We start from the raw sequence: 110,976 nt of genomic DNA on the forward strand, positions 1-110,976 counted from the left end.
AACTCTACCTCTACACTAAACTCTACCTCATTAATGCTATATGTTAATTAATTGAATTTAAATAAAATTTTAAAAAAGAAACAATGTGAGGGGGGCACCTGGCTGGCTTAGTTGGTAGAATACAATGTGACTCTTGATCTCAGGGTTGTAAGTTCAAGCCCCATGTTGGGCATAGAGCCTACCTAAAAATAATAATAATAATAAATAAATAATAATAATAAAACAAGGATAGACAACTCTCTCAAGAAGTTTTGGGCAAAAGAGAGCAGAGAAATGGGACCTTAGCAAGAAGTGGGTAAATGTATTTTGTTTTTAAGATTGGGAGAAATAATCACATATCTTGTATGTTAATGAGAATTATTAGAAGGGGGGGAAATATGAAGATTTAGGAAAAAGTAGAGAGAAAACAGGAGCACTGTTAGATTCTGTGCACTCTTGGTGTCTTTGAATTCTTTACCTCCCAAGACGCATATCCTTATCTTATAAATTGGAAAAGGCTAGTTCCTCTTGAAAGGAAAATAATAGCAATTTTTTTTCTTACACAAAGCCTTTAAGTACTACATCTTGTTTGCTATTGCTGCTGACTTGGTGTTAGCAATTTTCTAGATGTTTCACTTTCTTCTTGCATAAAATGCTGCAGCATGCCTGCCCAGGGCTGCCTCCTGTTTACGAGGCCTTGTTGGTAGCTCTGTGTCTTTTCTGGCTGTAATCACAGGTAGTACCTGTGACTGAGTTAACACCTCTAAACATTAACTATTTTAAATCTGTCTATTCTGACTCTCACTTGGGTTTAGGATTCAGAATTCCTCTTGCCTGGCGCAGGATTTGATCTCCATGGGATTACACGACCATGCCTAATGTCTGGGGTTGTTTGATACACTCAGCAGATGTGGTTGCCAAAGCCGGGGGAGGTGGGGAATGCCGCTGACTCAGTCTCTCATCTATTCTCCTGTCCAGTAACCACTAACTGGGCAAAGCATTGGGCAAGACACAAAGATGAACTGGAGAATCAGGACACCCCAGGTCTTACCTGGCGCATAAGATACTTAGGGAGAGAAAGAAAATACCTACAGAACTATAACACACGGTAGAACGTAGTAAGTGCCATAAAAGAAATTCAAGGAAAGCACTAAAAGAGTCCAAAAGAAAAAGAGATTATTCCTTCCCGTTTGGGGGATGGAGCTCCGACTCACTGAAGCAGGCAGGGATTCTGAAGGAAATCTACCCATCAGCCTTCCTTACAATGATCTCAACTTGTATTAGTATGTCCCCACATTTTAAAACATAATGGTTCATTTTTTATAATCTCCTGAGAAGCAGGAACATTTTGACCCCACTTTCTTTCTTTCTTTTTTTTTTTTTTTAAGATTTTATTTATTTATTTGAGAGCATGAGCAAGAGAGAGAGAGAGCATGAGTGGAGGACGAGCAAGGGAGAGGAAAAAGCAGACTCCCCGCTGAGCAGAGAGCCCACATGGGGCTCCATCCCAGGACCCTGAGATCATGACCTGAGCTGAAGGCACTTAACTGACTGAGCCGCCCAGGTGCCCCAACCCCACTTTCATTTTACAGCCAAATGGACTGATTCCACCTCTTTTTGATAACATTTTCCCCATTAATATTATGTTTAAAATTTAATATTAGAAGAGTTTTGTTGAATTTTTAAAACCTAATGAGTAGTTGCATTTTAATAAAAATGTTTGAATGTTTTTTTAATCAGGTGAACCCATTCACCAACTCGATATCTTTATTTCCTTATTAAGTAAAAAGAAAAATGTTATCTGAAGGAAACTCTACCTCTTGCTATATTTTCATAAGTCACCTACCTTCCTCTCTCTTTTCGCTTAAAAAAGATTGATAAATGTGTCAGCTAGCGTAAGAAAGGGACAAGGTGTAAGGTCACCACCTCACGTGGGAGTAAATTAATCGCATCAGATTTGAGGGGTTTGGGGAGATAAGAGAGGTACCTATTATCACAAACAAACAAACAAAAATACTAATTGTGCCTCTCTCCCCTCCTTCTCTCTAAATATTTCCAGTATCTTCAAATGTGACTTAGCTGACATCTCAGCAGATCCAAAAGAGGCAGGAAGAAGTTGTACACTGAATTTAGAAAACCACCCAAAAAATACAATTTGTTTTGTTTTAGAAGGTTGTAAGTTGGATGTGAGCAAAAGGACAAAGAGCATATTCCCGCCGTCCCCAGCTTCCAGCGTAGTGTGTGTGTGTATAAGAATATGAGGTGATAGAACTGTTTAGAAGACAGTAAGTCAACCCTGTAAACTGTGAAACATAAGGCACATTTCTATTTTTATGCAACCACATAAAAATCACAAGTTTTGAAGTACCTGGGTGGCTCAGTCGGTTGAGCATCCAATTCTTTTTTTATTTTTTTAAGATTTTATTTATTACTTGATATATAGAGAGAGAGACAGGAGAGAGGGAACACAAGCAGGAGGAGTGGGAGAGGACGAAGCAGGCTCCTACTGAGCAAGGAGCCCGACGTGGGACTCAATCCCAGGACCCTGGGATCATGACCTGAGCTGAAGGCAGATGCTTAACAACTGAGCCACCCAGGTGCCCTGAGCATCCAATTCTTGATTTGGGCTCTGGTTATGATCTCAGGGTTGTGAGATTGAGCCCTGTGTCAGGCTCCACACTGGGTGTAAAGGCTGCTTAAGAGTCTCTCTCTCCTGGGGCGCCTGGGTGGCTCAGTCAGTTAAGCATCCAACTCTTGGTTTCGGCTCAGGTCCTGATCTCAGGGCTGTGAGATTGAGCACAGGTTCCATGCTCAGCACAGAGTCTGCTTGAGATTCTCTCCCTCGCCTTTTGCCCCTTCCTCCACTAAAAAAAATCCCAAGTTTTTATAAGTTTTATGTATGTATAAAGAGCTATAAAAAACTTAAAAATGAACCTATGTTATTTGAACATTGCTATCCATTGGTATATTTAGTACCTGTTTTCTTATATCTCTAGCTGACATATATTTTTTCCTTTTTTTTTTTTTTTTTTAGTATAGCTGACATTGACAACATATTTAAAATGAGGTTCCAGAATGCAGTTCTAGTTTGCACTATTCTGAGAAACAGGTTTCCAAATGATATTCTGGTATGTTTCCGTTCAACTGGACTTCATCACAGAGATTGTGTCTTTGTTTCTGAAAAATTGTACCAACAGTAAAATAGCAAATAATCACAGGAAGATTTTTTTTCAAGATTTTATTTATTTAAGAGAGAGACAGACAGAGATAGCGAGAGGGAGCACAGGTGGGGAGGAGAGGGATCATGCCCTGAGCCAAAGGCAGACACTTAACCGACTGAACCACCCAGGCGCCCCTCACAGGAAGATTTTTTTTTTTCCTTAAGATTTTATTTATTTATTTGACAGAGAGAGACACAGTGAGAAAGGGAACACGAGGGAGAGGGAGAAGCAGGCTCCCCGCCGAGCAGGGAGCCTGACGTGGGGCTTGATCCCAGGACCCCGGGATCATGACCTGAGCTGAAGGCAGACACTTAACGACTGAGTCACCCAGGCGCCCCCACAGGAAGATTTTTAATTCTCACCTGTTTCTCTAAGGATATCCTTTCCTTTGGGGGAAAAAAAAAAACCCTTTCATCGTGAAATATAACACATACAGAAGTGTGCACAAAAGTTATCATAGAGTAAAACGTGTATATTCACCACCTTTGTCAAAGAAATAGTGTTGCCAGACCATAGTCACCCACTTACCTTCACAACCCCGTCCCTTGTGTCTAGAGGGTCACCATCCTAACTCCCATAGTGATTATTTCCTTGCTTTTCTTCATAATTTTACCATTGATGTGTGCATCCCCAAACAATATACTATATGTTTTGCCCATTTTTGAAGTGTTCATAAATGAAATTATACTATAGTCTTTTTCTATAACCTCTTTGTTGTTCAATATTATAAGATTCATCCATGTTATTTTATTTGGCTTGCATAGTCCATGTGTGTTTATTGCTGTAAAATATTCCATTGCACGAATTGTATGCCACAACTTATTCATCCATTTTACTCTTTTTACATTTTTTCAGCTTGTTAATCTGCTCCGTGAAACACGGTGCAATGGTTGCAGAATTGTTCCTGCTTGTTGCAAGCGCCAACATTGGCCTTTGCTATGCCCCTGACTTTCCTCCTTCTGTTTTAGTGTAAAAGTTCACCATTTCCTTGAGATTTTTTCTTCTCATACAGCCCATGTCTTGCAAATCAGGGTTGGGTTCATTTTATTGTTTTCTCTAATCCAAGAAATTGTAAATTATGCTGAGGCCAGCTGTCCTGCAACACATCAAAATGGGTGCTGAATCCAAATACAAAGATGACGTCTGGTGTGGTCTTGTACGTTTTGGCTAGCTTCCCCCGAATTTCTTTTAGGTACCTCACTTTTGCAGGATGAAGGATTGTTTCTGCTGAGGTAGTGGTTGGTCATGAACTTCCATCCAGACACTGCCTGCATCATTCATGATGGCAGGCTATCCTTAGGCAGCTGGGGTGGGAAAGAGCCCATCTTACTCTTTCCAGACTTTGGCAGTTATAAACGATGTTGTCGTGACTATTTTTGGTTTTGTATCCTGGTACACCTAAGCATATGCATCCCTTTTTTCTTGACTTGAAAACAACAGTGTCTTCATTATAATGGAATTATTTTTTTTTCCTGGCAATTTCTCATATTTTTCTTAGTTTATTTATATTCATGTGCTTGAATAGAAAGTTTCTTAGTTTATTTATATTCATGTGCTTGCACCCCAAGTTATATATTTAATATTGGGAATATATATATCTTGTTTGTTCAATCTGGTGATGCTATCCAGCATCATTCAACGTGCAGAAAACAGGAGTACTTACACAGGTCGGGAGAACTACTAAAGCACAATGGTAAATTATGTGGGCCCTAGAATCATGTTGACTTTAAGCAAATTTTAGGCAAATTAAGCTTCTCCAATCTTCAATTTTTTAATCTGTGAAATTTGGATAATAATACTTACAATGTTACTGTAAGGCATGTCCACAAGGACTCCTTACGAAGCAAGTAGCAAGTCCAACTCAAACCGCGTTAGATACTAAAGGACTTTATTGACCCACCTGACTTGAAGAGAAAGTGGGAAGCAGGAAATGGGGAATAGAGGGAGAATGAAATTTCTTCCTGCCAACAATAAATAAAAATCCTTCACTCTGAATGGGTCAACTATGCTCCCGTTACCCAACCCTGAACCAACCACTAGAGATGTGGGAAATGCCAACCACGATCAAACCAATCACAGCCCTCTCTCAGACCTGGGTGGCCAATCCCATTCTAAGCCTGTGGCTGGGACAAAATGGGAAAAGGACAAAATGGATGTTAGGGAGGCAACCACAATGTCCACCAGATTCAGGAATAACAAGATACAGGGCTCAGTCTAAGGCTTGGGGCTCAACGCCCTCTGTCAGCACTCATTGTTCTAGGGGCTGCCAACACCAGAATCTGCCCTGCCAGTCCCAATATTAAGATAAGCACTTTTCAAAGTGGTGAGATAAATCTACATGTCTTCACGAAAAAAAAAGGTTATCCTGTAATTTCATGACTGGTGATTCTTACATTTGCAGAAAACATTTTCATAGCATGAATGGGACTGGGAATGTACCTGTTCTTTTCACACACAACCAAAAGCTGGTTTGTTGTTATTGATTAGAAGACTATTTTGCAAAGGGCCCAAAGTGTTGCACCCCAAAGATATAATTAAATGCTAATGAGCACACCGAGTAAATATTAAAAGTAAACCTGTCATCTGTGGAGAATTAAAAACCTTTCAAATGAAGAGAGGGTAAGAAAATTAGGGGAAATAGTATCCTACAAAAGATCTCAGGGGAAATAAAGTAGGGATTCTTGCCCTGGGCAGAAACAAAGTGAATATAAAAAGCATCCATTATAAGTATATTCACTGAGTTCACTGTCTGAGACTCCAAACAAAAAGGTTATAAAATAACAATAGTCGGCAAACAAGCTGGAAGGAACTTTCTGGAGTGATGGATGTTCTCTGGAATGTCGGGGTATGTGGGAATGCTTGCACAACTGTATAAATTTATTAAAAATTATCAGACTGTACACTTATAATGGGTGGATTTTATGGTGTGTAAATTATAACTCAATAAAGCCATTAAAATGTTCGAAAACACAAGTCACATTCCAAGAAATTACATTTTTGTTACCAGTAAAATTGAAATGCTGTTTTTCCTCCTTCTCCCATCTTCTCTTCCTTTGTTTTTTTGTTTGTTTGTTTCTTTTTTGTTTTTCTTTTAAGTGCATTCAGAAGGGATAGATAATGGAGGTGCCTGCTAGGAGACATTCCTTTGCTAAAGATGGGCCTGTCCAGCTAGTTGTCTGAAGGGGCCAACATCTGGTAATGATTTCGTAGAAAGATCTTTGATCAGTGCTTCTCGGAGCCAAAACACGAGAGACCTAGACAGAGTCAAAGTCTGTGAAGCTTCTTTATGAACAGCAGAAGCACTGAGCTCATACATTTCTGAACCAGGACTACTTTGGGGGACAGGCTTTTTTTTTTTTTTTTAACTTCAGCCTTATTGAGGTATAATGGACATCTATAATAGTGACCTTAACCATGTTATTGATTTGACCTACATGGTTGGCAGATCAAAAACAGAATCTAGGGGCGCCTGGGTGGTTCAGTCAATTAAGAGGCCCACTCTTGGTTTCGGCTCAGGTCATGATCTCAGCATCGTGAGATCAAGCCCCACGTCAGGCTCCAGGCTCAGCGGGGAGTATGCTTGTGGATTCTCTTTCTCCCTATGCTCCTCCCCCCACTCGTGCTCTCTCTTTCTCTCTCTCTCTCTCTCTCTCAGATAAATAAATCTTAAAACAAACAAACAAACCAGATTCTGGCACATTTTTACCTGGAGGTCATGCCCTAGTCTGGGAGATGATGGGGTGAAGCTGCCATGTGAAGCCTTGAGAAAGAACATGTAACTCACAGTATCCAAAGATGGGGGAGTTGTGTTTTCAGCTTCCTTGTTGTCAAGTTCTTTCCTCACCTTGCTTCTGCAGTCAGAACCCACACCTCTGAATTTGGGAGCAGTGACCTGGAATAAGGGGATGAGACTGCTGTATGTAGGGAGCTTTGGAATCTGCAAAGCAGAACGCGCTAGAAACGTTAAGTGTCCCTGTGCTCCAAACAACCAGCACGCATGAGCACGTAGTAGACACGGTATATTGAAGGAATGAAGACATGAATAATGGAAAAGTTTTCTCAGGGCACCCAGCGGGCTCAGTCGGTAGAGCATGCAACTCTTGATCTCAGGGTCGTGAGTTCAAGCCCCATGTTGGGCGTGGAACCTACTTAAAAAAAAAGAAAAGAAAGAAAGAAAAGTTTTCTCTATAGAAATAATTACCTGGTGTTCTGATGGCCCAAACAGCAGAAGTAAGAGGAGAAACATATGTGAGGAACAAAGGTGCAACATTTATGAAGCACCAGGGTTTATCCAAGATAAAATGATTCATGACATGGGACATATTATGTATGTTCAGCATGGGACTACAAATACATACTCTGGAACCAGATTACCTGATCTCAAACTGACTTCCCCATTTTACTGTGACCTTGAGCAAGTTTCTTAACGTAAGACAATTCGTGTTTTTTTGGGGGGGGGTCCCGGACCCAATTCTGATGTGGGAGGAGGTGTTCCCACACACACAACCCAAGCAATTCTCAGACATCAGTAGGGCGTCTGACAATTCAAATCCATTCTGACACCATTTGCCAGAGATAGCATCAGATTCCACAGGTTAAGGGCTCAGTCCTTCAAGACTGCCCCCCCAGCCCCACACCCTTGCCCCAACACTTCAGATGCCAGTTGCAAGCCCCAGGCTGTTGCCTGCGCCTCTGACTCAACCAGCTGCAGATGGGACATTCCAACAATCACCTCCTCAGGTTCCTCTAATTTACCAGAGAAACTCACAGAGCTCAGGGAAACATGTTTAGCAGTTTATTAAAGGATATCATGAAGGATACAAATCAACAGCCAGATGAAGAGATGCACAGGGCGAGGTCTTTGGAAAGGGCACACAGCTTCCATGCCCCACCCCGGCCCCCGGAGCACCATTCTTCCTACTCTCCATGTGTTCACCAACCCAAGAGCTCTCCAAACCCCGTCCTTTTGTGTTTTTATGGAGGCTTCATTGCATAGTCAGGATTGACTTGTTGACTGATTCAACCTCCAGTCTCTCTCCCCTCCCTGGAGGTCGGGGGCTGGGACTGAAATTTCCAGCCCTCCTATCACATGGTTGGCCACCCTGGGAACCAGCCTTCCACTTTGGGTGAGATCCAAACGTCACCTTCATTAATGCAACAAAAGACACATTTATCACACTCAACACTTAGGTTTGGGGAACTGTGAGCCAGAACTGTGAATGAAGACCGAATATATATAAGAAATCTATTTTGGTCATCTGAATGACCAGATATATATTTCTTACAAATCGCAATACCCAGGGTCTAAATTGCCCATCTATAGGGCGCCTGGGTGGCTCAGTTGGTTGAGCGACTGCCTTCAGCTCAGGTCATGATCCTGGAGTCCCGGGATCGAGTTCCGCATTGGGCTCCCTGCTCAGCAGGGAGTCTGCTTCTCCCTCTCATCCTCTTCCCTCTCGTGCTCTCTCTCTCTCATTCTCTCTCTCTCAAATAAATAAATAAAATCTTTAAAAATAAATAAATAAATAAATTGCCCATCTATAAAATGGGAGTAAGAACAGTAGCTATTTCATATATTGTGAAAATTAAAAGAGTTGATCTCTGTAAAGTACTTGGAAAATTGCTTGACCCATAGTAAGCATTTTAGAAGTGTTTTATTATTATTGCCTAGTTTTTCAACTTTCCTTTTAGTGAATAGCACTTTTCAGCCTTTCTTCGTACACCATACCCTTCCCCACTTAGACCCATCCTTCACTACCAAAGATATGTGTACTTAGCTGAGATGCTCACTTCTGAATGTGAGTCTTGCCTGACTCTTATCCAATCTTGTGGGTTCCTAGTGTCTACAGTGGAAAGATCTGATCATCTACATCAAAGGACATTAATACCAACCGCCATTACGAGAACATTAAACCAATCCAGAAGATGTTTCGTATAGAGGTTAAAGCCTATGGTTCTACTCTCAGCTCTGTCACTAACCCACTTCGTGACCCTCCTAGGAAATCACTTACCCTTTCTGTAACTCAGTGTCCCTCATCTGTAAAACAGGGATAACACTTACCATGAATACTTCACGGGGTTTTGAGTCTCTTCCCATTGGCAGAGCATGATTGTTTAAACCCAAAGTGTTTTTTACTTACTTAAGAAATATTTTAGATAAACAAAAAGGTGCAAAGAATAATGTAACAACACCCAAGTACCTACCGGTCTAACAAACAAGGCATGACACGCAGAGTGGAAACCGTGGCTTGAAGGATTTTATTTGGTCATATTTGCATTCCTCACCACATGTTCCTGTATTGAGAACATATCTGTATTTTTATCATGATCATTACCCTTATCAATATTTGGGTCATACAAACTAAGGCAAAGAGACTAGGAAACATGAGAATCAGTTCCTGCCTATTTTTCACAGTTTATATTCAATAATGCTTAGGATTTCCCAGGTGCTTCTCTGTAACTACTCTGTGTTTCATTTTTAGGACACCTTCTGTGCAAGTAAAAGAAAAGCACACCTATGGGGCGCCTGGGTGGCTCAGTTGGTTGAACATGTGACTCTTGCTTTTGGCTCGGGTCATGATCTCAGGGTCGTGAAATCTAGCCTCCTGTCGGGCTCCACACTCAGCATGGAGTCGGCTTGAGATTTTCTTGCTCCCTCTCCCTCCTGTTCTACCCCTCCCCCTGCTCCCGTGCACACACTTTCTCTCTCTCTCTAATATAAATAAATAAAATCTTAAAAGAAAAGCACACCTCAAACTGGCTTGTCAACAATGAGTGGGTCTTACTTACTGATTTACAGAACTAGAGTCCAAAAGTAGACTTTCAGGTCACGTTTGTTCTGAGGCTGAACAGTGGACCCAAGTTTCTTCTTGGTTCTCTCTCTCTGCTTTCTGCCATATCCGTTGCTTTTCCTGGCTGGCTTCCTTCAGGGTGTTCAAATGGCCCCTGGGCCACAGCATATTTCCTCATTCAAGCCCTGCAAAGAAGAGCGATCATCTTTTCCCATAATTCCCAGCTAGAATCCTAAAATCCACTCAGATTAGATCACCTTGGACCACATGCGAAAACAGGAAGCGTCACAGGACTTAGTTTTGGTCACATGTCATGGATTTCACATCTAGAGCTTGGGTAGAGTTAACTTCAGCAGAACCAAATAGATACCTTCCTACCAAAAGTCCCATCATCCACCTCAGTAGGTTTTGGACAGCTTTTTCTGAGAAATAAGTGGCTAAATAAATAGTATTAGTGAGATGCTATTTTAGATAGTACCAGTACAGGGATGGACCCAGGTTTTGTAGCACCTGAGGGATGAACTGGGAGGAGGGGGTCTCCTTTAAGAAAATGAATACAAAATTAGTTTCAAGTATGAATATTTAGAATGAAAAAAGAAACTTAAAAATTCAGAAAAACAATTTTATTAACTGCCTCTATACTAATTCTTTCTGCAGCTTTGCCTCTCCATATGACAATTCCATAAGATAATTTTTCGGTTCAAAAATTAATCTTTCTGCTAGTATGGTTGAACAAAACTTACTTGTTATTATTGGTAGTTTCCGGAAAGTGTCTTTTTGCTTCAAAACTCATTATTGGTGGGGCACCTGGCTGGCTCAATCGGTAGGGTGTGTGTCTCTTGATCCCAGGGTTGTAAATTCAATCCCCACACTGGGTGTAGAGATTATTTAAAAATAAAAATAATGGGGCGCCTGGGTGGCTCAGTCAGTTAAGCATCTGCCTTGGGCTCAGGTCATGATCCCAAGGTCCTGGGATCAAGCCCCACATTGGGCTCCCTGTTCAGTGGGGTGTCTGCTTCTCCCTCTCCCTCTACCCCTCCCCCTGTTCATGCTCTGTCTCTTTCTCAAAAATAAATAAGACCTTTAAAAAATAAATAAATAGGGGCGCCTGGGTGGCTCAGTCATTAAGCGTCTGCCTTCGGCTCAGGTCATGATCCCAGGGTCCTGGGATTGAGCCCTGCATTGGGCTCCCTGCTCAGCAGGAAGCCAGCTTCTCCCTCTCCCACTCCCCCTGCTTGTATTCCCTCTCTTGCTGTCAAATAAATAAATAAAAGATCTTTAATAAATAAATAAATAAATAAAAATAAAATAACCCCTCATTATTGGTAAGGACATGTATTTTTAGGACTGTTTTTAAATTTGTGGCTATTTCCATGAAGCTTCAGAGATGAACTGCAAGATTTCAGGGCATTTCAATTTTTTTTTACCCTGTGCTTAGTGGTAATGCTCTGAATTGATGACATGCATCAACCAGTTTGGTTTTGCTGTCGTCGTGATGTGTTATGTTTCATATCAACTCATTGGCATATTTTATGCAAATTAACAAAAATTTAAATCTTTTCATTCACCCTTTGCCATTCATTGGATTATCAAACAATGCCAGAACTTATTCATCACACTTATTCAACATGAATTGTCATAATGAATTACTGCTTTTGGTATGACTTAAAATTCTTTTTTTTTTTTTGTTATAATTCACTTCTTAATGGCAGAATAATTTCTATTGAATTTGTCATTCATTTTTCATGGCTTTTGTTTCATATTCTCTAAACCTACTGAGTCTCTTTGAATGTCTGCTGAATTGAATTCAGTCTAAGCAATTGTGACAAAATGCTTCCAATAGTTAACTATAATAAAACACCATGAAGGTAGTCTCTTGCATTTTTTTTTAAGATTTTATTTATTTACTTGCGAGAGTGAGCAAGTGAGAGAGCACGAGCATGGGAAGGAGCAGAGGGAGAGGGAGAAGCAGACTCCCCACTGAGCAGGGAGCCTGACGTGGGGCTTGATCCCAGGACCCTGGGACCGTGACCGGAGCCGAAGGTAGATGCCTAACCGACTGAGCCACCCAGGTGCCCCAGCCTCTTGCATTTTAAGATGACAAAGAGATCCTTCACTTGTTTTCTGGATGGTTCTGATGCAGTCTGGCTGGGTCTGAGGACCCAGAGGGAGGTCTGGCAGGACCAGCCAAGAGGGTCACTGGCTTCACACAGGATAGAAATCAGACAAGAGGAAGTGAGAGCAGAGTTTATTAAAGATATATAGAGAGTGTAGATATGGATAGGGCATCTGGGAGACCAGAAAGAAAAAGAAAAGAGTCTTGTCTTTACTTGGGATCCAGGGTTTTCATTGAGGATTGTGATCTGGTGACATGTCTTCTCAGGCATCCAGGAAAAAAGACAAGTTTTAGGCATTCTCCATAAGTTACTTAAGCCCTGGAGACAGGGCTCTTGGTGAGTCAGTGGTCTGGAAAACGTTCATGATGATGCTGTCTGGTCACTCCTTGGATGTTATCTATTGTGATGGAAGAAATTGTTAAATCCTAGTCCTTTACAAGGAGGACATACATTATCTGTGCTATAAGGCATGCGTAAGGCGGGGGTGTAAGTCCTAGCAAGAATAGAAGCAGGAAAAGGAGTGAAAAAAAAATGTTTTTCATGGGGTCCCTATAGTTTTCCTGTCTCAGTTCCAAAACGCCTTTCCAAACTGAGGTTAAAGCAGTGTGATATAAAAATATATATTTGGTCTCTGCCCCTGGTTCCTGGCACAACGTTCCTAAAACCCTTGGAATTTCCTGAATGATAGGAGTGTCTATCATCATTCCTAAGGGGCCAATTTTGAGCACATCTAAGTTTATGCTAAAGAAGTGACTTGCAGGGGCACCTGGGTGGCTCAGTCAGTTAAGCGGCTGCCTTCAGCTCAGGTCATGGTCCCAGGGTCCTGGGATCGAGCCCTGCATCAGGCTCCCTGCTCGGCAGGAACCCTGCTTCTCCCTCTCCCACTCCCCCTGCTTGTGTTCCCTCTCTTGCTGTGTCTCTCTCTGTCAGATAAATAAATAAAATATTAAAAAAAAAAAAAGAAGTGACTTGCAGTGGGTCCCAGAGATAGCCTCAGGATGGGGGCAGCTCCCTGAAGACTAAACACTTTACTAGAGGCTGGGAACCCTCTGTTCCACCCACCGATCTCCAGGAGAAGATGGGGGACTGGAGTTGGAGCTCTGTAAAAACTCTTGAACAATGAGGTTCTGGAGAGCTTCCAGACTGGTGAGCGCATGAAAGTGTTGGGAGGGGGCGCCTGGGTGGTTCAGTCATTAAGCGTCTGGCTTCGGCTCAGGTCATGATCCCAGGGTCCTGGGATCAAGCCCCACATCGGGCTCCCTGCTCAGCGGGAAGCCTGCTTCTCCCTCTCCCACTCCCCCTGCTTGTGTTCCCTCTCTTGCTGTCTCTCTGTCAAATAAATAAATAAAATCTTAAAAAAAAAATCATTATAAAAAAAAGTGTTGGGAGGGTAATATACCAGGCATGCCAGCCTGCCATTCCCAGTACCCAGCCCTAAGCATCTCTTCCATTCGGCCGTCCTTGAGTTGTATCATTTCTAACAAACCAGTAATAGTAAGTAGAGTGCTTTCCTGCGCTCTGTGAGTCATTCTAGGCAGCTGTCATGGGAACCTCCAAATTTGTAGTCAGTTGGGCAAAGTGTAGGCAGCCTGGGCACCCCATTTGCAGTTGGCATGGGAAGTGGAGGCAGTCTGGTAGGACTGAGCCCTTTAACCTGTAGAGTCTGACGCTCACTCCACGTAGATAATATCAGAATTGAGTTGAACTGTTGTACACCTAGTGAGTGTCAGAGAATCCGAGAATTGGTTGTTAGTATGGGAAAACACTCCATATATTTTGTGTCACAAAGAACCTCAGAAGCAATGAAAAGTGAAAAGCCTGCTGTCTATAAGCCAGGAAGCAGGCTGTCACCAGGCACCCAATCTGCCACCTTGATCTTGGACTTCCCAGCCTCCCAAACTATGAGAAATAAATGTCTGTGGTTTCAATCCTCCCAGTCTATGGTATTTGGTTATAGCAGTCCAAGCTGATTAAGAGAGAACTGGTCCTGGGGTGCCTGGGTGGCTCAGTCAGTTGGGCGTCTGCCTTCGGCTCCGGTCATGATCTCAGGGTCCTGGGATCGAGTCCCGTGTTGGGCTCCCTGCTCAGCGGGGAAGCCTGCTTCTCCCTCTCCCTGCCCCCTGTTCGTACTCTCTCTCATTTGCTCTCTCTCTCTCAATAAATAAATAAATCTGATGGGTGGGGTACTGTTGCAACAAATACCTACAAAAGCAGAAATGGCTTTGAAGCTGTAACGGGAAGATGCTGGAGGAGATTAGAGGTGCACACTAGAAGTCCAGACTGCCATAAAGGGACGGCTCACGGCGATTCTGGTGAGAGCGTAGGAAGGAGAGAGCCAAGCTGGAGAGAAAGCCTCCACCTTCTCATGGGCAAAATGTTGGTAGAAACATGAGTGGCCAAGATCATTCTGATGAGGTCTCAGACAGAAATGAGGAGCACATTTTTGGACAATGGGGAAAAGGCAATCCTTGTTATAAAGTGGCAAGAACTTGGCTGAATTGTGCGTTGGTTCTAGTGTTTTGTCGAAGAGTGATGGAATTGTTGGATATCTAGCTATGGAGATTGCTAGGTGAAGTGTTGAAGGGGCAGCTTGGTTCCTCCTGACTGCTTAGAGTAAAACATGAGAAGAAAGAGAGGAATTGAAGAAGGATTGCTAGGTAAGAAGGAATGAGAACTTGAAGATTTGGAAAAGTCTCAGCTTGTCCATACTACAACAAACAAGAAAGTGTGTATTAAAAAGAAAACATCAAGGATGTGGCTCACTGGCCATTTGACAAGATTGGTGTGGGTGTGAACCATGGACCTAATCAACCATCTCAACAGAAGTCAGGAATAGAGAGGATATTAAAGGGAACAGAAGTAGCAGGACCACACGAAGGAAGGCTGTTGGATTCTGAGATCCTACAGGACCAGGTCATACTGCTATGCAGCTATGAGCAAGAATGGGGTGCCTGGCTGACTCAGTCCATAGAGCATGCACCCCAGTGGGTCCTGGGAGTGGGACTGCGGCCCTTGTTGGTCTAGAGGTCAGAGTATCTAACCGAAGAGGATTATTCTTGAGCCTTAATATCTCTTGGAATTTGTCTTGCTAAGTTTTGGACTTGCTTGGGGCTCGTCGCCCCTTTCTCCTTTCTGACTTCTCCCTTTGGGAATAGAAATGTCTATCCTGGGGCGCCCAGGTGGCTCAGTCGTTAAGCGTCTGCCTTCAGCTCAGGTCATGATCCCAGGGTCCTGGGATCGAGCCCCGCATCGGGCTCCACATCGGGCTCCCTGCTCAGCGGGAAGCCTGCTTCTCCCTCTCCCACTCCCCCTGCTTGTGTTCCCTTTCTCGCTGTGTCTCTCTCTGTTAAATAAATAAAATCTTAAAAAAAAAAAGAAAAGAGAAATGTCTATCCTATGCCTGTCTACCACTCTGGGTTTTGGAAACCCGTAACTTTTCTGATTTTACAGGTTCATAGCTGGAGAGGAATTTTGCCTCAGGATGAATCATACCACAAATCTCACCTGTATATGATTAAGACGATGGTCTCATGTGAAACTCTGGACTTCACACTTCGCAGTTGATGCTGGAATGAGTTAAGAATTTGGGGGCTTTTGATACCGAATGAATGTATTTTGCATGTGATAAGAACATGGATTGGGGGCACCTGGTGGCTCAGTCGTTAAGCGTCTGCCTTTCGGCTCAGGTCATGATCTCTGGGTCCTGGGATCGAGCCCGCATCGGGCTCCTGCTCAGTGGGAAGCCAGCTTCTCCCTTTCCCACTCCCCCTGCTTGTGTTCCCCCTCTTGCTGTCTCTCTCTCTGTCAAATAAATAAATAAAATCTTAAAAAAAAATAAGAAGAAGAACATGGATTGGGGGAGGGGCCAGGAGTAGAATGCTATGAGTGGAACATTGTTTTGTTGTTGGTCTGCTGTTCAAGCCCCCCAGTCTATGGTGTTTTGTCATAGCAGTCTGAGCTACTAAGACATTCAAACAGTGGAATATTAGCTGTATAAAGGAGTGAAGTACTGATACACTACAAATGGATAAGCCTTGAAAACATAGGGTCAAATTAAAGATACCTAACACAAGGGGCACCTGGGTGGCTCAGTTGGTCAAGCCTCTGCCTTCCACTCAGGTCGTTCTGGGATCGAGTCCCACACCGGGCTTCCTGCTCAGCAGGGAGTCTGCTTCTCCCTCTCCCTCTGCCACTCTCTCTCTCTCTGTCAAATAAATAAAATCTTAAAAAAAAAAAAAAAGATACCACATAAAAGGCCACGATTTTCATATTGTATGATTCCATTTATACGAAACATCCAGAATAGGCCATTCCATAGAAACAGAAAGTAGATTATTGCTTGCCAGGACTGTGGGAAGGGTTGACTGCTAATGGGTAAGGGGTTTCCATTTGAGGTAATGAAAAAGTTCTAGAACTGGACAGTGGTAGTTGTACAACACTGCGACTGTACTTACTGCCACTGAATCATACACTTTAAAAGAGTTAGAATGGTACATTTTATATTATGTGTATTTTATCACAATTTTTAAAAATGCATTTGGATAATGCATGGCTATTATCCAAAAACGGAAAGCAAATGTTGGGGAGGTTGTGGAGAAACGGGAACCCTTGTGCTCTGTGGGCAAGAATGTGAAATGGGGGGTGCCTGGGTGGCTCAGTTGGTTGAGCAACTGCCTTCGGCTCAGGTCATGATCCTGGACTCCCGGGATCGAGTCCCACATCAGGCTCCCTGCTCGGCGGGGAGTCTGCTTCTCCCTCTGACCCTCCCGTCCTCATGTGCTCTCTCTCTCATTCTCTCTCTCTCTCTCAAATAAATAAATAAAATCTTTAAAAAAAAAAAAGAATGTGAAATGGGGCAGCTGCTGTGGAACAGTGTGGCAGGTCCTCAAAAAGTTAAACATAGAATCACCATATGACCTAGGAATTCCACTTCGGAGTTGATACCCAAAAGAATTGAAAGCTGGGATTCCAATGGACATGTGTACACCCACATTCCCAACGGCATTATCCACAATCACCAAAAGGTGGAAACAACCCCAGCATCCACAGAGGGATGACTGGTTCCTCCAACTGTGTTCTATGCCAACAATACAATGAAATATTATTCAGCCTTTAAAAGGAAGGTAGGGGCGCCTGGGTGGCTCAGTCGTTGAGCATCTGCCTTTGGCTCAGGTCATGATCCCAGGGTCCTGGGATCGAGCCCCGCGGGAAGCCTGCTTCTGCCTCTCCCACTCCCACTGCTCCCTCTCTCGCTGTGTCTCTATCTGTCAAATAAATAAATCTTTAAAAAATAAAAAATAAATAAATAAAAGGAAGGTAATTCTGACACATGTTACGGCATGGATGAGCCCTGATGTGAGCTATATAAAGCCAGCCGGCCACAAAGGACGAATATATGAGGAGTCAGAGCGAGCGGTAGAGACAGAAAGCAGAATGGTGGTTGCCAGGAGCTGGGGAAGGAGAGCATGGGAAGTTGTGTTTAATGGGGACAGAGTTTCAGTTTGGAAGATGGAAAAGTTCCGCAGACGGTTGGTGGGGATGGCTGCACAGCAACGTGAGTGTATTTAATGCAAATGCACTGTACTCTTAAAAACTGTTAAAATGATAAAATTTTGTTATGTAAACAAAACACCCTAAATCTAAAAACTAAAAAACTAAAAAATAAAAAGAGCGAGGGCCCCCTCCCTCCCTCCGCAGTGGACCGGCGGAGGAGGTGCGGCTGGGCCAGGAGGGGGCGCTCTCGGCGAGGCCCCGCAGCCTCCGAGCGGCCTAAGAGCGGCGGGGAGGAGCCCGCATTGCAACCTGCAGCGCGTCTCCCCCAGGCGGCGCCCAGGGTGCCCGGCAGCGGCGCCGGGGACAGACAGCATGGGGGCCGCCGCCCCCCAACCAGCAGGCCCCCCACAGGGCCTGAGCCGCTGGGCCAGCAGCGCAGCCCTGCCGGGGAGGGGGGTAGAGGGGGCGGGGCGTCTGGGGCTAGGGCTGGGGAGTGGGAGGGGGCGCCCCGGCCAGGGGGAGAGGGGCCAGGGGCAGGGGGCGTCAGGGCAGGGGGTGACTGGGCGTCCCCTGGGGGCAGCCCGGCTGGAGCGGGAAGCTCCCACGCGGTGCCGCTTCCCCAGCCCTCGGTATTTGGGGCCAAAATAAGGCCACAGGAAGGTGGGTGCCCGTCCTTTCCTTGGAGAGCGAGGAGAGTGAGAGCCTCAGGAAGTTGCATTTTCCCGTTTGATTTCTGACACTTAAAACTTTCCTTAAAAAGATCCCTGAAGGGGCACCTGGGTGGCTCAGTCATTAAGCGTCTGCCTTCCGCTCAGGTCATGATCTCTGGGTCCTGGAACCGAGTCCCACATCGGGCTCCGAGCTCGGCGGGAAGCCTGCTTCTCCCTCTCCCACTCCCCCTGCTTGTGTTCCCTCTCTCACTGTCTCGCGCTGTCAAATAAATAAAATCTTAAAAAAAAAAAAAAAAAAGATGCCTGAAGAAGCAGATCTCAGCAGTCCTAAAAGATGAAGGTTGAAGGAAAACAACCATGCACTTTGATTTTGTGTGCTGCTTAAGTCAGGAACTGTTTTTAAAAGAAACATTTTCTTGGGGCGCCTGGCTGGCTCAGTCCCTGGAGCATGGAACTCTAGATCTCAGGGTGGTGAGTTCAAGCCCTACCTTGGGCATAGAGATTCCATACGTACAAACGTAAATATTTACAAAAAAATAAGGGGCACCTGAGGGGCTCAGTGGTTAAGCATGGGGTGCTTGATTTCTGCTCAGGTCATGATCTCAGGGTTGTGAGGTAGCGCCCCTTCAGCCTCCTCCCTGGCACTGGGCGTGGAGCCTGCTTAAGATTCTCTCTCTCTCTTTGCCCACCCCTCCCCCAATAAATAAAATAAAGTCTTGAAATAAAATTTCTGGACCTGAGGAGGAAGAGAGGAAGGAGATGAGGGAAAGGGAACAGGGAAGGAGGGAGAGGCAGAGGAAGCATTTCAGGGAGAGACAGTGAGAAAGCTCTCTGGAGTCTTTTCCAGAACACTGATTCTGTAGGGTCAGGTTAAGTGATCTCACTTAACCTTAACCGCCTCATTAAAGTTCCATCTCCAAATACAGTCACTTGGTAGTTAGGGCTTCATCATGAGTTTTGGGGGACACAATTCTGTCCACAGCACTCACATACACCAGCTCCAATAAATTATAAAAAACTTTGCAACCCTTGTTTCATCGATACACCTCATGTTTTGCGTTTTTTAAAATTTTTTTGTTAGAATATTTCAAAGAAAATTTCAGACGTATAATTTTACATGTAAATATGTCAGCATGTCTTGAAAGGTAAGTTTAAAAAACACACACCCCATTAACACACAGAAATCAACAGTTTTTTATCATCTAATATCCACTCAAATTTCCCTAATTAAGTAATTTCCCTTTTTAAGTAATCTCTACACCCAATGTTGGGCTCGAACCCATGACCCCGAGATCAAGCGTCTCATGCTATTCCAACTGAGCCAGCCAGGTGCCCCTAAGATAGGTCTTTTCTGTTTGCTTTATTTTAAGCAGGACATACACAAGCTCCACCTATTGCATTTGATTGGTAAGGCTTCTACTTCTTTACTTCTTTTAATTTAGAACACTTCTCCTTATCTCTCTTTTTATCATGCTATGTTATTGGGTGACATAATCGCTTATTTGTCTTCTAGAATTGAATTCCTCACATTCTGGACTTGACGGATGGTGTAACATGCCCTGCTTTCTCCCCACATTCCCTATGAACCAGTGGTTAGATTTACAAGCTGATTTCGATTCAATTTCTTTTCTTTTTTTTTTTAAGATTTTATTTATTTATTTATTTATTTATTTATTTATTTATTTGAGAGAGAGAGTGCGTGTGCGTGCAGGTGCCCGAGTCAGAGCAGTGAGGAGGGGAGGGAGAGAGAGAATCCCAAGCAGACTCCTCGCTGAGCTGGGAGCCTGACTCGGGACTTGATCTCACGATGGTGAGATCATGACCTGAGCCGAAGCCAAGAGTCAGCCACCTAACCAACTGGGCCACCCAGGCACCCCTCTGTTCTTTTTGGAAGAGGATTCACAGGTACTCCCATAGCACCTCTCACCGCATCATACCACACACACACACACAGTACCTGGCCCTACCTTGAGTGATAACATTGATCACTGGGGGGTGGGTGGGGGCGGGGGGCACCTGGGTGGCTCAGTTGGTTAAGCGTCTGCCTTTGGCTCAGGTCATGATCCTGGAGTCCCAGGATCGAGTCCCACATCGGGCTCCCTGCTCAGCCGGGAGTCTGTCTCTCCCTCTGACCCTCCCCCCCTCATTCTCTCTCTCAAATAAATAAATAAAATACTTAAAAAGAAAAAAAAAGATTGATCACTGGGCTCATTTGGGGGCGTCAGCCTAACCCATCCGTTTTAAAGACCCTCTTAACTCTTCATAGAACTCGGTTAGCAACCAATGATGATTATGGCTCAGGGCCACGCTTTCATCGAGGGTTGAAAAATCGTGATCTTCTCAATCTGTTATTCTTTTCCCATCTATTAGTTGGCATCCTATACCCAAGAACTTCCCTTCCTTGACTATTTGCTTAATCTGAACTAACTGCTGGTCACTTGCAGCTGTTTGGGTCATGTCCCCTGAGAGAAGGATGGATGGGGGCCAGCCAGAGTGGAGCAGGTCAGCCTGCAAGCAGAGGTGGAGGGGAACACAGCTTTGCTAAAAGAAGTGCAAAGTCAACTGCTTCTATGCCCTAAACTGAAGTTGGCTCTTCCGGGGGCAGCAAAGCAGCAGTCTTAGAAGATAAGGTTGCTGAAAGTTCTCGGCTCTGCCAGAGGCAACCTCGTCTCCTCATACTCCTGGCCTTGCTCCCTCAGCCTCCTAGCTACACCTCTAGCACATCACACATCCTCTCACCCCAGGGCCTTTGCACTGATTCTCTGCCCCAGCCATCCACCCAGCTTATTCCTCAGCTTAAGACTCTGCCTAGGGGCGCCTGGGTGGTTCAGTAGGTTAAGCGTCTGCCTTCGGCTCAGGTCATGATCTCAGGGTCCTGGGATCGAGCCCCGCATCGGCTCCCTGCTCCGCGGGAAGCCTGCTTCTCCCTCTCCCACTCCCCCTGCTTGTTTTCCCTCTCTCACTGTGTCTCTCTCTGTCAAATAAATAAATAAAATCTTTAAAAAAAAAAAAAAGACTCTGCCTAAATGTCACACTTTCTGAGTCCTTAACATCTTACCTGAAGAGCACCACCAACATCCCAAGTTCCCTGTTACTATTATTCTGTAGCTCTTACCACTATCTGATGCATTATATATCTTTTAAAGATTTGTTTATTTGAGAGAGGGAGAGAGCAGGGGGAGGGGCAGAGGGAGAGGGAGAGAGAGTCTTAAGTAGACTTCAAGCTGAGCGTGGAATCCGATGTGGGGCTCAATCCCACGACCCCAAGATCACGACCTGAGCTGAAACCAAGAGTCAGTCACTTAACCAAATGCACCACCCAGGCGCCCCTGATTTGCTATATTTTTACCTTATGTTTATTATCTGTCTCCTCCCATGGGAATGGAAGTTCCATGAGGGGAGAAATTTTTCCTTTTGTTCACTGCTAAATTCCGGGAATTCACACATTTACCCATATTTGGATAAATTAAAAAATGCTGATAAAATTTTGCCTCCCACAAGAGCCTATTGTTTCAAATTGCCTCAAAGCAATGACCTTAGGTTAGGGAGGAGATTTCCAAAAAGGGGAGCCCGCACCACCCACAGCCCCGGATTCAGATTACTCACCACAGGGAGCAGCTCTTTCAGCCCACGGGTTCTGTCCCCATACTTTAATAAACCACCATTTTGCACCAAGGACGTCTCAAGAATTCCTTCTTGGTCGTCGGCTCCGGACCTCACCCCACCAAACCTCAACTGTATTCCAAAACCCCATCATATGGTGCCCAAACGTGGGGCTTTGAGTCTTTACATCTGAACTCTGAGCTTCAGTGCAAAGTTGGTGAGTACTTTCTCTCCTCTTCCTTTACTCTCCTGTCAGGGGCCCTTCAAGGAGTACGGTCTTACTGGAACACTTTCACGCCGATTGCTCAGGCTGCAGCCCTCTAGCCTGTGGCTACTCCATGGGGAGGGAGAAGGCCTGCCTTTTAGCTGGAAGTGAGTGCCCTTGCCAGATGGTAGTAAGACCCAGAAACTTGATGCCCTCTTTTTACTGCTGTCCTTATACAAAGTCGTCTATCTTGGGCATGGGACAGCCACCTAAGTCACCAGGACAGCTGCCAATCTTAAGACTCCCATGTGAGAATTCTTCCTGATTGATCTAATGTGATCCCCTTCACATCCCTGATCTAGCTGCTTCTGGCCACGGGACCTCCACTGGGAGCCGGCCGAAAGCAGCACCCGATTGAATTAAAACCCAACTGGGGACTGTTTCTAGGGAAGTCGGCTGTAAGGACTACATGTGTTGGAATGTCGCTTAGAATCATGGTGGATTTCTATCTTTACGATTTTCCGTCCGTGTCCTCTACTCATTACTTAAATTACAAAATTCGGTAATTTTCCCGTTGTAAAACTTTTCTAGTGTTCTCCATGGGTTAAAAGCGGCAGGTTCTTAAAGGCAAGATCAAGGTAAAATACCTTCAAAGCAGGTAAAGGCGTGACCTTCATCCATGACCTTCAAGGCATGATATTTCAGTCCTAGGATGCAATGGGAAAGCGGGGGCAGGGCGGGCCTCCCTCTTACAGGGGCCTTTAACTGCGGCAGTGATCATAGCGATTTTGTTCAGGGACGCCTCGGGTCGCTGTGACACCAGGAGCCTCTGACATCCTGCACATGGGACACCACCCGGGAGTCGGGGGGATTTTCTAGGTAATGGACCTTCTCTTTTCTTCGGTTCCCAAGGACTCCCCCTTGGGGTGCCTTTTAACCCACTGGAAACAATTTGGATTGCAAAACTTAGGAAAGGACTGAGCTCCTGTAACACAGCATGGCCTCAGTGGGGTCTATCGGTTAGATCTCCTCTGCAGGAAACAGGGCACATGGACCTAGGATACATTCATTGCTCATACCTAGGCCTTCCTTGCTCTACACCAGGACCCCGACCTAACAGCCTCTGGAAGAATGTGTTTGCCCGAATGTGTCAGCTTGTAACCCCCACCCCCGCCAACATATTAGATGACAATTATCTAAATAGGCCTCCCCTAGGGGCGCCCGGGTGGCTCAGTCGTTAAGCGTCTGCCTTCGGCTCAGGTCATGATCCCAGAGTCCTGGGATCGAGCCCCACATCGGGCTCCCTGCTCGGCGGGAAGCCTGCTTCTCCCTCTCCCACTCCCCCTGCTTGTGTTCCCTCTCTCGCTGTGTCTCTCTCTGTCAAATAAATAAAATATTAAAAAAATAAATAAATAAATAAATAAATAAATAGGCCTCCTCTGAGGAAACCCAGGTTGCTGGAGGAAACACGGGCCATTCCAGATGAAGGGGACGCTTGACTCTCTCTCTCTCACTGTTCTTCCTAATAGACGTGGGGGCTTGTCCCTCATTCATTGCTTGGGTTAATGGCTATAACTGGAGCAGACTGTGGTTAGTCTCCCTCAGGACGGGGACTTTAAGGAATATTCCCAAGCAGCTGCTGAAACTCCCTTTGTTTCGGGGAAGTTCCCTGTCTTCTCTGGCCTGACTTGGACGGCCTATCTCCACTTGTTGGCGGGAAAACATGGCGTCTGCGCCTCTGTTGGAGCTGATGAGCTCTAGAACCAGGAACGCTTTCTCTGCCTTCTGGCAACACTTTGCCTCTTCTGTCTCCCCCTCCCCCTTCTTCTTTCTGCACCACCTTGGGTTGCAGCCTGCATAGCTGGCTCCCAGACCATCCTCGGTGCCTCAGGCACCATGGCTCCTTCCCTCGCTATCAAGGAGCAAGAAGAGCACTCCCTGGACTTAACACCGCTCACTCCAGATTTCCCCACCAGTGTTTCAGGTAAAAACTGAAAATGGAGTGGGCCCAGGTGGAATATAATTCAATATTTAAGTTTGTTGGTTTAAGATAGACCTTTAAAGTTATCAGCACTAAATGTAAAACTTTTATCCTACCAAGAATAAACCACAACCACTAAAGTCCTAGAAGCTAAGGCATTACCAGCTGGATGGTCAGCTCAACGGGCTGAATTATATGCCTTAGTGCGAGCCCTCACCCTTGGTGAAGGCAAATGAGTCGACATCTACACTGACTCTCGGCACGCCTTCGCTACTGTACACATACACGGAGCCACCTACAAGGAAAGGGGCCTCCTAACCGCCACAGGAAAAACTATCAAGAACAAGGAGGGGATACTGAGACTCCTTGAAGCCGTCTGGCTTCCAAAGGAAGCAGCAATCCTGCACTGTGAGGGACACCAGAAAGGAGATGACCCCATAGCGCGGGGAAATCATCTGGCAGATGAGGCAGCCAAGACCTCAGCCAGTGAGGACATAGACAGAGCCCCTTCCCTCACCATGGCCCTGACACCCCCGGAAGAAGTCCCCCCGCCCAGTTACACTGAAAAGGAAAAAGAACAGGCCATGGCTGAGGGAGCCACCCTGACTGAAAAGGGATGGTGGATAATGCCAGATGGACGAATCTTTGTTCCAACAGCAACTGGAGGGCATCTAGTCAAGGAACACCACCAACTCACTCATCTGGGGAAAACTGCATTAGAGGCCCTTCTCAAGAAGCACCACTACATCAGTCAGCTGCGGCCCTATGCCGAGCAACGAGTGAATGATGCATAACATGTGCTAAAAATAATGCTCAGTCTGCACCACGGCCCCCGCCAGGTGTCCAGAGGATGGGAGCAGCCCCCTTCGAAGATCTAGAGGTGGACTCCACAGATGTGCAGCCGAGCAGGGGGTTCAGATCTCTCCTAGTAATAGTGTGCACAGACTCTGGGTGGGTCAAAGCCTTCCCGACCAGGACGGAGCAAAGCCAGGAAGTAGCTAAAGTCCTCTTGTGGGAGATCGTGCCCCGGTTCAGCCTGCCGTTGACAATCCATAGTGACAGCGGACCCACATTTGTGGCAGCCAGTGTACAGGTGTTGACCAGATCTCTCAACATCACCTAGAGACTCGACACCGCTTACCGGCCCCAAAGTTCAGGGAAAGTAGAGCAAATGAATCGCACCCTCAAGGGAACCTTAGCAAAGTTTTGTCAGGAGACTAACCTCCCATGGCCGGATCTGCTACCCCTAGCTCTCCTGCGTGCTCGCTGCATGCCCGGGACGTCAGGTTTCTCCCCATTTGAATTAATATATGGACGGCCTCCCCCATGCTTGCTTGGGAAGCCTTCCAGGAAACTTGCATCAGGTTGGAGATAAAGGGATAAAGGAGCAGCTTCAGGCCCTGGGGGCCACCCTAAATAAATTACAAAAGTATACCATTGAGAGGGCCCCAATCTCCTTTGGGTCTCAGGTGCACTCCTTCCAGACAGGGGACTCAGTTAGGGTCAAAGATTGGAAGAAAGACCCCCTCAAACCGCAGTGGACAGGGCGCCACACCGTTGTTCTAACCGCCCCTACTGCCCTCAAGGTCTCAGGTGTCACCCGTGCGTCCACCACTCCAGAGTGAAGAAAGCTCACCATTTGGACGAGAAGCCGTGCCAGTGGAGAGTCCAGCCAGACTTCACGAACCCACTCCGGCTTCACCTTCGACGAGACCCCACTGACTGATGGACACCTGCTCACCGTGGTCCCTGGCTCTCATTGGCGTGATTGCCCTCATCTTGGGAGTCAGACTCTACACTGTTGCCCCTCCTGACTGGACTTTCCCCCAGAAGCTTACTATTGTCATTGCTTATTGGGTGTCTCTAGGCTGTATTACTGCACTTACTTGTCCACGGGTTTCATCTGCTGATGGGTTAGCCACGATGGCTCCCTCTACCTAAGGTCAAAGATCCCACTTTTACTGGCCTCGGTCCTCCAAAACAGGCATGGGCTCGACTTGCTCACGGCTGCGCGAGCGGGGCTCTGCCTCTTCTTACAGGAGGACTGTTGTTTCTATGCTAATGAGCTGGGGGTGGTCCAAGAAACTGACCCGGTTACAGGAACGAGTACATCACCGGTGGGAAAACTCCAGCGGACAACTTGGTGGGCTACCCTCTCACAACGGTTCCCTTGGTTCACCCCCCTCGTCGGCCCCCTCCTATTGCTTCTCCTCATAGTAGCATTTGGTCTTTGTATTCTTAATGCCCTTACTAGGTTTATCACTACTCAAATTGCTAAAATCAGACTCCAGTTACTCCTTACTCACTATCGCCCCTTAGAAGATGAAGATGGTGACCTCTAAACTAGCTGTTTAAAGGGGCATCAAAGGGGGGAATAAGGAAAATCTGTGTCCCAAGATGGCCGACCCAGCCAGCGGGGAGAGTCCCAGTCCTTGCCCCGGGGCTCTTCCAGGTTCTTCTCCCTGCTCAGCTTCCTGCTCGCACCAATCCGGGTTCTTCACCAATCTGGGTTCTTCTCCCTGCCCCGCTTTGCGCATGCGCCAAAAGTGCCAAGTATGCGGAAGTAGAAGTGTATAAATTGCCCCCTTTGTGCTCGGGGCTCAGACCTTTGGAGACCACTCTCTTCTGAGCCCGCGGGCGTTAAATAAACCTCCTAACCTCCAAGATCTCCGAGTGCCGCTTGGTTCTTCCGTCGGGCGATCCAGTCCAGGTTCCGGAACACTAGGAACACTAATCTTAATGCATTGTCTTTTTCAGTATCTCTCTGCTTGGTGTCAAGATTCCATCCCTACAATGCCCTCTCGTAACTCCCCTATGTGTTCCCCAGCTGACCAATATTGACCCATAGGTAGGGACATCTCTACGCCCCTATTCAGCAGGAAGACGTTACAGAACATGTGACCTTCCACCCTCACCACCTTCCACCTAACCACCTTAAAGATTTAAGGGTCAAAATTGTTCAGGGCGGGGAATGATGGAGCAGAAGGCTAGCTGAAGACAAAGCACAAGCTGACACCCTGCAACCTGCCCCCACCCCCCAGGGTGGGAAATGTGTGGCATTCTTCCAGGGATGTCCCAACTATCTTAATGTTAATACCTTGCTAGAGGGGAAAACGACCTTACCTTGACAATGTCAAGGCCTCTGGTATCTTGTAGGTCGGTCCTCTTTAGCATATGAAAGTTCTTTTGAAACCTCCCTTTTCCTTACTTCCTCCAAGTCCTGAGTATGTAATCACCACTCCTCGAGACCCCAGTGCTGCAGCTCTTTCTGCCCACAGGTCCTGTCCCTGGGCTTTAGTAAACCACCATTTTGCACCAAAAAGAAAAGAAAGATTACTCACCACATAATTCTCAAATCTGGTGTCCATCTGCCAGCTCAGCTAATCCACTTACTACCTGATTCGACCCTGAAACAATTTCATAGTCTTTCTGTTTGGGGTCACCATATCTAATTGGACCCACAATTGCCCTCTGACTTTCTCTGGCTCTAAAGTCACTGCTTCTAAGGTCAAACTAACAAGTCGGTTTCTGTTAGTTGAAGCAAGAGTTAGATCTGATGCTCAGACTTTAATTTCCTCTTGAATTCTGTCACTTTCTAGAGTCTATAAGCTCCTTTCAGGCATAGACCTTTCCTCAGCTGTTGTCCAGAGAGCCCCTAAAGCCCAGCTTAGAGCCTAGCTCACCGTGGGCACTCCTGACCTCCCTTACCCCATGCTGACTCTGTGATCCAGCAGTCCCACCCGTCCGAACTGGTCACTCCCTCGCAGGCCTCCCTGAAACTATCCCCGCGTTCCTTCTGCTTCTCAGCCGAACGCTCCCTGTCTGTACTTGCTCACCTCCCCTACTTCCACTCCCTCCAGCGTGCTGGCTCAGCACCAGCCCTGCCCCTGAACCAACATCACCGAGGCAGAATCATCCAGCTTGACTTATTGCTGCCTCGGGCATCTCAGCAAGTGCCCACCACTCCCTGGACCCTGAAACGTTTCTTGCCTTTGCTTCCTGGATGCCCTCCTGTTTCTCCAGCCCCTCTGGCCACCCCTGCTAGTGTACCCCTTTGGGCCTCAGGTTTCTCTCTCCTCACTTGGAGCACAATGTCCCTAGGGCGCCTGGATGGCTCCATTGGTAGAGCATGCCACTCTTGATTCTGGGGCTGTAAGTTTGAGCCCACCCTGAGTGTAGAGATTACTTATAAATAAACACAATGTCCCATACAGTCTCATCCATATGCAGAGTTTATGTGCTTCACATCATCTCATCCTCTCCTGATGGCCTGGCTTAAACTGGGCACAGGCCCCTCAATATCCAGAGCTCATTCTTCTGTGTTGCCTTCTGATTGGCTCCTACCTTTCTTCCTACAGCCGCCTGAACCCCAAACAGGGCATCTCCCTTGACCCCTCCCCTTCCATCATCCCTACAGCTCATGGCTCATCGACCACCTTGGACTATGAGTCTGGGTCCTACATGATTAGCTTTTTCTCTCCAGCCCCGAGTCCATTCACTGTATTTGAGACTTGGGCTCCAGGTACTCCTGACCGTCACCACCTCACGCTGGGATTTCTAGCAGTGCTTTCTAAACTGGCTCCCGAATTGCATCCCCCACCTAGAGCCCTTTCTCCCCTGTGCAGTTGGGGTTCCTTTCTGTGAGCCAACCTAGCTGTGCAGATCTGCTTAGAGCCAGGCACCATCTTCCTATGACTTTGGGGACAAATCAGCTCTGTCACCCAGCCTTCCAGATTCTTCATGAAAGAGCCCCTGCCTGCCTTCCAGCCTCCTCTGATATCTCTTACCATTCCATCCACATACGCCCCTGCTCCAGCAAACACATTCTTTCAGTTCCTCAAACATCCCTCCAACTTACCCCCAGCCTTTTACCTGGAATGCTTCCCGATGCTTCCTGCCCACCTGTGCTTCAGTTCTGAGCCTGGAGACCACCTCCGCTACCCCTGACCCCTGCTGCCACTTGCTCATCCCCAAAAGTCAGGTTTCCCCTCCTGAGTTCTCATAGCTGCCTGTACTTATCACTGCGGTTCCGATGCTTGTTTTGTCCATTTCCTCACTAGACCTTGAAGACGGAATTACATCCTGTTCATTGGTGTGTCCATGGTGCACCTAGAAGGCTTTCAAAATACTTCTTCAAATAATGGGATACACTAAATTTAGAAGGAAGAAAAGTCAGGGTTGTTGGACAGGTTTATTGAAACGGAGCCGTTTTGCCCCAGTTAGAGTAAATGACTTCTGGTACAGGCTGGGGGACATCTCTCCGACCACAAGTTCCCATCGCCAAACCAGGACAGACGAACATCTGTTCATTTGGGGATAGATTTCAACGTTAAGCTGCAGTCACACATGGGCTCTGTGGCTGGATACAGCTCAGGCTCTCTGGAACGTCTGTTTGCACACTTGGCCTTCACAGAACATTTCCTAGGGACAAGGAGGAATAGGAGGAGAAAGAAGATGAGTGGGCATGCAGGCTATTATTATTATTTATTACTCACAACACTTCTGGCTCCAAATACGTGGTGTCTTTTCCAACTGGGTGTCCAACAATTCAATTCGATTCTGACACTAACGACCCAGAGCTAGCACAGACCCCACAGGTTAAGTAAGGCTCAGTCTCAAAAACTGCTCCCACTTCAGACATCAGTTCCAAGTCCCAGGCCACCCGAACTTCTGACGGACCAGCTATGAACGGGATTCCCATGACCCCCTCCTCAGGTTCAGTAATTTGCAAGAACGGTTCACTCTTTACATTACAGGTTTATTATAAAGGATACAAGTCAAGAACAGCCGAATAGATGCATAGGACACAGTATGGGGGTGCGTGTGCGGACCTTTCATGCCCCTTCCAGGAATGACGCTGTCCCAGCACATCAATGTTTTCACCAACTAGGAAGCTCTCCAGACCCTCTCGTTTAGGGGTGTTTGTGGAGGTTTCATTACATAGGCATGATTGATTAAATCTTTGGCCATCTGGGAGACCCCAACCACCAATCATCTCATTAGCCTACAGGAGACACTCATTAATTACTCTGGAGATTCCGAGGGTTTTAGGAACCATGTACCAAGACCAAATACTTATTTTGTATTATATCACAGCATGGAGAGATTGCCCTGTGAGTATCCTCAGAGGAAGGCTCCTTCTATTCTCTGCTTGGGCAGAGTTCGTGTATATGCCAAGAAGGATGCATGCGATTTGAACATTACTTCTTACAGCCAACTCACCTGTATGTCCTCAAACGTATTTGTGTTTTCCTTGAAGTTCCATATTACATTTTTGTGATGGCAAGTTTCTTAATTTTGTTTCTATTGTCAGAAGAGTGTAAGATTTATCAATCTAGAATCAAAATATCTTTTTTTTTTTTTAAAGAATACTCCACACCCAACCTGGGGTGTGAACTCATAACCCCAAGATCAAGAGTCACATGCTCCATGTCTGAGCCAGCAAGGCGCCCCCAAAATCAAAATATATTCAATGCCTTTGTAATCAAAGACTACCCAGACCCTCAAAGACCACCCACATCCAATTTTAAGATAAATGCTCTAATTTTGTTTTCATGGGTCTGGCTTAGATTTCCATACATTACGGTAAAAAGGCATAGAGTTGAAAGCACACATTTTTATCAGATCTGGATTTGAATCTCTACTTGGCAGCCTTGGGGAATTTCTAAATCTCAGTCTCTTCATTTGTAAATGGAAAAAATAGTGTCCCTTTCACAGGATTGTCTTGAAAACCAACTTAGATAATGCATACAAAGATTTAGCACAGTAATTGAGTGAAAAATCATCACTCGAGAAACATAAGCCATTATAATACATATGGCAGGAAGCAATTTTCATTTAAAAAGCCATAATTAGGGGCACCTGGGTGGCTCAGTCGTTAAGCGTCTGCCTTCAGCTCGGATCATGATCCCAGGGTCCTGGGATCGAGCCTCGCATCGGGCTCCCTGCTCAACGGGAAGCCTGCTTCTCCCTCTCCCAATCCCCCTGCTTGTGTTCCTGCTCTCTCTCTCTCTCTTTCTGTCAAATAAATAAAATCTTTTTTTAAAAAAAAGCCATAATTAAGCCTTGATGTACAATTTTATACCTTCTCTCTCTCTCTCTTTTTTTAAGTAGGCTCCACGGCCAGTGTGGAGCCCAATGTGGGGCTTAAAATCACAACCCTGAGATCAAGACCTGAGCTGAGATCATGAGCCGGACGCTTAACCGACTGAGCCACCCAAGCGCCCCTATACCTTCTGAATTATATTTCAAAATTATTGATTAGCTTGAGCTATAACTAGTATGTTCATGAAGTGCTGGTGGCATCAGCAAGGAGACGATCTTTTGGAAGTAAGGCCACTAAGTAGAGAGCGGCCGTGACGTGCTCTGACAATGCTCCTCTCTGTGAAGTCTTCCTCAGGAAGTAAATCCACGGATGCAAAAGGCTCTACTTACATGAAGTTAAGTAGTAGCAGAAAACACCCTAAAAACAATACTCCTGGACACTGAGATTATGGAAATGTTTTCTAAAAATGAATAGTTCACCAACCTGATAGAATATTATGAAGCCAGTTTGCTACCTTATTTTATATATATAAAATACATATATTAAGGTAAATGTAATATATGTATATATTATCTATAAGAACTATATTTTTTTCTTTTTCTTTTTAAAGGTTTTATTTATTAATTTATTTGAGAGAGAGACTGAGAGAGAGCACAAGCAGGAGGCGCGGAGAGGGAGAAGCAGGCCCCTTACGGAGAAGGGAGACTGACCCGGGGCTCGATCCCAGGACCCTGGGATCATGACCTGAGCCAAAGGCAGACACTTAACCGACTGAGCTACCAAGGTGCCCCTTTATATTTTTTTCCGTTAATACATGACGAACTCAACAGGAAAATTATTTTGAAACCTGGAATATGGTCTGTCGTAAATGAAAAAGACTACTTTACCAGACACTGGAAGGTAACATGCCAAGTTGAAAACAGCGGGTTGGAATGGTGGGAACACTGTCATGGTTTAATACTGTATCATCTCATGGGACGTAAGAACAAAATGTGGCAAGTACCAGGTGAAGTTTGTCCCCTTCGATCCAATGGGTCCAGCCTCTGTTCTTCTTCGCCCCCTTCTGGACACAGGTGAGTCTGTCATTGTCCCAGGTGACCAGGCTCTGCATGAGAGAGGGGAGAAGAGGCTGGTTTGCCCTGGGAGGCTCCTCAACGGGTACTAAGAAGGCCCAGTTAATCTTGCAAAATCAAGAGCCTATGTTATCATTTGAATTTTTTTTTTTTTACCTTGCATTTCCTGTTATCCAGGCCTTTATTATCCTCATCAAATTCTTCTCCAACTTTAAATGTAACAAGGTAGTTCCTCAGGCTGCTGTATGTGTGGATGGTAAAAGAATCCCCATCTTGCTCAATCACTTTCTGTGGCTTCAGCAGCTTGGCTATCTTACGAGTAGCAAAGTCAATACCTTAAAAAACAATTTTTAAAAAAGAAATCTCAACATTCACTCGAGATGCGAAAGCTAAGAATTTGGCAGCTGTCCTCAGACCATTGTATTTCTTTTTTTTTTTTTAAGATTTTATTTATTTATTTGACAGAGAGAGACACAGCGAGAGAGGGAACACAAGCAGGGGGAGTGGGAGAGGGAGAAGCAGGCTTCCCGCCGAGCAGGAGCCCGATGCGGGGGCTCGATCCCAGGACCCTGGGATCATGACCTGAGCTGAAGGCAGATGCTTAACGACTGAGTCACCCAGGCGCCCCAGAACCATTGTATTTCATCACTAGTGTTTCTTTAGTAATTTCAATGCCGCTTGCTGCCGAAATTGGATCTGTAGGGAGTTGTCCTGGTAAAACTCTATCCAGAGGCTTGATTAAAAAGCTTGAACAGGGGCGCCTGGGTGGCTCAGTTGGTTAAGCGACTGCCTTCGGCTCAGGTCATGATCCTGGAGTCCCGGGATCGAGTCCCGCATCGAGTCCCACATCGGGCTCCCTGCTCGGCAGGGAGTCTGCTTCTCCCTCTGACCCTCCCCCCTTTCATGTGCTCTCTCTCATTCGCTCTCTCTCAAATAAATAAATAAAATCTTAAAAAAAAAAAAAAGCTTGAACAGCTTTCAGGGAAGAGTCATTGGCCGGCTGTGCCCTAGGTAATGGATCTGAAGCGGGGCCTGGCAGAAGCAGTTCTGGGAGTCCCCCCCAGAGGCAGAGAAGAGGACAAGGAAGCCAAGGGGACGGGACTCAGGCCCCAACCCAAACTCAAACACAGCAACTCAGCCTTTGTCTGCTTTATGTATTTACACTTTGGATTAAGACAGCATTTGTTAGGGACAACAGATGCATCACTGAACTCTACCTCTGAAACTGATAATACACTATAGTTAATGAATTGAATTTAAATAAAAATTTTTTTTAATTTTAAAAAGCATTTGAACAGGGGCACCTGGGTGGCTCAGTCGTTAAGCGTCTGCCTTCGGCTCAGTTCATGGTCCCAGGGTCCTGGGATCGAGCCCCTGCTCGGCAGGAAGCCTGCTTCTCCCTCTCCCACTCCCCCTGCTTGTGTTCCTGCTCTCGCTGTGTCTCTGTCAAATAAGTAAAATCTTTAAAAAAAAAAAAAAGCATTTGAACAGTTTCTAAACAAAAAAGGTCGAAAGCCACTGTAAATATGCATATACTACTATCCATTTAGAATTTTTTTTTTTTTAGATTTTATTTATTTGACAGAGAGAGGGAGAGAGCACAAGCAGGGGGAGCAGTAGGAGGAGAAGCAGGCTCTCCTCTGAGCAGGGAGCCCCACGCGGGGCTCGATCCCAGAACACAGGGATCATGACCCAAGCCGAAGGCAGATGCTCAACCATCTGAGCCACCCAGGCGCCCCGAAATCTTTAATAAACCTTAAAACAGGGGCGCCTGGGTGGCTCAGTCGTTAAGCGTCTGCCTTTGGCTCAGGTCATAGTCCCAGGGTCCTGGGATCGAGCCCCACATCGGGCTCCCTGCTCAGTGGGAAGCCTGCTTCTCCCTCTCCCACTCCCCCTGCTTGTGTTCCCTCTGTGTCTCTCTCTGTCAAATAAATAAATAAAATCTTAAAAAAATAAATAAAATAAACCTAAAACAGAGTCACACACAGAAGAAACATGGAATGCTGAGAAGATCCAGGTTTTGATATAGACAGTGGATTTGAACCCCATTTCCCATTTAGTAGCTTTGAGCACATTATGTAGCTAGAAGTAACTGTTGCTGTTCTATTTTACTTTTTTTTTTTTTAAGATTTTATTTATTTATTTGAGACACAGAGATAGAGAGAGAGAGGGAACACCAGCCCGGGGAGTGGGAGAAGCAGGCTTCCCGCTGAGCAGGGAGCCCGATGAGGGGCTCGATCCCAGGACCCTGGGACCATGACATGAGTGAAGCGCAGACGCTTAACGACTGAGCCACCCAGGCGCCCCTACTTTATTTATTAATTAAGTAATCTCTATGCCCAACTTGGCGCTCAAACTCAAAACCCCATGATCAAGAGTCACATGCTCTACTAATTGAGCCAGCCAGGCACCTGTTGCTATCTTAAGTAGGTAGCCAGATGACACTTCGGGCAAGAGCTAAATGAGGTGAAGAAGCAAACCATGCAGATTTCTGGGGAGAGCGTAAGGCAGAGATCACAGGGAGCCCAGGGACACCAAGGAAGGGTATGCCGGATGGTTTCAGGAACCACCAGGAGCCTGGGGTGGCTGGAGCAGAATGAGGGAGATGAGGAGCGGAGAGGATCAAGAGTTGAAATGTCGGGGTACCATAAGGACCACTGGGCTCTAACTCAAGAAGATGTAGATGGGTGCCACTGGACTATTAGGTGCAGGTGACATGGTCTAATAGGCAGTCAGGCACTACTCGACGCTGGCTCATCACCTAGACATTTCCATGAGCCACAGAGCATGCATGGTTCTCCCATTTAGGATTATCCTATTATGTAAAATAAAGTTCCAAGAATCTTCATTTCAGAGAATTACATGCCTCAATGAAGGTAGTTTGGTTCCAGAGTTGACCCCTGTTTCATTTTTTAATTTTTTATTTTTTTAAGATGTTTTTTTTTTTTAAGTAATCTCTACATCCAACGTGGGGCTTGAACTTACAACCCTGAGATCAAGAGTCGCACGCTCCACTGACTGAGCCAGCCAGGTGCCGATCCCCATTTTAATTTGTTTGCCTAACAGATTTCATTTTCATCCGACATGAAACTGCCACCCAGGGCTTCCCAGAAAGCCTTTCCAGTCCAGAAAACTTGGCCAAGCACGGAGCAGGGCTCCTTCAGCATCTCATTAGCCCCAAAATAATATAAATGTCCTTATTTTGAGAAAACTCTTTTTTTTTAATACACCTAGAATGCAAGGTTTTAGCTTGAGCTGCAAATGATCCAGTCTTTACTGGTTTTCAGCAATCTTTAAGCACTGAGGCTAAAGCCTTAAAATACTTATCCCATTATTAAACAGACCAAGCCAAATTTAAAATAGTTATTGCTGACTTTCCTTAAACCCTATTCTGTAAGTCAAACACAACCAACCAACCCAACAAACAAAAAACAAACTTTAGATTATTACTTTACATCAGTTATACTTTTAAAATCTGTGAGCCCCACATTGGGTGTGGAGATTACTTAAAAAAAAAAAGAAAATCTGTGAAGTGATTCATTGCCAGGAACTTTATAATGTGTACTACCATGTTGTAATTGTTACTTAGGGCTTGTCGTTTTAAAGATGAGAATTTATTTTTCTTTAAGATTTTATTTATTTATTTGAGAGAGAGAGCACGAGCGGAGGGGTAGGGGCAGAGGGAGAGGGAGAAGCAGATTTCCCATTGAGTAGGGAGCCCCACAAGGAGCTCGATCCCAGGACCCCGGGATCATGACCCAAGCTGAAGTCAGATGCTCAACCAACTGAGCCACCCAGGTGCCCTTAAAGATCAAAATTTAAATCAGCTTAAGGTCTGGTCAATTTCTGCCAGTCCATGTTTGCTGTGACCTCAGTGGTCCAAATGGCTTTGTGCTTGTAAGGCTTTTATCCAGGCAAGCCATGCTTTTCCATACCATTAGGTTTTTATGTAGGAAATAAGACATTCATGCATAAGGAAGAGATGATCTAGCTATTTTGCATTCCATTACAAGTGTGTGTGTGTGTGTACCCTTTAGGGCAGGATCTCAAAGAAGCCAACAGACATATACTTTTCTAAACTTCATCTGTTCACATTAACCCTTAATCCCAAAGCCACTTCTAATCTTGAGGCAACGTGGGTTTTGGAGCCAAGAGAAATTGGTTTTAAATCCCAGCTTACATGGTGATCTTGGGCAAGGTGATCACACCACCACCTTCTCGTAGTCATCAGGATTAAGGAGGAGGATGGGGACAGAATGGTGAACACCAGCAGCCATTAGCAGCTGGTTCCTTCCTGCCTGGAGCTTCACACCCTGGGTCTTCCTTGGCCACTGTGGGGTCCACCAGGAACTCCCAATCCCCAGGCTAGCTCCTCCAGACTTTTTTTTTTTTTTTAATTTGAGAGAGGGGTGGGGAGAGCACAGAGGGAGAGGGAGAAGTAGACCCCCCCCCCCACTGAGCAGAGTGCCCGATGTGGGGCTCGATCCCAGCACCCCGAGACCATGACCCGACTGAAGGCAGACACTTAACCAACTGAGCCACCCAGGTTCCCTATCCTCCAGACTTTAAAATGCAGGCAAACTTACTTCTTTGTCCAAATTCTCCTTGCAATTTGGCAGAAGCTACGAAAGAGCAATGTCAGAACCATGCTGGGGAGCTGCAAGATCAGTTCCAGTCCAAAAGGAGTTTTTCCCCCCTCAAGAGAGTTGCTGGCTGGGGCATATCACAGGATGTGTTGCTGGGTGTTCTCTGATACCTTACTTGACTCTTATCTCTGCTAACAGGCATTCATCTCACTTCTACCTTTAAAAGAAGAGGCCACCACTTCTTTTCCTACACCATCCAGTTTAAAGAGCTAGTGTTGTCTGTGATTTTCTTATGGAATGTATTTTCTCTATAAGTATATGAAAAAATTGACATCATATTGTATATTATCAGCAACATCCAGGATTGTTAGCTTAATTCTTAAGATAAAATTTAACATTTATAGCATTACGTAAATAGCCATTCTAGTATTAAAAGTATGACTTAAGGAATTAGTACTTAAACTAGATCTGAGGCTTCAACAGAGTTGCTGGGCTTTCAGAAGATTGTTTTACAATTACACTGATCTCCCAGGTTCTGGTGTGAAAAACTATCCTTGTGTAAAAGAAAAAGAAGCAAAGTTAACCCTAATCCTGAATAATTCTAAAACTGCATGGCTCACTTATTGTTTAAGCCAATGTTCCAATTAGAAAATCGATACCTAAAACAAAGGCAAAGAACCTGCACACACCCTCCTGATTTAGATAATTTGCCTCCACAGATCCCATATTGCCTTTTTAACTTAGGAGCCCTGCTTTCTGTGCCCATGAAACCTATATAGGTTGCCCTACCGTCCTCACTTCTTTGAAAGTGAAATGCTGGTAGTTTCAGTTGATGACTGTTTAATACCTAGAATTGAAGGTTTCCACTGTCTGCCTTTATCCAAAGAATAGCATTTTCTCCCCCACACTTGTATGTCTCTTATCATTTGCTTTTTCCTCTGTCAAGTTGCATGTATTAAACACACACCTAGTGTGTGCAAAGCCCTAGGGCAGGGGAGGTGCCCTCCCTCTGCACTGGAATAGGAAATCTCAGACAGCAGGCACTTTCTTTGCTTCTTTATATACCTTCCCCCTGCCCAGCCCCTAATACACAGGAAGTGCCTAAATGATATTCATTAATGGATTAAAGCTGGAGGAGATTCCTGGAGTTTGTTGAACAGTAGCTTTAAGGAGAGACACTTTCTTATCGGCTGTGGTACGACCTTCCCTCTCTTCAGGCAAATGAAATATTTAAATACCTTTTACTGGGGGTGGGAGTAAGGGTAGAGAGATCAAAGTTATAAATGCGCTTATAACCAAGAAGGGGGGTGAAAACAGAATAATCAAAGTCTCCCTTTAAGAGGAGAATCTGTTCCAATTAAAGGAAAATTGAAAACAATCTTCCTTTTTTTTTTTTAAAGATTTTATTTATTTATTTGAGAGTGTGCACACAAGTGGGGGGGTAGGGTCAGAGGGAGAGGGAGAAGCAGACTCCCTGCTGAGCAGGGAGCCCCACATGGGGCTCAATCCCAAAGCAGAAGCTTAACCGACTGAGCCACCCAGGCACCCTGAAAACAATCCTCTTGAACCTAGAAGAACCTTGATTATTCCAGTTCTGTGTCATAAATTCCTTCTATGTGCTATGTGCTTATTTTTTTTAAAGAATCTAAACGTAAGACATTGTATAATTTACTAAGCACTTTGTTAAGTTAAATATTCAGCCAGGACAGAGATCTCAAGCTCTGTTTTTCACCAAAAGGGATGGATGTCCTGGTTGTATATTCCTTCCATCTAATGAAAAAGATAAGGATTCTCTGGTTTTTATTATAGGAGCTATCTTTACTCACCTGAAGTATAAAACTTTGTGTTTAAAAAACATGTTTTAGGGGTGCCTGCATGGCTCAGTCATTGAGCGTCTGCCTTTGTCTCGGGTCGTGATCCCAGAGTCCTGGGATCGAGCCCCACATCGGGCTCCCTGCTCCGCGGGAAGCCTGCTTCTCCCTCTCCCACTCCCCCTGCTTGTGTTCCCTCTCTCGCTGTCTCTGTCAAATAAATAAATAAAATCTTTAAAAACAAAACAAAACATGTTTTAGTTCACTGTGTAAAGTCATAATGATGTAGGAAAGATGTTAGGGTTCAAAGCCGATGGCCAAGAAAGAATTCTTGAGACGTCTTTGGTGCAATAGGGTAGTTTTATTAAAGCTTGGGCACAGGACCCGTGGGCAGCAGGAGCTGCACTGGGGTCATGACGAGTGGCCCATTATATACTTTCAAGTTGGGAGGGGGTCAGGGATAGCGTAAGTCTCCCAGGTATTTTGGAAGCAAGGTTTCCAGGATCCTGAGGGGGCTAGCTATTGTTGGGAAAAGGTCATTTGTTACCGTCTAGTAAACCCTCAGTCATGAGACCCTTCAGATGTATATCGGTGGATCATATGCTTGGGGGATGATTGCCAATATGTATCTTGGGGGGTAGAGATAAAGGAAGTTTCCAAAGGGATTTTAGTTAAAGTAGACTTACAGGATCCTGGGGGTCGGGCTAAGATTGCCTTCTGCCCTTAGCAAAGTGTCAACACCGAGGCAGCTGAGCTCCCAGAGGAAGGTCACTCTGCTTGTTTCAAGGACTTGTCCAGGGGCTGTACGAAGTAAGGAAATTTAATTTTTCTTTTTCCTTTCTTTCCCACATCAATAAGACATGGTGAAGATAGGAGGGAAGGCTAATTCATAAAACGTACTTATTAATCAATTCAAACAACTGCATTTAAAAGGAGTTTCAATTTTTTTAAATGTAGTATAGGATTTACTGTAGGTTTTCTACTAAAGTCTCCTTGCAATAAAATATACCTAACATAAAATTTACCATTTTATCCATTATTAGGCATACAGTTCAAGGGTGGTAAGTAGATCCACAGTGTTGTCCAGCCACCACCATTATCCAATTCCAGAATTTTTTCATCCTCCTAGGCAGAAACTCTGTTCTTGATGGGGCATAGGTCACGCTCCCCCAAAATATGGTAGCTTGGCATGCTGAATAGTTCAAGCTGAAGGAATCTGAGGAATGGTATGTGGGAGAAGAGCTTTCTGACCTTACCCCTAAGCAGGTCCTAAAATCGTCATACGAGAGGTGCCTTCTCTACAACGGAGGTTAGGAGCATCCTTATCTCTGAAAACATGGGACACAGAGGGGAATCTGAAGAACAGAGCTTGTTCTAAGTTTGCTTGTTATGTTTCAATTCTAGAATTTCTATTTGTTTCTTTCTCGACTCTGCTATGTTACTTTGTATAGATTCTGGTTCTTTGCCATAATTAAGCTCAGCATAACTGCTTCTTGTTCTATTTCAGATAATCCCAGTATCTGGAGACCCTGTTTCTGTTGTTCTTGTTTCTACGGGTTCTTGCTATTAGGGTCTTTTAATTTTTTAACAGCTTTATTGAGGTGTAATTGATGTACAAAAAACAGTACATATTTAATATGTGCAATTTAATGTGTCTGGACTTAAGCAAACACCCATGGTACTATCACCACAATCATGGCAACAAACAGAGGCAACACCTTCCAGAATTTTCTTGTCATGCCTTTTTATCTCCGTATGTACTTGTTTGACTGTGATTATTTCCTGGGCATTGTTTCTGTAGAGTGTGCATACAGAGCTGCCATGACGTTCTCTTCCTCCAAAGAGGGTTTTTTTAAATTGCTTTTAAGGCTACTAGCTGTCTGGGAGCACCTGAATTCAAGTTCAGGTCTTGAGATTTTTCTGGACCACCAAGATGATTCACAGTGAAACTACAGTCTGTTCAAGAAATATATATATATAGTCAAAATATATATATATATATATATAGTCTAGCTTAATTTAGCTATCTTCTTTGGGAGAGTTAGTATAAATTGGTTTGCCATTAGCAGAGGCAAAAGTCCTCAGGAAAGGTCTAAATACTTCTGCATAAGTTGGCATTAGAACATACATAAATAGGGACAATAGGTTTTACAGTACAGTTCACCCTGAACAACACTGGGGTTAGGGTTAGGGGAGTCCCCCCCCCCCACCACCACACTGCCCCCCCCCGCACCTGTGTGCTCAGTTGAAAATCCTTGTATAATTTTGACTCCCTCAAAACTTAACTATTAATAGCCTCCTGTTGACCAGAAGCCTTCCCAATAACACAGTTAATACACATTTTGTACGTTATGTGTATTAGATGCTATATTCTTAAAATAAAGCTAGAGAAAAGAAAATGTCATTAAGAAAATCATAAGAGAAAATACATGAACAATTCTATACTGCATTTATTTAAAAAAAAAATCCTCATATAAGCAGACCCGCATAGTTCAAACTGTGTGTTCAAGGTCAACTGTAGTTACATTCTGCAGTTGTCCCAAGGACCACTTGACACATCAGAGAGCAGCACTTCTTAAATTTTAATTGGCATCTGAATCACCTGAGAATCTGGTTAAATGCAGATTCTGATGCTGTAGATCTGGGATCTGGGGTGAGGCACATAGTGTGCAAGCTAAGAAGCTCCTGCTAGTTCTGAGCAACAAAACCCTACCCTCATCTGGTCCTGAGCCCCTAATCTGCCCAGGGGAGACTGGGTTGACCCTGGAGGCTGTGTTCTTTACAATGTTTGCCAGATCACTTTCTTCCCAGCTTATGAGGAACAGGCAAGAGGTTTTAAGTCTGATTTCAGCTATCATATAAAATGCAAGAGATCTCTTGGTCTGTAACTGAGAAACTTAGAATATCCGATCCGGCCCAACTACCTCGTTTAACAAAAAGGGAAACTAGGGGCACCTGGGTGGCTCAGTCGTTAAGCGTCTGCCTTCGGCTCAGGTCGTGATCCCAGGGTCCTGGGATCGAGCCCCGCATCGGGCTCCCTGCTCAGCGGGAAGCCTGCTTCTCCCTCTCCCACTCCCCCTGCTTGTGTTCCCTCTCTCGCTGTGTCTCTCTCTGTCAAATAAATAAATAAAATTAAAAAAAAAAAAAGATTTTATTTTTTATTTGAGAGAGAGCGAGAGCACAGAGGGAGAGGGAGAAGCAGACTCCCCGCTGAGCAGGGAGCCCGATGTGGGGCTCGATCCCAGGACCCCGGAATCATGACCTGAGTTGAAGGCAGACGCTTAACCGACGGAGCCACCCAGGCACCCTCAGAAGCCTGCTTTGTTTTTTTGTGTGTGTGTGTGTTTTTTTTTTTTAAAGATTTTATTTATTTGACAGAGAGAGACACAGTGAGAGAGGGAATATAAGCAGGAGGGGTGGAGAGGGAGAAGCAGGCCTCCCGCCGAGCAGGGAGCTGGATGTGGGACTCGATCCCAGGACTCTGAGATCATGACCTGAGCCGAAGGCAGACGCTTAACGACTGAGCCACCCAGGCACCCGGAAGCCTGCTTTGTGATACCAGACGGACTTAGCACAGGATGTCTTCCCATACTTGGAATGGTGACTCTTGACTCCATTCCCTGTTGTCTCAGAGGTTTGCTCTAAAAGCCACGGAGATCGTCACAAACACAGTACACAGCAAGGCAACATTCGAAGCCATCACCTGACGTTTAGCCTTTATCCCCCACACAAGTAGCCAGATCGCAGCCAGATAAATCAGGGAAGAAAGCACTTAGGGTCACATGTCACCACTAATTTGGAGGTGGGCAGATAAGTAAAATATCAGGACCTACCACCTTTGGGAAACGTAAGCATTCATTCCTACTTAGGAATTGGAAACAGAAAGGAAATGCGATTCAGGTTGAAGGGTGAGCAGGATACGCCATCCCAAAATATGCCACTCTGGCATACTGATTATATTGAACTGAAGGTACCTGGGAAGAAGCCGACAGAAGCAAAGCTCTCTGCCCTCCCCCATTTGCCTAAAAGCAGGACATAAATTTGTCAAGTTGTCCCCTCTCCCCTCTGTTCCAGGACAGGCAGAAGTTAGGGAGGCAGCTCTGGTCTCTTAGCAGCCTAGAGATGGCCCCAGAACTTCCATGATAAACCTTCCCAACCAGCCCCTTGTATTGTTAGTTACCTTCCCCACAATTCGCTCCCCAGAAACTAAACTCAAAGTCTCCGTCTTGTCACTTCTCAACAAAGTTACTGCTCTTTGCTAAGATGCCCCACAGACTCGCTCAAATTCCAGCCGCGCAACACTGAGTGCGCCCAGGTGCCCTCCCCGCCCACGTGCAACTAACTTCTGGTGGTTAAGCTGTCTTTTGTTCGTCTAATTTACACGGCCCCAGCCCATGAACCTAGGATGGGATGAGCAAAGTATGTCCTTCCTCCGCTGCAGGGTTTTACGGCGGTCTGAATCAGAGTTAGCTTGAGAAGCCCCGGACTTCCCTCCCTGGTGTGAGAAGGGAGGAGAGAAGCCTACCAAAAGCACAGAACTCTTAAAAACACACTGGAGCCACAGAACTGTACATTTCAAAGGGCTTAAATGGCCAATTTTATGTCTTGTATAGTTTACCACAATTTTTTTGAAAAGAAAAAAAATCGGCCCCCTCCCTCCGTCTGAACTTATAGATGGAGAAACAGGCCCAGTGTCAGATAAGGAGAAGCCAAAGCAGCTGCTGGGTCCCCATGCTCCCAGCAGCTCTAGCCACTGATGGGTGTCACTTAGGGGAAGGCGCTCGGCACCGAGGTGCTCCGATGCCCCACATCTGAAGAATGACAGTAAGAGCAGGACAAACCGGGAACCGGTAAGGAAGGGAGGCGTTCTACCATCAAGGGCGGGAAACATTCTCCAAGCCCTCTGGGAAGCAAGGACATGGGTCAGACCCCCGCCACCCCTTACACACCCCGGGCGGCCACCAAGTCCCCTTCCCTCTCAGGCGAAGAAGCAACCCCTCCAGGCACCCGGGACTGTCGCCCCCCGCCCCCTCCCCGGGCTGGCACTGCGTCCCTGGGGCCAAGGGTGGGTGGCCACCAAGGGGTCTGAGTTTCTTGTCCCCACCCAAGCCCTCGAGGGGAGCGGGGAAGTCAGAAAACCAAAGATTTCCAAAGCGGTTCCCGAACTCTAGCGGGCACCAGAGTCGCCTGGTGGGGGCGGCGGGGACCGCGTGCACCTCAGCGCAGCCCGGAGCTCGGACTCCGAGGGCCGGCGACCTCCCTAGCAGAGCCACCGGGCTCCGGGAAACCCAGAGCCCCGGCGCAGAGGGACCGGGACGGGGATCGGACCCCCGAGTCCTCCTGCGAGGTGGCCGGCGCCTCAGCTGTCCGCGGTGGGACAGGAGACTTGGCCACCGGGCGGGTAGAGACCGACGGGGGCAGAGGAGGACGGACGGGCGACCGGGGAGATGGAAGGACGGGGGGACGGGAAGGGGGGTACGGAGGATGGACGGGGAGGGTACGGAAGAGGGGGGACGGGGAGAAGGGGGAAGGGGTGAGGGGACGGGGAGACGGAGATGTAGGGACAGGGGGTTGGGGGGACACTGGATGGTCGGGAGTAGGGACACAGGACGGGGAGACTGGGAAACGGGGTGGGGGGGATGGAGAATGGACGGGAGGGACGGAGGAGGGGGAGACGGACGGGGGTACGGGGGTACCGGGGTACGGGGAGACGGCCGCCCCGGGAAACGGACGGCCAGGCCAGGCCCGCCCTACCTAGGGCCAGCATGTAGCCCTCGAAGTTGTCGCAGCTGAGCAGGTTCCAGGTGCCGCTGAGGTCGGCGGGCATGGCGGGGCAGGGCGACGGCGGCCGCGGGCGGCGGGGCCTCGGCTTATCTGCGGCCTGGGGGTGGGGGGGGCGGGGGGAGGAGGCGGGCCGGGGCGGGACCGCGAGGTGACAGCCGCGCCCGGAGGAGCCGAGCCTGGACGCACCTGCTGGGAAACCCTCTGGGCTCCGGCCGGCCCCGCGCGTGGCCACTCCTGCTTTCCTGCGCCTTCCTCCTCCTCCTCCTCCTCCTCCTCTTGAGCTCTAAACCCTGGCTTCCCGGCCACACTTTTTTCTCTCTGCCTGCATGGTACTTATGACCAAGGGAATTCAAATGCATGGCATTAATTAGCGTCTCCGGCCAAGAAACCCAACTCTGGTGGTCTCAACATACTAGAGGTTGGTTTCTCTTACCTATCAAGCAGTCCCGGGATGGGGGATGATTTGGCAACTCCCCAAGGTGGAAGTGGAGTCTCTGTGATTCTCCTGGCCTTTTATGCCTGCTGGTTACCTCACCATCATGAACTGGCTGCTGGGCTTCCAGCCAAGACATCCGCGTTCCAGGTGAGAAGGAAGGGGGAAAGCACCACCTGCCATTATCCCGTCATTAGATTCCTGTTTACAGTCATTGGCCAAAGCTATGTCACATGCCACTTTTTTTTTTTTTTTAAGATTTTATTTATTTATTCGACAGAGAGAGACACAGCGAGAGAGGGGACACAAGCAGGGGCAGAGGGAGAGGGAGAACCGGACTCCCTGCTGAGCAAGGAGCCCGATGTGGGACTCGATTCCAGGATCCTGGGATCATGACCTGAGCGGAAGGCAGATGCTTAACGACTGAGCCACCCAGGCACCCTGTCACATGCCACTTCTAACTGCAAGGGAGCCTGAGGAATCTCCCATCTCCTCTTCAGTCTTGACAGTAGAGAAAGGCAACCGAGAAGAGGGTTGGGAATGGAGGCTAACCTACAGTATTAGTCACAAACACCATCCATATAGGCTGGCTCCAAAAGTTAGGGTCTATTTCTGACCTCACCCATGAGCTCCAGACTCAAATATATATTTATATTTAATATATACATTAAATATAAAGATTTACATTTCTATATATTTCAAAATATTTATATTATTTATCTTTATATTATATATTAAATATAAATCTTTAAATATATACTTGTATATTAAAGATTTTATTTTTTATTTTTTTATTATTTTATTTTAAGTAGGCTCCACACCCAATGTGGGGCTTGAACTCACGACCCTGAGATTAAGAGTTGCATAGTCTACCAACTGAGCCAGTCAGGTGCCCCAAGATTTTATTTTTAAGTTCTCTACACCGAATGGGGGCTCGAACTTACAACCTGGAGATCAGGAATCTCATGCTCTACCAACTGAGCAAGCCCGGCGCTGCAGACTCAAATATATTAATAGCTAACATTTATTGAGTGCTTACTGTGTATATTATCATTCGTCACAAAATCCTACTTCTCCAATAGTTACGTTATTATGTCCATTTGACAGAGACAAAAACTGAGGCAAAGAGAGGTTATGCAGTTGGTGGGAGAGTCTGGATGCAAACCCAGGCAGCCTGACTTCTGAGCTCCTTTGCCACCTCTCACTGCCTGCTTGGTGTCTCCACTTGGATGTCTGAAATGCGTCTAAAACTGAACACATCCAGGATGGCACGCAATAGTTATTCTTCGCTTTCCTCGTCTCCATAAACCACATGACTGGTTTACCAGTCACCTGGTTGCTCAAGCCAAAAACCCAGTAGATACTGTGGATTTCTCTCTTCTCTGATCATCCATTTCTAATCTGTCAGCAAGTCCTGGAGGTTTTACTATCCTAACCTAAGCTGCCATCATGTCTTGCCTCCTCCCTGGACTTGCTGCTTCCCCTCTGATCCCACCAAACCATTCTCCACACTGTAGCCAGGAGGGCAAGCTTTTGAGAAAAGTAATTCGGATCTTTTCACTCCTCTACTTAAAACTCTTAGGTGTTGTCCTATTTTTCTTAAAAGGAAATTTGCACTCTCTCCTATGGTTTATAAAGCCCTTCCTGATTTGGCTTCTGGATACTTCTCCAACAGTATTACATTCTGTCTTCCCCAACTCAGGAACTCCAATCACAGCAGTTTTGTTTCCTTCTTCAGGGTCTTTGTATACAGTGTTCCCTCTTCCTGGGATGTTCTTCTCTGGTTTTTGCATGGTTAGCTCCTTTGACTTCCAGTTCAAAAGTCACAATTAGGGGAACAGTCTTTTCTAATCATGCTCTTCATGGAGAGAAATTTCCCCTAAACACCCTGGCTTCTTTCCAAACCTACTTCCTTGTCGTGGAAGTGGAATGAGTTCTCTGCTTGGAGGCAGCAAGGGTGACCACCCATCCTGGTTTCCCCAGGACTGAAGGAATGCCCAACACATGGGACTCTCACTGCTCCAGGTGGAAAAGTTCCAGGAAAACCTAGAATGTGTTGCTTGCCTTAGGCACACAGCCACTGAACCATTTTTCTCTACTGTAAGGTAGAGTTAATCTATCAAACATTCTAAATGCAGGGTATTCCCACTTTTTCCTTCCCCCCTTTTGACACAGACTCGAGAGTGTATTTGTTTTACAGATCCAAACTTTCCCTCTGGTTAACTGTTCCAAAGTCTAGTCTAGGGGAGTTAGTATATAAGCTATTATTGCTCCCCCCAATTTAATGGCTTAAAAATAACAAAAATCATTAATTTCCTCTTAAATCTGCAATTTGGGCATGGCTCGCAGGGGAAGGCTCATCCCAGCTCCATGTAGTATTAGCGGGGGTACCCCGACCCTACATTGGCAGGTAGGAGAAGACATTTCCAAAATGGCTCATTCTCACCGTTGGCAAATTAGTGCGGGCTGTCTTAGCTTGGAGCCCAGCCAGGGCTGTGGGCCAGAAGCCAGGTTCCTATCCATGGGGGCCTGTCCGTGGGCTGCTTGGGCTCCCTCACAGCATGGGGGGTTGGGTTTTGAGAAGGAGCATTCCAAGAGAACCAGTAAGATGCCGTACTGTCTTTTATGCCCTAGTCTCCGAAGTCACATAACGTCATTTCCGCTGGAGTCACACGCCTACCCAAATCCAAAGGGAGGGAACTTGGACCTCATTTCTCAATGTCACATTGTACGAAGAGCAAGTGGGATGGGAGGTCTCATAACAGCCATCTTGGAAACACATAATCTGTCACGGTTACCTAATTCCGCTTTGAGCCTCACAGCAGGCTTCAACTTTGAACGTTTATCAGACTTTCTCAGTTGTAAAGATGCTATTTTCTGGGTGCCTGTGGGCTCAGTCCATGGAGCAGATGACTCTTGATCTTAGGGTCATGAGTTTGAGCCCACCTTGGGTGTAGAGATTACTTAAAAAAATTTTTTTTAAATGCTATTTTCATTCATTTGTTGTTTTTTTTCATTTCATTTTTCAGTTGGTTTAGAACGTGGACAAAAAAATACTTGACTCTCTTTAATAACCTCTGAGTCACCTTTTTAGGACAGTCTTCTGATACATTTCTCATATCCATTTACTCTGCATCACATCTCCACTTCCTTATAATTATCATAATCCACAATTATCTTTTTTTGGTTTGTTTTTTGACTCCCTTTTTCATTAAAATTTTAAGGGCAGAGACCACGTTCATCTCATTTGCCTCTACAGCATCTCCAGGGCCTAGCACGGTGCCTGGCAAGTGTTCCATAAATGTTTGTTGAATGAATGGCTGCAGCCTTTTTCAAAGGAGAAATGCCATTTTTGCTGAGAAACGAGAGTGGCCCACCCAGAATGAGACTGTTGATTCTCCTAACTATAAGACATTGATTCCTTTGGCGGAATATGACAGGCTGATATCAAATCCTGGATTAGCTATATCTTACCATTTAATGGCAGAGAACGATGAACTCTGACCAGATTTCTGGAGCATGGAGCCTATTTAAATTCCAGAAAACTAAAGGAACAGGACATGGAAAAGTCACACTTACTTCCTACCTTTAAAATCTTATTGTTCTAAATGCTGGCCTGAAAATGAAAGTCACAGAAATAACTAATAATAATTTTGGCATCTGTGCCGGTTGGTATGGCTTTTGGCTAGCTTGAGCAAGGGCCATGTGGTATGGATAGAGTTGAATTTCAGTTGAAGCGGACATAGACTGAGCTTGGCCATGGGATAAAGAGTAATTTTCTCCTCCACAATTCTTGGATCTTTTTTCTAGACTAGGACCAAAAGTTCTCTCTGGAAAGAGGGGTGAAATTTATTTGGCCAATTTGAGCCCTTTCTTCCTCTCCATACTGGCAAAGTAAATCATAAGATTATAGCCAAGATGAGATCCTAAACCTGTGTACCAACTCTGCTCCTCCTTGACCGAAATGGATGGGAATGAATGAGGGGCACTTGGCAGTGGACTCACTCTTGTCTCACCGGGTGGAGTCTGGTACTGGTTGAGCAAAGAATGGCGTGGACACTGTGGACACTTCATGCCATCCATCCTTCCACCCCCTAAGGCAGAGAAGCATTGCCATCAAGGAGCTTGGTCCAGGTTTAGGAGTGAGACCTGGGTTAGTTTAAGACTAAGCCAATCACAGAAGGGCTACCTCCTTTGACAGTGATTGGTTTTAGGGACAAGCAAATTTCAATGAATTTGAATCCGCCAAGGATATATGATAAGTTTGGTTAAGTTTGGTAGGCCTGTTGGGAAAGATGTTTCTTTGATTTTAACAAAGCCCCAGGGAGCCAGCCTTTCTCCCACTTTTGAACAAGAGCAGGGAAGCCTTGCTACAGTGACCATCCTACTACTGAAGGAGCTCCAGACTCAGGACGCCGTGAGCTGCAGAGTGGGGGGATGGAAAGCCCCTGGGTCCCCGATGACACCACTCGTTCAGTTTGCGCACCCTGAATCCGGCCCTCCATCTGCACTTCTGGGTGTAAGTGTCCTTATTGTTTATACCACCTGGAGTTAAAATTCCTGTTTACCTGCAGTGGAAAATATCCTGATATAGAAAATAAGTAAGTTAAATTACTCTTGTCTCCTTAAGTAACTTATTTGCCTTTTTGAACCTGTTTGAGGGCAGAAGAGCTAATTATGGTTCCGTTCTGAGCATGTTTAACTTGCTGAGAGTACTTAGCAAATGTTAAATAAAATACTACCATGGGGCTCCTGGGTGGCTCGGTCCGTTGAGCCTCTGACTCTTGGCTTTGGCTCAAGGTCATGATCTCATGGGTTGTGGGATTGAGCCCCATGTCGGACTTCCTGCTCAGCTCGGGGTCTGCTTGAGGATTTGATCATTCTGCCCCTCCCCCCAACTCATGGGCACTCTCTCTTTCTCTCTCTCTCATAAATAAAGCAAGCTTTGGAGAGAATGAAACAAGCCGTAAGAGACTCTCAACTACAGAGAACAAACTGAGGGTTGCTGGAGGGAAGTGGGCGGGGGACGGGCTAGATGGGTGATGGGTATTAAGGAGGGCATTTGTTATGGTGAGCACTGGGTGTTGTATTTAAGTGATGGAATTCTCCTGAAATCAATATCGCACTTTTATGTTAACTACCTAAAATTTAAATTAAAAAAAGAAAAAAGAAGAAAATAATCTAAAAAAATACTTCAAAAAAATATTTTAAAAAATACTACAATACTATTTTTTAAAAAATATTTTATTTATCTATTTGAGAGAGAGGGAGCATACGAGCAGAGAAGAGGGAGAAGCAGGCTCTCCGATGATCATGACCTGAGCCGAAGGCAGACACTCAACCGACTGAGCCCCCCAGGCGCCCTGAGTACTACTATTTCAACGAGAACAGTGTGGCCAGAAGCTCAGGTCTGGGAGTGATACTTCTAGCTGCACTGTTAGTTTTTTTTTTAAGATTTTATTTATTTATTTATTTGAGAGAGAGAGAGAGAAACAGCATGAGAGAGGATAGGGTCAGAGGGAGAAGCAGGCTCCCCGCCGAGCCGGAAGCCCGATGCGGGACTCGATCCCAGGACTCCGGGATCATGACCTGAGCTGAAGGCAGTCGCTTAACCACCTGAGCCAGCCAGGCGCCCTAGCTGCACTGTTTTAAAGCCTATTAATCCAGAGAAACTTTGGATGCCAAGAATGTACCTTGAAGAAGGTAGCAGGACTTTGCCTCCATGAGCTGGGCCAAACACAGCTCACTGATTTCCCTTGCAGCGGTTTGTTCTTGAGACCTTGGGGAGGACCGAATAGGGCAAACGATTTTTTTAAAAAATACCTCCTTTCTTCCTTGACTGTCCTCGGCTCCTCAGTCCCTCCTGCGAGCCCTTCGTACAACTGTGGTAACATACGGGGGCATGGCACGCCGGTTCTCAGCATCTCCTTGTAGGTTGTTCCTCCCACGTAAGGTTGCCCGCATTAGAAAAACAAAAGCCCCGCAGACAGAACAGAAACAGGACTCCTTGGCCTTCGGATGAATGACAAATATTCCCAGTGTGAGGAGCTCCCCCTGGAGGGCCCTCCACCCTGGCTTCCAGGCGCTCACGTTTAGGAACCCCTCAGCAGTGATGCTGCAGAGTCCCTTGCTGATGCTCCAGATGTGGCCTTTTCTCACCACCTAACTGTAGGCGACCTGGCGGCAGGGACCGACTTGTACTTGTGTGCTCCCCGTTGGCACTTCACATAATAATAGTGTTCCAAGAAATGCTTCCTGGTCACATGGAGGACAAGGGACAGGTGCCAACCTTCCACCGGGCCGATCTCATCTCACAGCTGGAGGGACCCCAGAGATCACGGCATTCTTCTGCAGAAGGAGACTCTGGGAGTCAGTGCCCGCCCCCGCCCTTCCCCCGCAGCCAGCTGGCTGGCACGCCTGGCGCTGGCAACCCGCGTCCGGGGCAGAATCGCTTCTGCTCTGTCTTGCAGGGAACAGTGCTGCCCGGTGGCACTGCAGTACTGGCCGGGCGTCTGGGTGCCATTCTTCCTGCCTCTGCTGCTGAAGAGTGACCTGTGGCTCCTACCACCCCGCTCTGGGCATTCACTGCCCTTATTCCAAGGAACTGCTAACACCGGGCAGGCTCCACTTGGTCCTTCTGCGCGGACAGAACACACCACACGTCACCGTCAGACTATCATGTTGCAAGTGTTATTTGTACTCGTCCACTTGGGGTGGATGAAAACACCAAGATTTGGCTAAAACTTCATTCTTTGAAGAGTATTATGTTACATGAGGCATAAAGAGGTTAAGAGCCCAGGCTCTGAAGACAAACTGCTCATTCAGGCCTCGGGTGTGTCATTTATACCAGTCACCTGATTGTGCCTCGTTTCTTTCCGACTCAGTCCCGCCCAGCACACCGTAGGTGCTCAGTGCTGGCGTCCTGAGGTTCAGACAGCACCACCGGTAAGCTAGGGACAGATTTCAGAGCCACTGTACGGCCTCACCGGTGGGTGGACGCTGCGACGAATGTTCTAGATCATGAGGCCTGTGGGAACGGGTATGAGGATGGCAGGGGAAGGGATGTCCTGTGGCACCCAGAAGTCAATGCTAAAGGAGCCCATTTCACCATATGGTGACTTCTGGGCTGACAGAAGTGAATCAGAGGCTGGGTAAGAAAAATACCCTGCCACTACCATGCATGCTGACCCTGACGGCTTCCCTCCATCCTGCGGGGAGACCCTCCAGATGGCAGAAAAAGAGCGAGCATCCTTTGATGCAAGATGGGCCTAAATCATGCCTCTGGCTCGATCTCTCCACCCTGATCACCAAGGAGAACCCAGTCCTCTTTATCTAAATGGTTTACTGTTCACACTTGTCCCCTAAACAGGTAAACAACAAAAAATTCTCCAGACGTTGTACATTCAACTGAATTAAGCTGCCAGTAAAGGACTTTTGTTCATTTGCTGCACTCAAATTACCCAGTGTGAGGGGTAAAGGAGCACAACACATAAAAAACACCAGCATCAGACACACAAAACACCAGCTTTACACATTTGCTAAACTCAAAATTCACATTACAAAAGCAGATTATGAAAAAGCCATAATAGGAAATAGTGGCATATTTTCCTCTTCCTCAATGGAAGTCACAATTATTAATATTTATTCCCCTGTGAAATTCATTGTTCTAATTTCCATTATCAAAAGAGGAAATTCTGCCCTTGGGGTCACCCAAAACTATGTCATTATGCTGTGGCATTAGCAGCATCCTTGGTACTAGGACAAAGCTAAAAGCAGCTTGTTCCATGTACAAAGGTATTGACCCATAAATAGCGAAACAACAGGATCATTTCACTATTACCACGTCTCCTGGGAGGTCCTCAAAGGCTTTACCCAGTGGGTCCTGAGGTCAATATACTCACAGCTGAGCATGGTTGGGCACTTCTAAGTAGGAAGGCACCATGGTATAAGAGAAGTTTCTACAAAATAAAAGAAGTTTCTAGCATCTCCAGCATTCTGCAGTCCATACACACATCAGATGAGCGAAGTGCAGTCTTCGAGAAGAAATCAAAGTTACACACTTCAGTAGCTTCATCTGCTTCTAGACGGTTCTTTTTCAGGACCGCTTCAACTCTCAACTCCAAAAAGCTAAGGAGGGTGAGAAATGACCCTCATCTCTACGATCCGAGACTCTAACCTGTCACTCCGTCAGCAGAGACTGAAGCCTACTGGCGGCAGGCTCTTCAGCCCTCCCGGTCTTTGTCAGGTTGGCCTGCTGGCTTCAGTAAGTCAGGAGCTGCAGAATGCACGTTGGCTGGCTTTCACATTGTCCCTATGCAGACGGTGTATTCAGATCTGACTGGACAACTGCATAGTTTTAAGTATTTTTTCCTTCCGCAGAGTCATAAGCCCTTCATCTAGAATGGTGTAGGTATGAAATATAAATTGCAAAAAAGTAAATTATTGTACTGTCATGAGAAATTTAACTTTAGTCCTGTTTTTATCACAGGATGATTTTCCTGAATCATGAAACTACTTTATAAAAAGCTATTTCTAGTCTTACTGCTTTACCAGTTGGTAAAACCTCCACAAAATTTTAATCAGCATCCAACTGTATAACAAGCTTGTCTTTGTAACATAAAAAAAAGCTATGACCTCAATTATTATTTGGGAGTTCTACTTTGGTTAAAGTGCATATAAAAGGACAAGGGGAAAAGGGTAAGAACATAGACCCTTTTTCTGCTTAAATTCACAAATGGCAGATTCACAGCAGGCTGGAACAGAAGCAGCAAGGCTCTTCAGAAACTCAAGAGAGTTTTAGACTGAGATCATGGAGCGTTCTTCCAACCAGCCATTTGTCAGTGCCCAAAATTCTGAGTGGGAGGAACTGCTGAGCTCATCCAGTGCGGCATTTCCCATGTTCGCAGGATCTCCGTTCATCTTTGGTTTATTAAGCTATTAAGAAAGGCTAAGAGGAAAAAAAAAAAAAAAAGGCTAAGAGCACTGATATTTAATAAAATCCTTGAATAAGTTCCCTCATTCTCTGCGGTTCTCTCTGTTCCAGGTAGTGTGACGTCATCTCCGAAGTTATTCCTGAAGCCAGCAAGATGGCAGATGGCCAGAGCCACCAGAGGCTGTGCTGAGAGAACATGCATAACGTGTAACCTGATTTTAATTTACTATTAGTTTTTACCAAACTTCTAAGCTTTAGTTGATGAAACAGGCTCACAACTCCTTTCCCCAGTGACTAACACCCACACTACTGCTCTACCTCGGCTGTGGGCAGAAGGAACACCGGTGCACCTTTCTGAACACTTGAGGCCACAGGTGGGGCTCCAGGCAGATGTGTCTTGGCAAAACTTAACCGGCCAACTTCGGACGTGTGCCAGAGACTGAACCGTAGCGTCAAGTTTACAGCTGAAGATGACTGATCAGCGGTGCACTTCATAAGATCACTATTTTAAGAATTATTTCCTTGGCCACCCCTGGTGAAGAATGCCTAGAAACAGGCATGCACAAAATGTTAATTCCCTTTATAACTAAAGTTAGGATATTAAATAGTTTTTTTTTAAAGATTTTATTTATTTATTTACTTGAGAAAGAGAGTGAGCAGGAGGGAGAGGGAGAGAGATTCTGAAGCCGACTCCACGCTGAATGTAGAGCCTGACACGGGGCTCGATCCCATCACCGCGAGATCGCAACCTGAGCCGAAGCCAAGAGTTGGATGCTTAACCAACTGAGCCACCCAGGCACCCCTAAAGTTAGCATTTTAAATGGACTCTTGTTTTTCCCACTTTGTTCCTCTTATGTGGTAAAACCAAAATGTCCTTTTTGACTTCTTATTTGTAGTTAAACTGAATGTCTTCTGATTTTAGTGCCGTTAATCCCATTTTAAAGATTCAGGGCGCCTGGGTGGCTCAGTTGGTTAAGCGACCGCCTTCGGCTCAGGTCATGATCCTGGAGTCCCTGGATCGAGTCCCGCATCGGGCTCCCTGCTCGGCAGGGAGCCTGCTTCTCCCTCTGACCCTCCCCCTTCTCATGTGCTCTCTCTCTCATTCTCTCTGTCTCAAATAAATAAATAAAATCTTTAAAAAAAAAAAAAAAAGATTCAAGGATTTGTACATTCTTCAAAAAAGAAAAGAAAAAAAAAAGACCATATTGAAAACATTCATCTTAGCAATTTCCAATAAAATGATAAACCTGATTTTAATCTACTATTGATTTTTACCAAACTTTTAAGAAGCTTTAGTTTATGAAACAGGATCACAATTTCTCTTCCCAGTTACTAACACCCAGACTGTTTCAAATTCCCAAACTGGAAATCCAAAATATCATTCTGTAGGATTTATGAGTTAGCGTCCGCAACTTTCCTCTGCAAAGGAGCCAGGATGACCCCGACATTCTTCTCCTCACTCTCATAGCTATACAAATCATGCTTTTCGATATATTCTTGGACAAGGTCTGGTACCAAGTAGCGAATGCTCTGGCCCCTTCTGAGGGCTCGCCGGATCTTTGTGGATGAGATGTCATTGGTGATCCATTCATTCACCAGGTGAATGTTGTTCCGGTGTTTCCACAGTGCATCAGATTCATAGATGAATTTCTGAGCATCATTTCCAGCCCGAGTAATACATATGAGCCCATAGTCTCCCACAATTTGGGTGATATCCTCACTCTTCCACAGATTGGGAACAGCAAAGGACTCCAATAAATCTGCCCCACACAGTAGCTTTACCTCTGGCACAACTGGGAAGAAGAAGAAAACACAGCTTCAGGGTCTGCTTTGCTAATAACTCCCTGCATCAAAATGAACACAACAATGTGTTTTTCTGGCTAGAGGGTTCATAGTTTTGATCAGAATCAGATTCTCAAAAGAGATCTAGGATACCACAAAAGTTAAGGACCACTGTAGGAGAAATAAGCTCAAGATGCCTTTTCCTTCCCTTCCCTCCCTCCCTTCACAAAACTAACAAGGGGCATTTTCCAGGCACTCACACATACTGAATATGAAATGAAAATACAAAGGGGGCTTGCTCAGCTCTAGAATTTTATCTACTTTAGTTGGTAAGTCTTGATGAAACATACAGACCTTTTGGTTTTGGCTCTAGCAATTTCTTTTGACTAAAATCTTGTCTTTGTTCCACCCACTTCCTTTTCTGTCCGGGCCTCCCTGACGTAGGTGAGTCCTGCTGGTGGTCACAGCTCCCAGCCTCCAGTTTCTCCTGATGGTGTCTACAAGACAACAAAGCAATAGCGCATTTCTCTTCTCACAACATTCAATTAAAATACTGTCTCTCTGGAGATGCCCGAGAGCCTCTGACCCAAAGTTAAGGCTGTGTGATATTAAAAACATTTAACCACAAGAACCCCTGATGCCTGACCAGTCAGCATGGATGCTGGCCAGTGGTGCTGGGGACTGGCTATCAGGAACAGAAAGCAAAGAGATCCTGGGAGCACAACAGATGGTGGCTATTACTGTTCGAAGCTTTATGTGTGTGTCATAATAACAAGAGTGAATATTAGTTATTTATTATGTGCTAAGCACTACACTAGGTCCTTTGCATGGATCATTTGATTAAATCTTTTCAATATCCCGTGCCATAAATATTATTATTGTTATTATTATTCCCATAGTGGAGGGAAGTGAAGGCTTGGAGCTGCGACTCCAGCTCTTGGTAGACTCCTTGGGACACAGGAGGCATTCAATAACAATCTGATTGAGTGAATGTTTTGGTTATTATAAAGCAGCTCTTTTATTCCCACTATCATATCAGAATTGTTCTCCCCATCGAGACAGGAGACTAATTTGCCCAAGGCCATTTTTTTTTAAGTAGGCCCCACACCGAACATGGAGCCCAATGTGGGGCTCGAACTCATGACTGTGAGATCAAGAGCTGAGCCGAGATCAAGAGTCAGATGCTCAACCGACTGAGCCACCCAGGCGCCCCTGACCAAGGCCATTTAGCTTATAAGTAGCAGAGCTAGTATTTGAACCCCAGCAGTCTGGTTCCAGAGCCAATACTCTTGACCACTGAAGAGTGTGGCTTGACCTAGTAATGGAGAGCCACAAGGCCAAGGATAAGGTCGTAAAGGGGACAAGTGCCTGAGGCCTAAAAGGAAGGGACCACAGGCAGTAGTCGTGTGTAGCTTTCTTCTTGATTGGCAGCAGGATGCCCACCACTTTACCACTGTGAAGTTACCCAGGAAACATGAGCTACAGCTGGGGGAGCCCAGGGTGGGTCCTCTGTGCCCCTAACTCCTTTCCCTTCTGAGCAGCTGAGTTAATACGGAATGGACAGTGCGACCGCTGTGGAGCCCGCGAGGGAAGGCTGGGCCAGGGGGGCGTGCAGAAGCCCGCCGTCTGACGGGAGAACTGCTGGCCAACGAAGAGGGCAGACTCTTCCCTGCCGAGCCCGAAAAGTCACTCCTCTTCTTAAGTTGCTGTGCTGCATACGGTCTGCTGGCTCAGTGTCCAGTCCTGCCCTAAACACACTTCCCAGAGTCCCTGCGGCACGTTCTCGATGTGACAGAGATTCTGCTGATGAGATTCACTCACGAGAGACTCGGAAGGAAGAAGGGAGGCAGAGGCCGTCTCTCTGGGCTGTGGAGCCTGAGAAGCATCTCTTACGGCATGAGCGTGGTGGCCGGACTCCATACTCCACTGTCCAGTCACCAACTTCAGGAGACTGAGACAGGTGAACAGCCGTATTTGTGGTGGCAGAGGCAGGGACAGCTTCCTGAACGCTGACTGAGCTAAGGAGGTACGACCTTGGAACAGACCCGACTTCCCTGCTGCCATCCCTTGACACTTCCGCACGAGCACCTAAATCCCTTTCTGCTTTTGGGGCGCCTGGCTCAGTCAGTTGAGCACCCAACTCCTGATTCTGGCTCAGGTTGTGATCTCAGGGTCGGGGGGATCGAGCCCCACAGCTGGCCCCATGCTCAGCATGGAGTCTGCCTGACGGTTCTCTCTCTCCCTCTGCTCCTCCCCCAACTCATACTCTCTCTCTCAAATAAACAAATAAATAAAACCTTTAAAAAAGCAAAAACAAAAAACACTCAGAGTGGTCTCTATTTCCTGTTGAAACCCTAACTGATATGTTTAGAACCAAAGGAATCAGAACTCTAAGAACAGACATTAGACATGAAGGTTTTTCAGAAAGTTCTCTGATACTCAAGATAATATTAAGTAATAATTAGATGTCACTCCCTCTAGTTTCTGAATCCTCACCTGGAACTGTTTCAAAGGTGACAGAACAGAGATCTGGGACAACCCCCATATGTGGTCACGGAAGCAGCATGTAAAATCAGGGCCGTCCATGACCAAGTACCACTGCTTCTCTCGCTTTAAATTACCTGCCTCTCGGGCACCTGGGTGGCTCAGTTGGTTAAGCGACTGCCTTCGGCTCGGGTCATGATCCCAGGGTCCTGGGATCGAGTCCCACATCGGGCTCCCGGCTCAGCGGGGAGCCTGCTTCTCCCTCTGACCCTCTCCCCTCTCATGCTGTTTCTCTCTCGCTCGCTCTCTAATAAATAAATAAATAAAATCTTTAAAAAAAAAAAAATTACCTGCCTCTCTCTTTTCTACTTAAAAGATTAACGACAAGGGCGGGCTCCCTGCTCCACGGGAAGCCTGCTTCTCCCTCTCCCACTGCCCCTGCTTATGTTCCCTCTCTCGCTGTGTCTCTATCAATCAATCAATCAATCAATCAATCAATAAAATCTTATTAAAAAAAAGGGGGCGCCTGCGTGGCTCAGTTGTTAAGCGTCTGCCTTCGCTCGTCCTGGGATCGAGCCCCACATTGGGCTCCCTGCTCCGCGGGAAGCCTGCTTCTCCCTCTCCCACTCCCCCTACTTATGTTCCCTCTCTCGCTATGTCTCTCTCTGTCAAATAAATAAATAAATAATCTTAAAAAAAAAAATCTTATAAGATTAACAACAAGGGGCACCTGGGTGGCTCAGATGGTTACATGTCTGCCTTCAGCTCAGGTCATGATCCCAGGGTACTGGGATCGAGCCTCACATCGGGCTCCCTGCTCAGTGGGGAGCTTGCTTCTCCCTCTCCCTCTACTGTTCCCCCTGCTTGTGCTCTCTCGCTCTCTCTGTCAAATAAATAAATAAAGTCTTTAAAAAAAAAAAAAAGAAAAGATTAACGACAACATCTTACAACTGTGCCTTTCTTGTCTGGGGCACAGACAGGCCGGGCAGGCTTCTCTATGTATTCTCTCTCGTAGAGATACACTAACAAGCATGCAAACAGCTCAAAACATGATGAAAGGCATAAAGTCTAAGGAAGCCCCATGCTCTGCGGCTGTGCTCTACACCCAAGAAATCAACGTATGTGGGAAGCCCTCCCGACCCGAGTCACAGTTTGCAAATCTGTATTTCACCGACACAGGCAGCACTGGAACATGGCAAAAAGCCCCTAACCCATTTCCGAAGAACTGACAAAGCTGATTTCACCATAAATACCTTAGCACCTTAATGGTCTCTACCCATTCCTTCTGAAGACTTTCCCAGGTGTCAACTTCCACCCATTCTGAATTCTTGGTGGCGAGTTCTGCCATGATAACTCGGTGGTGGGCAGAGATGAGTCCTTTCTTCTTATATGCATCGCCAACAGGAGAGATTATGCCTTTGATAACTCTATATTTTCCTGGATAAAGAGTCAGATTTGATGTGAGGTGTAACAAGTTAGATTTTATGCACAGGAAATATTATCATCAATATGGTTTTATAACAGACCCCCCCTTTTCAAAACAGGGATTCAGGTTCATTCATACATTCATTTACAAACAAGGTGAAATAGACAGAACATAAAATTCACCATTTTAAGTGCACGGTTCAGTGGCATCAAGCACATTCACACTGTTGTGCAGTCCTCACCACCATCCGTCTCCCACCATCCGTCTCCAGAACTTTCTCATCTTCTCCAACTGAAACTTTGTCCCCATGAAACACTAACTCCCCAACCCCCTTCACAATATAAGTTTTGATATTGCCAAATTGCCTTATAAAAAGCCTTAATCAATTTGTACAGTCCACCTACAGTGTATGTAAGAACCCATTTCTGCCCAACCTCTGATACTTGACACTATCAAATTTAAACATTTTTGTCGATGTGATGGGCAAAATAGATCTCATTTTTAAATCTTAGTTCCCTGATTATTAGGATTATTAGTGAGTCTGAGCAACCATCCATCTATCTAGCAGCATATGCATGATCATTTATGTAACAAAACATACTGTGTAGGGGAGGTAATAGTTTTCCTCAACCCTCCTTGGGTCCCTGGCTGGGTCTGAAAATTAAACTGACAAAAACAGAAAAACAGAAGGAAAATGTAGAAATTTATTTAATAGAAGGTTTATGTGACACGGGTGTCTTCATAAGGAAATGAAGACCCCAAGAAACAGTTAAACCTGAGTATTTTTATGCCAGGTTTAGTGAAGAGTGGACAGTCGTCGAGAAATATGATAGGGCAAAGAGTACAAGGTAAGTGTAGTAAACTCAGGGAAATTTGGCAAGGCCCATTAGTTTAGATTCTTCCAGGCATCCATCTGTCTTTAGCAATAAGGATGCTCCTTTCTTCCCAGTATACGGAGGGCACTTCTCACATCAAGATTTTATGAGCTGCTTCAGGGGAGAACGGTTTGGAGGAGGTCAGAGGGACCTTCCTGATTCTGCCATTTTTTCAAACTCCTTCAGCTTAAAATACCCAAAAGCCACAGTGCCATATTTTGGGGTAGTGTCCTGGCTACTGTTCCTACCTGTTTCATTCATGTAGTCCTTAGCCAGCTCAAATAGCCGGAGATGCATGTTGGTGATAGGATTAAAGGAACCACAAGCAAGGAGAACCACTTCGGTCTTCTCTGAATTTTCCATGCTAAGAATTTGAAGTTGTTGATCTGAATGGAAAACTCTGACACTTTGCTTGTGGTCTGCAAAGGAAAAAGGAAACAAGTTCAGTTCTAGGTCTTTAGATGTCCTTCCACCTTCCAAGTGGATGGACAAAAGCCTGTGGCTTCAATGACAAAGACAGCCCCATCCTCCACCCTTCCTTTTCAGGGTGCATTTGCAGCTCTTGCTGTACGGGGATGGGATCTCCTTCCCCCTCTTTGTGACTTGCTTTGGACAAAACAATGTAGCAGACGTGACAGTGTGCGGTTCTGAGCCAGGCCTTTGAGGCTTTGCACACTTCCACACTCTTCTGGAGTCCTGCGTCTGCCATGAAGACAAGCCAGGGCCAGCCTGCTGGAGGATGACAGCCCGCCTGGGAGAGAGACTACTCCCACTGATGGACAGCCAACCACACCAGCTATGCGGCGGGGGCCGTCCTGCACCAGCCAAAGCACAGACGACACGCTCGGACACACAGGCAAGCCCCAGCGAGGTCAGCTGAGCCGGGCTTGTATCAACAAACCCCCAAGCTGACCCTCGACTCATGAGCAAAAATTAACGTTTATTATTGTATGCTGCCGAGGTTTTGTGATGCACTACTGTGGTCACAGTTAACTGATACAATGACATTATCAACTACCAGATAAATAGGACTCCCCAACAACCTGCCCTTCAGAACAGTAGTCTGGGGACGTCTGGGTGGCTCAGTCAGTTAACTGTTAACAGTTAACAGTTAACAGGGACGCCTGGGTGGCTCAGTTGGTTAAGCGACTGCCTTCGGCTCAGGTCACGATCCTGGAGTCCCGGGATCGAGTCCCGCATCAGGCTCCCTGCTCGGCAGGGAGTCTGCTTCTCCCTCTGACCCTCCTCCCTCTCATGCTCTCTGTCTCTCATTCTCTCTCTCTCAAATAAATAAATAAAATCTTTAAAAAAAAAACAAAAAAAAAAAACAGTTAACAGTTAACAGACCTGCCTTCGGCTCAGGTCATGATCCCAGGGTCCTGGGATAGAGCCCCGCATCGGGCTCTCTGCTCTGTGGTGGGAAGCCTGCTTCTCCCTCTCCCACTCCCCTGCTTGTGTTCTCTCTCTCACTGTGTCTCTCTCTGTCAAATAAATAAATAAAATCTTTAAAAAGAAGAAGAAGAAGAAGAATAAAATTAGGAATGCATTTCTTCATTGTTTCCTAGCATCCAACACTGCTGTTGAAAGTCTAACGCCATTCTGACTCTTGTTCCTTTTTTACATGACTTTTTTCTTTTTGGCCGATTTGTGGGATGTCTTCTTTATCCCCAGTGCTCTGAAATGGAGTAATGTTGTATCTTCGTGGGGGTCTTTTTCATTCATTGTGCTGGGTGTCAGCTGAAGGGGTTCAGAATGTGCCACTTTGGCATGCAGATTACTTTGAGTGGAAGGCATCTGAGACCCTGCAGGCTCAAGAGAAACTTTTCTCCCTCCCTTAATTACACAGAAGAATCTAAATTGGGGGTCTTTCCCAGAATAAGGGTTATTAGCAGAGATAAATTTTATCTGAGGGACCCACCTGTATGGCAGGGCAAACATCTAATTACCAAACATCTGCTCTTCTTGCTGCCCTGTGAGATGCATTCCTTTCCTCTGAAATCCCAGACCTCCACTCTCTTCGCCTTAGTTCAGAATGACATAATATGCCTCATTTTGCCTGACTGTCTTTGGAATTTCCATGTCTATGTGGATTCCCCGTATGTACTCTATTAAATTTGATTTTCTCCTCTTTATCTCTCTCATGTCAATTTGATTCTTAGTCCCTAAGCTAGAAAGACCTGAGAGGACAGGAATTCTTGCTCCCTGACACAATGAACATTTCCATCCCTCAAAGTCAAATCACTCAGTTCTATTTTTTCGATAAACATTGCCTATGAACCATCAAAAAACAGTTTTGTTATTATAAAGTTTTATTTTTTTTTAAGATTTTATTTATTTGACAGAGTGAGACACAGCGAGAGAAGGAACACAAGCAGGGGGAGTGGGAGAGGGAGAAGCAGGCTTCCCGCGGAGCAGGGAGCCCGATGCGGGGCTCAATCCCAGGACCTGGATTTGACTTTGAACTTTGGGGAATGACTTGCAGAGGTCAGAGTATTTTTATAATTAATGTAGAAATACAGTAAATGGCAATAAACAAACAGTTGTATGACACTTTTTGACGTATAAAATGCTTTGACACACATGATCATTTAATCTTTATCACGCAGGGGCGCATGAGTGGCTCAGTTAAGCCCTGCATCCTGCTCCGCAGGAAGCCTGCTTCTCCCTCTCCCACTCCCCCTCCTCTGTTCCCTCTCTCGCTGTGTCTCTTTCTGTCAAATAAATAAATAAAATCTTTAAAAAAAAAAATCTTCACCACGCAAACACACAAAAACTTGGCCAAAGTCATTTAGCTTGTTACAAAAAAAAGCTATTGTTAGATATTTCATTTTTCCAGTTAATCTTCTATCATTGAACATGTAGGTTTTTCTAGTTTTTCAGTATTACAAACATCTCAGAAAAAAAATGGGTTGAGAATGAGCTGGAAATTAAGGCTATACAACACCTCGCTGTGCACTTCTTTTTAAGATTTTATTTATTTATTTGACAGAAAGAGACACAGCGAGAGAGAGAGGGAACACAAGCAGGGGAGTGGGAGAGGGAGAAGCAGGCTTCCCGCGGAGCAGGGAGCCCGATGCGGGGCTCGATCCCAGGACCCTGGGATCATGACCTGAGCCGAAGGCAGATGCTTAACGACCGAGCCACCCAGGTGCCCCTCGCTGTGCACTTCTAAGACTTGCCAATGCTCAGAAGATCTGTGTGTCAGGACCATTTATTTATAGCCCAATAGTGTTCAGATCCAACTGCTAGGGTGACCAACTCACTTCTGCTCAGATTCTATGCTCATTGGACAAAGCTAGGGAGTGAAAGAACCAGGGTTAGCATCTCAGTTTCCTGAATCCTAGGCTCTCTCGTCAAAAAGAAAAATGGGAGATAAACGGAGCTGTGCAGAATAGAAAGGAGCCCTCCTAGCTGAGGAGCTGAGGAATGTGACTGTTAACCCCTTAGGCAATGAGAACCTCTGAAGCTTTCTGAGCAATGGAGTGACAACAGGGTTCTATAAAAACAATGTTTTAGAAAAATAAGACATGGGTACTTAAAACCTTTATTCGGTTTTACCAACTTAACCAAATCACTTAATTATGTGTCTTCAGTCTCCTCATCTGTAAAACAGAGACTATGACAACCAATTTCAGTTACTTTGAGGATTAATTCTGATTAATGGCAAAGTGCTTAGCATATTGCCTAGCACAGTGTAAAAATAAATGCTAGCTGTTATTTGTGAGGAAAGTGACAATACTGATGATGGTAATGCTAGGGGATTAACTGGAAGGGGCAAAACAAGACAGGAAGTCCAGTTACAAAGTCATGAGTGCCTCAATTCAAGTAGTCAGTGAGAATGGAAATAAGAAACATTTATTCAACAAACATTTGAGGGGCGCCTGGGTGGCTCAGTCGTTAAGCGTCTGCCTTCGGCTCAGGTCATGATCCCAGGGGTCCTGGGATCGAGCCCCGCATCAGGCTCTCTGCTCAGTGGGAAGCCTGCTTCTCCCTCTCCCACTCCCCCTGCTTGTTTTCCCTCTCTCGCTGTGTCTCTGTCAAATAAATAAATAAAATCTTTAAAAATAAATAAACAAACAAACAAACAAACAAACAAACATTTGAGGTTTCTCCCAACAAAGCATAGTGGTAGGGATCAGAGGGATGCTAATTGTTGCTAAGAAACAAAGGACAGAAGGGTCAGTAATGCTCCACATGGAAATAAAAAAAACAAAACAAAAAAAAGAGTTAATTCGTAAGAATGATTTAAATGTCCTACCTTTCAATTATCAGCCTAAGGATGATACTGGGGTTCACTTGAGGCTCATTCCCACTCCTCCCATCCCTATCCCCCAATTCCCATAGGAAGTGCCTGTGGTATTATGGGGTGGTGGTGAATACAACATCCCCAAGGGTACTCTAGGCCCACATGGAAACCAGGGTAACCGGCCAGCAGCAGAGCAGCTCCAGCCCTGCCCACCTCAAGCTTCAGGCACCGCTCCCCCCCACCCCCGGAGACTGTGCTGTGAGCCGCAAGAACAATAAAGCTAAGAACAGGAGGTATGGGTCCCCAAGGGAGCTGCCTGCTGTTCAGGGAAGGACAGAACAAAGAGCTTGGAGCCCTTCCCCAACCTTGGGGATGCACTCAGGTTTCCAGGTCCTCCCCAGGGGAAAGGCTGGGAAAGGGGCTGAGGGAAGCTGATCTCTCAGCTAAAGGAAGCTTTCTCCCTTGTCACATTCAACCCATCTCAAATATCCAGCTTGGTTTTATTAATTCCCCGTGAACACAGCCCACTTGAGCTAGGACCTTCAAAACCACAGAAGAATTAAGTTACAGTGAGCGTCCATCATAGCTCAGGGTGGCTTTAGAAGAACAAGGATCTGTCCCTCTCCAAGGAAAAGTACTTCCTCTGGATCACTGCAGGGTACCAGAGTACTTGCACTGGGAAGCGGGACAAGCTGAGGACAAATTGGGGGAGTAGTAGTTTGGGAGCTCTAACAGGGCTGCTCTGGATCCTCCGTGCCCTGCTCCAGGTGCTCAAGGACCAGCGTCCCCATGATTCACTTCTGTCTGGCCCACACAGCATACCACCTGCACTGCTGGCTGCCGAGATCACACCGGCTCAGGCTGTAAGTGTCCCTCCCCAGCTCAATGACAAAAAGCCCATTTCTTCCTGGGACAGTCTCAACATTTAACTAAAATTTATTTTCAATTTTTAAATCATTTTATAAAAAACAGGTGTACTTGACATAACTACTGACTCTTAAGTTTTAAAACCTGATATGTAAACATTAACGAAATATTTTGTAAACATTAAGCCAGTTTTTTAAATGTTAACATTTAAAAAAATAGTTAACTGTCTTTTCTTGTCACATTTCAGAAATGCTCAATATGATTAAATCTATGTTGGCTGACTGTTAAAATAATATGATTGACTTGACAACTGATCAGAATTTATACCCTTAAAAAGATGCTATTCCTTCCAAAATGGTCACATTAAGCCTATAACTATATCCTAGTTATATTGTAACAATGTGCGATTACCAGTCTGGGGGTCTTTGAAAATTGTCTGGTTTTTTTTTTAGTACTTTCAATGGGGATAAATCTTTTTTTTTTTAAACATTTTTTTATTTATTTGACAGAGAAAGACACAGCGAGAGAGGGAACACAAGCAGGGGGAGTGGGAGAGGGAGAAGCAGGCCTCCCGCGGAGCAGGGAGCCCGATGCGGGGCTCGATCCCAGGACCCTGGGATCATGACCTGAGCCGAAGGCAGACGCCCAGCCTGAGCCACCTAGGCACCCCCATCAATGGGGATAAATCTTTGTCTTTGGAGGGTAGATTTGATTTCTACAAATACCCTAAATTCTTTCATTGTTAAACCTGATTAATAAAATAATTAAGGTAAATAATACAATTTATGTGAAGAGATTAGTTATTGCAGAAGATTTTCTTATATGCATGGAAACTATGTACACATAATCTCAAAAGAATTTCAAAAATGAGCAGAAACAGCAGACTTCATTTGGTTGTGTAAGCTGTGGTAGGTAGGTGTACTCTGTTTATTAGTTACACTCAGTGTGAACCATCCGGCCAGAACAGAGCTAGCGCGGCACAGAGGCATGGTTAAGACTCTCGGACCTGGTTCAAAATTCTAGCTCTATCACTACTCAGTGTTTGTCCTTGGAGAGGACACTTCATCATTCTGAGTCTCGGTTTCCTCAATAAAATGGGGAACCACAGTCCCTACCTCATAGGATTTTGTGCATATTTTTTTAAAGATCTTATTTATTCATTTATTTGAAAGAGAGAGAGAGACTGAGCTGGGGGGAGGGGGGAGGCAGAGAGGGAGAGGGAGAGAATCTCAAGCAGACTGCCTGCTGAGCGTGGAGCCTGACACGGGGCTCAATCTCACAGCCCTGAGATCACGACCAGAGCTGAAACCAAGAGTTGGACGCCCAACCAACTGAGCCACCCAGGCGCTCCAGATTTTATGCATATTAAATGAGAAAGTGAATAAAAAATGTTTGACACATTTGTTTACTAATGATGAATATTAACTTTTACTATTACCCGTGGGTTGTCTTATAGCATTAACTTATAGTCATGGTAAAGGAACGAAGGTTCTAAAGATTCCTTAGAGACCAGTATCAACAGCGCCTGCTACATAGTAGGAGCTCAATAAATGGTAGCCATTATTCTTAGTGAAGTATTATTAGACATAATTTTGCTCTAATGGGATAATCTCAAGTCATCCTTGTTGTGTTTAAAACTTTATCTCCATGGTTTAATGTAACGTTGTTATGAAACAGAACCTAAATTTGGTTTCTTTTTTTAAGCTTTTATTTATTTATTTGAGAGAGTGATAGAGAGCACAAGCAGGGGGAGAGGCAGAGGAAGAGAGAGAAGCAGGCTCCCCACTGAGCAAGGAGTCCGATGCGGGGCTCGATCCCAGGACTCTGGGATCATGACCTGAGCTGAAGGCATACGCTTAATGACTGAGCCACCCAGACACCCCATAAATTTAGTTTCTTGAAGCCATTTTATCACTAAAGAAGTAACGTAAAATGTAACTCGCTGTGTCCCATGCAGGCAAGTGACAGTGTTCTTGTTTGGGATCACCGCTCTGGTCCTCCAGTTGTATGTTCTGCTAAGGTAAGTTCTTTCACCACCAACCCTCTTACCTGACAGCCCAGCATGCAGGTCTTACCTCTGGAGATGGTTGGGGTACGCTCTGAGATTCCTGTTACGTGTTTAACTGCAGCCTGCCTCATTGTTTCTGCCCCTATTATCAATGGTAGTTACCTGCTTTACCTCTTTGGAAAGTCAAAAACCTCAATACCAAAAGAATAGCTGGGAATAGGGCAGACTGAGTTTAACTTAACACAATTTCTTCTGGTACAAGAAGCCATTAAATGGGAGACAACGAGGGCACCAACATTTCAACGTATGGATTCCCTAGAGACCAGTCCTGACGGCCTCCCATGAGCTAACGTCTGCAGGGCTGAGGGTGACACAGACATATGTGACGAGATTGGGACTTGATACATTATTTTAGATTCTATGGAGGACATTAGTCTTGGCAGAAAAAGTCAGCTAGTAACTGGACAAATGAAGCAAATGCCATTTGATACATCAAAATAAAAAAACTGTAGCTCTAAAAATGTGGAAATTCTAAAACAATCTGAAAACCGAGAATCTACTTAAGTGACAAGAAAAGGAACTGTGATACTCACTGTAATTAGCCTAATTTAAACTTGCCAACGTCTGTCATAGGAGTTTTGTGTGCAGTAAGGCCTATTTCCTTACTCCAGAAGGCCAGAATTTCCACAAGATATTTTCTCACCAAAATATCTGGTTAACATGAATTAGAAAGATGATAAACATTATTTGTCCACCGGTTGTAAATGTTAACAACTCTTACACTACTTGTGGGCTGTTTTCACACTATTAATTTGCAGTCATGGTAAAGGAACGAAGGTTCTTTTTTTCTTTTTTTTTTTTAAAGATTTTATTTATTCATTTGGGAGAGAGAGAGCACACACAGGAGGAGAAGCAGAGGGAGAGGGAGAAGCAGACTCCCCACCGAGCTGGGAGCCCGACGTAGGGCTCGATCCCAGGACCCTGAGATCATGACCCGAGCTGAAGGCAGATGCTTAACCCTCTGAGCCACTCAGGCGCCCCAGGAACGAAGGTTCTTTTTTTTTTTTTTAAGATTTTTATTTATTTTTTGACAGAGAGAGAGAGACAGCGAGAGAGGGAACACAAGCAGGGGCCGTGGGAGAGGGAGAAGCAGGCTTCCCTGTCGAGCAAGGAACCCGATGTGGGGCTCGATCCCAGGACCCTGGGATCATGACCTGAGCCAAAGGCAGACGCTAAACGGCTGAGCCACCCAGGTGCCCCAGGAACGAAGGTTCTTAAATGAGTTGCCTGCAGCCAAATGAACCTTGGGCCAGAATTAGAATTAGAATTCAATGGTTAGTGCCTTCTGGTATCATGCTTATAGGGTGAATTTCTTCTAATAATTGATAAATTAATGACCTGTGTATTGATTTTAGGCCCAGATCTTCCCGATACTGCAGGCAACCTCTCCTTACCAACTTGGTTGGCAGTATCATCTTTACTTTCTTCACAATTGGTAAGTGTGCATTTATCAAGCACTTATTAAGTGCCTATTATTTGCCAGATATTGCCCAAACAAAAATGGGTAAGACTTATTAAGTGCCTATTATTTGCCAGACATTGCCCAAACAAAAAAGCTCCTTGGGAGCTCAGAATGAAACTTCAGAAAAAATTCACATTTAAAATTCAGGTGAAGGAAATTTTTTATAAGTTCCTTAGTAAACTGTTTTGGTTGTCCTCAAATTTGGGTCCATACAATATGCTGTGTTGGTGTTATAAAATTCATTAGTTATAATATAAAAAAATATCAAATTCATTCATTCATTTAATAAATGGTTACTGGACAGGAGATAATACCGTGTAGAAAACCAGGGACCGGGGGCGCCTGGGTGGCTCAGTCGTTAAGCGTCTGCCTTCAGCTCGGATCATGATCCCAGGGTCCTGGGATCGAGTCCCGCATCGGGCTCCCTGCTCAGCGGGAGGCCTGCTTCTCCCTCTCCCACTCCCCCTGCTTGTGTTCCCTCTCTCGCTATCTCTCTGTGTCAAATAAATAAATAAAATCTTAAAAAAAAAAGAAGACCAGGGACCTCATCAATTTGAAATAAAGAAGTGACAGAGACGTGTTGGACTCTGAAATGTAAAGTTTTAGGATTATCTTAATACATTTTGATTACATTTTCCTATGTGTGTGCTTATAAGAGCAATGTGTGATTTATTTATTTTTTTTTTTTAAAGATTTTATTTATTTATCTGAGAGAGAGAATGGGAGACAGAGAGCATGAGAGGGGAAGGGTCAGAGGGAGAAGCAGACCCCTCGCTGAGTAGGGAGCCCGATGTGGGACTCGATCCCGGGACTCCAGAATCATGACCTGAGCCAAAGGCAGTTGCTTAACCAACTGAGCCACCCAGGCGCCCAGCAATGTGTGATTTAAATAAAAACTATGTCTAAGATTTTTTAAAAATTTTTTTGAAGAGTTTATTTATTCATTATTCATTTGAGAGTGAGCGAGCGAGCACAAGCAGAGGGAAGAGGCAGAGGAAGAGAGAGAAGCAGACTCCCCACTGAGCAGGGAGCCCGATGAGGTGCTCGATCCCAGGACCTTGGCATCATAACCTGAGCTGAAGGCAGATGCTTAACTATCTGAGCCACCCAGGTGCCCCATCTAAGATTTTTTTTTTAAGATTTATTTATTTATTTTGGAGATAGTGTGCCCAGGGGTGGAGGTGGAGAGGCAAAGGGAGAGGGAGAAAAGCAGACACAGGGCTCAATCTCATGACCCTGAGATCATGACCTGAGCCAAAATCAAGAATTGGACGCTTAACCAACTGAGCCACCGTGGAGCCCCTAAATTTTTTTTTTAAGATTTTATTTTTTTAAGTAATCTCTACACCGAACGTGGGGCTTGAACTCACAACCCCAAGAACAAGAGTCGCATGCTCCACTAACTGAGCTAGCCAGGCACCCCTACAATTTTTTTAATGAAAAAATAGTCACTGGGGCGCCTGGGTGGCTCAGTCGTTAAGCATCTGCCTTCTGCTCAGGTCATGATCTCTGGGTCCTGGGACCGAGTCCCACATCGGGCCTCCTGTTCAGCAGGGAGTCTGCTTCTCTCTCTCTCTCCCTCTGACCCTTCCTACTGCTTGTTCTCTCCCTCTCTCTCAAATAAATAAATAAAATCTTAAAAGAAAAAAAATGGTTGAATGCCTTAGGCACTGTTCTAGAGTCTCCTGCTGAATCCCAGCTCCACAGGAGGCAGCATATGTGATGGTGAAAGTACTGGCTTTAGAGACAGAGGGAGGCCGGCGGAAACACTGACTCCGCAACAACAGGGGCTACCTAACCTCTCTGAGCTTCCTGCTCCTCATTTATGGAATGGAGATAAGGGGCGCCTGGATGGCTCAGTCGGTTAAGCATCTGACTCTTGATTTCGGCTCAGGTCATGATCTCAGCGTCGTGAGATTGAGCCCTGTGTGAGGCTCCACGCTCAGCAGGGAGTCTGCTTGGGATTCTCTCTCTCCCGCTGCCCCTATCCGCCCCCCCATGCTCTCTCTCTCTCTAAAGTAAATAAATAAATCTTTTAAAAAATGAAATATAAAGTGGAGATAAAAAAACTGGCTTCAGTTTTGCTAAGGTTTAAATGAGATAATAGAATTGTGAAAAAAGCAGTCAGAGCTCTTATCACCAGCAATGCCAATAATAAGAACACAGCCCACGTCAAAGGAAAACCTTAGCTTGGCTAGGTTTTGAGCATCTGTGTCCCATGGGAGGGAAGCGAGGAAACATCCTCTATTTAGGTTTGCATTCAAGAATGTTCTTCCGAGATAACTACACCCAGTAAATGGATGCTGTTCTGCTGTCCTTCTAGGGTTTACTGTGCTGCTTACGCATATGGAACCAGTCCCACAGGCACTCAAGAGGATGTTTGCTCTATTCGGTGTGGGATCCTTCGGTGAAGGAGCCTGTACCATGGTGTTAACAGTTTTGGCAACTGACTGTGTGTGTTTTTAAATACTGAATTTCTCAAGGGCTCATCTTAATCTGAAAGCATGTCTATATATAATACACCATCAATCTTCAATATTTATTTTCTCCTCACACTAAAAATAGAGATATGTAGAGACAGAATTCCTAATTAGACACGTGTCACAGCTAAAACATTTCACCAGGGGAAGTTTAAAAATTTCATGAGAGATTTTTCTTTTTGTGGGTGAATTCCACTTTACTAGACTTTTAAAAAAAGAAAAAAGATAACCTATCAATCAACAGCGCAAGTGCTGGCCTGCATTTGGGCAGGGAGCAGCGAGCCTTCCATCTCTTGCTAAGCCGGTGCCATTGTTTAAATCCTTTGGCAAAAATGTTGTAAATACAGGTTCCAATCAAAAGATAAGTATTCCTCACAGTGCTTTTTCCTCCCAAATATAGGAAAAAACGACCCCTGAACTTTACTACTTGTCTGTGCTGCTGTCAGTGAGCAGCTTGGTTTCTACAGGTAAGCAAAACTTTCCAAGTAGCTTATCCTTGTCAAAGCCTTCAAGGAAGCACCTGCTCAGCTAGGGTGGTCACAGTGTAAGGAGGAAGCCCTGGTTCCTCCTAAAGCAAGAGCTCCAAGAAGCAAAGGAGTAAAAAGCCATCCTTTTCACATGATTTCCCACCCATTTAATTAGATCCCATTCATCCTGCAGTGCTTTCCTCGGGCCTGGGGCTGAGCCGCCTGGCCAGCGCGGCCTGCACACAACCAGACACCAGACCAACGGTCTGACGCCGGCTCGGGAGCCCTCTGGTCTCGGCTTCACGCGGATGTCTTCGGCAGGTGAGCCTGTCCGAGCAGCACTGCCACCTGACCGCTGCCGGAGCAGAAGCTCCTCTCCCACCCTGCCGCTCCTGAGTGAGATGGTCAGCTGACATCAGAACTACGGCCACAGGAAGCACATCAAAACCAGTCATCTGAAAGTTGTCTTTAAATATCGATTAGCACTGACAATCGATAAAAAGGAACAGTTCAACCCAAATCACTGGATTGACATCACAACCAAATTCACCCCAAATAAAGATACTCTATTAAATACTTTCAAGATTATGACACTGACTTTCTGAACCTCCTTTTTTGTTTCATGAAACTATTATCATCAGCTGGATGGTAGCTACAGAAATAAGCACTGAAAAGGAAGAAGGAAAATAGAAATCTTAGTAATGAACAGAAGTTTAGATTTAGTTTCAAGAGGATACAGTGATTCAGATGGTATATTTGAACAATTTGTTCTTTAAAAATGTAGTGGGGGGCAGCCTGGGTAGCTCAGTCGTTAAGCGTCTGCCTTCGGCTCAGGTCATGGTCCCAGGGTCCTGGGATCGAGCCCCGCATCGGGCTCCCTGCTCGGCAGGAAGCCTGCTTCTCCCTCTCCCACTCCCCCTGCTTGTGTTCCCTCTCTTGCTGTCTGTCTCCCTCTCTCTGTCAAATAAATAAATAAAATCTTTAAAAAATAAAATAAAATAAAAATAAAAATGTAGTGGGAAATTTCAGAGTAAAAATAACCAAAATCTCCTCCATATGGGTGACAACAATCTTCTGCATCATGACAGTAAAGGTTGTCTAGAGAAAATAACTAATTGATCCACATAATGTTCATCTTCTTGCTTTTCCTGTGTGTATTCACAGATTCTGAGGTATTTTAAGTAGGAGCTAGTTAATCACAGATGCTCTCAACATTTTTAGGAAGTGAAGACAACTCTATTTCTTGAGGAAAAGAACTATATATGGCAGGAGGATCAAATTCAATATAAACATCTCCCAACACATCTATGACAGGCACAGACCTTCACAAGTGGGAATGACTGTTCTCCACCTGCTTCTCTATTCAGGGGACACCTGCCGGAGGAAAAGTTACCTAACAAACACTATCCATCTAGCACGCTGACATTTCTGAGGGCTTTCCACATCTCAGACATAGTGCTGAAACTTATGAATTAGAAACCTGATTGGGGGGTGGGAGGGTGCGTGGGTGGCTCAGTCAGTTAAGCATCTGCCTTGGGCTTAGGTCATGATCCCGGGGTCCTGGGATCAAGCCCCACATCGGGCTCCTTGCTGAGTGAGGAGCCTGCTTCTCCCTCTCCCTCTGCCCCTTCCCACCACTTCTGGTCTCTCTGGCTTGCTCGCTCTCTCTCTCTACCTCAAATAAATAAATAAAATCTTAAAAAAAAAAAAAAAAAAAGGAAAGAAAGGAACCTGATGGGGGCGGCTGGCTGGCTCAGTAGAGCATGTAACTCTCAATTTCTGGGTTATGAATTCAAGCCCCACCTTAGGGTTAGAGAGTACTTTAAAAAATAAAATTAAGGGGGCGCCTGGGTGGGCTCAGTCGTTAAGCGTCTGCCTTCGGCTCAGGTCATGATCCCGGGGTCTTGGGATCAAGTCCCACATCGGGCTCCCTGCTCCGCGGGAGGCCTGCTTCTCCCTCTCCCACTCCCCCTGCTTGTGTTCCCTCTCTCGCTATCTCTCTGTCAAATAAATAAATAAAATCTTTAAAAAATAAAAATAAAAAATAAAATTAAGGAGCACCTGGGTGGCTCAGTTGCTTAAGCAATGAACTCTTGGTTTTGCCTCAGGTGATGATCTCAGGGTCATAAGATTGAGCCCCGCGTTGGGCTCCACGCTCAACAGAGTCGGCTTGGATTTCTCTCTCCCTCTCTCTCTGCCCCTCCCTGCTGCATGCACCCTCTCTCAAATAAATAAATAAATCTTTTAAAATAAATAAATAAATTGGGGCGCCTGGGTGGCTCAGTCATTAAGCGTCTGCCTTCAGCTCAGGTCATGATCCCAGGGTCCTGGGATCGAGCCCCACATCGGGCTCCCCGGTCCGCGGGAAGCCTGCTTCTCCCCCTCCCACTCTCCCTGCTTGTGTTCCCTCTCTCGCTGTGTCTCTCTCTGCCAAATAAACAAAATCTTTAAAAAAAAATTAAATTAAATAAATAATTAAATTTTTAAAAAAATCTCCAAATTCTCAGCACCTGGCTGGCTCAGTTGGTAGAACAAGAGACTCTTGATCCCCGGGTTGTGAATTCAAGCCCCACAATGGACAGAGCTTACACTAAAAAATAAATTAAATAAATAAATACATAGCATATATACCCCAGAAAGAAACAAAATATGTATGCTAACTAGCTGGAATTTAAATAAAAACTTGGAGGGGCCCCTGGGTGGCTCAGTCAGTTAAACAACCAACTCTTGATTTCGGTTCAGGTAATGATCTTGGGGTCCTGGGATTGAGCCCCTTGCTGGGTCTGAGGGGAGTCTGCTTGTCCCTCTGCCCCTCCCCCTGCCTATGCTCTCTCTCTCTCTCTCTCTCTCAAATAAATAAATAAAATCTTAAAAAAAAAGTTAACATGGAACTACTAGAATACTGTTTTCAGGGTCTTTCCACCCTCAAATGTGATGTTAGGGAGATTGGATTTTATCCTGTAAGGAATGGGGATGTATTCACGGGTTTCAACAGGAAGTAATGTACCGGTGAACTTTAGAAATAGTTCTCATGTATTCATCATAGTTTAGCAAATATTTCTGAACAAACACTTTGCTGTAGATGCTGGGAATAAAGCAGTAAATGCAACTGTCAAAATTCCCGATCCACACTGGAGCTTACATGCCAGTGTTGGGAGACAAACAATAATCAAAATAAATACACATATACTCTGTATATTAAATAATGGGGCTGCGAGAAAAACAAAGCAGGGCAAGAGTTAGTTAAGGAGAGGTGGGATTCTAAGTAGGGTGTTCAGCAAAGGCCCCAACGAGTGACATCTGAGCAAAGAATTAAAAGAGGCAAGAGTGAGCCATGCAGATTTCTGAAGGAAGAATGTCATAAGCAAAGGTAACCACAAAAAATCAGAAGTATGCCAGTCATGCTCCAGGAACAGAGAAACCGGAATGGCTGAGTCAGAGTTCACAGACGGAAGGTGGAGCAGATGTAGTCAAAGAGGTGAAAGGGAGCCACTGTGGGGTTTTGAGCAGAGAAATGACATGATCCAACAGATTTTTAAAGGATCTTTCTGGCTGTTGAAGTTGAGAACAGAACGTAGAGAGAAATAAGGGTGGAAGCAGGGAGACCAGACAGGAAGCTATTCCAGTCAGCCAGGTGAGAGCTGATGCTGACTTGGACCAGGGTGGCAGCAGCATAAGTGGTGACAAGGCACCAGAGTCTGGAAATAGTATAAATGGAGAGCCAATGTGATTGCTGAGGACAGGAATGTGGGCTGTGAGAGAAAGAGGAGTCAAGGACGACTCCAAAAACGTCTGGCCTAAGCAACTGAAAGAGTAAGAGTCACCTTTAATTGAGAACAAAAAGATGGCCAGGGAGGAGGTTTAGGGGAGAAGATCTGTAGTTCAGTTTATTCAGAAGTTACATTTGGGAGGTCTACTAGCTACCCAAGTGGTCACGGTAAGGAGGCAAATGGAGAACAGAGCCCAGTTCAGAGGGGAAGTACAGACTATAGAGATTTACTAGCGATTTGGGGTCATCTGCATATAGATGGTATTTAAAGTCACAAGACAGGATGACATTACCTAGACAGGGAGTGAAGACAGAACGGACAAGTATGGGCATCGCCTGGGGGCTGGTTAGAAATGCAGAATCACAGGCCCTACCTGAGGCCTGCTGAATCAAAATCTATGTCTTAACAAGATCCCCAGGTGATCTGTATGATTCTTTAAAGTTCACAAAGCACTGCTTTGGAGCACTCCATTGGTTCAGATGAGAGACAATGAAGGGTAGTAACAGGAGGGATGATGTCAAGTGTTCACAAGTGGCTGAATGGAGGAGAGAAGGAAATGCAGGGAGAAGGAGGAGATTTCTGACTCAAGTGACTGGGTAGATGGTGTGCCACTAGTCGACAAAGAATATTAGAGGAGGTGTGGAGGGAAGGCATACAGAGGCTACTGTTTTATAGGTATTGAATTTGAGGCACACACCGGACATCCAAGTAGAGATCTCGCAGGCAGACAGACGTAGAGAGAGAGAGACTAGAACCCAGAGATATTAAACACTATCTTCAGTGAGATATCATGATTAAGAGAAGGTTGTTTAATTTTTTTTTAAAAAGACTATTGCTAGGTTGGGGAAGTCACAGAAGCTTCAAGAAAGTGAATAATTGATGGAGGAAGGTCCTTAAGGAGACTACAGAGAAAGGATTTTAGGTACAATGTAAAAGGATAGCTTAAAAATAATGGGGAGAAGTGCGCCTGGCTGGCTCAGTCAGTGGAACATGCAACTCTTGACCTCAGGGTCATGAGTTCAAGCCCCAGGTTTGGGTATAGAGTTTACTTAAACAAACAAACAACAACAACAACAAAAAACAGGGACATCTGGGTGACTCAGTCAGTTAAGTGTCTTCATTCGGCTTAGATCATGACCCCAGGGTCCTGGGATCGAGCCCCACATCGGGATTCCTGCTCAGTGGCAGGAAGCCTGCTTCTCCCTCTCCCACTCCCCCTGCTTATGTTCCCTCTCTCGCCGTCTCTCTCTCTCTGTGTCAAATTAAAAAAAAAAAAATCTTAAAAAAAAAAAAGACTTACAATGGTACAAGCTATCTACTGGTAGACATTTAAGAGATCCACATGTTCAGAGAGCCTTTGGCTCATGTACTTCTTGTTAGCCACTCAAGCTTCATCTGCCCCAGCATTTTCCCTACCTAGTTGGAGCAACCTGCACTCTCTGGGCTCCCATCGCAAGTCCAAGTCAAAATGTCCTAAAATCCTCCAGCTGCCAAACAGTACTTATCCCAGTTTCCCAGTTATGACTCCCAGGTCTGACGTTATTTCCCCCATGCTCTCTCCAGTGACTACCTACCTAACATGTTATTCCTATCTTCCCAGTTTCTTCTCTTCCCTCACCAACCCCTCCAAAGCCTTGATTCTGTTTTCGTTTGAGAACTGGAACCCAAACCAATTTCTCTTACTTATGCACTAGGAATACTTTTTCGTTATCCGTTGAATGGAGACAAGAACCCAAGGAACACCCTCAGTATAGAAGTGCTGAATCCTATCAAGTCACTGAGAAAGAAGAGCAGGCAAACAGAATGCACGGATCGGGTGAGGCCTGTCCTCCACAGCTCCTATGATTGCACGCACTAAAACCAACACAAATGCCTGAATAGAACACCGTATTAGCATCCTCAAAATTAAGGGAAGTAGGGGTGCCTGGGTGGCTCAGATGGTTGGGCGTCTGCCTTCAGCTCAGGTCATGATCCCAGGGGCCTGCCCAGAGGAGGGCTCCCCGCTCAGGGGGGAGTCTGCTTCTCCCTCTCCTTCTGCCATTGCCCCTGCTTGTGCTCTCTGGCTCTAACTCTGTCAAATAAATAAATAAAATCTTAAAAAAAAAAAAAAAAAAATTAGGGGAAGTACACTATGAGCAAATGTGTATTTAGCAAGTTCTTCCAATGGTGAAACAAAGAAGTATATTTTTCAGTTTTGTTTTGTTTGGCACCGACCCTATTTGTCCCTGGGAGTTCCGCATTTCTCAAAGCCTTGACCCGTCCACACGCATTCGCATATCAAAAATTAGAGATGATTACATTAACAGAGCTGTCCACTTACTTTCACAAAGGAAATTCTGTGAACACGAAGCCTTTTGCAAGGTAGGTTATTGGAACCATTCCAACTGTGTCAAGGTTCTCTAAGTTGGGCTGCCACAGCGGTTTCACACCCAAACTGTAACTCTGAAAAACAACGTATGGTAGTAAGTACGAAATCCTACAATTCGAACTGGCAGAAGTAACTCTCTCTGGTAGACTCCTATGGTAACTTTAGTTGGAAGTCTGTTTGGGGTGGCTGGAATAGAATTAGCCTGAAAGGCAACATCTCTGAAACAATTTTGCCGTCAACCCTCATGTGGTCTTGGGAACTACGGACTCAAGGAGCGGGGATGGCAACAGCTGGTCAAAGGGTTTCCGCCCACGGTCTCAGTAACTTTAAAAGTGCTGCCCAACAGCTGGTAGTGTCCTCAAGGGGCCGTGAGCGTCAAACCGCTTCCTGGGGGGCGGGTCTCGTCCTTATGGATTTGGAAAGACAGATCTCCTAGGAAAGAGAAGTCCTTCAGAATGGAAAACTTCCTCCTCCGCCCCCCGACCTCCGCCAAGCTCAAGAAGCCTCTACAAAGGGATTTTTTTTTTTTCAAGGTGAATCACCTGTTCAGAGGACCAGAGGAAAAATTACCGAGGCTTTTGGTTCCACAGAAAGATGGAAAGAGGGCACCTGGGTGGCTCAGAGGGTTAAGCGTCTGCCTTCGGCTCAGGTCATGATCCCAACGTCCTGGGATCGAGTCCCGCATCGGGCTCCCTGCTCAGCGGGGAGCCTGCTTCTCCCTCTGCCTCTCTCTCTCTGTCTCTTATGAATAAATAAATAAATAAAATCTTTAAAAAAAAAAAAAAAAAGAAAGATGGAAAGAATGAAGGGGCAAGACTCCTTGCCCCAAACTGGAATATGACCTTGCCTCGGGGACCGTTATACCTGCCTCTCAAAGGTTCCACCATCTTGGACTCCCCCATGCTTGCGACAGAGTCCTGCGCTGACTCCCCTAGAGACTGGTTGTTCAGGGGGCTCGGGCTAGAGGGCTTACCACGTCCTCAGGGTCGACCGGCCCGAGTCCTCCCGGAGACGACCCGCAGCCCGGACGCCAGACGCGGAACACCCCTGGCTACATTCTCATTGGCTCCTGGAGGCCGGAAGTGCATGCGTCCGGCGGAAGTACTCCTACTGTGAGCGTCGGCCGGGCCGGGACCCTCAGGTAGGCGGGGCCCCTGGCTCCGAACTCTGGGACCAAGGCTGTGGCAGAGGGGGAGAGGGGACCCCGAGGGCCCCAGGAGGTTGTCTGGGTTTTGGTCTGGGAGGGCTGGAAGAGTTTCGGGGGCAGGGGTTCATGGCGACCTCTGGTGGCAGCCGGGGCCTAGTCGAGCCCGGCCGCCGCAGGACCCAAGTGCGGGAGCCCGGAGTTCCCCCGTGGAGACGGCGTTTGGGGCGGTGGCCCGAGCTGCTCCGTGTCGCGTCCCGATGGTTGAGGTCCCTAGCTGCTCACGTCCAGCCGGGAAAAACGTGTGCTCTCCGCCCTTATCTTATCCGTGCTTCTGGCTTTGACAGCCGCGCTCCGGACACGTGGGGGTGCAGGGTTTTCCTCAGGAACACCCGCAGCATCGCCAGGGGACGCCTCAGCAAGGCTGCCCGAGGCGCTGTGAGGAGAGAAAACGTCTTCTGCCCCTCCTCGCCCCGCTCCCTCTCTCCCATGGTGTCTTCCTAAAAAGAGAAGGGTGTGTGTCCGATGCAGGCTGCTCAGGTGGAAGTTATCTGGACTGCTTTAGGCTGGTTTCTGTGAAGTCAGTGAAACTACTTGTTAATGGTTCCCTGTTTCCCAGCCAACTCCACCTCCAAGTGGTTTGAACTTTGAGCCTCTTGTAGTCCTGATGAACAATTTCGCTTTCCTCAAGTTTATGACACTTGGAACTTCGGCAGTTGGAGGTTTATGCACTTTGGGACCGGCCAAGAGTGTGCAGAGTTCAGAGTACTAAGAGACAAGGTGAGCGTGAATGAGTGCATCTTCCGCTCCGGATGACAGTTTTTGAGTGCTATTTCGGCAGTTTCTGTGAAAGCTGCACCGCCTTTATTGGATACTAGGTGGTGCCAGCGAGTCAGTCTTTCTGGGATAAATTTCAAATAACGGGCAGCACCAGGTTAAGGCTTTCAGAGTGCCCCATCTTCCCTGAAATTTATTTAAAATAGTTTTACCTCCTTTAAAATATCTGGTGCCTTTATACGCTGTATCCAGTTATCAAATACCTATTCCCTCTTAAGTGCTGAGGATGCTAAAAGAGGAATCAGACTCATTTTCTCCTCTCCCAGAGTTTATAGTCTGGAGAGAATGACCAGTAAACAATGTGCTGTAATGAAATCACATATAATTTAAGGAACAAATAAGTGCTAAATAGAGAATAAGATGTGAAATGCCGTGGAAGAAGCAATCAGTTCTCATTATTCATTTACCAATTATTTATCCAGTACTTTCTGTCTGCCCAACGTTATGCTGGATGCTGATGCATAAAGAAAAAGTAGGGGCGCCTGGGTGGCTTCGTCGGTTAAGCATCTGCCTTGGGCTTAGGTCATGATCCCGGGATCCTGGGATCAAGCCCTGTCAGGCTCCCTGCTCTTCTCCCTCTCCCTCTATCCCCTCCCCCAGCTCCTGCGATCACATGTGTGCGCTCTCTCACGCTCTATCTCAAATGAATAAATAAAATCTTTTTTTATCAAAGATTTTATTTATTTATTTGACAGAGAGAGACAACGAGAGAGGGAACACAAGCAGAGGGAGCAGCAGAGGGAGAAGCAGGCTCCCCGCTGAGCCCGGAGCCTGATGTGGGACTCTGTCCCAGGATGATGGGATCATGACCTGAGCTGAAGGCAGACACTTAAGGACTGAGCCACTCAGGTGCCCCGAATAAATAAAATCTAAAAAAAAAAAAAAAAAACCCTGCTCACAATTTAGTGATTGGGAGGGAACCAAGTAAGACATGGAGAAACTGAACCTTGAGCTAGACCTTGAAGAATGGATTACCTGGGCTTGATAGGTAGGAAAAAAAAAAAAAAAAAAAAAGCTGGCTCAAAAGAGAAGGATGAAAGTGCATGGCACGTTTTGAAACACCAAGTTGTGCTCGCTTCGGCTGCACATACACAAAAATTGAAACAGCACATAGTTTAGCGTGGTTAGACTGTAGGAAACTGAGCCTGAAAAGACACTGTCGGTTTTAGGTTTGGTTTTACTTTTACTGGAAAATTCAGCAGATATAAAATAAAGTTTAATTGTATGTGTCCCAGGAGAAATTATACATGAAGCATAGCTGTAATAAATTATGTGTAATAAATTACACTTCTGGCTAACCTGTTATACATGAAATTACACTTTTGGCTATAATGTAGCTCATTTGTATTTATATATCATTAATCATTGTAGATAAGCCAATTTTAAAAGATACAGTAGTAAGAATAGATTTTCACTGATTACATTCTATTTTGAGTGTAATGTAAGGAATCCTCTTCGTTGAAGTTCACATATCAGATCATCTGGTAATGATTATGTGTGGGAAAATTTTAAATGCTTTAATAAGTTACCCTAGGATTTAGGGTTTTTGTTTTTGTTTTGTTTTGTTTTTTTGGTGTTTGTTTTTTTAAATTTTTGTTTAAGTAATCTCTACACCCAACATGGGGCTCGAGCTCATGATCCCAAGATCAAGAGTTTCGTGCTCCACTGACTGAGCCAGTAGGCGCCCCAGGGTTTAGGTTTTAATGAATGGTTATATCTAATATTAAGCAAAATGTGTTTCCTGAAAGGAATGTAAGTTTAATTTTTATAAATGGAAAAACTTAAATGCTATAAATGTTAAGGTAAATGCATGTAATATCAACATGCCAAAATCAGTAACTTTTCTCTACACTAGCAATAATCAGAAATTTTTGTGTTTTTTTTTGTTTGTTTTTTTTTTTTTTTTTTTTTTTAAAGATTTTATTTATTTATTTGAGAGAGAGAATGAGAGAGCGAGAGAGAGCACATGAGAGGGGGGAGGGTCAGAGGGAGAAGCAGACTCCCTGCTGAGCAGGGAGCCCGATGCGGGACTCGATCCGGAGACTCCAGGATCATGACCTGAGCCGAAGGCAGTCGCTTAACCAACTGAGCCACCCAGGCGCCCCAGAAATTTTTGTTTTTAAGTAAGCTCTACGCCCAACATGGAGCTGGAACTCACAACCCTGAGATCAAGGGTCGCATGCTCCACCGACTGAGCCAGCCGGGTGCCCCACAATAATCAGAAATTGTAATAATAAAAAGTCTATTCCCAGTATTAACAAAAAATACAAAATGTCTTAGAATAGCCAATGTTCAAGGCCTTTGTGAATAAAACAATACTTTTAAAATTAGAGATCATGAAAGAAAGCTGAGATAAATGGAGTGATATATTCCTTAATAGGAAGATTCAAATTTCAAGGATACAGATCTTCTCATATTAGTCTCTAATTTTAATGTAATCCCTGTCAAAATTTCAATTGCATTTTTTTTTTTTTTTTTTTAGATTTTGTTTATTTATTTGAGAGAGGGAGCGGGAGAGAGATCACGAGCAGGGGGGAAGGGTAGAGGGAGAAGCAGACTCCCCGCTGAGCAGGGAGCCCAATGCAGGACCCGATCCTAGGACCCTGGGACCATGACCTGAGCAGAAGGCAGACGCTTAACCAGCTGAGCCACCCAGGCGCCCCTCAACTGCATTTTTAAGGGAATTTGACAAGCTGATTCTTTAGTTCATCCAGAAGAGAAAATGCGTAGGAATAGCCAAGAGTTATGGGGGGAAAAATTCTGTAATAATAAAGGCAACTCCTTATCAGTTATCAATGTACACCAGCTCTACTGCTAACAATTAAAATAGCAAGGTAATGTCTTAGGACCAGAACATTATCAGTGAAATCAACTTCAGTCTGTTTCTATTGAATCTGTATTAAAAGTGGCATGGGGCACCCATGTTGGCTCAGTTGATTAAGCGTCCGACTCAATCTCAGCTCAGGTCTCAATATCATGGTTGTGAGTTCAAGCCACGTGTTGGGCCCCATGCTGGACATGGAGCCTATTTAAAACAAACAACCAATAAAAGTGGCATAAGTACTGACTAGTAAACAGTGTTGGGGCAACTGGCTGCCCATCTGAAAGAAAGTAAAAGTTAGACTCCTATTTTACAGCATTAACAAAAAAAGTTGCAGGTGGCTTAACTGCATGTAAAAAGAGAAAAATTTATGTACATCTTAGAATACAAAATACATACATTTTTAAATCTTGAGATGGTTAGGGCCTGCCTTCATGGGACATAAAACTAAAAAGCCTTAAAGAAGAAGACAGATTTGGCCATTAAAAATAATAATTTACTGTGGGGCACCTGGGTGGCTCAGTCGGTTGAGTCTGCCTTCAGCTCAGGTCATGATCTCAGGGTCCTGGGATCGAGTCCTGCATCGGGCTCCCTGCTCAGCGGGAAGCCTGCTTCTCCTTCTCCCTCTGCCTCTGCCTGTCCCCCTGCTTGTGCTTTCTCGCTCTCTCTCAAATAAATAAATAAAATCTTAAAAAAAAAATAAAAAGTAAAAATAATTTATCATGACAAAAAACAACATTAAGTGAAATTTAAAGTTAAGAGACAAGGGATAATATTTGCAACATAACTACAAAGGCTTCATACTCCTATAAATCAGTAAGAGAAAGATAATCCAGTAGAAACATGGGCACATTTCCAAAGAAGAAATTCATATCAAAAGTTGTTAATGCCCATAAGTCAGGTAAATGCACATAAGACCAACAAGATAAGGCTAGGAGTGTTCTGAGTCCTGGAGAGTACTTAGTAAGAATGAAAAAGAATGTTATAAAAATCTTTTTGTAACGCAAAGTCACACCAGATCTATTTCTTTATAAAATTGTGTTTCCAATTCGTTTAAAGTAAGATGGACCAATAGTGAAGATTTCTTTTTTTTTTTTTTTTTACTATTTTATTTATTTATTAGAGAGAGAGAAAGAGAACACAGGCCAGGGGGAGAGGGAGAAGCAGGCTCCCCGCTGAGCAAGGAGTCCAGTGCCGGCTCGATCCCAGGACCCTGGGATCATAGCCTGAGCTGAAGGCAGCCGCTTAACCAACTGAACCACCCAGGCGTCCCAAGAGTAAGATTTCTAATTAACTTGTCAAGTCAGTTAGGAAGACTGCCAGGCATTTTTGTGGGGTTTTACTAGTATATGAGTTTAAACTTTCATATGTAAAATGAAATTCTCTTTGCACAGCTGTCTTTCCCACACCTGTAGCTCAGAAAGAGTATAGCCCATTTTAAATTGTACTGGTATGTTGAATCATTTCAGATAACCAAATAATACTATATGTGGGCTTATTGTTCTACTTAGAGATCAAAATGGCTTCGAGAGGAAAGACAGAGACAAGCAAACTAAAGCAGAATTTAGAAGAACAGTTGGATAGACTAATGCAGCAATTACAAGATCTGGAGGAATGCAGGTAATAGTGTAACTGGATGCTGCTCTGCTGTCAAATGGCTTTTTTCTGCAGCTAGATTCCCAGCCGTGGGTGCCGGCCCATGTGTGATTTTGGTTTCGCCTGTAGTGTTCTTCCCAGTGCTTTGTCTGTTGGAGAAATAGAAGTGCAAGCTTTGGAGTCATAAAAGTAACTCCCTTAAGTTTCCATTTCCTTGAGTGTGAAGTAGAAATAGTAACACCTACCTTGTCTTCAGTATTTAAAATAGCCCTGCCTGGTATATACTTGAACTTCTAGTGTATTTTCAGCCTTAACTGTTCAAAGGACTGAAACCATTCATTGCCTTTTTTAACAACTTTGAAAGGTTGTTGTAGGTATTTCAAATGAAGAGTAGGCTTGGCCCAGAGTAGGTGCTCAATAAATGGTAGCTATCATTATTTGTAGTAAATGTTTAATAAATGGCTTGTTCCATTAGTGACTAAAAATAGCCTCTTGGCTAACTGAACATAATAAAAAAAACTAGCCTCGTGCTCAGATGACAGGTACTACATTGCTGTTGTATTTCACGATGCACAAAATTTTACCTACCATTGATAATGGTGATAAAAGTAGCATCTATTTTGTCAAGTACCTATTGTTTGTCAAGGACTTTCTGTAGTTCATGTAATGTTCATAGCAACCCTATAAGGTAGGTACTATCATTATCTGTGGCTTGTAGATCAAGAAACTGAGGCTTGGCTGTGTTAAGTATCTTGCCCATGGTTATGAATTGATTCATAGACTGCTTAAAAGGAAGTTATTATGTGGTTTGTTAAGTGTGCCTCATTTTGGTAAAAGAAAAATGTTTAATTATCAAGGTAACCACATTGCAGGAAAACGCCCATATTACTAACATCTGAACACATCTAGTGTTAGCATTTTGTCGTTTCCTTTCAGCCTTGTCCCCCCAGATATTTTTTGTAAATATATGTATCTGAAGTCTTAGAGTACAAATATTAAGATTGCTTTTTTCACTTGGAACTCTTGTGTTTTTCTATATTGTGTTTACTGTACTTCAGAGAGGAACTTGATACAGATGAATATGAAGAAACCAAAAAGGAAACTCTGGAGCAACTAAGTGAATTTAATGATTCACTGAAGAAAATTATGTCTGGAAATATGACTTTGGTAGATGAGCTAAGTGGAATGCAACTGGTAAGCATAATTTACATACACTGGTGACACAGCTGGTTTTTCTCTCTTTTTTTATAAGTATATTTAAGATAGAAAAGAAACCCTGTCCCGGGCAGCCAGCATTCATTGTACAAGTTCCCTCTTTGGAAAACGGTGTGTGGGTGTTCAGTTCTGTGTCTGGTGAATATGAACAGACCGTAAATCTCCCTGTGATCTGTGGTAGCTGCGAGGCAGCTCTGGAACGTGAAGAGCTGTTTGGTTTGAACCGTGAAGAAAACTGTGTTTTGAGTTTAGCTGAGATTAAAGAAAAGTTCATCAAGTGACTGTTAATGTACACCTGGTTATTAAAATAACTATGAAATTAAAAAAAAAAAAAAAGAAACCCTGTTTGGGGGTTTGACTTCTAGATGAGTGTCTACTTATGGATAAAGCAGCATAAGCTTCCAGATCTTCATTTAGTTATGTATTTGGCTCCAGTGACATGCACAGAAATAGCAAAGGGAAACTAAATTTTTTTTTTTTAAATTTAAATTTTAGGTAGTTAACATACAGTGCAATGTTGGTTTCTGGAGTAAAATTCAGTGATTCATCACTTACATACAATACCCAGTGCTCATCCCAGCAAGTGCCCTCCTTAATGCCCATCACCCATCTAGCCCATCCCCCACCCACCTCCCTCCATCAACCCTCAGTTTGTTCTTTATCGTTAAGAATCTCTTATGGATCATTTCCCTCTCTCCTTTTTTTCTTTCCCCCTTCCCATATATTCCTCTGTTTTCTTTCTTAAATTCCACATATGAGTGAGATCATATGGTATTTGTCTTTCTCTGACCGACTTATTTCACTTAGCATAATACACTCTAGCTCCATCCACATCATGGCAGATGGTAAGATTTCATTCTTTTTCATGGCTGAGTAGTATTCCATTGTGGGGGGTGTGTGTACACACACCACCCACATCCTTTTTTTCCATTCATCAGTCAATGGATATTTGGGCTCTCTCCATAGTTTGGCTGTTGTTGCTAATGCTGCTATAAACATCGGGGTGCATGTATCCCTTCGAATCTGTATTTTTGTGTCCTTTGGGTATATACCTAGTAGTTGCAATTGCTGGATCGTAGGGTAGTTCTATTTTTAACATTTTGAGGAACCTCCATACTGTTCTCCAGAGTCGCTGCACCAGTTTGCATTCCCACCAGCAGTGCAAGAGGGTTCCCCTTTCTCCACATCCCCATCAACATCTGTTGTTTTTTGTTTTTGTTTTTTTTAAAGATTTTATTTATTTGTCAGAGACAGAGAGAGCACAAGCAGGAGGAGTGGCAGGCTGAGGGAGAAGCAGGCTCCATGCGGAACTCGATCCCAGGACCCTGGGATCATGACCTGAGCCGAGGCAGATGCTCAACAACTGAGCCACTCAGGCGTCCCCAACATCTGTTGTTTCTTGTGTTGTTAATTTTAGCCATTCTGACAGGTGTGAGATGGTATCTCATCATGGTTTTGATTTGTATTTCCCTGATGATGAGTGATGTTGAGCATCTTTTCATGTGTCTGTTAGCCATCTGGATGTCTTCTTTGGAATAGTGTCTATTCATGTCTTCTGCCCATTTCTTAACTGGGTTATTTGTTTTTTGGGTGTTGAATTTGTTAAGTTCTTTGTAGATTTTGGATACTAACCCTAATCAGATATATCGTTTGCAAATATCTTCTCCCATTCTTTAGGCTGCCTTTTACTTTTATTGATTGTTTCCTTTGGTGTGCAGCTTTTTATCTTGATGAAGTCCCAGTAGTTCATTTTTGCTTTTGTGGAAACTAAAATTATAACAGTGTTTGACAAACAGGGAAGACCTATTTGTAATTGAAGACTCATCAGTCAGTTATTGTAATATTTGATTCATTGGAATATTTTGCTCAGTTTTTACCTTCTTGTATTCTAGGCTATCCAGGCAGCTATCAGCCAGGCCTTTAAAACCCCAGAGGTCATCAGGTTATTTGCAAAGAAACAACCAGGTCAGCTTCGGACAAGGTTAGCAGAGGTAAAGTTTCTTTAAATTGATTTATTTGCTGTGTGTATTTGTTTTCTCAGCTCCAGAATTTCATTATGTTATTCTGAAATTTAAAAATTGGTCAGGTGAGAATGTATAACACCACCAAGAGTGAACCCTAATGATGTATAGACTATGGAATTGGGGGATTATGATGTGTCAGGGTAGGTTCATCTGTTGTAACAAATGAACCATTCTGGTGGGGCATATTTATGATGGGGAGGCTGTGCATGAGTGGAGGTGAGGGGTATATGGGAAATCTTTGTACCTTTCACACAATTTACTGTGAACCTAAAACTGTTCTGAAAAATAGTCTGTTAGAAAAAAAATTGATCAGTTGATTTTTTTTTTAAAGATTTCATTTATTTGAGAGAGAGAGAAGAAGTGGGGGGTAGGGAGAGGGAGCAGACTCCCCAGTGAGCAGGGAGCCTGATGCAGGGCTTGATCCCAGGACCGTGAGACCATGACCTGAGCCGAAGGCAGACACTTAACTGACTGAGCCACCCAGGTGCCCCTGATTTTTTTTTTAAGATTTATTTATTTATTTTAGAGAGAATGTGGGGAGGGGGAGAGGGAGAGAGAAACTTTAGCAGACTCCTCACTGAGCTTGGAGCCCAACATGGGGCTTGATCCCACAACCCTCAGATCATGATCTGAGCTAAAACCAAGAGTCAGACCCTTAACTGACTGTGCCATACAGGGGCCCCTGATCAGTTGATTTTAGAGCCACAACCCATAGTTTTCTGACAAAATTAGTCTTTTGAGCAATTATTATTGATAACGAATATGGAGGTTTAAACAGCATATGACAGTTTATACTGCTACTAACTGCTTCTACTTGGACCCTACCTTTAAGGTTTTACCATATACTTCTGGAGCCCTGAGTTGAAATTCCATCTAGAATCCATTAGCGGCATTGCTCTCTGCACATGTGGCCTTTGTCATCTAAGAATTTCAAACATCTCTATAAACGTGGTACTTGAGAAAGTCTGTTTATAGGCTTGAATATAATTAAGACATTAACAGGTTATTTGCAACCACTGGTAATTCAGTAGCATAGTGGTTAAGAGCGTGAATGTGGGTCAGACTGGCAGGATTTTTATCCCTGCTCTACTGTGAAGGTAGCTGACCTTGGGGAAGTTATTCTTTTTTTTTTTTTTTTTTTAAGTTTTTATTTATTTATTTGACAGAGAGAGACCGTGAGAGAGGGAACACAAGCAGGGGGAGTGGGAGAGGGAGAAGCAGGCTTCCCACCACTGAGCAGGGAGCCCAATGTGGGGCTCAATCCCAGGATCCTGGGATCATGACCTGAGCCGAAGGCAGATGCTTAACGACTGAGCCACCCAGGTGCCCCTTGGGAAGTTATTTTTAAATTGTTTTAACACAATTAATAATCTTTTTAACAAATATTATTATTGAAGTTGGATAAGTTATCTTATTCAACTTCTTTGTGCCTCAGTTCCCCATCTATAAAAAGGTGATACTGGTAGTCCCTACTTCTTAAGGTTGTTATGAAGAATAAATGAAGTAATATAGGTAAAACACATACTATGTATAATATGTAATACATGTAAAGTACGTGGAATAGTACCCAGGCTTAGTACATGCTATCAGTGTTTCTGATGATAGAGGTGATGATAACCAACATTCCTAGAGACATGATACCAGTTATCTCATTCAAGCCTATAGACCACACTTCAGTTTAAGGGAATGAGTTCTTAGAGGACAGCTTCTCTCTAAAGGAAGCTATTGACTTCCCAGTTCCTCAGTAGAGTTTTTAATCAAGACAGTGGTTATGATTATCATTAAGATTTATTAGAATTGGGGTGCCTGGGTGGCTCAGTCGGTTAAGCGTCTGCCTTCGGCTCAGGTCATGATCCCAGGGTCCTGGGATCGAGCCCCACATCGGGCTTCCTGCTCGGCGGGGAGCCTGCTTCTCCCTCTGCCTGCTGCTCCCCCTGCTTGTGCTCACTCTCTCTCTCTTTCTCAAATAAATAAATAAATAAATAAATCTTAAAAAAAAAAAAGATTTATTAGGATTGAGGGGCACCTGGCTGGCTCAGTCAGTGGCCCATGTGACTCCAGTTCTTGGGGTTGTGAGTTTGAGCCCCATATTGGGTGTAGAGATTACTTAAAAAATAAAATCTTAAAAAAAAAAAGATTTACTAGAGCTGTGTAAATTGCATTCCTGGCATGTTTGCCTTGAATTTCTGTAGTTCTCTATATTAGTCCTCAAGAGGATCTTTTTTTTTTTTTTAATTTTTATTTATTTATTTGACAGAGAGAGACACAGCGAGAGAGGGAACACAAGCAGGGGGTGTGGAGGAGGGAGAAGCAGGCTTCCCGCTGAGCAGGGAGCCCGATGCGGGGCTCGATCCCAGAACCCTGGGACCATGACCTGAGCTGAAGGCAAACACTTAACGACTGAGCCACCCAGGCACCCCTCTAGAGGATTTTTTTTAAGAAGTAGTAGATTTGGGGGCACCTGGGTGGCTCAGTTGGTTAAGCATCTGACTCTTGGTTTCAGCTCAGGTCACAATCTCGTGGTTCCGGTGATCAAGTCCTACATTGGGCTCTGTGCTCAGCAAGGAGTTTGCTTGAAGATTCTTCTCCCTCTTCCCCTCCCCACCTAAAAGTAATAAATCTTAAAAAAAAAAAAAAAAAAGTCATAGTAGTTCTGGGGGCACCTGGCTGACTTGGTCAGAAGAGCATGTAACTCTTGATCTCGGGGTTGTGAGTTCGAGCCCCACATTGGGTGTAGAGATTACTTTAACAAAAAAAAGTAGTAGTGGTAGATCTGAAAAGCTGGATTTTATGGGCAGAATGTTTTTAACGTAAGTACCATATACTTTGCATTCATCCATTTCAGATGGATAGAGATCTCATGGTAGGAAAGCTGGACAGAGGCCTGTACACTCAGCAGAAAGTGGAGATCCTAACAGCTCTCAGGAAACTTGGAGAGAAGGTACCTGTATTTAACTTAATACATCAGGTATAAAGAAAAGGTATAAAGTATTTGGTACAGAACTTCTTGATCTGTGATCCAGTTTGTGGTCCTGAGACATTCTTAATGGTGTTTCTTAGAACCACTTGTTAACATTGGAATCCACTCCCTTGGGCTTTGTTTTGTTTTGTTTAGCTGACTGCAGATGATGAGGCCTTCTTGTCAGCAAATGCAGGTGCTATACTCAGCCAGTTTGAGAAAGTCTCTACGGACCTTGGTGAGTACCCTCGTGTTGCTGAAAGCTGAGCGTGCATTACTGCTCCAGATTACTGGATGCCATGGGTAAACATAACAGGATGGCCTTTTCTTCATTTAAAGGTAAAACCAGAAGTGTTTTCTTTATAAATCCCTCTTATTGGGTTTATTTCCTAATACTTTTTACTTAAAAATAGTTAAATTAATATAACTTAATATTTTAAAAATACTTGTCAACTAAAAGTAAACTAAATTTTATATATTCTATTTCGCATTTAAAGGTAGAGTAAGGTTTTGTAAGCAATAAATCACCCTGTGTATGTCAGATGTTTGTGCAGGGGAAAGGAAATTGGGAATTGGCACTGGGAAGGTTTGGGGTAATGCTCTGATAATAGAAGCTCATTTTATTTTCTATTTCAGTATATATGGGATAGATTTTCCCCTTGTTATCTGGAACTGTAAATGCATTTGAAATAACCTTTTGTTTATTATGTGTCTTTCTCCTTAGGCTCCGGAGACAAAGTTCTTGCATTGGCAAGTTTTGAGGTTGAAAAAACAAAAAAATGACATGGTGTGGAGGATTGGAACATTGGTCACATTCTTGCTGTAAATGGCGTTTGTCTTCTAGGGATTTTGAATCATTGCAAAGCAATCAAGAGATTCTTGAAATGCACTGATAACCTAAGAAAAGGTGACAGAAAAACATACTTGTGGCTTCTGGTTATACCCTTCATCATTGTGCTTTGTGTAGGGCTCCTGCCTGAGTCATCCTAGACTTGTTGGGATGAGGGACCCATTGGACCTTATTCATTATGTCTTGTGTGTTTGAGAGAGAGAACAGAAAACAGTTTCTCTGCCTGTTTTTTTTAAGCCTCCTTGTTTTTAAGTGCTGATAGTAAATGAAAAGATGTGAACTAATGATTCTTTTCTGTTCATAATTTATCCCCATTTATTGGAGTGAATAGTGTACCAACATCAATAGACCTCATGTGTGTTCATAGAATTTTAGAGTTCTAAGTGATCTTAGAAATCATTTCCATTTTATAAGCAAGGAAACTGAGGCTCAGAAAGAGCAAGTTAACTTGCTTAATGTCACATCCAAGACAGAGCTGGTGATAAGACTTGGGTGTCCTGACTCTCAACTTTGTGTCCATTGAGTTTTATTTCTGTATTTTGTGCTGTTTTTAAAAACTAATTAACACATATTTGGGCAAGTCTGTGTTTATGAAAAATTCGGTGTCCCAACAGAACTTGTCTCTAAGGGACCATTCCTCAGCCTGTAAGGCCTCCGTATGAATGGGGCCCATTGTATCTCTGAGTTTTGAGCTTAGAACAATGGGAGCCCTGTTGAGAGTCTCCTGGAGTAACTTAACCTCCTGCCATTGTTCCACCAGGGAGGCAATTGAAAGTGGCAGCTGGAGGCCCTCCCTGTGTGTGACCTCTTTGCTGAAACCCAGAGGGTGGTGACTGTAAACTATTATTTACTCTTCAGTCTTTAGAGAAACACAAAATAAGTTATGAGGAAAAGCATACTATTGAGTGTTTATGTTTCTCTGCATGCTTAAATATATAGATTTCCCCATGCAGGTGTATGTTAACTTATATTCTAGGCTCTTGGCCACTTTATATTTTTTCATGTATTTCTCAATTTTCTTTTTCTTTGCACTTTATACAAATTAAAAGCATTTTTAAAGCTTCTTGTATACTGTAAACTCTACTAGGTGCTCTGCCAACTGGACAAATTAGGGACCTCAGCTTCATTAATGCCTTATTTGGAACTTTTAATGGGTAACTTTTTATATATGGGTTTACGATGGTCAAAAACTCATTGAAATTGTGACAAACCAAGAAGAAGCAAATGACCTGCTATTCATCTAGGACTTTATGGTCAATCATCATTTCATTATCCTGCATTTTTGCTTGTCTGTTTTATTAAGTAATCTCTACACCCAACGTGGAGCTTGAACTCATGATCCCGAGATGAAGAGTCGCATGCTCCACTGACTGAGCCCTCCAGGCACCCCTATTCTACATTTTTTTTTCAATCAAGGTGAAACTCTCATAACATGAAATTCACTATTTTAAAGTGTACAATTCAGGGTGTTTAATAGATTCACAATGTTGTGCAACCATCACCATCTTGTTCCAAAACATTTTCACTACCCCAAAGGAGACCCCATGCCCATTAAGCAGTCACTCCATGCCCTCCTCTTTATCCCAGCCCTCCAGCAACCACTAATCTGCTTTCTGTTTCTATCTCTGGGTTTAGCTGTTCTGGATATTTCATATTAATGGCATCATACCGTATGTGACCTTATGTGTCTGGCTTCTTTCACTTAGCATCATATTTTCAAGGTTAATCTAAGTTGTAGCACATACCAGTACTTCATATCTTTTAATGGCTGAAAATACTTCCTTGCATGGATACCACATTGTGCTTATCTATTTATCTCTTGAACATTTGGTTTTTTCCACTTTTTGGCTATTGCAAATAGTACTGCTATGAACATTTGTGTAAGTTTGTTTAAATACCTGTTTTCAGCTCTTTTGGGTATATACCTATGAATGGAATTGCTGTCTGTATGTGTATTTTGGGGTATTTTTTGTTTTGTTTTTTAAGCCATAACAAGATTCCCCCTTCCCCTCCAGTAGTAGGATAAGGAAAATTAGGAATATTTGGTATTTGAAAGGGGCCTAGATGAATCCCGAGTCCTTAATTTTGGTTTCTCTTACACTTTTTCTAAGACTAACATCAGTGAAATATTTTGTCATTAATCACATTAGTGTATTCATTTTGTAAGCAATGACTAGTACTCAACTTAAAATTAATCTTCCTTTGGGAAAGTTGCGAAGTTTGCAGTACCTAGCAAGACACTGTCATTTATGGCCATGTGACCTTTGGTAGGTTACTTAATCTTTTTGAGTCTCATTTTCCTCTTCTGTTCAATGGGGATAAGTGGGTAGGACCTACCTACCACATAGGATTACTGTGGATTCCCCTCTTTTCCTTAATGCAGAAAGGTTTGCATTGGGGCTAATCTACCATTTAACAGTTCTTTCAAGGGCCATATGATATGTTTTGTTACACAAATTTGGTATAATTCAGAAAAATAAGTTGAAAAGTGAATAATTTGAAAATTCTGTACAATTATAGTTATTAAATGATGTGCAAACTATATTTCCAGTTCATATTTTACTATATTTAATCTTCTGGTTTTTTAAACTTCTTGGGAGGTTTCAGACTGCAATAATTAATGCCAAGGCAGCTAACTTTTTGATATCCTTAGGTCAAGCTAATATTTTAATGAGAAGAATTCCTGCATTTTTCAAAGAACTGGGGTTGAAGCAGAAGTAAATTCCAACAAGCAAGTGTACAACTGGGCTGTTTAATAAAAGTTAATAATTTAAAACAATTTCTAGGGGCACCTGGCTGGCTCAGTCTGTAGTGTGTGACTCTTGATCTCGGATTTGTAAGTTCAAGTCCCACATTGGGTATATACATTACTTAAAAATAAAGTCTTTAAAAAAATTAAAAAAAAAACCCAAACAATTTCTATGTTTCAGTGCTTTGTTTTTTCCTGTGAGCGGTAAGATAGGTATGCTAGGTGGGTGGTAAAGAAAGAAACCAAGCAGTAGAATGAGTTGTTCCCAGGAAAGAGTTGGAGTTGAGACAGATATTGTTAACTTTGATTGTTAGGCGTTTTTTTGAAGACAACTCAGCCAAAGAATGGTCATCTTAGCCAAAATAAAAGACTGTACAAATCCACCACTGGATGGTATCTGATTACAGTGAATGATGGATAGTTTGAAATTATTACAGAAAAAATAAACCCAGACCATTTTGCCTAGCGCTTTTCAACCACTTTCCTGTCTTTTTTTTTTTTTTCCCCTTACTCTATTCATTACTAAGGCCAAAGAATGCTCTTCTTTGCCTCTCAAAATGTTTTTCAGCATTAATATGTAAATTAAAACTGTCAGCATTCCCACAGACCCCCATGAACAAGCCGTAATTGCTTCCAGTCTGTTTGGCCCTGGAATTAAAAAGATTTAGAAACTGGGTTAACTAGTATTTAATATTTTCATTAAATTGCTAAAAGCAGGGGCGCCTGGGTGGCTCAGTTGGTTAAGCGACTGCCTTCGGCTCAGGTCATGATCCTGGAGTCCCAGGATCGAGTCCCACATCGGGCTCCCTGCTCAGCAGGGAGTCTGCTTCTCCCTCTGACCCTCCCCCCTCTCGTGTTCTCTCATTCTCTCTCTCTCAAATAAATAAAATCTTTAAAAAAAAAATTGCTAAAAGCAGGTTAAAAATACGGTTCTTCTAGCTATTCCCCTAGAGTGTGGCCTTTTGACATCCTAATCACTTTCTTTTTGAAGTCCCTCTCCCCGCCATACTGACAGTGAAGCGGGGAGACGAAGCTGCTGAAAGCCTCCTGCACCGGGCTCACGGCGCAGCTGCACGCCGTCTGCCATCCATGCAGAGGACCAGGGAAGTTAGAGGTTTGAGGCTGTCCGTTGGAAGCTTCGTAGTGCTTGGTGGTTTTCCTCTGGAAAAGACCACATTCCTTATGGCCTCAGACAACGGACTGCAATTAAAAATAAGTAAACAAGTAAAATTATTTTCTGTAAAGAAGGTGAAGGAGAGTCACCAGTTTTGTGTTTTTGGGGTTTTTTTTGTCTTGTTTTGTTCTGGTTTGGTTTTTTGAGTAAAGAGGAAGATTAGGTAAGGATTTTTTCTAAGATAATGCACCAGCCACAGATGCTCTGCCCCCAATTTCTGGCCCCTTTGGGAATTTTAGAAGCCTTCCCACAAGAACCTGTGACTTTGTGTTACAGTCATAATTTCAGTACATGGTTTAAGGGCTTAGGTTATCTTGATTATGTATGTTTACTCTCAAACGTCTGAGTAGGTCAGGTACTATTCTTTGTTACCACTAAATTGTCATGTGGGGCTGTTCTTTCCTATAAGAGGAGTTTAAGGATTTTTTTTTTTTTTTTTTTGCTTGTGTGAAAACTGTTCTTTCAGGCCTGGCATCACTCCTCCAACACTCATAAACCAGACCAAGTTGAAAGTGAGGCTGTTACCTGCAGTGGTAATCAAAGAGGTAGGTAATTAGGTAAAAGCAAGTATTTGGCCTAGATTAGATTATAACTGATTGCCCTAACCCTGTGGTTTGACCATGATCTTAGAAAATGTGGTACTTTTACTACTACATGTATGTAAAAAGAAAAGAAAGAAACTTTCTTATCACAAGTTTTACATCAAATTTAATCTAGGTTTTGGTAAATTATAACTTAGATTTGGTTTATAAAGCTCTGAGCTTATACTCTTACTTAAATATTTTGTGTCATATTTACTCAGGAAAGGAGCATTTGTACTTTATGAGCAAACATGTAAAATCTCAGTCCGTTAGCCTTAGTCTTATGGCATTTCTTTTCATCCTGTCTTCTGGAAGCTTGAGTGGTTTGTTCCTCTGCAAGAAAATACCATGAGCAAGACTGTATAAAGGAGTACATATAGGGGCGCCTGGGTGGCTCAGTTGGTTAAACGACTGCCTTCAGCTCAGGTCATGATACCGGAGTCCCAGGATCGAGTTCCGCATCAGGCTCCTTTCTCGGCAGAGAGTCTGCTTCTTCCTCTGACCCTACCCCCTCTTGTGCTCTCTCTCTCTCGCTCTCAAATAAATAAAATAAAAATCTTTAAAAAAAAAAAAAAAGTACATATAGACCTACCAAATCCACTTCCCAGTCTCAGAAAGGAGAATGTGGACTCTGTCTTTAACTTGTGAACTTGGAGGAGAAATGAGGGATGTGAGCGCGTTCTTGTTCATGTGCCTGCCTCTCTTCTGGGAGTCTGACTGGAAAAGTGGCTTGTCTGCTCCCATCAGGCACTCAGGACCTCCCACAGTGCTGTTCTTGCCAGAGTGGGAGGTTGACTGTGCCAGGTTAATTCTGTTAAAGCACTGGGCAAATGTACTCTAGGCCCTTTTGGTTTGAAAAACTCAAAATGTGCTTTTCCCTGGTGAGGATTAGGTCTTGAGATTGGTGAGAAGAAACCACGTTTTGAAAAATCTTAACAGTAATTACTGTGTGGGAACAAGGACAGTTTCTATCGGCTACCTCTTCTGACTATGATGTCATTTCTTCTTTCCTCAGACGTTTTCTTTGTTTTTTTTTAAAGATTTTAATTAATTTATTTGTCAGAGACAGAGAGATGGAGAGCGTGCACAAGCAGGGGGAGCGGCAGGCAGAGGGAGAAGCAGGCTCCCCGCCGAGCAAGGAGCCCAATGCGGGACTCGATCCCAGGATCCTGGGATCATGACCTGAGCCAAAGGCAGACGCTTAATGACTGAGCCACCCAGGCGTCCCTCCTCAGACATTTTCTGAGCGCTGATATATGCCAGACACATTGCTTGGGTCTCTTTTGTTAAATTTCCTTCCTTCCTCCCTTCCTCCCTTCCTCCCTCCCTCCCTCCCTCCCTTCCTCCCTTCCCTAGGCTCAACACCCAGAGTGGAGTCCAACACAGGGCCTGAGATTGAGACCTGAGCTGATATCAAGAATCAGACACTTAACTGATTGAGCCATCCAGGCGCCCCATTAAACATTCTTAATTGGATATTGGATAGTCTTTAAAAAATATATTTTTTTTTAAAATTTATTTGAGGGGAGGGAGAGCAGGAGAGGGAGAGATAGAATCTCCAGCACACTCTGTGCTGAGTGCAGAGCCCGACAAGGGGCTCGATCCCAGGACCCTGAGATCAGGATCTGAGCTGAAACCAAGAGTCAGACGCTCAACTGACTGAGCCACCCAGGTGCCCCAGTGTCTTTTTTTTTTTTTATGACTCTTTAGGAGGCACCTGGGTGGCTCAGTTGTTAAGCGTCTGCCTTCGACTCGGGTCATGATCCCCAGGTCCTGGGAGCCCCAGGTCTGGCTCCCTGCTCAGTAGGGGTGTGCTTCTCCTCCCTCTGCCCTTCCCCCCTGCTCGTGCTCTCTCACTATTTCTCTCTCAAGTAAATAAATAAAATCTTTTTAAAAATGACTGTTTAAGGGTGCCTGGGTGTCTCAGTTGGTTAAGTGTTTGCCTTCAGCTCAGGTCATGATCCCAGAGTCCTGGGATCAAGCCCCATGTTGGGCTCCCTGCTCTGGGGGGAGCCTGCTTCTCCCTCTCCCTCTGCTGCTTCCCCTGCCTGTGCTCTCTCTCTCTGTGTCAAATAAATGAATAAAATCTTTTTTAAAAAAATGACTCTTTAGTATTCATATAATTAATACAGGTTTAGGGGTGCCTGGGTGGCTCAGTCGGTTAAGTGTCTGCCTTCGGCTCAGGTCATGATCCTGGGGTCCTGAGATTGAGCCCGACGTTGGGCTCCCTGCTGAGTGGGGGTCTGCTTCTCCCTCTCCCTCTGTGCTTTCAAGTAAATAAAATCTTAAAAAAAAAATAGAGGTTTGGGGCTCCTGGGTGGCCCAGATGGTTAAGCATCTGCCTTTGGCTCAGGTCATGATCCCGGGGTCCTGGGATCGAGCCCCACATCGGGCTCCTGGCTCAGCGGGGAGCCTGCTTCTCCCTCTCCCTCTGCCTCTCCCCATGCTCATGCTCTCTCTCTCTCTCTCTATCTCTATCTCTGTATCTCAAATGAATAAATAAAATCTTTAAAAAAAGATATTTTTAAAAAATAGAGGTTTAGATATCCAGCTGCATTACCAAGAGGTTTATTTTACAGTGATAAAATTAGGTTTTAAATAGACCTAACAATAAAAAAAAAAAAAAAGATATGTTACTCTATCATAGTTAGCTGGGTCCTTAGAAACATTACTTCACTGTGTATCTATATATTGTAAAGAATATTATGCTGGGGGGCGCCTGCGTGGCTCAGTTGTTAAGCGTCTGCCTTCGGCTCATGATCCCAGGGTCCTGGGATTGAGCCCCGCATCGGGCTCCCTGCTCGACAGGAAGCCTGCTTCTCCCTCTCCCACTCCCCCTGCTTGTGTTCCGTCTCTTGCTGTGTCTCTCTCTGTCAAGTAAATAAATAAAAATCTTTAAAAAAAAAATATTATGCTTGGAAATAATCCTGATCTATATAATTTGATCTAAATGATCTCTTTCATCTATAATTTTTTACTTCACCTTTTGGTCAATCTTGGAAACTACATAGCTCATGAAAATTTTTGTGCCATTTCTCAAATTTCTTCAACTTAAAATATTCCATGTGCCAAGGTGCCATATTTTGGGGGAGCACATCCTGAGCCCCGTCACTCCATTTCTAGTCCTACTTCTGCCACTCTCTTAGGTCTGTCCCACTTTGTCAAGTTGCCTTCCTTATGAGAGGTGCCCTTCCAGTACCTAGAAGCAAGCAGCATCCTTATCTCTGAAGACAAGGGACAGGGAGAGGAATCCCAACAAAAAGAACTTGCTAAGTTTCTCTCAGTTCACTACACTTATTTCATCTTTACTACACTTTATCAACATCTTTCCCTGACTTTCCACTCTCCACCAAACCTAGCATAAAACCACTCAGGTATTTCTCTGGGTCTTCATTTCCTTATGAAGACTCCTGTGTCACATAAAACTTATATTAATTAAATGTGTATCTTTTCTCTTGTTAATGTCTTTTGTAATAGGGGTCCCATTCAACAACATTAAAGGGTAGAGGAAGGATATTTTTCCTCCCCTACAGAAGTATTCCAACTTCCTCTCCATTTAATATTCTCTAAAACAAGACAAATGTTTTCAAATATTCATGTAGCTATTTTGTGAAGAGTGGCTATTAAATGTATAAATTGCTTTGAAACTGTGATGTAAGGAGCTGTATAAAAGCTAAATAATACCACTTTCATTAGAATAAAATATTTTAAATCTCAAACGTGCATTTTAAGAATACTAAATAAAATGGAGGCATTGTGTTTGGTTTGACTAAGGGAAGCTCATATTCATATTCTAGATATTTGAAGTAATGGGAAATTAAGATCATAAAATTAACTGGGAGTACCTAATGTGGGAAAAAGCCTACTTTTGTTACTTTTGTTTTTTCCTTTCCTGGAGGTGAGATAAATTACTTTTTCTGTTCTATTTCCTTTTAGTGATATAAGTTCTGCTAAGGAGATCTTATAATAAATAACCCAAGACATTCTACTGAAAGAATGTTACTGAGTTTATGGGAATATTTGTGTTAATATTATAGTCTGTCTCAGCAGGGTGTCATTAGCTGCAGAAATGGAAGGCATATTAAAACTAGCCTCTTTATCTTTTCCAGACTCTGCAGCCCCTTTAGCAGGCTGTTTCTATGTGTCTCTTACTCTGAAAAGAAATTAAATGGAAATTGCCTGCTCAAAGTTGTTTTTAAAAGTCTCATGTGTCACCTGTATGCTTGCTTGAGGACTCCCTGCCTCCTGCGAGCCTGTCTTCTCTTTCCTCAGAAAGCTTTTCTACTCATTAGTGAAGTAAGTGTCCCTTTCTGTTCTGTCTGTACTTAGCCACCAATTAGTAAGATGAGCAGAAATGCTCCCATGCTGAGCCTGTGCTGGGGGCACGGAAGAAGTTGACACTACTTCACGATGCAAGCTATATAAGCACCTTTTTATCTCCTAGGAGAGGTTCTCAATAGGTTTGGTCTACCCCCTGGAGCCTGGAGCTATTTCAGTCTCAACTACTCATTAAAGTCAACCTAAGATATTGCAAAAGCCTTTGGGTTCTTTAAGTGAATTGCCTCCACTTGAATTCAGCTAAGAATAGTTCACTTTTACTCCCCAGGGCTGCTTCCAACTTAACCTGAACTTTCCCCTCAGCCTTACACCCCACCAAAAATGTTGATGCCCATAACAAGCCTAGCTTGTTATTAAAGACCCAGGACAATTGCTATGAATACATGCCTAACTGCTAAAGCTGAGCCCAAGAATATGAGACAAGAAATCAGGGCTTGGTGGGGGGTGGGGGGGTGGGGGGGACAACAGATTTTCCTGCAAAAAATAATTTTTTTAAAATGCAAAAAATAGGGTGTCTGGGTGGCTCAGTCAGTTAAGTGGCTGCCTTTGGCTTGGGTCATGATCCCAGGGTTCTGGGATCAAATCCTGTGTCGGGCTCCCTGCTCAGGCTGGGGGGGGGGGGTCCTGCTTCTCCCTCTCCCTTTGTCTCCCCCACCCCCACTCATGCTCTCTCTCTCTCTCATGCTCTTTCTCAAATAAATAAAATATTTAAAAAAAAATACAAAAAACAAAATTATATCTAAACATTGATCAGAGAGGGGCGCCTGGGTGGCTCAGTCAGTTAAGCGTCTGCCTTCGGCTCAGGTCGTGATCCCAGGGTCCTGGGATCGAGTCCCACATCGGGCTCCCTGCTCAGTGGGGAACCTGCTTCTTCCTGTCCTCCCCGCTCTTGCTCTCTCTCTCTCGCTATCTCTGTCTCTCTCTCTTTCTCAAATAAATAAATAAAATCTTTAAATAAACATCGATGAGAGTACATAGCACTATGCCAGAGCCATCCATCATAAATTAGGTACCTACTATGACTTTCTCTCCTCTCCATTTGGAGACCATTGTAGAACCGGTAGCTTTGGAGTAACTGGCAGAAGAGGGAGCGTTCCTGGGCAAGGTGGAGCCAGCCATGACAGGAAGAAACTCCTCTCATGTTTACATAGAAGTACGTGCAAAAAGGGGTCAATCTGTTTCTGAAAACTTGTAAAATCATCATTGCATCCATAGATCCAGTGAAAAAATTGGGGTTGAGGACCCTAAACCATTCTGTGAATGATCAAAGTAGTTCTAAGCCAATATTACACCAATTTTATACCATACCCTACCTGTTAATGGCTTTGGGGAAATTAAAGCAGTTGTTTGGGGGCTAAAGCAAGGTGGCTTAGGATGAGGAAAGCAATAGCCTCTACGATTTATTTGGTTTCCATCAGAATGGAAAATGCCTTGATCATCCCCACTTTGTTATGTTGGAATATTACTCACCATCCCACTGTTTTGGGCTTGGCCATGAGACTGCATGTGGCCAATGGAATTTTTATGGATATGACTTCTGGAGAGGTCTTCAATGTGCATCCATCGTTTAGCTTGGCACTCTTGCTCTTTTGTCATTCATCATAAGAGGAGTATGTCCTATGTAGCCTCTGGTCTGAGGAGAATGAGGAGACATGTGGAACAGACTTAATCCCATCCTGAAGCTGAAACCTGCTGATCCCAGCCCAAACCAGCAGAATCAGTCAACCCACAGCCTGAAGTAGACCCACACCAGGCAATTCGCAGACCCCTGAGCTAAAATTATAAATGTTTGTTTCTGCCATTGAGTTTTGAGGTGGCTTTTTACGCAGCAATAGACTGATACATCACGTTTTGAAAAAGATTTTAGGGCTGCTGGGTGGCTCGGTCGTTAAGCGTCTGCCTTCAGCTCAGGTCATGATCCCAGGGTCCTGGGATCGAGCCCCGCATCGGGCTCCCTGCTCCGCGGGAAGCCTGCTTCTCCCTCTCCCACTCCCCCTGCTTGTGTTCCCTCTCTCACTGTGTCTCTCTCTGTCAAATAAATAAATAAAATCTTTAAAAATAAAAAATAAAAAAGATTTCATTTATTTGAGAGAGAGAGCATCAGCAGGGGGAGGGGGAGGGGCAGGGCGAGAAGCAGACTCCTGGCTGAGCAGGGGGCCTGGGATGTGGGGCTCGATCCCAGGAACCCAGGATCCCAGGATCATGACCTGAGCCGAAGGCAGAGGCTTAACTGACGGAGCCACCCAGGCACCCCTAATACATCATTGTTGTTTTATTTTACTTCATTCTCCATATTAAAGCCATAGTTCTCTATTTATTTGATAGAGCACGTGCAAGTCAGTGGTAGGGAGGGCAGAGGGAGAGAGAGAGAGAATCTCAAGCAGTCTCTATGCTCAGCACAGAGCCCAATGCAGGGCTCAATCTCACTATCCTGAGATCACGACCCCGAGATCATGACCTGAGCCGAAATCAAGAGTGGGACGCTTAACCAACTGAGCCACCCACGTGCCCCATATTTCTCTATTTAAATACAAACCCACCATATCACGTCCTTGTTTAAACCTCTCAGTAGTTCTTATTTTGGAATAAAGACCAAAAGTTTAGCATGATCTATAAAGTGCTGTACCATCAGTGCCTGGCCTCTTTCCCATCACTCTGCACTCCAGCCACCCAGCCTTCTCTCAGTTGTTTGATCTCACCATGCTTTCCTTTCTCCCCATGACCTTTTTATGGACCGGTCCCGGTGCTAACCTCTCCTCCCCACCTTCTGCTTAGTTAATGCCTAGTTAAGTGGAAGCTTAAATGTTACATTGCCAAGGAAATTCTCCTTGACCCTAATGCAAGGTTAGATTCTCAATAATACGGCCTCACAGACTGGTGTATTTCAGCTTTTAGCACTTAACTATAGCTGCAGTGAATTATTCAATTGTGTAACTCATCTTAGCCATCACGAGGGCAAGGACGATATTTGTCTGATGTGCTGCTTTATCTCCTGCTGAGAGTGATGACATGCACCTGGGAAGCAGCTACTAGTTCTTGAATGAATGAATGAGTACAGAGACTGCTTGAACAGAAGTCAGGGAATAGGCCACATGTGATGTTGATGACGATCTGAATCAGTTCAACTAAAATATCCTGTAAGGACTTAGTGTAAGAGAGTGTGAATATTGGAACAAGGTAAAACAAAACAAAACAAAATAAACGAACAAAAAAACACCTGCAAAGGAAACAGTCTCTTGTTAGTCACAGAGCCAGGTTGGTTATAATAATAATGAGAGTTGATTTCTAAATGGGACTGAATGAGAAATGAAAACTCTGATTATAAGAGGAAATGTCATTAACCGAGGGACTGACAATGTGCGAAGGTTGGACTGGTTTCAACCAAGTGAAGGTAGTCCAAGAATTTGAAAATAAAATAAAACCTATGCCCTTTTGTATTCACAGCTTTTGGGTTCTTAGCATTTTAAATCGTGTCACAGCTTACCTGAGAGAGAAAAACTGTTCTCAGTATCATGATATTTACAGAGAAAAAGTAAAACATACCAGGAATGACACGAGCTTTGAAATTTGAAGTGAAAATCTCATGAAGGTTTCAGTCCAAAGAACAAAGGAAAGAAAATCAGGGTGGAGGGAGCTTCAACTTTCAGGTTTCAATGTCCTTACCGCTTATGAACACGAAAGACATGTCTTCAGGGGAGCCTTGGAACTCACGGCCTTAGGATTCACTGGCATCTGCAAAGATCTGACAACCTCTTCCAGTCACCCCCGTGCGACATCCACCCCCCCTTCCATCACTGAAGGGAGCCTATGGAAGCCATTTCACTGTCCTGTTCCAGTTTATCAGCAACATACACAAATGTAAGCTAAGTTGTCTTTTCTTTTAAGGGAAAAAAGTGGTAAAGAATTTTTTAAAATTCTTTAGCTATTAAGTATGTTGGTCTATTTCCCTTGGCTCTATAGCTTGTGCTAATTAAAATGGTTTCCACAGAGGATCCTAGAGTGCAGCTTCCTTTTTTTTTTTCCTGCCTGTGTTGGCTCTCATGTTCTTTGCTTAAATAATTAATAATCATTACTATCTGTTATGCAGCATGTGGGAGAAGAGTGAGTAAATCTTGGATCCCAGGACATTTGCACCATGCCTGTCCCCTTTTCATAGGCTTTCATCTGAGGCTCTTCATTAGCTGACACCAGGGTGTACATGTGCCGCCCTCAGCCTTCAGTGTTTATTAACTATAAAAAAGAGCCCCATCTGATGCACCAGCTGGGGGCAAATACCTGCTGATGGGAAGAAATTTCCCGGAAGAACAGTAATGAAGAAAGTGAGGGGAGGGGGACGTGGAGGAAAGAAAACCACAAAGTTCATTTAGATTGAGCAATTGCTGCTGGACCAAAATGCAAAATCTAAGTGTCTGTCACATTACCCCAAAGCCAGGCTTCAGTGTCACAAATAGCAAAGGATTTCAGGAACTCCCTGACAAACATATGAATGTGAAACAGGAGGGTTTATAATCTCAGGTTTGAAAATTTCCGCTCTTACAACAGTGCAGAGTAGGAGCAAAGCTACACATATTTAATCAGAACAGGCCCCTCTATTTGTTTACAGCAGTAAAGTACTGGGCAATCTGTGCCTCAACAGGGTGAGGAACTGCCTGTCAGGAATGTTCTTCAGTCTCACCCTGAATACATTGGTAGCATTGCAACATCTACTGATAGGAAGCCTGCTGGTATGCGCTGGGGGAAAGAGCTGTTTTACTGTTTATTCCCAGAGAGTAAAGGCTATTTGCTTTTAGGAATGGTAAATTTTTTTTTATTACTCATTTTGAGAGAGAGAGAGAGCTAGCTCGCACAAGCCAGGGGGAGGAGGAGAGGAGAGGGAGAAGGGACTCCCCACCGAGCAGAGAGTCCAATTTGGGGCTCAATCCCAGGCCCCTGAGATCATGACCTGAGCTGAAGGCAGATGCTTAACTGGTTGAGCCACCCAGGCGCCCCGGGATAGTAATTTTGGACGATAACCAGCAGGAGGAAAAAGGTGACAAACAGACTAGTATGCTTAAAGGGTGATAAGCTGAGTATTTGGATCCAGATTGGAGTCCTGTGTTGGTTTGTCTTTACTAGGTGATTAAAGTGTTTCTGCACAGGGGCGCCTGGGTGGCTCAGTTGGTTAAATGTCTGCCTTTGGCTCAGGTCATGATCCCAGGGTCCTGGGATTGAGCCCCACATCGGGCACCCTGCTCAGCGGAGAGTCTGTTTCTCCCTCTACCCTTCTCCCCTGCTTGTGATCTCTCTCTCTCTCTCTAATAAATAAATAAAATCTTTAAAAAATAAAATAAAATGTTTCTGCACAGACAAAATACATTTACAAGACATGTTGGTCTACCCTCAGCTAAAGAAATGAATAATCGTTTCTTCCTGTTGTTCCCAAGTGCAATACGAACAGAGTTCTGTGATTTAGGAGGATCTACCCATGCAGAAACCAACGCTCTGGGGACACGTTGGCAGAGAGCCAGATGTTCACAGCTGCACATAGCCCACTCGTGACACAAAATATGTATATTCACTGATCTACAAAATGCTTTCATCATTGTGTTTAATAATTCCTTATTATCTCCAAAGTAAAATTAGATGACAAGTCATTTGCAAAGCGAAACACAGGAGAATGGCGCGTGACTGTGGCTCTCCTTGCCTGCTGTGCCCTTAGCCCCCTTATCACTCTGTCCTCCGAAAAGTTAGAGCTGCACCAAATGTAAACCGGAAGACAAACATCGGGACCAGAGCAAAAGACAAATTATCTTCTTTCTATCTTCCTGGAAATTATTAATTAATATTTAAAATGTGGTTCTCAAAACACAAGAAGAATGGGTTCTCATTTTTCTTTACTACCAAACCTCGTCCTTATTTGGTACAAAGTCTCTTCCTTTCTTTCCCATCCTCGTTCTGTACTCGCTAAACTCCTAGGCAGGAAGGCCATCTTACGGGGTAAAACTTGAGGACCGCTTTTTGCAAGCCTACTTCAGAATAGCTCTCCTTTCCCGTAAGCCTGTGACTCCTCTGTTGTTTCACACGTGGCCTAAAATTTTGTACTGTTATAGTTATCCCTTTGGCAGAGAGGATAGAGATTTTTTTTGGCCCCGGAAAACAAGTATTTAAAGATACATACATGTCTGGGAGCACAGAGAGGCCCTCCCCAAAGCTGAAAGGATAAAATCCAGAATCATAAATGTGATGAGTGAAGAGTGAGGAGGGGTTGATAGCATTGCGGTTGGGGGTGGAGCTGGGCAAGCAGGAGTGGCTGCCCAGTGGAAGGGACAGTCCTGGGCAGGGTATCTACATGGGTTTTATTAATTTATTTATTCATGCAACAATATTTGGTGGGCATCTGCATGTGCCAGATCCTGTGTTAGGTGGGAGTGGTTTGCAGGGACGTCCTTGCCCTCCTGGAATGTATGGCTAGCACAGGTTAAGAAAATTCTCCTTGGGGCGTCTGGGTGGCTCAGTCAGTTAGGCGTCTGCCTTCGGCTCAGGTCGTGATCCCGGGGTCCTGGGACTGAGCCCAGTGTCGGGCTCCCTCCTCAGCAGGAAGCCTGCTTCTCCCTCTCCCTCTGCTGCTCCTCTTGCTTGTGCTCACTCTCTCTCTGTGTCAAATAAATAAGTAAAATCTTAAAAAAAAAAATAAATAAAAGTCTTCTTAAAGAAGATCAAATATTCAGTCGTGTGATGAAGGGAAAAGTGGAGAAGAACCACTGAGGCAAAGGGAACTGCACAACTAGAAGTCATGAAGCACAAATTACCCTGTGATCAAGGAACAGAGAGAAGGCCTACGTGGGGCTGGAGCCCAGTCAGCAAAGCCCAGTTACAAGATCAGGCTGGAGCCAGATGACACAGGGCTTTGTAGCCATGCTAAAAAGTTTGAACTTCATCGTGAAAACGAAGAGAAGTCATTGAATAGCAGAGGACTGACAAGATTGGTACATTTTAAGGAGGACAATGGGGGGATGCCTGGGTGGCTCAGTTCTTAAGCGTCTGCCTTCGGCTCAGGTCATGATCCTGGGGTTCTGGGATCGAGCCCCATGTCAGGCTCCCTGCTCAGTGGGGAGCCTGTGTCTCCCTCTGCCTGCCAATCCCCCTGTCTGTTCTCTCTCTGTCAAATAAATAAATAAATAAAATCTTAAAAAAAAAAAGAAAAAGAAAATGGATTGGGGGTGGTAGGGAAAGCCTGAAGGAGAGAGCATTTGGAAGTTACTGTTGGAGACAGGATGAGAGTTGATGATGGGTTAAGAGAAGTGGAGGTGGTGGGAAGTGGGGACATTCAAGAAGAGGTTTGGGGGCAGAAATGATATGGACTGGATATGAGGGATAAAGGAGACAGCGTGTCAAGGAGACTCTTAAGCTTCTGGTGCAAGGAACTGTGTGGAGTGTGGTGGCGGTTACTCAAGGTGGGGAGTGCTGGGGGAGAGGCTTATTTGGGGACCTATTAAGTGTGAGATGGTATGAACAGAGCTGGTACAAGGTCTACTGAAACTGTGGATGTTAGAGGTCTCTCTTCTTCTCTACCTGTTCCTTTTTCCTCCTTCCAAATATTGGTCCCTTTCTGTCTTGTAACATTGACTTATTCTTTCAGAATTTTCCATGTGGTGTGTGGAAGATGATACTAACATTTTCGAGGTCATATCCTTCTAGCTCTTGATCTAATGGGAAAGAGAGCTTCCCTTCATTTCCAATTCAGAAAGTTTTAGGGAATGGGTGCCTGGGTGGCTCAGTCGGTTAAGCTGCTGCCTTCGGCTCAGATCACGATCCTAGGGTCCTGGGATCAAGTTCTGAGACCAGCTCTCTGCTCAGCGAGAAGTCTGCTTCTCTCTCTCTACCTCTGCCCCTCCCCCAGCTTGTGCTCTCTCTCAAATAAATAAATAAATAAAATCTTTAATAAAAGAAAGAAAAAAGAAAGTTTTAGGGAAGGACTCCAATTGGTTCAGCTTGGGACTGCTTCTTAGCCAGCAGTCAAGAGAATGTAGCACTTGACTGGTCCAGCTTGGGTCCCATGTCTCTCCTGTTTGTTTTTTTTGTGGAGAGGAGAGGGCAGAATACTGTAATTGATAGCCTCCTCGGGACCTCTAGGGGGTAGAGGGTAGGGAGGAGCAGTTTCCTAAGGGGAAGAGACAGTGCTGGACTGTCAGAACTAACAGATGTTCCCTACATCCTAAACCTTCAGTGTTTCATTCTAAGACCCTACAGATGGGTGGAGCCTGAGTTAATCCTGAAGTAATACTCTTGTCTAGAAAGGAAGAATTTTCCAGCTCGGAGCTGATAGGGTAGCTGAGAGACTGACTGTAATGATGAACTTATTGTAACTTTGAACTATAAAAACAATAGATTTATGAAAAATTTGAAAAAAGGAAAAGCATCCATTATTTCACATGGACACATTTTCATCTTCTGCCTCCTTTTCCACCTTTATCCTTAAGCATATGTCTTTTTTTTTTTTTTAAGATTATTTATTTATTTATTTGAGAGAGAGAGCAAGAGCAAGGGGGAGAGGGAGAAGCAAGCTCCTCACTGAGCTGGGAGCCCGACACCAAACTTGATCCCAGAACCCTGGGACCATAACCTGAGCCGAAGGCAGACACCCAACTGACTGAGCCACCCAGGCGCCCCAAGCATATGTCTTTTATTTTTTATTTTATTTTTTTGAAGATTTTATTCATTGGGACACTTGGGTGGCTCAGTGGGTTAAGCGTCTGCCTTTGGTTCAGGTCATGATCCCAGGGTCCTGTGATCAAACCCCATGTAGGGCTTCTTGCTCAGCGGGGAGCCTGCTTCTCCCTCTGCCTGCCGCTCCTCCCTGCTTGTGCTCTTTCTCTCTGTATCTCTCTCTCTCTGACAAATAAATAAATAAAATGCATACATTTTTTAAAAGACATATGCTGGGGCACCTGTGTGGCTCAGTTGGTTAAGCGTCTGCCTTCGGCTAGGGTCATGATCCCAGGGTCCTGTGATCCATCCCCCTGTCGGGTTCCTTGCTCCGCGGGGAGCCTGCTTCTCCCTCTCCGTCTGCCGCTCCCCCTGCTTGTGCTGGCTCTCTCAAATAAACAAATAAAATCTTTTTTTTTTTAAGATTTTATTTATTTATTTGACAGGGCAAGACACAGCGAGAGAAGGTACACAAGCAGGGGGAGGAGGAGAGGGAGAAGCAGGCTTCCCGCGGAGCAGGGAGCCTGATGTGGGGCTTGATCCCAGGACCCTGGGATCATGACCTGAGCCAAAGGCAGACGCTTAACGACTGAGCCACCCAGGCGCCCCTAAACAAATAAAATCTTTTAAAAAAAAATGCATTTATACATTATGTCTTGAATACCAAGCAACTTGTTTAGTTTTAACTCATTTGTTTAAACATCAATATTTACATAATAATCTGAATGTGTACATTTTTTGCATTGGTGTGCTATGGGAAACTTGAAGGATCCGCTGGTACAGTGTGGGCAAATATTGGTTGAGCCCTTGCCGTGGACATAGTAGCCTGGATACTAATGGGGATACAGACATGACTAGGACCTATTTCTGGCCTTTGAGTTCATAATCTCATGACTTTAATTCTTTTTTTTTAAGATTTTATTTATTTATTTGACAGAGAGAGACAGCGAGAGAGGGAACACAAGCAGGGGGGAGAGAAGCAGGCTCCCCGCCGAGCAGGAAGCCCGACGCGGGGCTCCATCCCAGGATCCTGAGATCATGACCTGAGCCTAAGGCAGACGCTTAACGACTGAGACGCCCAGGCGCCCCTCATGACTTTAATTTTATTTAAAGTCCACCTAATTTTGATAAAATATTCCTCAGTTGTAACTAAAATAGTTATGAACTCAAAAAGAGTAATATGGACATTACAAAATGTAAACACAATAAAGTAAAAAAAAAAACTATTCTTCTCGCATAAGGATGGGGAAGAAATGTGAGGGGAGCGGAAGAGGATGGGATGGAAAAGAGGCGAAAGGAAAGGCTGGAAAAGCCGGGCAGGAGGGCTTCTAAAGTGTAGTTAGTGTAACACTATGTAACTGTTAAAAATGTTGAAAATGAGGCCACTCTTAAAGACACGCGTCCCTTTAAAAGGGAAAGTGGGTGTTCAAAGCATTTCATATTTTGCCCAAAAAGGGCTGTTTCTCCCTGTATTCTCTCCAGACAGAGCCATCTAGCAGATAAACATTTTAATCATGGACCCTTTCTCCCCAGGCAAATGTACTCCCCACGAAGATACATGATGTTTTAAGTTGAACGGACCCACGGAGGCCCATTCCTGAGCTTTCTGGGCTCCGTGGATCCCAGGTTAGACAGGCGTCCAATTCAAGAGTGGGCCTAGCAGCTTCAAAGGTAGCTATGTTCCCAGTTCCACCGCGCAGGAAGACCACGCCTCGAAATGTTTTGCAACCTCGTCCGTTTCAGATTTTTAGGGGTCCTGGAGAAACCGGCCTCACCGAGGATTCCGCCCCGTCTGACCGCTCCCATTTTTAAACACAGACTCGTGTGTGGGAGAGGCCATTATTTTTACGGGATCTCTGTGCTTCTGGAGCAGCTAGGGACGGGCAGACTCGCTTCACCGCAGAGCCAGCTCCATCCTTAATCCGGGCTCCGCCCTCAGACCGCCTCCTCCTCCGAGCCCCTGCCCACCCTCCCCGCCCCCGC

At 44.6% G+C, this 110,976-nt stretch overlaps 3 protein-coding genes across 9 annotated transcripts; 1 reads left to right on the forward strand and 2 right to left on the reverse strand.

Annotated features, from left to right (window-relative positions):
- Window positions 1-29,233: 29,233 nt before the first annotated feature.
- On the reverse strand, window positions 29,234-44,465 carry RBP7 (retinol binding protein 7). Its single transcript, XM_036090528.2, has 4 exons — window positions 44,331-44,465; window positions 32,336-32,514; window positions 32,110-32,211; window positions 29,234-29,482 (listed from the first exon to the last, which is right to left on the reverse strand). Exons 1-4 carry the CDS (start codon window positions 44,401-44,403, stop codon window positions 29,432-29,434), a joined length of 405 nt encoding a protein of 134 aa, XP_035946421.2. The 5' UTR covers window positions 44,404-44,465; the 3' UTR covers window positions 29,234-29,431.
- Window positions 44,466-50,019: 5,554 nt separating this feature from the next.
- NMNAT1 (nicotinamide nucleotide adenylyltransferase 1) lies at window positions 50,020-79,077 on the reverse strand. Of its 6 annotated transcripts, XR_013448387.1 has the most exons (7): window positions 78,994-79,077; window positions 77,973-78,094; window positions 60,541-60,711; window positions 59,245-59,428; window positions 55,862-56,004; window positions 54,044-55,518; window positions 50,020-53,740 (listed from the first exon to the last, which is right to left on the reverse strand). XR_013448387.1 is itself a non-coding variant. In XM_036090520.2 (6 exons), the coding sequence occupies exons 3-6, from the start codon at window positions 60,653-60,655 to the stop codon at window positions 55,118-55,120; spliced, it is 843 nt and encodes a 280-aa protein (XP_035946413.1). In that variant the 5' UTR covers window positions 60,656-60,711; window positions 77,973-78,094; window positions 78,994-79,077; the 3' UTR covers window positions 50,020-55,117. The 6 variants fall into 6 exon arrangements, 5 of the variants coding, with proteins under 5 accessions (XP_035946413.1, XP_035946412.1, XP_035946414.1 ...); XM_036090520.2 differs by having other exon boundaries at window positions 50,020-55,518; XM_036090519.2 differs by lacking the exon at window positions 78,994-79,077 and adding an exon at window positions 78,889-78,987 and having other exon boundaries at window positions 50,020-55,518.
- A 707-nt stretch (window positions 79,078-79,784) lies between these two features.
- LZIC (leucine zipper and CTNNBIP1 domain containing) lies at window positions 79,785-94,382 on the forward strand. Of its 2 annotated transcripts, none has more exons than XM_078073807.1 (7): window positions 79,785-79,886; window positions 84,334-84,442; window positions 85,477-85,612; window positions 87,526-87,624; window positions 90,503-90,598; window positions 90,773-90,854; window positions 91,341-94,382. In XM_078073807.1, the coding sequence occupies exons 1-7, from the start codon at window positions 79,832-79,834 to the stop codon at window positions 91,397-91,399; spliced, it is 636 nt and encodes a 211-aa protein (XP_077929933.1). In that variant the 5' UTR covers window positions 79,785-79,831; the 3' UTR covers window positions 91,400-94,382. The 2 variants fall into 2 exon arrangements, with proteins under 2 accessions (XP_077929933.1, XP_035946422.1); XM_036090529.2 differs by having other exon boundaries at window positions 79,798-79,944.
- The last annotated feature ends 16,594 nt before the right edge of the window (window positions 94,383-110,976 follow it).

This window comes from Halichoerus grypus, chromosome 5, assembly GCF_964656455.1.
Source record: "Halichoerus grypus chromosome 5, mHalGry1.hap1.1, whole genome shotgun sequence".
NCBI lineage: Eukaryota > Metazoa > Chordata > Mammalia > Carnivora > Phocidae > Halichoerus > Halichoerus grypus.

Coding starts and splice junctions, on each gene's coding strand:
- RBP7 (XM_036090528.2), bottom strand. CDS start 44,403: ATGCCCGCCGACCTCAGCGGCACCTGGAACCTGCTCAGCTGCGACAAC. Junction 32,212..32,335: donor TGGATAACAGGAAATGCAAG/GTAAAAAAAAAA, acceptor TCTCTCATGCAG/AGCCTGGTCACCTGGGACAA. Junction 29,483..32,109: donor AAGGGGACAAACTTCACCTG/GTACTTGCCACA, acceptor CCTTGTCCCTAG/GAAATGTTCTGTGAAGGCCA.
- NMNAT1 (XM_036090524.2), bottom strand. CDS start 60,655: ATGGAAAATTCAGAGAAGACCGAAGTGGTTCTCCTTGCTTGTGGTTCC. Junction 56,005..59,244: donor GAGACCATTAAGGTGCTAAG/GTATTTATGGTG, acceptor GTTGTCTTGTAG/ACACCATCAGGAGAAACTGG. Junction 55,519..55,861: donor GCTAGAGCCAAAACCAAAAG/GTCTGTATGTTT, acceptor TCTTCTTCCCAG/TTGTGCCAGAGGTAAAGCTA.
- LZIC (XM_078073807.1), top strand. CDS start 79,832: ATGAACAATTTCGCTTTCCTCAAGTTTATGACACTTGGAACTTCGGCA. Junction 79,887..84,333: donor TGGAACTTCGGCAGTTGGAG/GTTTATGCACTT, acceptor TGTTCTACTTAG/AGATCAAAATGGCTTCGAGA. Junction 85,613..87,525: donor AGCTAAGTGGAATGCAACTG/GTAAGCATAATT, acceptor CTTGTATTCTAG/GCTATCCAGGCAGCTATCAG.